General features: G+C 47.0%; 3 protein-coding genes across 3 annotated transcripts in view; all 3 read right to left on the bottom strand.

Moving 5' to 3' along the window:
• Window positions 1-1,392: 1,392 nt before the first annotated feature.
• Window positions 1,393-35,136, bottom strand: LOC146025709 (shootin-1-like). Its single transcript, XM_083155725.1, has 16 exons — window positions 35,046-35,136; window positions 30,107-30,177; window positions 26,996-27,050; window positions 25,736-25,830; window positions 22,786-22,936; window positions 21,894-21,991; window positions 18,141-18,222; window positions 17,291-17,385; window positions 12,366-12,512; window positions 10,580-10,733; window positions 10,338-10,491; window positions 8,498-8,559; window positions 7,320-7,411; window positions 5,055-5,117; window positions 3,770-3,920; window positions 1,393-2,034 (listed from the first exon to the last, which is right to left on the bottom strand). Exons 1-16 carry the CDS (start codon window positions 35,116-35,118, stop codon window positions 1,901-1,903), a joined length of 1,677 nt encoding a protein of 558 aa, XP_083011851.1. The 5' UTR covers window positions 35,119-35,136; the 3' UTR covers window positions 1,393-1,900.
• Window positions 35,137-36,143: 1,007 nt separating this feature from the next.
• Window positions 36,144-100,397, bottom strand: ATP6V1B1 (ATPase H+ transporting V1 subunit B1). Its single transcript, XM_083185998.1, has 14 exons — window positions 100,289-100,397; window positions 82,566-82,621; window positions 72,946-73,044; window positions 68,176-68,269; window positions 52,956-53,033; window positions 52,602-52,741; window positions 50,024-50,125; window positions 49,788-49,885; window positions 49,339-49,462; window positions 48,606-48,756; window positions 48,406-48,488; window positions 44,525-44,629; window positions 41,836-41,965; window positions 36,144-38,386 (listed from the first exon to the last, which is right to left on the bottom strand). The coding sequence occupies exons 1-14, from the start codon at window positions 100,395-100,397 to the stop codon at window positions 38,220-38,222; spliced, it is 1,536 nt and encodes a 511-aa protein (XP_083042124.1). The 3' UTR covers window positions 36,144-38,219.
• A 6,107-nt stretch (window positions 100,398-106,504) lies between these two features.
• Window positions 106,505-121,896, bottom strand: part of VAX2 (ventral anterior homeobox 2) — a 56,626-nt gene continuing 41,234 nt past the window's right edge. Inside the window, exon 3 of the mRNA XM_083186533.1 lies at window positions 106,505-107,885. Within this exon, the coding sequence (XP_083042659.1) occupies window positions 107,421-107,885 (465 nt within the window). The 3' untranslated portion in view covers window positions 106,505-107,420. The remainder of the gene's footprint in view (window positions 107,886-121,896) is intronic.

Raw genomic sequence — 121,896 nt, 5'->3', positions numbered from 1 at the left:
GGTAAAGGACCATACACCACACCCTTATCTCATGTTGTTGATATGTTGGTAATATCACTGAAATGGGTAAATTGGGTGGAATGCACCAACTTCCGTGCCCCCACTTCGCCGCACATCGCCGGCTATCGCAGAGATAATTGTCACATATGCACTAACATATGCGATAATTATTGCAAAGGACAGCTTGCGTTAAGAGCTGTCCTTTGCTTTGGCGATGTGCAGCGGGTCCCCGGCGGCTTTCCAGCACCTCCCCCTGCCTCCCTTACCCAGCGCCGATGATGCTGGCTGCTGCTGCAGGTGGGCTCCACCTCCTCTTCCCTGAACCCAGAAGAGGATGTATAGTGCAGGGACGAGTAGGAGGTCACCAGTCCGGGCAGCTGCCTGGACAAAGGTGAGGGGGGTTGGCGTGGGTCCGTGCGGGGCGGCGGTGGTGGTCGCGTTAAGAATATAGGCTTCTATGGGTTATCGCTAGCTTTTGCTGGCAATACCCCCAACAGTGAAAACCCAGCATGCGGGTTTTCCTGCGTAAGAAAATGCGGTAAAAACCCGATAGCGGGGCTTTTACCGCATTTTTCGATTAGTGCATCCCGCCCACAATGAGAGTGTATAGCGGGGGCTGATAAGTTGCTATTCTGTCAGAATAGCATATTAATATTCCAAAAATAGTGTACGTTCTGGGATAGCAATGCTCACAGCGTAGAACTTGTGGCCAATTAAGCTTTGATCGCTTACCTGTAAAGTTGCTAATCGTGATCCACTCGCAAATCCAGAAGCAAATCCTGAACCATTGAAAAGTTTGTGCAGTCTATTCAAATATGAATAGGTCTGAGGCTTCCACTAATCCAGGCATGTCCAAACTGTGCCCCTCCAGCTGTTGTGAAACTACACATCCCAGCATACCTTGCCTTAGTTTTAGCATCCCTAATAGCAAAACTGTGGCAAGGCATGATGGGACTTGTAGTTTCACAACAGCTGGGGGGGTCATCGTTTGGACATGCCTGCACTAATCTGTGACAGAGAAAGGCTGATCTAGCCCAGTACTGACATCACAGATCATCCCTTGAAAGGGGTGGCGGACCGGTTCCCGACAGTCGGGATCCCGACAGTCGTTTACCCGACGTCGGGATCCCGACTGTCAAAACGCCGATAGCCGGGTGCCTGACGGCCACCCGCTATTTTCCCGCGTGGGGGTCCACGACCCCCATAGAGGGAGAATAGAATAGGTGGCTCGTGTAGCGAGCCACCGTGCCCGCAGCATGGCGAGCGCAGTGAGCCCGCAAGGGGCTTTTTTGTGCTCGCCATGCTGTCTGACTCCGGGCAGTCGGGATCCCGACATCGGCATAATGACTGCCAGGATCCCGACTGTCGGAGTCCAGTACCACACCCCCCTTGAAACGCTTGGGCCCACCTGCATTTTTTTTCAAACTTCAAGTCTCCACCACCAAACGCCGTCTTCGTGTCAGTCAACCTACGGTCGCTTTGCGTTTATTATCCATATTCATTTTGTTTCGCTTATTATCTATGCACATGTGTGATGCATATAGAACACATGGGCAGTCATTCGATATTTGCTTCATTTGCATATTTTCTCCTTAGTGATGGAAGCTGAACTAGGCCTTTGGTCAGTCATTTAGCGGAGTGCCGGCCTCACGTACATCCGTTAACGCAGGAATGCCCTGTGATAAGCCAGCCTTGGTTATTACATGGGTGGCGGCTGACAGTTTATGTTTGAATTGTGTGGAGGAAACCCAAGCACGCATGGAGAGAACATACAAACTCTACATAGTTAGGGTCAAGGTGGGAATGGAACTTATGGCCTCAGTGCTGTGAGGCAGTAACATATAAAGGAATGAGAATGTGCAGGGTCCCCCGGCACAGAAGGTGCGCTGATCCGGGGCTGCTATTCCCATATCAGCTGTCCCGCCCCTAACCGGTTCCTCCGGCTCTTCTGTAAGTTTGGTGATTTCATTCTCCATTTTATGGCACTGGGGATGTCCTCTTTACACTGCACTTCATCACTGGGGTCTGCTCCATCTGCAGGAAACAGAGATAGATGGTTATAGCTTATTGTTATTATCCTAGATTTAGTGGTTTGGTTGTTCATGAAAATCCACCTTTCAGTCTTTACAGCCTTGGGGCAGAGGGCCCGATTCAGACCTGATTGCTGGGTTACGAGTATGTGGACAAATTTGGGAGAATTTGAAGCGATTGTATGAAATTATAAAAATTGTAAAAATTGTGAACGTTTAAACAAATGAACAAGTTGGGAAAAAATGGGTTAAATGAGTTATAAAGCTTTTTGCTTTAAATGTTTACAGCACTTTTTCGAGTTGGATGTGGTTGGGTTTGGTATTTAGTATTTAGTATCGGTGGCTTCGGGGATCACGCACATGTGAACAGGCCTACACTGTCCCTATAATACCTCTCCTCCATTTGCGGGGATTCGTGTGGCGCTATCACTGTTGTTGTCTTCTGCGTCTCTATCTCCCGAGTCCTCCGTCCGGTCACTAAAACCGGAAGTTCGGGCAGCGTGTTTCCGGCTCTTGGTTGCACACTCCCGGCAGGTTCAACGCGTTTTGAGTTATCCACTCTTTGTCAAGGATGTTAGACCCTTGCTGGAGCTTTCTTTTTATTAAAAAAAAACTTTACTTAAAACTTTAAAAAGCACATCATTTTTTACGGAAGTAATCTTTGGAAAAGGGGAAGTGGTCATGGTTTGGGCGGCAAGCACATGTTCTATTGTTGTATATGAAGATAATATTGTCAATTTTTGTTTGTTTTGAGGCGAAATTGCCAACATTATCTTGCTTTTTAAAGTTTTAAATAAAGTTTTTTTTTTAATAAAAAGGAAGCTAAAGCAAGGGTCTAACATCCTTGAGAAAAAGTGGATACCTCGAAACGCGTTAGTTGAACCTGCCGGGAGTGTGCAACGAAGAGCCGGAAACACGCTGCCCGAACTTCCGGCTTTAGTGACCGGACGGAGGACTCGGGAGACGGAGACGTAGAAGACAACAACAGTGACAGTGCCACACGAATCCCCGCAAACGGAGGAGAGGTATTATAGGGACAGTGTAGGCCTGTTCACATGTGCGTGATCCCCGAAGCCACCGATACTAAATACTAAATACCAAACCCAACCACATCCAACTCGAAAAAGGGCTGTAAACATTTAAAGCAAAAATCTTTTTAACTCATTTAACCCATTTTTTCCCCCAACAGGCAAGCACCTTGTTCATTTGTTTAAACGTTCACAATTTTTACCATTTTTATTATTTTATACAAGCGCTTCAAATTCTCCCAAATTTGTGCATACTTTTTATTGAGGCTGCTGAAACAAAGCGCAATGACATACACCATCTGCGAGTGTGTGGAGCCCAGCGAGCACACGGCCGTCGCCCCGCTAAACGTGCACCCCTTGCACTCCCCCACCCCTGTGCCTGACTGCGAACACGCACACAGGGGGAAAATCATTCGCCATTGAATGATATTCCCCTGCCCGCAGAGCTGAGTGAGCCATGACTCACTCGGCACTGGCAAAGCCGCAGAGAAGAGGCTTCTGATGACATCAGCGGCCCTCCCTCCCAATGCCCCCAAATGCCTACAGGGTGTCATTCACCCTTCGGGCGGGCGGCTCGTGCATACGTACTGTGCACATGTGCGATCGTTCGATAGCACATGGCGAACAGGTCTGAATGAACCCCAGAGCTACTACTGCTAATGATAAATCCTGATGCAAGTTATTTCGTGGGAAACATTGTATTTGCCACACCTTTCTCCTCAGATTGTTTCTGCGCCTCCGCCTGCAGGGGAACCTCTACGATCAGCCGTCGCCTCTGCAGCGCAAACTCCAGCTCGCTGTCCTTCACTTTGCGGCTAAACTTGCGCCGGCTGGCTTTCCGCACGGGTTTCCTCATGGTGTCCTGCAAGAGAGAGAGAGAGACATCTGCTGGATAAGTCCGCAGGTGGTTGGTGCGATAGGCATTGACATGCAATGCCTGAGGCCAGAGCCCCGTGGGATGCTGGGAAAGTTTTAGCCATTATTTTTCTTGTCAGGCTAAAGATGCTGACAATGTACGTGGGGCAAATGTGCTAAGCCTTGGAGAGAGATACATTGGAGAGAGATAAAATACCCACCAATTAGCTCTTGTCATCCTTTTGGGTGGTTCTTTTTCTTTCTCCAAGACTTAGTACAGCTCAGAAACATAATAGGCACTTTTTAATCTATATCTGGGCTACCTACCCTCCCAGAAGGGCCATGAGGCTCCCGGTATCCCCCCAGCCTCCCGCAATTCCCACTCGGCGGGGGTCAGCAGGGACCCCATGTCATTGTGGGCCCGCCCCCGCAATGCCTGAAATACCGGGATTGCAATGTGGGGGGCGTGGCCACTATGATGAGCCCCCAAATATAGAACAGAGTTTAAACCCCGCCTCCAGCCACGCCCTCTTTCACCCCATATCCATCGGCTCTGGCGGCCCCCTGCTGAAAAGTAGGCAACCCTAATCTATATTGTTAACTGCAATACAATATACCCTCTGGCTTGGGCTTAAGCCAGTGGTTCCCAAACTTTTTTGCATCACGGCACCCTAGATTATCAGAATATTTGTCAAGGCACCCCTAGGTGCAAAGCTTTGCTACTGAGATTTTCAGAAAACAGTATTAAATTAAATAAGTTGTGCTTATATTTCATCCTTAGGTCCAGTTATGTGGTGAGGGACAGTATTCACTTCTGTTTATCCACATATTTAAAAACTGAAAGCCACAAGCACTGATTTTGCCTATTACATTGACCATAAATAATTTTAATTGGTTCTGGACAACCAAACCGAGGTACCCCTGCAAGTGCTCCGAGGCACCCCAGGGAGCCTAGGCGCACAGTTTGGGAACCACTGGCTTAAGCAGTTCTATGGTTTCCACACACAAACATTCACTGTTATTGCTACTCTTAAAATACATGGAGGATTTCTGCGCCACTGGATGTGCTGATAATGATATTTGACAGTCTCTAGGGGTGACCCAGTCGATACCCCCCCACCACCACCACCATGGCACTCACCATCAGCATCCCCTGTAGTTCGTTAATGATGCTCTGGCGTTTCTCGGTTACTACAGACCGGTCCTAAGTTCACAAGAACAGGAAATATTACATAGATGGGAGGTCCACAGTCAGTGTATACAATCATAAGAAAGTATAATACATGGAAATAACATATACATTAACTATAGTTAGACCCAGTGGTGGAACTTCTGAGTGGTGTGTCCATGGGCCTTATTCAGATCTGAGCTCAGTACAAATTTGAAAATGGGCAAAAACCATATGCACTGCAGGTGGGGCAGATGTAACCTGTGCGGAGAGAGTTAGATTTGTGTGAGTTATTTTGTTTCTCTAAAGGGTAAATACTGGCTGCTTTAGATTTCAGTTTGAGCACACCCCACCCAAGTTTAACTCTCTCTGCACATGTTCCATCTGCCCCACCTGCAGTGCACATGGTTTTGCCCATTTTCCAATCAAATTTGTACTGAGCTGAGATCTGAATAAGGCCCCATGTGTAATAACAGAATTTGTATCCCCTCCTCTACCCCAACCCATGGTCACAATGCACAAGATCCTTCCTACCTCACTAAAGTAAGAGGCAGGTCTCTCGGGAGGTGGGGTCCACCCTGCTCTCTGCACTGGGCCATTCATCGGACATTGTTTCAAATGGTCTGTGGGGGGAAGGGGCAGCAGTTGGCCCCTTAGTCAGTGGCGTAACTATAGCAGCGCAGCCCCCGCGGTCGCGGAAAGGCGCTGTGCATGTGGGGGCGCCGGGGGGCTGAGGTGCTATAGTAATGCCCCCGCCCCCCCCTTCCCCCCCCCCCGCAGGCTTACCTGTCTGCGCGTCTCGGCTCCCCTCCTGGCTTCAATCAATTCTATGGAGACGGACCACGATAAAATGGCCGCCCCATAAAGCAGACAGTTCTCTGAAACTGTCTGCGGTATGGGGGCGGCCATTTTATCGTGGTCCGTCTGCATAGAATTATTAATTGAAGCCAGGAGGGGAGCCGGGACACGCAGACAGGTAAGCCTGCTGCGATGGGGGGGGGCACCAGCGGCCAGGGTGGGGAGGCCGACGGGGAGGGGGGGCGCCCCCCCATTAATGGCGGGGGGGGGGGGGCGCCCCAAACAAAGCTACGCCACTGCCCTTAGTCCTCAGTGGCCCCGGTGCAATGCACCTGCTGCACCAATGGAAGTTCTGCTTCTCTTTAGACCCCAATGCGCTGCTTCTCTCAATCTATTTTGTGACTACATAAGGCAGTACTCGCAAATACATGCTATAGCGCATATATATTACTCATTAGCTGTGTACCCCCTGTCACTTTACCCCATGTCATCTCTCCCCCATCCCCATAAAATGTGATGGGACTCAGAAACAGCAGGACCTAACTTTATAAAGTGTTAGGTTACAGAAATAGGTTAGCTTGGGACAGCCTATACCAGGCATTCCCAACCTCGGTTCTCAAGGCACACTAACAGTGCAGGTTTTCGTGATACCCAGGCTTAAGCACAGGTGGCTTAATTATTAGTACCCAAGTTATTTTGATTTAACCATCTGTGCTGAAGCCTGGATATCATTAAGGGTAGGATGTATTAATATACATCGCCGCCCCTCGCCACGCCCCCACCGCGATGTCAGCGCATATGTACTAACATTTGCGGCTGGCATCGCGGTGCGGTGACGGAGGCCCCCCCGCGATACCTGTAATGTGGTTTGTGGGGGGTCTCCGTCACCTCCTGGGCGCCTCCTCCTCCCCCCTGCAGGACATCTCCGGCTGCTGCTGGGGGAGGAGGAGCAGCACGGAGGAAGGTGAGGGGGGGGAAGGGGGGGGTGAGGACGGCGGGCAGCGGGCGGTGATAGAAGCCCATAGGCTTTTACCGCATTTTCTGCTTAGTACATCCCACCCTTAAGCCCTGTACACATGGGGCGATATTAGCCAGTATTGCTGGCGTCATGTTTGCTGAGCGACCTTATTGCCCGTGACGGGGAGGTTCGGCCGTGGCATCCAAACACAGGAAAGTCACACACAGGTAAGAATTAAATAAAAAATGTAAATGTTGAAATCTGGCCATTCCAGGAGGGTAGGGAACCCTGATTTAAGACAATGTTTCAGGCTCAGCAGTGCACATAAGGGTGCCAGTGGAGATGCCAGTGTGTGTAGTAGTGGACAGCAACCTAATAGTTTCGAGCTATACAGTGGTGTTGTAAGGTGTGTGCGAGGGGGGGGGGGGGGGGTGGTGTGCAGCGGGTGACACCTGATCCTGGATGAGGAAACACAGACTTACCTGTCCAGATTTCCTAGCCGGCCTTAATATGACGCCATTCTTTATGATTTCCATCATTTTACTCACTGCATCAGCTTTGACTTCAGCTTGGGCTGGAAATACAATTCCTAATCAGAGATTTATGCTGATCATACAGTGAGATTTACCTGGATAATGAACCATGTAATACTTTAATATCATAATGCCTGTGCCCTCTGACCACACATACTACACCAGCTCTCTGACATCACACACACTACAAAGGCTCTCTGACATCACACACACTATGCAGGCACTCTGACATCACACATACTACACCAGCTCTCTGACATCACACACACTACAAAGGCTCTCTGACATCACACACACTACGCAGGCACTCTGACATTACACATACTACACCAGCTCTCTGATATCACGCACACTACAAAGCCACTCTGACATCACACACACAGCACCAGCTTTCTTACATCACACACACACTGCACCAGCTCTCTGACATCACACACACTGCACCAGTTCTCTGACATCACACACACTGCACCAGTTCTCTGACATCACACACACTGCACAAGCTCTCTGACATCACACACACTACGCAGGCCCTCTGACATCACACACACTGCACAAGCTCTCTGACATCACACACACTGCACAGGCACTCTGACATCATGCATACTACACCAGCTCAGCTATCTGACATCATGCACACTGCACAGGCTCTCTGACATCACGCACGCTGCACCAGCTCTCTGACATCACACACTGCATAGGTTCTCTGACATCATGCATACTGCACCAGCTCTCTGATATCACACACACTACAAAGGCTCTCTGACATCACACACACTGCACAGGCACTCTGACATCACACACACACTGCATAGGTTCTCTGACATCACACACACTGCACAAGCTCTCTGACATCATGCATAATGCACCAGCTCTATGATATCATGCACACTACACCAGCTCTCTGACATCACACACACTGCACAAGCTCTCTGACATCATGCATACTGCACCAGCTCTCTGATATCATACACCCTCCATCAGTGATCTCAATGAATATTTGTGGCAGAGTCCGCAGGTTATGTGTCATTAATTTTACTATAAATGTAGTTTTCATGATGTAGGTCTGACTCTGCACCAGTGCGGACTAAGGCAGCGCTCAGTGCTGAAAAGCTGTCAGCACGTACCTGTTTCAGCAGCATCATCCGGCCCTTGTAGCCTTCGCCTCTGTTTGATTAATGCCAGGGGGCTGAAAGACAAAGACTTATATTTAATCTTGGAATTCTGAGGCTGAAATCTGATCAAATGACAGCACTGAAACCATCCCACCCCCCCCCCCCCCCGCACCCCGGTGGATAAATATATTATACCTGTTATGAGGTGGCAGACCTCCCCACCATACTCGCCAGCCTTAACCGTGGAGCAGGTGGTGAGGACTGGAGCAGTGCAGCGGCCGCTTAGCAGTGGGCGGTGATCAATGGGATGGGCATGCCGGGCAGTGGCAGGTATTCGAATTTTTAAAAAACATGTCAAATGACTGGCCGGCCTCTGATTGGCTGAGAGAGAGCACTCATAGAGGGAGAATAGAATAGGTGTCGAGCGTAGCAAGCCACCGTGCCCGCAGCGTGTTGAGCGCAGCAAACCCGCAAGGGGATTTGCTGCGCTCCCCATGCTGTCTGGGTCCGGCCAGTCGGGCTAATGACTGTCAGGATCCCGACTGTCGGAATCCCCCCCGGGTGGATAAATATATTATACCTGTTATGATGTGGCAAACCTCCCCACCATACTCTCCAGACTTTTGTGTGGTGGCAAAAGTGGCAGTAATAGCAGTAATAAACATAAGAAGAAGTCAATCAGACCTGCAGTGCTGGGAGGATGCAGGCCAGACACCAAGAGCAAACAATGGTGGTGGACTGAGAGGACACATGCGATTTATCACATGTAACCGTGGAGCGGGCGGTGAGTAGCAGTGGGGCGGGTGACGGGTGCTGAGCTGCAGCAGGTGGTGGGGAGCAGTGCGGCGGGCAACGCGTGCTTAGTAGCGGGCGGTGATCAGTGGGATGGGCATGCGGTGCAGTGGCGGGTATTAGAATTTTTTTAAAACATGTCAAATGACTGGCCGCCTCTGATTGGCTGAGAGAGAGCACTCTTAGCCAATCAAAGGCCAGCTAGTCATTTCACACATTTTTTAAAAAATCCTAATACCGTCCCGCTGATCACCTCCCGCCCCACTGCTCCTGGGTGCCGGACAGGGTCCTGACAGTAATTTACCCAACGTCGGGATCCCGACAGTCAAAACCCTGACACACGGGGTCCCGACGGCCACCGGCTATTCTCCCTCATGGGGGTCCAGAACAGAATAGGTGGCGAGTGTAGTAAGCCACCGTGCCCACAGCGTGGCTTAATTGCGCTGACCATGCTGTCTGTCGGGATCATGACTCTCGGAACCCTATACCACACCCACTGCTCCTCACCACCCGCTGCTGCTCAGCACCCGCCGCCCGGAGGTAGGGCACACAGAAAGGTGTGTTAGTGGTGCGGTACCGCTGGCACACATTTTGGAATCGGACCGGATATATTGCGGGTGCTAAAAGCACCCACAATGTGCCGCTGATGGGTCACATCTGACAAATTAAACCTGCAGCAGGTTCACTCTGTAGGGTCCGACCCGATGTGCACGGGACCTTGCATGGTGTCGAATGAGGTGTCAAGCATATTAGATTTGGGTCGATTTCTCGGACCGATCCATCGGAAATGGCCACAATTGGATAAGTGTATGGGGGCCTTCAGTCTGCTCCTCACCTCTATGATACACAGGCAGCCACTAGATGTCACCAGATGAAACTCCTTCAAGACATACACACACACCTACATCCCTACACACCTCAGCATAACAGAGCCCTGGCAGCTCTGTCTTTTTTTTGGTGACTAGAATTGTAATATATTAAATTAAAATACACTTATCAGATATTATTATAATAGATACAAGACTCTGGGTTTCAGCCCTCATGCTTATCGGAGTCTCACTCTTCAGTGGTCTTTGGTGAAAGGCACAGAGGTGGCAATGGTGGTGGTGGTGGAGGAGGAAGAGGTGGAGGAGGTAGAGATGCCGCTTCTGAAATGTCTTCCTGAGTGGTACAAGATTCTTCCTTTGCTTTTAGTTCTTCTTCCAAGGACTTTACTAGAAGAGAAACCAGAAAACCAGAAATGATGGGAGGGCCAAGATCGCTGGATGAAAATGTATTATAGAGGAAATACGCATCACATACCCCTCTCTTCTAGGACTGTACACTTCTCCTCTGCAGCCTGTAGCTGTTCTTCTAGCTGATGCCTCCTTATGTTTGCTGTGTGTGCATTATCCTGCAGGGCAAGCAGTTCCTCTTCTGATGGCCTCTCTGATAACTGTAATTCCAAGCTCTTTACCTGTTAGAAGACAGAGATAACCATTGCTAGACCAGTCACATTATATATAAAATAATTACAAGCTCAGCCAGTCACCATCCATCCATCTATCTGTCCATCCATCCACCCACCCATCCACCCAACCAACCAACCATCCTCTATTGAACTATCCAGCCAACCATCATCCATGTATCTATCCAGCCAACCAACCATCATCCATGTATATATCCAGCCAACCATCATCCATGTATCTATCCAGCCAACCATCATCCATGTATCTATCCAGCCAACCATCATCCATGTATCTATCCAGCCAACCATCATCCATGTATCTATCCAGCCAACCATCATCCATTCATATATGCAGTCAACCACAATCCATCATAGAGCCATCCATCTGTCTGTCTTTCTATCCAATGAACCAACCATCATTCATTCATCTATGCATCCAACCATCATTCATGTATATATCCAGCCAATCAACCATCATCCATGTATATATCCAGCCAGCCAACCATCATCAAGGCATCTATCTCTCTGTCTAGTCATTACCCACCTATCCATTATCCACCCATACATCATCTATCTATCCTTCATCTCTCTATCCAGCATCACCCATCTGTCCACTATCTATCCATCTATCTATCTATCTATCTATCTAGCCATCACCCATTTATCTACCCATCCATCCACCCACCATCTCACTATCTATCTATCGATATATTATTCATCTCTTTATCCACCCAACTGTCCATTATCTATCTATCTATCCATCCATCCATCATCTATCTATTGTTCTATCCCTCATCTCTATCCTTCATCTCCCTCTCTACCCAGCCTTCACCCATCTGTTCACTATCCATCCATCATCTGTCTGTCTGTGTCTGTCTGTGTCTGTCTGTGTCTGTCTGTCTATTGATCTATCCTTCATCTCTATCATTCATCTCCCTCTCTAACCAGCCTTCACCCATCTGTCCACTATCCATCCATACATCACCTAGCTATCCTTCATCTCTCTATCTAGCCATCACCCAGCCATCATCTGTCCACTATTCACTCATCCATCATCCATCCTATCCTTTATCTCCCTCTCTATCCAGCCATCACCCATCTGTCCAATATCCATCATTAGTTTCCTTTACTTTCTATCATATATCTGGGTGTACAGAGCAGGGCACACTGAGTACACGTACAGTAGCTGGTGTTTCTCTGCTGGTATCCAGTAGAGTGGGTATAACCAATATATTGGACTCCCATATTTCTGAATTATAAAATTTGCTGCGCCCTTGTCACCCATCCTTCTTTTTGAAATGCAGTGCAGGGTGACCTATGAATGACTTGACTACCATATAAATTTGGAGCAGTTGAATGGTGTCACAGCGAGGAATGCCCACAGATTCCATGACTCTATGATTAAAGGTTGGACATATGCAAATGTTTTTTTGTTAGGAACCAAGTCACCTGCCAATATATTTTTGGATTGTGTTAATTTCTGTACAGTATAAAATAAATACAGTAAATGTAAAATATTTATGAGGCGGACACTTGGACTAGGATAAACTTTCATTACATGCACACACATATAAAATTGAACACAGACAATTCAGAACACGCATGAAGTGCACACTGGTAAACACTTGTCTCAATGGTCACCTTTGTCTGAAATTCTTCCTTGGTTTCCTCCAGGGTTGTAGTCAAAGAGCGGATGTCCTCCAGAGCTTTCACCAGCATCTTACTGGGTTCCACGTTCTGCATCAGGATCATGCTCTGCCTGCAGGCTGCCTTCTGCTCACTCAGCATCTAGAAAGGGGACAAGGATAACTAGTGAGGTAGGGAAGAGGACACGGATAACTAGTGAGGTAGGGAAGAGGACACGGATAACTAGTGAGGTAGGGAGGAGGACATGGATAACTAATGAGTTAGGGAGGAGAACTTAGATAAAAATTAACACAGTGAAGGGATGTGGATAACTAGTGAGGTAGGGAAGAGGACAAGGATAACTAGTGAGGTAGGGAAGAGGACATGGATAACTAGTGAGGTAGGGAAGAGGACATGGATAACTAGTGATGCAGTGAAGAGGACATGGATAACTAGTGAGGTAGGGAAGGGCACATGGATAACTAGTGAGGTAGGGAAGAGGACAAGGATAACTAGTGAGGTAGGAAAGAGGACATGGATAACTAGTGAGGTAGGGAAGAGGACAAGGATAACTAGTGAGGTAGGGAAGAGGACAATGATAACTAGTGAGGTAGGGAAGAGGACATGGATAACTAGTGAGGTAGGGAAGGGGACACGGATAACTAGAGATGTAGTGAAGGGGACACGGATAGCTAATGAGGTAGAGAGGAGGAAATGGATAGATAATGAGGTAGGGAAGAAGACGTGGATAACTAATGAGGTAGGGAAGCGGACATGGATAACTAGTGAGGTAGGGAAGGGGACATGGATAAATAATGAGGTAGGGAAAGGGACATGGATAACTATTGAGGTAGGTAAGGGGACATAAATAACTAGTGAGGTAGGGAAGAGGACAAGGATAACTAGTGAGGTAGGGAAGAGGACATGGATAACTAGTGAGGTAGGGAAGAGGACAAGGATAACTAGTGAGGTAGGGAAGAGGACATGGATAACTAGTGAGGTAGGGAAGGGGACACGGATAACTAGTGATGTAGTGAAGGGGACACGGATAGCTAATGAGGTAGAGAGGAGGAAATGGATAGATAATGAGGTAGGGAAGAAGACGTGGATAACTAATGAGGTAGGGAAGCGGACATGGATAACTAGTGAGGTAGGGAAGGGGACATGGATAAATAATGAGGTAGGGAAAGGGACATGGATAACTATTGAGGTAGGGAAGGGGACATGGATAACTAGTGAGGTAGGGAAGAGGACAAGGATAACTAGTGAGGTAGGGAAGAGGACATGGATAACTAGTGAGGTAGGGAAGAGGACAAGGATAACTAGTGAGGTAGGGAAGAGGACATGGATAACTAGTGAGGTAGGGAAGAGGATGTGGATAACTAGTGAGGTAGGGAAGAGGACATGGATAACTAGTGATGCAGTGAAGAAGACGTGGATAACTAGTGAGGTAGGGAAGGGGACATGGATAACTAGTGAGGTAGGGAAGAGGACAAGGATAACTAGTGAGGTAGGGAAGAGGACATGGATAACTAGTGAGGTAGGGAAGAGGACAATGATAACTAGTGAGGTAGGGAAGAGGACATGGATAACTAGTGAGGTAGGGAAGGGGACATGGATAACTAGTGATGTAGTGAAGGGGACACGGATAACTAATGAGGTAGAGAGGAGGAAATGGATAGATAATGAAGTAGGGAAGAAGACGTGGATAACTAGTGAGGTAGGGAAGGGGACATGGATAACTGGTGAGGCAGGGAAGAGACATGGATACATAGGGAGGTAGGGGAGGGTTAATGGCTAACTAGTGATGTAGGAAAGGGGCCATGAATAACGAGGGATGTAGAGAAGTAGACATTGAAACTAGCTAGATAGTGAAGAGGGAGACATGGATAACTAGTGAAGTATGGAAGGGGACATGGATAAATAGTGATGTAGGTAAGGGGGATATGGATAACTAGTGAAGTATGGAAGGGGACATGGATAAATAGTGATGTAGGTAAGGGGGACATGGATAAATAGTGATAATGGGAAGCGGACATGGATATCTAGTGAGGTAGGGAAGCGGACATGGATAACTAGTGATGTAGGGAAGGGGGACATGGATAAATAGTGATATTGAGAAGCGGACATGGATAACTAGTGAGGTAGTGAAGCGGACATGGATAACTAGTGAGGTAGGGAAGCGGACATGGATAACTAGTGATGTAGGGAAGCGGACATGGATAACTAGTGATGTAGGGAAGCGGACATGGATAACTAGTGAGGTAGGGAAGCGGACATGGATAACTAGTGATGTAGGGAAGGGGACATGGATAAATAGTGATATAGAGAAGCGGACATGGATAACTACTGAGGTTGAGAAGCAGACAGGGATAACTAGTGATGTAAGGAAGGTGTCATGGATACCTAGTGATGTAAGGAAGGGGACATGGATACCTAGTAAGGAAATCTATGATGGTGGTCCTTCATCCATTATACCAGCAGGACCTCTTATGGTCTTATGTGTTATCACATGTCTACTTTTCACAAAAGGATTTATGTTTAGACCAAGATAAAACATAAAATTTGACGGCATTTGGCCCATCTAGTCTGCCCCTTTTTTTTAACCATATCGTTATCTCAAAACCTATTTGATTCTTGTTTCTTCCTTTTGTCTATCCCATACATGTTTAATTTGCTCTACTGTCTTAAGGCCTCAGTACACTTATGCGACTTCTCTAAGGGGAGAAGTCACATACAATCTCCGTTGATCTGCCCAACAGCTTCCCTGCCGGCAGGACTGCATTGTTACGAGCCGCCTCTGGTGGGTCTGTGTAAATGTAGCCTGACTCTTGTATTTATTCTGTGTGCAGTTCACCTGTCACATAATTACGCAATCAGCACTCTGCCTAGTGTGTCAAGCTGCTCACCTGCAGTGACTTTCCTTATTTAGGGGGCTTGTCCATTCCAGCTGATCTGAGTATTGCTCCCTATATTACCCATCCTGTCCTAGGCTCTGTGCTGGTTATACTGCTTGTTTCTGGCTATAGCAGCAGATCATACTCAGTCTTTCCTGACAAACCCTGATCCTAATCTAATCCTGTCTAGCCTGTGTTACCCAGAGATATGCCGAGCTTGTTGTTGCTCTGCAAGAGCCTGTTCCTGTATACTTCTCCTGCATATTCCAGCATGTACCTGCTCTAATAGAGATTCTGCTTTAGTCATGTGTTATATACCTTGCCCTGTCTGTCACTGCTCATACAAAGCTTCTGTTTATGTCTTGTGTACATATTACTTATTGTGTTCTTTATGTACAGATGGAGCTGCTCTCATTAGAGCCGCTACTGGGGATAGAATCACCATGTGCCATCCCCCGCCAGCTGCCGTCCTCTAACAGAATGGGATGTGCATGCCCGCTCTGCCCCCGCTTCCTGCCCATCTCCCTAAAGCAAAGACAGGCAGGAAAAGCCTTCGGTCCCCGCTCCCCGTTGCCTTGCTGATGGGGATGCCTGAGCGATCGAGCCGCTCACGCGCCCCTGTCATATAGTCCACCGCCCGTCAGCCTGCACTAGCACATGAGATCTGGTGATTGGGCAGGCTGGCTGACGGCGGCTCCATCTGTACTTGCTCCTATTGAGCTTCTGTGTGTATATATCTGTGCTTACATGTCAGTACACCTGTGCTGGTGCTGCTCTCCAGTCCAGTCCAGGCATCCATCTGTCTGCCTGTAACTGGTATTGCTTCGCATTCTGGTTCTGTCTGTTTGTCTGCTCACATTGTTCTCCTGCGCTACAGTGACAGCATTGCTTACACCTCGGCCATTGTGTTTCACTGCCCAGTGCTTGGTAATTCCATCTCCAGTGCTGTAATCCTTGTGTATACTACAGTAGTGTGCTAGTGTCTGTTGTTTGTCCTGTGTGTATGGTCCTTCCTTTTGTGTTCCAGTCTGACTCCAGTCCTGTATTTGCCTTGCTCGACCTCCTGTAGCAGCCCTGTCCCTCTTTAAGACCTGGCGGCACCGGAGTGGAGGCAAACTTAATTTACCCTCACAAACGTGGCTGTTATAGGTGAAGCCTTAGCCTGCAAAAGGCTTTAAGGACTGCTGGGCAAGTACAACAGCGCCACCTATACTAACCTGGTGGCATCCGTAACAGCATACAATACATCCTCTGTAGTAATTTTGCATAAGATATATCGATTTGACACTTTTCATCTGATTTCTTGGCCCAATGCGCTGGAATCAGATGGAAATGGGCAAAATCACACTAGTGTATTAGCCTCTACCACCTCTGACAGGAGGCCATTCCACTTGTCCACTATCCTTTCTGTAAAGTCATTTTTCCTCCTGAACCTCTCCCCCTCCAGTGTCAGTGCATGTCCTCGTGTTCTAATACTTCTCTTCATTTGAAGTATTAGTAGATAGAATGCCTGAGTCTGAGGTGGCACAGACAAGTCTGCAGCTTTATGCAAATCCCACTGCAAAGCCCTTCCCCTAGTATACATCTTGCATAAGAATGCGCTAGGTCTGGGACACCTACTATGTCTACCATCAGTCGCACCACCAACAACTTTTGGGTATGCCCTGTTGTAAAAAGTAATTTGGGGGTGGGAAGATGGTGCTAACTGCCTCTGTTTCCTAAAATAGAGGCGTGTCACCACCATTGAGGGGGAGGGACATGTCCAGGATCTAGATCAGAGGACGGAGATTTCCTGGTCTCTTTGCATCACCTGCCCATTGGTCACACAGCTGAGCGATGATGTCACAGATGATCCGATGCTGGGTCCTAGGACGCAGCACAATTCAGTAAGGCAATGAGTAGGTTTGACTCCCCCTGCTGCATTGTCATATTAGGCCTATCACTGCTGCTTCCAACCATCTGAATCAGGCCCCTTGTACACTTCCTTTCAGTTCCGCTTGCGCAGGATACTCTGAGTTGGGGAAGGGCAGCAAGTATATATACCTTGTGTGCGTACAGCTCTGCCTGATGCCTCAACTTCTGCTCCATCTCCAGCTGATTCAACATGTCGGTACATTCCCGGGAAACTGCGAGTGACACTGAGCATAATATATATTTTAGAATAGAAACAGATATTCTTATTATTATTGGTATTATCATTTATTAACCACTGTTGGGCTGAATCAAAGTTGGAAGCACATGTTAAAGCTGCCCCACTTGCAGGGCACTATGCTTTAGATTACGCAGATGGAGCAGAGCAAAGTATTATAACTGTGCCCTGCAGTATTTCCTGTATTCCACATCTGGCTGTGGAGTTCATCACGTTTCTCAGATGGATATTCCGCAAAATTTCCAGATACCGGGGTGAATGTACTAAGCCTTGGACAGAGATACATACCAAGCTCCTACAGTAACTGTCATTTTTCAGCCTATAGCATGACAGGATTGGCCAGTGCTTTAGGCTTAGTACATCGACCTTAAAGGTCAGAATGATGCAGCAAAAGCAAAGTTCAAAGGTGGCATCACCAGAACTGCAGGACTCTGCAAAGCAGCCCGTGACGCACCAACTTTGCTTATCTTCATCCCTCAGACTAGGTCAGGCCTGGCCAACCTGTGGCTCTCCAGATGTTGTCAAACTACAAATCCCATCATGCCTTGCCACAGTTTTGCTATAAGGGAGTGTTAAAACTGTGGCAAGGCATGCTGGGATTTGTAGTTTCAGAACATCTGGAGAGCCACAGGTTGGCCTGTCCTGGACTAGGCGGTGCTGGTTACACTGCACTATAATATGCGCCAGTTGAACGTTTTGCACTGAAGAGGTAAGCATTTGGCGCTAGTCCCGGAGATCACTCACCTCTGTTTAACTTTAAAAACTTTCTTTCATTCTTCTCAAGTTTCAGAGACAGGATTTTCCTGTTCAGCCGCTGATCTTCTATCTGAATGAAAACATAAAGTAATCGAACCACTCGCTTTATCAGAGCGGCGACAGATACCGGGGAGAGGAGCAGTGGGGGATTTGGGGCAGAAGAATTTCTTAATCATTTCAGCAAATTAAGACGCATCTCACCTCAACTTGAATCTTGCATAGTCTCTTAGGCGCTCGCAGCAGGAAGGGGGGGCATGCAGGAGGCGTGCTGGGGGTGGCTTCCTGCCTTCTGGGGACGGGTAGCTGACTGTTTTGCTAGTCAACCAGAATTAGGGCCTATATGTATTGCTGCGTCTAGGACCAGCCTCCATACAGATGCGTTGTATGGATCGCATATGCAATGCGATCTGGGGGGCATTTACCGCCTAAGATCACATTGCAATATGCAATCCTTTCAGTAGTACGTATGTCCCTGCAGGGTGACAGGAGCAGCACTAGGCCGCAGGGGCCCTGGTGCACTGACCTGCTGCACCAATGGTAGTTCCGCCTCCTGTGGGAATGTTTAGGCACTAGGGAGAGGGTTAGGCTGCAGGAGGGGAGTTATTGGTAGGCTGTGGGGTGAAGGTGAAGGTTCGGCTGTGGAGTGGAGGTAAGGATTAGGATGTGGTGAGAAGATTGTAGTTTATATAAAGATCATTTATGTGCATTAGCTAGATAAGTTAGTATCTCTTTAAGGGCCAGATTCTCTAAGCTTCAAAAGTGATAAAATGGAGAGTGATAAACAGCCAGCCAATCAGCTCAGGTAGGAGCTGATTGGCTGGCTGTTTATCACTCTCCATTTTATTACTTTTAAAGCTTAGAGAATCTGGCCCTTTGAATCTTGCAGTAGAGGGCAACATGTGACCAGGAAGTAAGGAGATAGAGGAGAAGGACCAGGAGAAGGAGAGCAAGCATGTGTGGATGATGTACTCACGCAAGTATCACTTATAAACAAAGGGATGTCAAGATACAACAAAGATTATGGATAAGCACCAGGGATAAGGTTGGGGATAGGCTGTAGGAGGTAAGGTCATGTATAGAGGAATGTTTATGGTTAGGCTGCTGGTGAAGTTTGGGTTACACTTATGCTGGGCAGGAGGTTAGGCATAGGCAGTGGCATGACAACAAACTCAATGCCCCCCCCCCCCCCACCACCAGAAATGCTCCCCCCCCCCCCCCTCCCCTCTTATGGTACCTGCTCATTGTCACAGGGGTTCTTCACTGCCACCTAGTCTGTAGGTCCCGTTGCTCTGCTCCCATTAAAAATGTCCCTCCCAAAATGGATGATGCCTCCTCTAGCATCCTTAATAACTGTCTCCTGTGAGGAGAAGGCCATTTTGGAAGGGACATTTTCAATGGGGGCAGAGTGATAGGACCCCAGACAAGTAGATCTGCAGGTCCTGGCAGCAGCACCACTGTTCGCTCCAGCTGACTGCAGACACCCTTCCCACTCTTGAGACATCCACAGCAGCACTGTCACTCAACAGAAGAGATGAGTACCACACACCTCAGTTGCAAAGTAATAGCTTTCGCTTCGTTTGCCTACATTTTATCATGTTAACTTTTCAGTCATCCATGTTTCTGTGTCATCCATGTTGGTATACTCATGTTGACTCTATGGTTGGGGTGTGGACTTGTGCCCATGAGGTAGGGAATTACATTTTTGGGTATCTCCATGTGTCACAACCCTTTTTTAAATACCCTACTCATTGACCTATTTGATCCTGCATACGTGCAGTGAGATTTGTAACTATATGAAGCTAATTGTACTATATATAAAATAACCAGCATTGCAATTAAAAAGATTTATGTAGTGTGCAGTCACACATCAATTCCCTTGTGACCAAACACTACATAGATCTGCTCAGCTGCAATGCTGAAAATTTTAGCATAAAGTATACGGTGAGCTTAGAGTAGTTAGAATGCTTTAGCTTTCTATGCAGTGTTAAATAGCTTATGAATAAAGTGTCTGACTGCAATGACTACAGGCAGTGAGTTCAAATCCCAGGTAAGTCCGTATCCAGAAATGTAATAAAGGACAGCGTGACTGAATAACGCAAAGCTCTCAAGGTAAGTTCATGAATGGGGAGGGGATAAGGAGACAGGGGCAGTCAGAACATGCTGGGCTTCAAAGAGGAGGGAAGCTACCAGTGAAAGTAATTAAAACAAAGGTACTTATGTAGTTTCATGGCGGCAGGCCACGCTACGTTTTCAGCGTAGGCTAAGCAATGTTGTCAGCGTAGCCCAATGGCGGCCTAGCGTAGTCAGCGTAGTGTCCCCGAGGCAGCCCTGCGTAGTCAGCGTAGTGTACCCGCAGCAGCCTTGCGTGGTCAGCGTAGTGTCCCCGTCAGGCAGCGTAGTCACCGTACTGTCCCTGGGAGCTGCAGCTCTGTCCCCGGCATCCCTGGCAAGCCTAGTGAGTGCCTCTCACACAGCGCCAGTAACCGCCAGATCCCCTGCGCTAGCGGAGAGGCGATCATGTGGGCACCGGCGGAGAGGCGCTCATTCTTGTGCGTCTCAGTAATTCTTGCGGCAGGGTACGGCAACCCTGCCTGTGTCCGCTTCAGGGAGACTGACAGGGTTAGGGATCCGGTAGCGCATGCGTCTCCTGCACAAAGGGGGGGGGGGGGGGGCGGTGTGCAAGTGCGTCTCATGCACAATAAAGGACGCATTTGCCAGTGCTTCATGTTACATACTGGCAAATGCCTCCATTTGAAACCCCCACTATCCACGCTAGCCCGAAGTGTGGCGAGCTCCACGAGGGGACACAATACGCATCCTCACGACCTGTTCATACCCCCACCATCCACGTCGGCGTGGAGTTGATATTATTAAAACGAGCTGGAAGCGTGGCGAGCGGACGCAGATTACATGATGTGTATTCCATGTCCCCTCACGGGGCTCGCCACGCTTCGGGCTCGGTGGCTTACTGCACTCGCCACACTGTATAAATTCAACTCCACACCGACGTGGATAGTGGGGGTATGAACAGATCGGGAGGACACATACTGCGTCCCCATGCGGGGCTCGCTGCGCTCGCCACGATTGGGCCAGATGTGGATAGTGGGGGTGCATAACGCTGACTAACTACGTAAGCTCTGGCTAGCCGGGAACACTACGCTGATACTGACAGGGACGCTGACTAGGCTGACTACGCTGGCTGCGGGAACACTACGCTGATACTGTCAGGGACGCTGACTAGGCTGACTACGCTGGCTGCGGGAACACTACGCTGATACTGTCAGGGACGCTGACTAGGCTGACTACGCTGGCTGCGGGAACACTACGCTGATACTGTCAGGGACGCTACGCTGACTACGCTGGCTGCGGGAACACTACGCTGATACTGTCAGGGACGCTGACTAGGCTGACTACGCTGGCTGCGGGAACACTACGCTGATACTGTCAGGGACGCTACGCTGACTACGCTGGCTGCGGAAACACTACGCTGATACTGACAGGGACGCTGACTAGGCTGACTACACTGGCTGCGGGAACACTACGCTGATTCTGACAGGCACGCTACACTGACTACGTAACTGCCGCTGTGAAACTACACAAGTACCAAAACAGATAATTAACAAGGCCTGCCAACAACACCCACTACCCTGCACCACTGTGTGTGGTGGCACATTCTGTACCACCCTAGTTACAGCCCTGGCAGAATCTAATAATACCATCTTATTTCTCTGTGGATTTTACCTCCTCCTGTAACATTAATATCTGATGTTCTAGCTCTTCCTGTTCCTCTGTGATCTCTCGTTTTTCTTCCATCAGTGTCCTGATCGTTTCCTGCAGATCTTGAAATAAAAATACTACTGTAAGGACTGTACCCTTGAAAACTATTGCAAAATAAATATGACAGATTGAGAGTTGAATTTCAGTTGGTTTTGTTGACCCAATAAGGCCAATGATGAGTCTCACACACATCCATACCTCCCAACTTTATGAACTCAGCTGGAGGATGTCTCCAAAATGTGGGGGTGTGGCCTGTCGGAAAGAGGGCGTGGCCTGCAAACCACTTAATTCCATGAGGCCACACCCCGTTTTGCTGATGTGGGGGCATGGCCAGAGGCTCTGTGAGCTTCTAGCCATGCCCCCAGCCTCTATGGCTGTGGGAATAGATGCTGTGCATAAAACAGGGGACTCCCATATCGGTTGAGGACAATGTAGAAGCTAGGGAGAGAACTTGCCGAGGCCTAGAATAGATACAGAGGTGTGAGAGGTGCAGGAGATATTGCCGGCGACATTGATGGTCTGAGAGATAGGAATGGATCTCCGAAACAAAGTCTGGAGAGAACAAGGTCAATGCATTGTCCATCACACAAAGTAGATGAAGTCCACTGGGAGAGATTGAATGAGGCCGAGTGAGGCGGTCAGAGAGTGTAGCTTGGCGGTAAAGAATGAGGATGATGAAACCGGTCAGAGCGAGGGTACGGATGACACATGATGGATACAGGACATGGATTGAGTGGAAGCTTATTTACAGCATTCTGAAGGTGACGGGGAGCCAGTGATACGTGCCCACACAATGCGTGCAGGCGACTATTCGTATGCTGGACAAACGGACTCCTCCCATTCTGTAGCTCGTTACCTGCAATCTGTCTGTTGTACTCCGTGGAGGTATCTGTGATCAAGTCAGAAGGTTTCAGCTCATCTGTAGCTACCAGCTGTATTTCCTGTTGGAGCTTGTGTAGCGCTGACATCATTCTGGGCCTAGACAACTTCTGGTTCTTCTCGTCAACCTACAACAGAACATTGCAGTGCTAGGTACGGCCCGTACCGTACGGGCGGAGGTGTTATCACAATAAGGGATCTTATTAAATGTGATTTTGACATTCAAAGTAAAATATAGAAAATACACATAAATATAACACCCCCTCCCCCTTACACACATACACAGACACGCACAGACACACACGCACACAAACCAGTTGGCGTATTTATAATGGGTGTAATTTGTGTGGTGCACAGGGGCCCCTGAGTCCTAGGGGGGCCCCACACTAAACACACACTGCACCCATTCTTTAATACTTAACCTCTGCACATGGGCGTCCTCCTCTCTTCAAGTGCTCATGGCCATGACACACACACACAATCCCCCCTCGGCCCGAAACTTACCAGCACATCTGGGCAGACCAAGGGGACCCGATAATGCGATTTGCACTGAATTGGGTCTTTATAGTGCCGCCCGGCCAGCTACGCAATGATCTCCGCTAAGTGCCTCATCTTGCTTGGCCACGCACTGTGCGATGATCGGGCTGCCCCCTCTCAGAGGAGAAGAGAGCAGTGGAGGCCTCTATGGTACGCGGTGCTCCTAGTGACTTACAGTAGGAGGCAGAGCAGTGGAGGCCTCTATGGTACGCAGTGCTCCTAGTGACATACAGTAGGAGGCAGAGCAGTGGAGGCCTCTATGGTACGCAGTGCTCTTAGTGACTTACAGTAGGAGGCAGAGCAGTGTTCATGTCTCTGTGTATATGACATTCTCCTTATTAATATATGAAGCTCTGCTCCTCATATTGACTTAAGAAAAGTAGATCAGTAATCATTTGTTTTACATCTGTGCATGCGTTCCTGCTAGCAATTGGAGAACCACATAGCATGAAGATCCATGCTGTTCCAATTGCATTCCTGGGGGTGGCTTTCATCAATGGGCATGTCAGCAGGCATGTCGGGGGGTGTCGGTGTTAGAGATTGCATCAGAAGATGCCGTTTCACTCATACTGGCGGCCATGCGCACATGGTTTTGCCGTGTAAATGATTGCTGGTAAAAAAAAAAAAGTCAGAGTTTGGCCAACATCCCGAACCTTTGGCAAACTCATACTGCATTACATCCAATCACAAATGTCTATATCTATGATATTACCCCATTATCCCATACACGCTAACAGTGCTCCTCACATTGACCTTAACAGTAACTTGCCTTTCAATTATTTTCTATTTTTGTACTTAATATTTCATGATCTTGAATTTTATTTTCTCTCATGTTCCCCATTGATTTGCTCTCCTATTGTCCATCTGATCCACTCTCTTTGTATTTTGTTGAATTTGTATATTTCTCTCTACTTAAATGGTTTTGTCTTTGTCCCTTCCATTTCTCACGGTGTGAGCGGTCTATAGCGCGTTTCGCCAAGCACAAAGCAATAAGTTCCCACACGGAACCCGAGGCAATGTGGGAGAGGTCACATGTTCCTCAAAATTCCACCTCAATTTTCATCTCTGAAAACCAGGACTGTCCTACAAAACTGGGAACAGTTAGCAGGTATGCAGTGGCAAACGCAGGATTTCTAGTGGGGGGTTTTCAAATGCAGTCCACATTCTCCCACTATGCAGAACATTGGAGCAAGTGAGTCAATGAAGGAGTGGTAGAAGAACCTAGTGCAGGGGTTCCCAATCTTTTTTTAATCAAGGCACCCCTAGAGTATCAGAATTTGTTCACGGCACCCCTAGGCCAATTTTTTTTTAAATTAAATTATGTTTATATGTGATTCTTCGTGTCAGTTATGTGGTAAATGGCAGGGTTTGCTTCTGTTTGTACACATGTTATGACTGGCAGCCACCAGCACTGTTTTTTCTCATAAATAATTAACCATTAATAATTTTAGTTGGTCCTGGACCACCAACCCAGGGCACCCCTGCAAGTGTCCTGAGGCACCCCAGGGAGCCACGGCACACAGTTTGGGAACCACTGACCTAGTGTGTTAACATTGGCCTTTTTATATACACTGAATACTGTATGGAATATAGTAATAATATTTATCACTAAATTTCCTATAGCATAGGCTGTATAAATAATTTAAATAATATAAATATGTGGTCAGGAAAAGGTTGGACGTACCATAATAAATACACAAATATAATAGAACCAGTACTGCATTTTCTAAGCTCACATTCTCCCACCTCATGGGAAGGTTTCTGTCTCTTATTCCTGGTAACTACTTTCTGGTCCAGTGCACTGATTGAGGACTCAATCCCCACACACAGCTAACTTGGTAGAGGTTGCTACCACTGGGCATGTGGAGTATCTCAGCCCTGTAACTTACACTGCATGATGTTGCTGCAGCTCAAGTAATCCTATTATAAACCAGTGCTATTGGTGTTACATTTTGAGCAAATTGCCAAATGGAGAGGGGTTTCCGCACAACTGTAACCCCCCCCCCCCCGCGTTTGCCTATGGTATACCTAGAAAACACTCCATATATTCTGTCTAATCCCATTGCGCTGCTGAACAGTCAGCAGTGATTGGCAGCATGGCAGGCACTTGTCTAGGAAATAAGGAAGCAGGAAGAGTTCTCTTCCAGCGACCACAAAGTGAGCTTTGTGACTGGTCGCGTCAGATGTGACCATGTCAGGGAAAGCCCAGCCTGGTACAGTCACATGTGATGCGATCAAGCCAGGCAAGTGGTTAAAATGTCAGAAGTGCGGAACCCTGTAGAAATATTGGTATTCAATGCAGTTTCACTTAGACATGCAGCTTTGTCTAAGGTAAAAGTGAACGCAAATTGCTGAAACATCCAGAAACAAAGTCATTTTATGTCACATACCTGAGCAGCATAAAGCTCTGCCTGCTCCCTGCGTGGTCTCTCAGCGTAACACTTGGCTTCCAGTACGGTGAGTTGTTCCAGCAGCTGCTGTGATACTGTGGGAAGAACAGCCAGGAGTTAGGCTGCGGTGACGGTCACTGCGCTCCCTCCCTTCTGGTCAGTGGTGCAGGAAAAGAAAGCCATGAGATGGGAGTTCTAATGAAGATGTGATGTTGCTATGGGCAACCAATCAGAATCTATTTCTTATTTATTTAGCACCCTCTAGAAGATAGTAGACAGGCTACCAATCAGAATCTACTTCCTAAACATCCATTCGTAGCCTTGGGTCCGGGGACCGTTGAATGATTTGGAATGAGCGCTCACACTAAGACCATATCAGGTCTCTTCGTTCTGCGTGTTGCCTGTATGGGAACAGGGTGGGCAGTTGATATCCGGTGATGTCAACTGCCCAACCCCGGCAGCCGCCTCACTGCTGGATTACCATGGGAAGGTCCAGTGTTTTCATGGGAACACCCATGAAACGCTGGGCGTTCCCATGGGCGCGTCCCCTCGCCACCGCCCCACGCCCCCCACCTCGCACCGAATGGGATGGCGAACTTACAGTTTAGCCACTGGAACATGGCAACTCTGCTGCAGAGAGGAGGGGCCACACAGAGTATGACTACAGGCCCCCTTCTCCCTTAAACCACCCATGCATGTGAGATGCCCATTCACTGGTGAAAGTCTGGAACTTGCCACCCATGAACTGCATGACACTGTAAGTACATAGCTTGTGCGGTCTGCCATGTACCGGAAAGTGTCTTTCCATTTTATTGATGACTTGAGGTCAGTCCCTGGAGAGAGAAGACCAGCCACATAGGACAGCATAAGACAGCCGTTCTCAGAGGTCATCCTTGTGTCTATCACACACTGCTGACACCTACATCAACGCCTTTAGGTTCTGCCGATGCTATCTTCATGTAACACGGCTTCTCCCTAATTTATGAGGGCAATTTTGGCTGTGTTGCATCCCTGGGTCCAAAGGCTGGGTGCATGGCCAGCAACTTAGGGATGGAAATCGTTTGGGAGAGAACAAGATGGTTCTGCTCCATCGATGGCACAGCATATCCAAATAGTTTTTTCTTCTTTTGAATGTGCAGGGGCACGGAGCATAGCTCCACCCCCGGCACCCATGAAGCCCAGCCCCCAGGTTCTGATTTTTGGCCCATGGGCCAGCCAGTCAAAGAAAATAGATGACCACCCTCAGTGCCACAGACCTACTTTCTGCTATCCCGGGAAGTTGTCTCTCAGAGTCTTCTCCGTGATCATCCTCATCCTGGGAAAGGAGAAAAGGCTACGGTTAAACACCACCAAAAAGGAACAATCAGGTTACTGTAAGCTGGGTACACATGATCGACGCGCACGACATATGGGGCACAACATCTAGTGTGTACCTGCTATGTCGCTCTCCCGAGCATCATCAACATCCTCCGTCAGAACGAAGCATGCCCACCACCAGCTCTCTGTCGTTGGGTCCCATCGTAGGCGATGTTGCGCTGGATACACATCTTATAGTTTGTTCAAGGCTAGTGCACAGTAGCACTGCATGCACCACCAGCCTCATGGTCGTGGCATTGCCACAAAGTCACGCTACCTTCCTCCAAGGCCACGCCCCCCCTTTCCAGTGGTGCTTGGCGGAGCTGCGCACTGGTGTCCCGCCGGGTGAAGTAGAAATGTTGGGAGGTATGGCATAACGGAGTTATGCTATTAGCGGGGGTGAAGGGCAGTTTTAGAAACAGTCGGTGACTGGGTGCATGGGGAGCTGTGGGCCCCCAGATCAGCCCGGGCCCCTTAGTAGCTGCTCCCTCAGTAATGACATCACTGCTGGTTGGAATTTTTCTACCTCCACTCTGTCATTCTTCGAGACAGTACGTCTGCCCCTAAATCTGGTTTATGTGTCGCTTTATGCAAACTATGGGGGGGATGCACTAACATCCACCGCCCCACTTCGCTGGGTCAACTGATAACCAGACTCTTAGGTGGAAATTATAAAAATATGACTTCGATTTCACATTGTTGTTGTTATGGGAAACCAATCAGAATCTACTTCTTATTTATTTAGCAGCCTCTAGAAAATAATAGATAGTGGGGGGGAAATTTACTAAGATGAATTCGTGAAAAAAAATCATATTTTCGTACGAAAATACTATTTTTTTTGGCGTATTCTTATTTTTGGCATTTACTATGGCAAAAATACAAATTTTCGTATTCGTATTGATGGGACATTCGTATTTGTATTTACATATACGAATGACTACACCATCGAATGAATACGACAGAAATCACCAATCAAAAGAAAGTCACCATTCGAGAAAGTCGGCTCCTGATTGGCCGCTAGGCAGCCAATAGAATCATTCGGAGGAGAGGCGCGGAAGATGAAACATCTGCGTCTCTCCTCAGTCCATCTTTGGTACAGGCCGGAACAGTCCGGTGTTTGTTATTTTCTGAAGACCAGGACTACGTCGGACAGAAGAGGACAGATCTTCGCAGGAGGACCTTGGTAAGTTGGCTTTCCTTCCACAGGTACCCCTATGGATTTCTTCAGATCCTGGACCCCAGACTTTGCAGCCCTGGAGTCCGGGAACCAAGGCCCCGGACCCCGAACTCTGAAGCCCCGGACCCAGGAACCAAGGCACCGGACCCTGGACCATGGAGGCCCGGACCCAGGAGCACCGGACCCAGGGACCTACCGACAGGATCAAGATAGGTAAGTATCAGTATGTGTGGGCTTTGGATGTATTAAAATTTTATTTTTCATGTGTCAGTGTGTGTGTTTATTTTACTATTTTTCATACTGTGGAACTACAAGTGCCAGCGGGCCCTTTAATTCCCCGCATGCTAGGACTTGTGGTTCTCCAAGTCCCAGCTTGCGAGGGAGGCTTGCTGGGACTCATAGTTCCACAGTATTAAACAATAGTTAATTCTTTTTTAATTACACTGAATCAGCCCGGTGACCACCGCTCCAGGGTCACCGGGGACAGCACCAGGCTTCAGCTTTTGGCCTGGGGCTAGTTCTTAAAATACGGGGGACCCCTAGTCATTTTGTTCCCCGTATTTTGGGAACCGGCCCCGGACCTGGAGCCTGGGGCTGGTTTTAAAAAAATCGGGGAACCCCTATTTGCCGGGTTTCCTGATTTTTTAAATACCAGCCCCGGCTCTTTCAGCCTGGTGCTGGTTACGGCTGTGGGGGGGACCGCACACTGTTTTTTATTGATTTATTTATTTATTTTTCTAGGTTTTTTTTTACACATTGCAGCCTGCACGGATCTGAGTGATCCATGCAGACTGCCTGTACGAATTCGTATCAGCGGCCATATATACGGCCGCTAATACGAATTAATGCGACATCGGAGGGTTACAAAGCAGTCGTATTTGACTGCTTTGTAAATTCCCCTCCGGAACACGACTTTGCATACGACTGAAACAGCCGTATGCAGTCGTATTAATTCATATTAAGAATACGAAATTTCGTATTCTTAGTAAATTTCCCCCAGTATCTGATTGGTTTCCCATAGCAACATCCCATAGGAAATAAAACTCCCATCTTAGTAAATTTGCCCATTAGTATCCTGGGAATATAATAAGGAAGCACTGCAGCATGTCCGCATAGGTTTTATAGGACCTGGGAAATTAGCAAATGCCCCAAGCTCCAAATAACCAAAGCTTTATGGAGTTTGGTTCCTGATACCTAGCACTAGCTTTAGATGCCATTACTCACTGTAGCCATAAAAGTGGAGGATTTCTCACTTCCCGCCGACTCGCTTAATTTTAGCCCCTCCGCCACTTGCTAGTGTGGGTCAGGAAACCTGAAAAAAGCCTTCTGGGAGACTAGGCAAGAACAGGGTTGCCGACTTTCTTATTCTCTTCTCCGTGAGAAGCCCGGAGTGGAGAGATTCAGTAGCCGCTCAGGGGGCGAGGCTTAAGCGTGACATCACTAAGCCCCGCCCCCATGCTGGTAAACCAGCGAATTCAGGGATCTCCGTGGAGGGGGCGGTGCTAAAATGATGTGATTGTGTCGTTTTAGCTCCGCCCCCTCCTCTGAGACCCGAGGATTGCGGCATTTTAATGCCGCGATCCGGGGGACAGCGGGGGTCCCCCCTGAATCCGGGAGGGTTGCCCACCCTTCCGGGGGGCCGGGAGGGGGCCCCGATTTTCAGGAGACTCCCGGAAATTCCGGGAGGGTCGGCAACCCTGGGCAAGAACAGTATGCATCAGATAGTAGGCAGCCATATTGTAGCCTGAGTGACGTATTGGAAAGCAGCTAGGAACCAGTGACATCATATTTTATTTATCTGTGCTCTGCTATGATAGCGTATTGTAGCGCAGTAGTACCTCGCTCATGCTGTCTGAGGTGTCTGTATCACTGGATAGCTGATGGTCTGTGTCGCTGCAGAGTTGGAGAGCTGTCGGACAGACACAAAAGTAATTACATTGTTAAGCATTAGGCTCCGCCCCGTCCGCCTCCCACAGGACACTGACACATAGCGTTGCCTCCTCCCCTGCCCTGGTGCTGCTGTCCTCCATGGGCCCGAGAAGCATATGATGAGCTCCACCAATCAGAGCTCAGCACAAGCCTCTCAGCCTCTGACCTCTTGTGCAAAGTCTCATGGGACTTAGTCAACCCCTAGTAATGCACAGCACACTTGTGCAGTCAGTGTGCCTTGGCTCCCGATGCTCAGCACCATTAATCATTTTCATATTGGCAGATAGGTGACGCTCAGAGGCGTAGCTACCATAAGGCAGCCACCGCGGCTGCTTGGGGGAGCAAGCACCAGCGGGGCGCCCCCAGTGCCCGGGCATTCTGGTCAGACCCCCCCTTACCCCTCCGCATGCCGCCGCCACCGCATTCAGTCCGGCACCGGCACCGCAGATAGCCTCCGGGCTCCGTCTCCTGCAGTAATGAAAAATGTCACGACAAAATGGCTGCCCCCTAATAGCAGACAGTTTTTACGGATGCTAGAGGAGGCCGCCGCCTCCTCTAACATCCCTAAAAAAACTGTCTGCTGGAGACGGAGCCAGGAGGCTATCTGCGGAACCGGACTGAATGCGGGGCCGGCGGCGGCGGCATGCGGAGGGGTAAGGTAATTTTTTGGCGGGGGGGCGCCACAATATTAGTTACGCCTCTGGTGACGCTGCAGCACTACCCCACTCCCATGCACAAAACCTTTAGTTAAAAAACAACAACATGCCAACCTCAGGGATCCCTAGATAGAGGGGGGCCCAGGGGTACTGTGCCCCCCCCCACTCCTTAATCCGCCCTGAATATCCTATCGGTATAATGTATCTTCCTGCAGATGCATGGCCAGAGGCTCTGAATGAGGCTATCCCTGCAATCTGCTGTTCTGGTACCAAGGGGTCTGGACATGCATGTCTAGCGCTGACTCCTCTGACCGCACTGCCCTGCCAGCGATGTGGTAAGTAGCCCATAGGCTCCAATGGGCTACCACCATCTCAGAATGGCAGTAGCCCTGGGACCCGACGTGATGCTGCCTGTTGGGGATGAGTGGGGTTGGAGAGATCGCAGCAGGGATCGGAGGTACCTAATATTTACGGTTAACCCAAGTAACCAGTATTTTCGGGGAAGTAGCCACAAATATTGAATGATAAATGGGCCCCATAGACTGACTCACAGCAGAGACACAGACAGAGATACACATATACAATGACATACAACAGTGGCACACACGGGTGCCCACACACTACAAAGATCTGGACAAAAGATTTCCGGCAAGCGCACATCTTTACCAAAGATTTTTCTTAAGATCCCGTGTGCGTTCCTATGGATCTTTTGTTAAATCTTCTGATCTTTCATGCAGCGCGTAATGCTGGGTACACACCAGGACGACAAGGGCCCGATCCCCTCAATCTAGATCCAATTCAGACCTATTGGATGTAGATTGTGTGGTGATTGGGCCCTTTTCTGTCCTGGTGTGGACCTATACCGATCCGATGCGTGGTTCCACGGGTCGGTCGGTTGTTCTTCAGATCCTATCTGCTGCAGGAAGGATCTGAAGAACGACCATACTCCCGGGTGCGGGTCGCCATCAGATCAGACCCGCTCAAGGTGCACATCGTGAGCGGGTCGTGCACCCCTTGTCATCGTGAGCGGGTCGGAAGAAACACTGATGACCCGCTCATGATGTGCATCGTGAGCGGGTGGTCCTGGTGTGTACCCCACATAAGATCAAAAGATTTAGCAAAAGATCCACGGGAGCGCGCATCGGACCAAAATCGGCCGATTTCTGACCTCTAGGTCACTAGGAGACCCTAGCGCTGCACCAGGGTATACTACACCAGGGTATACTACACCAGGGTATAATGCACTGGGGTATACTGCACAAGGGTATACTGCACCAGGGTATATACTGCACCAAGGTGTAATGCACCGGGGTATACTGCACCAGGGTATACTGCACCAGGGTATAATGCACTGGGGTATACTGCACAAGGGTATACTGCACCAGGGTATATACTGCACCAAAGTATAATGCACCGGGGTATACTGCACAAGGGTATACTGCACCAGGGTATACTGCACCAGGGTATATACTGCACCAGGGTATACTGCACCAGGGTATACTGCACCAAGGTATAATGCACCGGGGTATATTGCACCAGGGTATACTGCACCAGGGTATACTGCACCAGGGTATATACTGCACCAGGGTATGCTTCACCGGGGTATACTGCACCAGGGTATATGCACCAGGGTATATACTTTACCAGGGTATACTGCACCAGGGTATACTGCAACGGGGTATACTGCACCAGGGTATATACTGCACCAGGGTAAAATGCAGCAGGGTATATATTGCACCAGGGTATATACTTTACCAGGGTATACTGCACCAGGGTATAATGCACAGGGGTATACTGCACCGGGGTATACTGCACCAGGGTATATACTGCACCAGGGTATATACTTTACCAGGGTATACTGCACCAGGGTATACTGCACAAAAGTATACTGCACTGGGGTATACTGCACCAGGGTATATTCTGCACCAGGGTATACTGCACCGGGGTATACTGCACCAGGGTATATACTACACCAAGGTATAATGCACCGGGGTATACTGCACCAGGGTATATACTGCACCAAGGTATAATGCACCGGAATATACTGCACCAGGGTATATTGCAATGGGGTATAATGCAGCAGGGTATATACTGCACCAGGGTATATACTTTACCAGGGTATACTGCACCAGGGTATATACTGCACCAGGGTATACTGCACCAGGGTATATATTGCACCAGGATCCAGATTGATTCAATTGAGCCCTAATCGTTCTGGTGTGTACCCCTCCTTACACATATACTAGGGGCGTATAAGGACAGTGGGGTCGAAAAGCCCATAGTCTCTGACCTCTAGGTCACTAGGAGACCCTAGCACTGCACCAGGGTATACTACACCAGGGTATACTACACCAGGGTATAATGCACTGGGGTATACTGCACAAGGGTATACTACACCAGGGTATAATGCACCGGGGTATACTGCACCAGGGTATACTACACCAGGGTATAATGCACTGGGGTATACTGCACAAGGGTATACTGCACCAGGGTATATACTGCACCAAGGTATAATGCACCGGGGTATACTGCACAAGGGTATACTGCACCAGGGTATACTGCACCAGGGTATATACTGCACCAGGGTACACTGCACCAGGGTATACTGCACCAAGGTATAATGCACCGGGGTATACTGCACCAGGGTATACTGCACCAGGGTATACTGCACCAGGGTATATACTGCACCAGGGTATGCTTCACCGGGGTATACTGCACCAGGGTATATGCACCAGGGTATATACTTTACCAGGGTATACTGCACCAGGGTATACTGCAACGGGGTATACTGCACCAGGGTATATACTGCACCAGGGTAAAATGCAGCAGGGTATATATTGCACCAGGGTATATACTTTACCAGGGTATACTGCACCAGGGTATAATGCACAGGGGTATACTGCACCGGGGTATACTGCACCAGGGTATATACTGCACCAGGGTATATACTTTACCAGGGTATACTGCACAAAAGTATACTGCACTGGGGTATACTGCACCAGGGTATATTCTGCACCAGGGTATACTGCACCAGGGTATATACTGCACCGGGGTATACTGCACCAGGGTATATACTACACCAAGGTATAATGCACCGGGGTATACTGCACCAGGGTATATACTGCACCAAGGTATAATGCACCGGAATATACTGCACCAGGGTATATTGCAATGGGGTATAATGCAGCAGGGTAATACTGCACCAGGGTATATACTTTACCAGGGTATATACTGCACCAGGATCCAGATTGATGGAATTGAGCCCTAATCGTTCTGGTGTGTACCCCTCCTTACACATATACTAGGGGCGTATAAGGACAGTGGGGTCGAAAAGCCCATAGTCTCTGACCTCTAGGTCACTAGGAGACCCTAGCACTGCACCAGGGTATACTACACCAGGGTATACTACACCAGGGTATAATGCACTGGGGTATACTGCACAAGGGTATACTGCACCAGGGTATATACTGCACCAAGGTATAATGCACCGGGGTATACTGCACAAGGGTATAATGCATCGGGGTATACTGCACAAGGGTATACTGCACCAGGGTATATTCTGCACCAAGGTATAATGCACCGGGGTATACTGCACCAGAGTATACTGCACCAGGGTATATACTGCACCAGGGTATACTGCACCAGGGAATATACTACACCAGGGTATACTGCACCAGGGGTATACTGCACCAGGGTATATACTGCACCAGGGTATAAACTTTACCAGGGTATACTGCACCAGGGTATATACTGCACCAGGGTATACTGCACCAGGGTATATACTGCACCAGGGTATACTGCACCAGGGTATATACTATACTGTGCATGCATGTGCTTTCCCACTGTGCATGCACAACCCCTCCCCCCCCACACACATGCAGTAGCTACACCATTAGCGGGGGTGCATTGCGGAATATTGGAATATGTGACCTGGGGCTACTACAGTATGTGAATACATTTGTAGTGCTGATTACACAATATACCCCCCTCCCCCCCACCACCACCACCATATCACACTGACAATCCTGTTGAACACGTCTGAAAGCTCAGATTATCAGACACCACCACACACACAACAGGTGCACAGCCCAGGACCCTAGGTAGTGCTGCAGAGGGCGCTGAGGCTGCTGGTGCAGGAGAACATGATGCGTAACCACCAACACCCCAGTGGTGTAAGGTAGGAGAGTGTCACCTGGCATCTGGCAGAGGTCCTCTATGTCGGTCAGGGTCCTCTTCTCTCTGTGTGGTGGCACAGAGTCCTCCATGTCCTGCTAGATGAGATGCTCTAATGATGCAACCAGGAAGTTGGGAGGATCTCATGTTTATACCATTAGAGAAGTGAAACTCCAGCTGCCATCCCTCATACCGCTAGCGGAGCCTCATCACTTCTCCTGTCATGCCAGCTGCATCCAGGGCAGGGAGATGCTCTCCAACTTATACAGTGACATAAGGCCCTCATATACTTATGTGACTTCTCCAAGGGGAATTGCATACGATACACTAATTGACTTGTTTACCTGCGAAGTTCATATGACTTTACGGGGGATACTTTACTAAGGCACATCCCCCCCACATGTGTCCTACCTCCCAACTGTCACGATTACAGCGGGACAGTCCCGATTTTCGGGTCCTGTCTCGCTGTCCCACCCGCGGCAGGCATTGTCCCGCTGCGGGGGGTGGCAGTTGGGAGACCCCCCAATCTAATAGAATAGCATGCGCACAGCGTCTATTCTTGTATGAAAATGAGGTAGCGGCTAATTAGCATAAGCTGCGCCCTAATTTGCATATGCCACACCCCCTTTTCGTGTCCCTATTTCCCCAACACAGAAGTTGGGAGGTATGTGTCCGCAGCAGGAGAAATCATTGACATATAAGTCTATGCAACTTTATCCACTCTTTGCAAGTAAAGACAATATTATTGCACTATGGGCCTAATTCACATTGGCTCGTAATCAGCTAAATTCGCTGCTTACCGAGTACTGAAACGCACCCCCTGCCCCCCCTCGCTACCATGCAAGGGGATATACACAATCACACCCCCTCGCATGCAGCCAAAAGGCCCTCCCCGCAACAAATGGCTCGGGCCAAATTCGGATTGTGTGGCCACACCCCTTATGCAAATGTGTGCAGTATGTTGTGGCGGAAGGACATAGCTGCTGCTGACAGGTAAGTGGGGTTGGGGTGTGGGTGGTATTGGTGGACAGGTAACTAGTATCCGATTCCCCCTCGACGGCAGTGCCTGCAATAACATTATATTGCATGTGGTAATAATAACGACACTTTACGCAAGGAAATTTTTATTTGGAACATACAGAAACAATATTGTGCTTGATTTGTGACAATGACCACAGAGTAAATCCTATATTCCTCTATACCTCCCTCCTGTCACTGAGCGGTAAGCCGCCACCAGCCTGACCATACTGAGCACGGGCCTCAGGTTCCGCCACATCGCTGTCACCCCGCTGCTCCTTATAGACAGGTGTAATCAGGTAAGTACAACTAATACAGAAGTTTCCTGGCTGCAGAAGGTTAAATGTTTGAGTCGATTTCCCGACAGCTGGGTTTGGGAATTATTGAGGCGTCTGTAATCCGGTCCAGCCAGACACAACTCTTGTCTGGCACTGTGAGATGTGAGAAGAGGGACATTACATCTAGGCTTGTCCCATGGCCCCAAGGAGTACTCAAATCATTAACCCTTCCGTCTCCGGGATGGTGTCCGTCCACCAGCCAAATACAGATCTCACTTTTGGGTTTTCTTAAAATGTTAATAGTCAGACATCAGTATTGAAAAATAAATATTCACCAAGGCTGACGGATTGATTGCCTTATACAAAGCAGCTGCTGATACCGTTCACACAGGTATACGTAGAAGTTCCCATGTTTATTAACATTTGCTTCTATAGCACCAGCATATTCCATGGCACTTTAATAACTGGACCTTGCTAGAACACGAGATGTTGGACAGAGCAAAGCCAATTTAGAGTTGGTGTAAAATTGTGACTTTTGCATTCTGGTGAAGTAGGTCCAAACCCTGAGATTGCTGTGGCTTTAAAGTGAGTTGTAGTCGTCTAACTAGCCTACAGTGTGGAGCACAGAGCTGTCCACCACCAGCCTCTTGCACTGGACCCTGGGGCACTGTAATGCTGGGTACACATCCGAACGATCATGATCACGAGCAGATCGTGAGACGATCGTACGATGGTTGCGCGATCTGTTGGTGCACAAGATCTGCATACGATCCGATAACAGTCTGTATCCAGTTGAATGGATCTTTTAAAGATCTTGACTGCAGCAGGTAGGATCTCCAAAACAACCAGCGGGGACGTGCATCGGATTGGAATCGGATCTAAAACATGCCAAAATAAGCCCAATTTACATACAATCGGTTGAGATTGCATTGAAATTGGGAGAACCGAGGCCAAATCATTCTGGTGTGTACCCTACATAAGTCATAAACGGATCGGGAAGTGACTGACCTCTCTCTCCACACCCGTACCGCATTGACCTAGAACGTGCATGATCCTGACCGCAACGCAACCTATTGCCACAAGTTGTACACACAGGGCCTGATACTGACCAGGAACCTGGCAGACATTTAGGCGGGACATGTGGACTTCAGCATACTTCACTTGCGTGTGCACCGCTTCAGGTGTGTGAAAAGGGACTGAGGGGTAGATGGATGTAGCAGTGATAAGGGAGGAGAAGTGAACCAGAGGAGAAGTGGCGGATGACAACCAACCAGCACTGAAGTAACATCTATAACTTGCATACTATAAAATCATACAGAGCAGCTGATTGGTTGCCATGAGCCACTTCTCCTCTAGATCACTTCTCCTTCCTTCATACATCTCCCCCCTGAATTTGTTGGCGCATATGGATTGATTCGTCCATCGATGGAGCTCATGTCCTTAAAATGGGCATTTCTGGGTTTCACCTAGAATGGTGACCATGTCACTGCAAATAAATGTTCCGTCCTGTGGATGAGTAAGCCGTGAAGTAACATGTCATGCAGGGATTAGGAGGGACGCTTGTATCAGAAGATGGCTGGACTTTCACATTAGCATAAGGAAGTGAATAGACCTAGGCAGCTAGTCGGAAAAGCGGATGCACCACCATCAGGCTATTAATTATATTTATGACGTGGAATAAAGGAACTTACGTCTGTCACTAAGGCAGACCCTCTACATGTGACCAGGTGGCTTTGTGTATTAGCAAGGCTGAGTTGAAGTCTCCTCTAAAATTGTATCTCAAATGTCTGCTCCTGATACCTCTACCTATATACCCGTGAATGTTGTTTTACATAAACTATTTCAGCTTTATTTGTAGGTGTAATGGGTCCAACGAGAGATGTCAGATATTGGGAGAATTAGTGTTTGGAGGAGGAGGCAGCGCCTGCCTGTGCCCTGGACTCTCGGGGGTAAAACTCGGCCAACATGCTCTCCGGGATACGTTTCAGTAGCTCCTTGGGGAAAATACGCAGCAGCTGCCACCCAATGTCCAATGACTCAAATATTGTTCGGTTCTCATATGCTCCTGGGGAGAAATGAGGATGCACAGTGGTTAGTATTGACCAATGGAGGAACCATTTATTGCGCAGACTTCTAAGTGGCCAGCAGTTGTCTCACGATTGCAAAGTGCTTGCTATCAGCTTGGGCTGAAGGCTACTTAGGATGAACAACACAGGCCCTGATGGACATTGTGGGTGTGACTCTAGCGGTAGATGAAGAATGTGGCTCCAGGAGACTCATAGTCTCATAGACCACAATGCAACATATATCTAAGTCCACCACTGGCGACATTAAAATATATGTAACCATCCACTGTACTAAAACCACCTACTGTACTTTACCCATACACTCTACTGTAATGATCCTATCTACTGTAACCATTAACTATATTGTAACCATCTACTGTACTCCAACCATCTACTGTACTCTACCCATCGACTGTACTCTACCCATCTACTGTACTCTACCCATCCACTGTACTCTACCCATCCACTGTACTCCACCCATCTACTGTACTGTAACCATCCACTGTACTGTAACCATCCACTGAACTCCAACCATCCACTGTACTCTACCAATCCACTGTACTCTACCCATCCACTGTACTCTACCCATCCACTGTACTCTACCCATACACTGTAGAAAGACAGGGAAAATAGAAGGGGCGGGGGTGTGTGCCTATATGTAAATAATAACTTAACATCATGTGAGAAAAATATGAGCACAGACCTGGAAGACGACAACTCGGAGACAGTGTGGGCAGAGATAACCGACAATAATAAGAAACCAAAAAACAAATTTATAATAGGGGTATGCTATAGACCACCAAATATAAATGAAAGGGAAGAGTCTCTTCTTTTAAACCAAATCAAACAAGCATCAAATCAGGGTCAGGTATTAATTATGGGGGATTTTAATTTACCCGACATTGATTGGGAAAACGAAACAGGTAAATCAGCAAGAAGCAATGGGTTCTTAAGCTTACTTAAAGACCAGTTTATTACACAAACGGTAGAAACTCCAACACGGGATGAGGCGCTCTTGGACTTAGTATTAACAAATAACACAGACTTAGTTTCAAACACAAAAGTAATTGAACAATTAGGGAATAGTGATCACAATATGGTTTCACTGGAAATCAACTTCAGTAAATTACATCAAAAAGGATCTGCAAAAATACTAAACTTCAGAAAAGCGAACTTTGAATTATTCAGGGAAGCCCTAACAGGAATTGGGTGGGAAACGGTTATGGAGGGAAAAAATGCAGAGGAAATGTGGGATACTCTAAAAAAGGTGCTTGATTCACTAACTATTGAATACATTCCTAAAGTAACTAAAGGTAAATTCAACAAAAAAAAGCCACCATGGTTGGACAAAGAAGTAAGGTCAGCTATCAACAATAAAACCAGAGCCTTTAAATTCTATAAAAATAACTTGAATGAGGAGGCGTTCGCAAAATACAAAGAATCAAACAAAACTTGTAAAGGGGTAATCAAAGCAGCTAAAATATTATATGAAGAGTGCATAGCCACTGAAAGCAAAACCAACCCAAAGAAGTTTTTTAAATACATAAATAGTAAACGTTTAATTAAGGAAAACATAGGCCCACTAACTGATACCAGTGGAAAAAGTGTTAATGAGGACAAGGGAAAAGCAAAACTGTTAAATGAGTTCTTCTCATCAGTATTTACTAAGGGAGAGCAGACTGTGGAACGAACATTTACCACAAGCGGGACAAATAAGCCAGATCTCATTGTGGATTTCACGCCGAAGGAAATAATACTGAGGCTAAGCAAACTCAAAACAAATAAGTCACCAGGGCCAGATGGGATTCATCCGAGGGTATTAATGGAATTAAGGGATGAACTAGCTACCCCCCTACATTATATCTTTAGCAAGTCACTATCGTCAGGTATAGTACCAAAAGATTGGAGAATAGCAGAGGTAGTGCCAATATTCAAAAAAGGAAAAAAGGAAGATCCCGCTAATTACAGACCCGTTAGTTTAACATCAATTGTGGGTAAACTATTTGAAGGATTTTTAAGGGATGGTATCCAGGAATATTTAGATCATCACCGTCTACTCAGTACTAACCAACATGGGTTCGTGAAAAATCGTTCATGCCAAACTAATCTACTAGGGTTCTATGAAGAGGTTAGCAAAAACCTCGATAATGGAAATGCTGTAGATGTGATTTTCCTAGATTTCGCTAAAGCATTTGATACTGTCCCACACAAGAGATTGATTAATAAAATGGAGAACCTAGGATTGGGTGAAAATATCTGCAGATGGGTAGGGAATTGGCTATGTAATAGAGAACAAAGAGTGGTTGTGAATGGTGCTGTATCAGATATGATACCGGTACTAAGTGGAGTGCCCCAGGGTTCGGTTTTGGGGCCCATTTTGTTTAACATTTTTATTAACGATATTGGGATAGGGTTACTCAGCAATGTATCCATCTTTGCGGACGATACAAAACTTAGCAAAGTCATCAAATCACCAGAAGATGTCACCATGCTTCAAAATGATCTTGCAATTCTAGATGAGTGGGCAAAAAAATGGAAGATGAGGTTCAACGTAGATAAATGTAAGGTTATGCACCTTGGGAGACACAACCAGTGTGCAAGTTACAACCTTAGCAGAGAGGAACTGGGTAATTCCATACTTGAAAAGGATCTAGGAGTCCAAATAGACAGCAATCTAGGATGTAGTGCCCATTGTAATGTAGCTACAAAAAAGGCCAACAAAATTCTGGCATGTATTAAGAGGGGAATGGAAACTAGGGACTCAAGGGTAATTATGCCACTGTATAAAGCATTGGTGAGACCTCACCTAGAGTACGGAGTACAGTTCTGGGCCCCACACTATAAAAAGGACATCATAGAATTAGAAAAAGTCCAAAGGCGAGCAACAAAGCTTATTAGGGGAATGGAGAATTTAAGCTACGGGGAGAGATTAAGCAATTTGGGACTATTTACATTAGAAAAGAGACGTTTAAGGGGGGACATGCTCAACATGTACAAGTATATCAAGGGCCAATATAAGGAACTGTCACACACCCTATTTTCTACTAGAAAGGAATCTAGGACGCGAGGGCATGAGTATAGATTAGAAGAAAAAAGATTTCATTCAGCTAGTAGAAAGAATTTCTTTACGGTCAGAACAGTCAAACTCTGGAACTCTCTTCCCAGAGAGGTGGTAACGGCTGGCTCATTAAATGCGTTCAAGGCAAAGTTGGACAAACATTTACTGGAGAAAAACATCCATGGGTACAAATAAGAAATATAATTTGTCTGTAAAATACCAGAACCTACCAAATCAGCAATGGATATCTATACCAGGTTGAACTAGATGGACGCAAGTCTTTTTTCAGCCTTACCTACTATGTAACTATGTAACTATGTAACTGTACTGTAATCATCCTCTCTACTGTAACCATTACCTGTACTGTAGAGTACCGTCCCCAGTACTTACCCTGTGCAATAAACTGCTTCTCAAACTTCTGCAGGAACTCCAGGTACAGGAGGTCATCTGAGGACAAAGCTTCTTCTCCCACCACAGCCTTCATAGACTGGACATCCTTCCCGATAGCGTAACACGCATACTGACCAATCAGAGAAAGGCTTGGGTTAGCGGGACTGTGCTCATTGTTACTGTCTACCTTCAGAAATACTAAAATTATGAAAATCACACAGAACATTCCAGCAGATACAGTATCTGCCATAGGAGTTGGCTATATACCAATGTGTAAGGACATTCTGCGCAGTGCAGTATTATATATCCTTGTCAGTACAGGCGGTCAGGTACATTTACTAACACTGACTTAAAACCACCTATCAAAATTGAGCTTTTGTCTCTCCAAGTTCAAGTTAGACATTAAAAGCAAACTTCTGATTAGTTGCCCTCATAAAGAGCCCAAGTACTAATCTGACTCATTACCTGTCCATCAACAATGACGGCACAACATAACAGTAATATCAATGGAGTCTGTTTATCAATTGTAGTCTATAAACTTATACATAGCAGCTGATTGGCTGCCATGGGCTGGGTGACTTCTCCACTCTTTTCACTGCTTTATAAATAGACACGAGTGTCTGCTAAAACTGTGAAGGAGGATTGGGAACTCAGGTCTATGAGGAGGAACGGACTACTGTACAGGTCCTAGCAAAGATTCGCAGTCGGTCATAGATTATTCAGGAGACCAGGACTCAACATTCCTGGTCAGGGAACAAACTATTCCTTGACAATGACAGAAAGACGGGACAGTGGTGGGGACTCCTAATCCTCTCAGAGCAAACACCGAGCTGTCTGCTCCTCAGAAATGTTATAGTAACTATCAGTGCAACCAGCTGAGCTTCCTCCCAGGGCCAGGACAAAACAGGATCCATGTACGGCCTTCTCAGAGGAGACTTCCTCAGAACCGAGAGTAGGTCACTACTACCTTCACGCTGAGGAACTGAGAGAGGAACCACCACAGTCTTCTGAGGAACACAAGTTCCAGAATACCTGTATCATTTTATAAACGTCATCATGTTTGCGGGAACATAACAAGAGGTTAAAGCTACATTTTCATTCTCGTTGCTGCCATCTGTAGAATGTGTGATGATTGCCTGAAAATTTGCTGGAAATGATCCTGTCGTCCCCCCAGCTCAATGAGATAATCCCACCCCGCACTATGATATCTGATTTTACTATTCACTGCACGTTTAATGTATTATACTGGTTATATAACACTAGTTTCCCCAAATGGGACACGGTCATTTGGTCTACAGTATGTTGGTCGACAAGAATTGGGTTGACACCGTTAGGTCGACATAGGGATAGGTTGACATGGTTCTAGGTCGACAGGTCATTATGTGGACACATGCATTGAGTTGACAGTGTCTAGGTCGACAGTCAAAAGGTCGACATGGGATATTTCACTGTTCTTTGAGTCGACATGTGCCGACAGGTGGTATTTCATGCTCTTACCATCCACTAGGGCGTGGTGGGAGGATAAAATAGTGTGCCGAGTGTAGCGAGGCACCATGCCAGAAGCGAGGGGATGCGGTGCACTGGAAACTGTGTCCATGTCGACTGTGTCAACATTAAGGTAAAAAAACAGTGAAAAACCCCATGTTGACCTTTTGACTGTCGACCTAGACACTGTCGACCTATTGACCTGTCGATCTAAACCCATGTCGACCTAGAACCATGTTGACCTTTCCCCATGTCGACCTAACGGTGTCGACCTAATGCTTGTCGACCAACATGCTGTAGACCAAACGATCCCAACCCCCCAAATGCAGTACTGCACTGCCTCTCCAGGTGCTTCCATACAGTGGGGTAGATCTATGAAGCAGTGATAAGGGAGGAGAAGCGAGCCAGAGGAGAAGTGGCCCATGGCAACCAATCAGCACTGGAGGAACATCTATAATTTGCATAATATAAAATCACACAGAACAGCTGATTGGTTCTCCTCTGGCTCACTTCTCCTCCCTTATCACTGCTTCATACATCTACCCCACAGAATGGCTGTAAGCACCCTGATTGGTGGATAACTCCACCCCTCCACCAATCAGCATGCTGACAGCCATTCACTCTCTGGCTGCAGGCTGAGAAGCACGTATGAATGATAATGCTGCCTGGCTGCTCTGTGTAATTCACAACCAGAGCAGCTGGGCAGCAATGTCTACATCCCTCCCAAGCAGCTCCACAGGCTCCAGCCTGAGGGGCAACTGCCCTAGACCCAGAATCATGGGGCCCTGGGCAGTAGCCCAGCAAGCTACACGTTAAGATCGCTCAGCTCCGAATTCGCCCCCGGTCCCGATGGTGGGGGTTTGCACATGGGCAAAGCCTGGGAGTCTGGAAGCGAACGCTTTCAGCGAGTTTCACAGTCACCAGGGTGTTCGCTCAATGGTTGGCGAATGCAGGGGGACCACCCAGAGTTTTATAGGCGTGCCCACAAAAAAAACAACGCATATGTGCCCATGCATTCTCGGGGCGGGCGGCTGCCGGTAAATGACTTACTTACATTTCAGAGTGGGGCACATTCAAGGGGCAGTGTGTAACTGCTCGCTAGGCTGCCACTATACAGTATGATGCCCAGCATTCAGGTCTGAATCAGGCCCATTTTTCGGTGGACCGGTGATCTATAGCAGAATGTAACCCCAGAGACACCTACCAGCTGGTTGGAGACATCTCCGTGATCTTTTCTGGTCATTCCTTCCCCGATAGCGGATTTCATGAGTCGGGACAGAGAAGGGAGCACATTGATTGGAGGATAGATCTGAAACGATTAGTCAGACATAACATAGAGGTTCTAGAGCAGACCGTGACTGTTACCGTGTGATGTGACCAATTACACGCATAGCACAGCATAGTATGACATAATGAGTATGACGTAGTGGAGTATGACATAATGAGTATGACGTAGTGGAGGATGACATAATGAGTATGACGTAGTGGAGGATGACATAATGAGTATGACGTAGTGGAGTATGACATAATGAGTATGACGTAGTGGAGGATGACATAATGAGTATGACGTAGTGGAGTATGACATAATGAGTATGACGTAGTGGAGGATGACATAATGAGTATGACGTAGTGGAGGATGACATAATGAGTATGACGTAGTGGAGGATGACATAATGAGTATGACGTAGTGGAGGATGACATAATGAGTATGACGTAGTGGAGGATGACATAATGAGTATGACGTAGTGGAGGATGACATAATGAGTATGACGTAGTGGAGGATGACATAATGAGTATGACGTAGTGGAGGATGACATAATGAGTATGACGTAGTGGAGGATGACATAATGAGTATGATGTAGTGGAGGATGACATAATGAGTATGACGTAGTGGAGGATGACATAATGAGTATGACGTAGTGGAGGATGACATAATGAGTATGACATAGTGGAGGATGACATAATGAGTATGACGTAGTGGAGGATGACATAATGAGTATGACGTAGTGGAGGATGACATAATGAGTATGACGTAGTGGAGGATGACATAATGAGTATGACGTAGTGGAGTATGACATAATGAGTATGACGTAGTGGAGGATGACATAATGAGTATGACGTAGTGGAGGATGACATAATGAGTATGACATAGTGGAGGATGACATAATGAGTATGACGTAGTGGAGGATGACATAATGAGTATGACGTAGTGGAGGATGACATAATGAGTATGACGTAGTGGAGGATGACATAATGAGTATGACGTAGTGGAGGATGACATAATGAGTATGACGTAGTGGAGGATGACATAATGAGTATGATGTAGTGGAGGATGACATAATGAGTATGACGTAGTGGAGTATGACATAATGAGTATGACGTAGTGGAGGATGACATAATGAGTATGACGTAGTGGAGGATGACATAATGAGTATGACGTAGTGGAGTATGACATAATGAGTATGACGTAGTGGAGGATGACATAATGAGTATGACGTAGTGGAGGATGACATAATGAGTATGACGTAGTGGAGTATGACATAATGAGTATGACGTAGTGGAGGATGACATAATGAGTATGATGTAGTGGAGTATGACAAAATGAGTATGACGTAGTGGAGGATGACATAATGAGTATGATGTAGTGGAGGATGACATAATGAGTATGACGTAGTGGAGTATGACATGAGTATGACGTAGTGGAGGATGACATAATGAGTATGACGTAGTGGAGTATGACATAATGAGTATGACGTAGTGGAGGATGACATAATGAGTATGACGTAGTGGAGTATGACATAATGAGTATGACGTAGTGGTGTATGACATAATGAGTATGACGTAGTGGATGATGACATAATGAGTATGACGTAGTGGTGTATGACATAATGAGTATGACGTAGTGGTGTATGACATAATGAGTATGACGTAGTGGATGATGACATAATGAGTATGACGTAGTGGAGTATGACATAATGAGTATGACGTAGTGGAGGATGACATAATGATTATGACGTAGTGGAGGATGACATAATGAGTATGACGTAGTGGAGGATGACATAATGAGTATGACGTAGTGGAGGATGACATAATGAGTATGACGTAGTGGAGTATGACATAATGAAGTTCCACACAAGGCGTTGCTGAATGGGAGTCACAGAAAATGTTAGGATAAGATGGCGGTATACCGGTTTCTTTAAAGACAACCGTCATTGCATCAGCCTTACACCCCTCCCCACCAGGGTCGGTTTAACAATGGGCCTGATGGAGCTGCAGCTCCAGGCCCACTCTCCAAATAGGCCCATTTTGTAGATGAGGACTGGGGCTTTCCAACGAGCCTAGCCCTGTGTCGCTAGCCGTGTACCCGGCAGTATCTCCGGGAACCGGTGATCCTGCCAGGCAAAGCTGGAACGTTTTCCCCATAGGATAACATGGGACCCGCTAATTCTGACCCCCACCCAGTTCCCATGACTGCCAGTTCCCCCACTGACATCACAGAAGCGCATTTGAACCCAAATCGCTGGGCCTTCAATCTGATGCCAGGCTGGTTCATATTGGTTAATTGGTTCCAGAGATATTGCGGGTAAACCAATTTTTTTAAAAATTAAATTTTTGGCTGTTCATGGTCTTTGAGGGCAGATATCTCTGGAACCAAATGGCCCAGTTTCATGGGACCGGTTATGAAACTATACCGTTGGTATAGTGTGCATTTTGGCTCAATCCACGTGGCAAAATGTGAATTTTGCCTTAATCTGTGTGGCATTACGTGAATTTTGGCTCAGTCGTGTGAATTTTGGCTTATTCCATGTGGCATAATGTGTAAGAGGCAAGTACATGATAAGGGGGTTATATATATATATATATATTAGTTGAAAGTATTTACACAAATAGAGACACACCCATGAGCAGATAACCAATAGAGACACACCCATGAGCAGATAACCTACCCAGAACAATGGTCATGCCAAAATTATTAGGTGCTGGCCGCAACCCCTATTATTGAGCTATTATAATAGGCCCTTCAGAAGTTTCAGCTCCAGGCCCATTTAGACCTTAATCTGGCACTGCTCCCCACACCCCAGTTACACACGTGAACACCAACACATGAATGCTCTCCTCCCTGATCCCCTTCTCTGCCCTAGGCAATGCAGCACTATTCTCCACATACAGGGGTGTACTCATCATCGTGCACAGGCATAAAGAGAGACTGCTGCTGGAGGAGGGATCTGGCCAGAACTCATTCCATTAGCAGGTCTTTGGGAATCTAACGCCATCTGAAGATGGCATTACATACGGCAAGCTTGCCGAGTACTGGCCAGCCACATCGGGCCCCTAATAATGAATTGTCTCTAATAATGTGATAATGAGTCTCTGAAGAAGGAGACCACAGTCATGGAACAGCTAACAGAGCCTGGTGCAAAACTGCTCCGGAACTGCCGGACACCACAGGAGGGAACCGCGTTCCACGCCAACTTCCTTCACTTTCATCCAACCGGACTTCCCATCCCAAGCACACTTCAAAGTAAATTTACTAAAGCTTTTTTAAGATGAAAAGAGGTGATGCTGCCCGGAACAACCAATCAGATTCTGTCTATCTTTTCTCTATTGCATCCTAGAAAAGAATCTGATTGGTTGTTGTGGGCAACACCACCACTTTTCATTTTAAGTCAATTTACCCCTTTACATTTCACAAGGAATGGCAATGACACTATGCGAGGGGACGCGGTATACTTATACGGTGCACGTGTCATGCTGACCTATTCATATGTCGACCATGTCATCATTTTGCCAGTGTAGACTTTTTTGTCAATGTCAACCTTTTTTCATGTGTCAACCTATTGACTGTTTGTTGTTATAATTCATCTCCCCCATAAAATACAAATGGCCGGCGTTAGCTGCTGGAGCCAGGCTTCGTCTTTCAGTGGAACATCCATGGTTATCCTTAATAATTTGGGGATCTCCCCCCGAAAACACATACTTTTAGGGTTACCAGTAATTATAATCGATAGAAAGAAACCTAAGGCTGGGTCATTGGGTGATCTTCAGTGAGACAGATGGCAGGAGCTATGTACAACGCTGACCGACCTGTCTGTTATGTAGCTGTCTGTCCACGTAGATCTGTCCTTCTGTGATGAACCCGGTTAAGTCAGGAATGGGGTGAGTGATGTCTGCAAGAGAGTCACATTAGCAGGTTGGTCACTCAGGTTGGCACCAGCATCTGCAGTGGTTGTGATCAGACCTTATACACAGCAGAAGAGCTTGCACTCTAGCAGAAAGTCACTTACCATCGTTAGGCATGGTCAGAATAGGGATCTGAGTAATAGACCCACTCCTGCCCTCTACCCGGCCAGCGCGCTCATAGATAGTGGCCAGATCTGTGTACATGTAGCCAGGGAAGCCTCGTCTGCCCGGCACCTCTTCCCTCGCTGCTGACACCTACAAGACAAATATCATTGACCAGAGCATTAAGCCAGTAGACCAGAATCGTCCGTGTGGACTAAGGTAAGCACAAGGACACAACGGTATTGTCAGCAATGCGTCCTGCATTTGTATGGTCTAAACTTCCAAAGAACTAGGGTATAATATAGGGTCGGGCACCAAATGGTCTGCTGTTAATGTTCCTTAGTTTACCATCGATGGAGAAAGCCTGATGGTGTATATCAGACAGGGAGGTCCTATGGCGGAAGTCTGCGCACAGTTGCAGCCTGGGATGGCAAATTGACGACAATACAACCATAAATGGCTTCCCAACATTGGTGACAAACTATCAACCATTGATGGTAGGACCTTCGCCTATTGACAGTGGTCCCAGCAGACCCTGCGGTGGCCACTGCCCATGGAAGCTGACAGTGGGTGTCTCAGTCCTTGCACATTTGAAAACACAGGTGTGCACAGCGGAAGGACCTTGTAGCAGCATTTGTATGAAGCAGCAGACGGGCAAGCGCCAATAGAAGATGAGTCAGCGCCTCTGGGTTTGGGGCTCGTGTATCTGACCCGCGCACACCCTGTAGTAGTTACCTCACGCAGGGCCTCAGCGTATGAGCTCATGTCCGTCAGAATGACCAGCACGTGCTTCTCACACTGATACGCCAAGTACTCTGCTTCTGTCAGGGCCAGGCGGGGGGTGATGATCCTCTCAATTCTGAGGAGACAAGATGGAGACTGTGTTACTGCAAATACATTCACGTACCCCCCTCACATTGCCAGAATATCAGATTATGGAGTCAGCCTATCGAATGCAGGGGACAATGGGCCTGATTCTAGTTCACTCGGTCCCCTACGCTTGCACATTTCTGGCTGTACGAGTGGTGGGTGGCGTTAGAACCACAGGCTGCACTGAAAAATTTGCAGCGCTGCGTGTGAATTAGATTATGGTCCGATATGTAATCGGCCTATCAGAAACTGTTTATCATCATCTCCATTTATTCAGTATTTGCGAGACACCTACATCAGCTCCCTGTACTTACGTTGGGTCATTGGCCAGATTCAGGAACAGACACACGTTATCCATGGACCCATTTTCCTCAAAGTCCGACTTGAAGAACCTAGCGGTCTCCATGTTTACCTGGTGGGAAAGCAGATGCTGACACTTAGCGCCGTCGGCAGTTCACTAAGCAGCCTGTAAAAACCCTGGTCAACCCAAAAGTCACAGTTTAGTATGTTACACAAGTCACAGTTTAGTATGCTACACGTGATCTCTTACACCCATCGCAGCGAACACAATAGCAAAGTTGTCGTCGTGGTAATCCATTACGTCCTTCGATTTCTTGACAAGGCCGGCCTGTCTGCAAATCTGGGCCGCAATCTAGGGGAGGGAACAGAGCACAACGCTATCAAGTGATACAGTACTGATATAGATCTACACATAGTATAGCTGACATGACCCTGGACACCTATGATTTACACAGATTCCGGGGCTGATTAAAACCAGGTGACCTGAGGTTAGCCAGCGGTAGTGGTCTGGTGGACACAAGAGGTGAAATGTTGGGGTGGGTGCAAATAACTGTCACAATTTCCAGACCACCTACCAGGTCACATGTTCAAGTCACCACAGGGAGTTCACCACAGAGTTCACCGTCTGTCACATTCCCCAGAGTACAATGGTGATGCATTGTAAACGTCAGTCGCGTGTTTTGCCACATAACTCCGAAATGAAGCAACCAATTACAACGCCATTATTTTTCTGCAGATCTACAAGCCATGGGGTCACGCTGGATTGTTAATTTGCAAAATTGCAGTTCACTTTGCAAATGGATCGCAGATCGATATCGTCTCGCAAATCCATACGCAATTCCCAAACCATCGAAAGGTTTGTGCAAATCTAAGTTGCTCTTAGACTTCCACAAATCTGCGACAGAAACAGGCTGATCCTGGCCCTAGCTCATACCTCCGTTTTTGCCGTGACCGTCATGTTTTTTTGGGGACAGTCCCGCCCCCTGCCCGGGGCCGGCAGTGTCCCGCGGAGGGGCAATTGGGAGGCCCCCCCCCCCCCCCCCAGCATGAAGGAATAGATGCTATGTGCATGCACACAGCATCTATTTAGCAGCGGAGAGCATGAAAAGGGGGTGTGACCACACTGGGGACATAATTTGCATATGCCCCACCCTCATTTGCATAGGACATGCCCCCTTTTCACCGCTTCGTACAGTGAAGAATTTGGGAGGTATGCTAGCTGACGTCACAGACCCCCCTTAAAATGCCTGGGCATGCTTGTGTTATACCTTTAATTTGGTATATTACATGTCCAGCTCATCGAAATATGTTACTCATAAAAGTTGTCCTTCTGCTAAGTAATATATAGATACTGCGTACGACGTTTCACTTCACAAATGTCCCCACAGTGTGGAAATAAGAAGTGAGAACGAAGGACGTGAAACCAGAAATTCCCAGCACCGAGAACCTGATGCTGACACTCCAGCCAGACGGCGGCAGGGGTGTTTGCTGGGATAAATGGAGATACACCGCGGGTCCTTAGGAGACAGGAAAGGTCTAGGCGGTGTTCTGCTGTCAGGCCTCATCCGCAGGACGATAATAAGCATAAACACATAGAGGGCTGTCCTGTACGTAATGGTAATTACTGGCTGCTGCTCTCTGATTACTGGGCTCCCATGAAAGGCTGATTTCCTTACTGAAGCTTGGCCGGCTTGGGCGTGCACAATGGCACTGAGGACCTTATTCTGGTTGGCACTCAAACCTGCAAAATTCGCAGCTCTGCGTGTCCATTAAACGCCACCCTTAAGAACAGCCATGAAACACTGGGCATTCCCATGGGCGCAACCCCTTACTGCCGACCCACGCCCACCACCCACACTGCTTGGTGCGAACGGGACGGAGAACAAGCAATTCCCCGTTCCCGCTCGCACCATGCGGCTACACATTTTCATTTACATTTTAATGATTTGAATCTCGATAAGACAATAACAGGACAGGCATTTTGATGATACAAGCATGATATTTGATGAATTTCACAATTCCATGGCTACAAAAGTGTTCTCCTCGGAGGGAACCCATATGGAAGGCTTCATGCCCATTCCCAAGATGGCTGCCAAGATATCTAATGTGCGGGCCATTTTGTCTTTGTTGTGTAGAAGGACCTGGGGGATGACTCCTGATTAGATACATTCTGTCTACCATTTTCTAGAGAAATGATAGAATCTGGTTGCTATAAGCAACTTCACATCTTTTCTTTTTAGAAGCTTTAGTAAATTTACCGTTTAAAGTCTTGAATTACTTAAGATGTTTCAGAACTAGCTAATCTCTTTCCCTCACAACCAAGTCCCCGTTGTCCCCCTGCACCCAGTGGCGTCGAGAGGGGGTGGGTGGGATACTTCTTAAGTCATATCCTAAGCATATATGCAAATAATAGAATACAGCCTATCTCTTGAGAAGGATTCACAAAATCATATGACTTTTTGATTGCTTAATAAGATTAGGCGTTTGCATCAATTGATACTGATATTGTTTTTATATATGTGTATGTTTGTTGGTTGTTTTATTAATACATTTTATTCCTGTGTGCAGCTTTGAGCACCCCACGCTTCTTTTTCCTCTTGCTGTTTCTAATTGGAGGTTGACCGCAGCACAGCCTCTCCCCAGCTCAGCACAGCGGCAGCCTGTCATCCCTCTCCCCTCTGTGTGTGCTATGAGGATCCTGGCCCACACACCACCCAAATTACAAGGGTTTCTTTTTCACAGGGCATGGCTACATTCCTCCAGGTGGCCACGCCCCAGCCAGGTGCGAACGCCCCCTCCATTTTACCAGGGCCCGTCCCTGTCTGTACCTCATTATGGGGTAGACCTGCTGCGGAGAAGATGGGAATCTTCTGCCCTCGGGCGATGCTGTTCATGACATCGATGGGCGAGATTCCCGTCTGTATCATCTCCTCTGGATATGTCCGGCCGTACGGGTTAATCGGCTGCCCTGATAGGTAATACAATCACACAACAGATATTCTTATTTTAATATATAGTCAAGGGGACTGAGAATATATCATTGTGGGAAAGGGGGGGGGGTCCTAATTTTCAGTAATGGTCTCTGGGTCTGGGACTTTGCGGAATCTCGCTTCCCCAGTACCATAAGAAAAGGGGGTGACTGAGCATTTTATGGGTATGTAGGAGAGAAATGTCTTTCTTACCGTTGATATCTAAGTAATCCTCGGCCATGACGGTTGGGCCTTTGTCAATGGGTTTCCCAGAGCCGTTAAACACACGACCTGGAACAGCGAGACACATGGTTTGTTATAGGGGCGGTCACAGCTCTGCTCCTGGACCCATACAGAAATCAGGACACCCTGCGGTGTAGATCCTACCCCTGGGGGTCACAACAGAGGAATACATGCTGTATTTAGCTATGAGCCAGGTTCCGCCACCCTCAGAGGTGCCGATTTATGTTTTTGCTGGTGGGTGCTCAAGCCTGTTGAAAGGCTCAACAAGCAAATACAGTGGCCCTGCATTGGGAGTCTGGGGTTACGGGCACGTGGGTGCTCATTAATTCCTGTGGGTGCTCAGGACCTTGAGCACCCACAGAATCGGCACCTATGGCCACCCTCTGTATTGTTATGTGCCGGCTCCTAATGTTATTATTTCCCACCCTAAGGTTAGATCATAGCATACCATAGAAACGCTGGCCGGGCCCTCCGGAACCCAGGCGTACGTACCCCTACCTCACATGACGTCAGTGCCCGCCCCCAATTCGGCAGAAAGCGGCCATCTTAAAAGTAAGTAGACTTACTTTTTCAGACTGAAGGCTGGAGGAATCATTAGCTGGTGAGGGACCATCGAAAAGCAGCATGTAACAGTGATGTTAGGAGCTGACTAGCCAGTACTTTATCTCTCTCAGCTTTACCTCTTGCTACTCTTTGATATTTCTCCCCCTAGCCTGCTATGATCTCTGGCTGTCCATTGCCACAAAGTCTAACACTATGGGTAGATGTATGAAGCAGTGATAAGGGAGAAGTGAGCCAGAGGAGAAGTGGCCCATGGCAGCCAATCAGCACTGACGTAACATCTATAATTTGCATAATATAAAATCATACAGAGCAGCTGATTGGTTGCCATGGGCCACTTCTCCCTTATCACTGCTGCATACATCTACCTATGTATTTTTTAAAATACCTTATGCACCTTAATAATCCGGATTTCATGGCAGCAGCAGCGGCGGCGGCCCATGTACAGAGTAAATATAAGCAGTTTATAGGGGCATGCTGACTCCGAGGTATGCTGCCTTAATGCGATTACTTACTATGGTAATTATTCAGACCTGATTGCACGGCTGTGAATTCACATGCGTACAGATCGCATGCGTGAGGCCCCCCATACTGCTTACTGCGAGGACTGCCGGTGACTTACATCTCAACTGGGTGGGCACATTTATATGCCAGCCATAGGTATTTCTACAATGGGTCCTAGGTGTGTGGTGCTCACATGTACCTGGGTCCAGGAGAGTATACACCACGCACCCGGCAACCATATATTATACACAAATCACTTTGAAAATGGCCGCCACAGCTGTTTCTGAGTTATTTGCCCATGCTCACCGGAGATGTCCCTGGGAACCAGCCGGGGGCGCTATGTTCCAGGAGACCTGAGCATGCACAACAGACTCTGGCATAATGATAGGGTCTACTCGCTGCCAGAGAAGAGGGGACCTGCAGCGGAGGCTCCTCTCCTAAAATGCCAGGGATGCCAACATCGTTCTGATGATTGGTAAGTGTGTACGCAAGGGGTGGGCAATAAGCCGCCCTCCAGCTGCTGATGAACTTCACATCCCAGCATGCCTTGCCTTAGTTTTGCCATTTGGCAATGCTGCCACTGATGCAAAGCATGCTGGGATGTGTAGTACATCAACAGCTGGAGGACCGCTTATTGCCCAACCCTGGTGTAGGCACTTACCAATAGTCATATACGTCGGCGGATTGGCCAGGTATGTACCCAGCATTAAGCGTACCTGAAAACTGGATTTTTCGGCATTGTTGGACTGTCCAAATTACATTATTCCGTGCCAATTCTGCGCATGTTACATCTGCCCCACCTGCAGTACAGCATGGTTTTGTCCATGTGCTAACAAAATGTGCCCTGCAATCTGAATTAGGCCCATAGTGTGCAGGGTGGGGGGCAACCAGACCTGCATGCGTTGCTCTCTGTGCATTAAGCATATATAGTTTATAGAACTGAAGGTTTGTTATTCTATATGAGGTGGAATTAATGTTTATTACCGCACCTGCAAGCCACACATCTTGGCGCAACATTCCGTGCAGGGGCCTGACACCTTCCGGGTTAGGCGGCTGTACAGAGCACATCAGCGGCTGTGCTGCGTTCCCTCTGCCCCAGTGGCTGCCGTCAGGGACAGCCGGCCAGCTCCCCTTGTCACTGCACATAATATTCACATCCCTGTTAGGGAGGAAATGCAGTGACCATGAAAGGTCAGTAAGTCTGGCAGCCAGTTGAGCGTTTCCTGTTATTTCATGCTGCCTGTGCACCTGCGTTATGTACCATTGGTGCAGATAGGAAACTTAAAGGGCTCCAGGTAACATATATATATATATATATATATATATATATATATATATATATATATATATAGAGAGAGAGAGAGAGCGCGGCTGACCAGCGGCTGCATCCTGGTAGCTCTCCTCATTCCTGCCATCCTGCATTTCCATCTGGGGGGGTAATACAGAGAGCGAGCCCCCTCCACACCCTGAGGGTGGCCACGATGCTACAAACCTCACAGGGCTGCCTCCTTGGACTGAGGTAACAAGGGTTAAAACCCACTGGATGTTTGAAGGGCAACTTCTAATAATCTCACGCACAAAAGCACTGAGAGCCATTTGTAACATTCACGGAAATACCATTACAGTATCAAGATATATTTGCTACAGATATGTCCTCATACATCATTGCTGCGGTTATGCCAGTTTCTGATATATTAAAGCTTGGCCAGAACCCTGCAGGTTATTGTTTGTGCTTACACATTTCATGTTGGTCCTGTCTTAGAACCTGTACCCAGTGCTCATCCCGTGTCAGATACCCCTTCAGTCTGCTATCTTTGTCATGTCCTGTCCGTATTGTGTGTCATTCCTATGAGAATCTGCCTGCCATAGAGATTCCTGGACCATACCATTCTCCATTATTCTGTTTTTGTGCTGCGCTCTTATACCACCTCCTGCATTACACCTTGCTAATACCCCTATGATCTCCTATTGTTTGTAAAAGATGCTACTGCTCAGAGCGTAAGACCTGGCGGCATCTTAAGTACCGTTGAACACATAAAGGTCTATACGAACAGGAGTGGCTGCTATATTCAAGAAGATCTCTCTTGTGTGGCTCTAGAGGGCTTATTCAAATCTACAGAAGTTTCCAAACATATATTTCTTACATGCCGGAAATTAGCCTGATAATTATCATTTCTGACCACTACTTTTCACAGCAATACAAAAGTGATCACCATGGGGTGCTCCAATAGCAGTCTGTCCTGCAATGTGTTAGAATTAAAGTGATCACTAGTGTGGTCATTTCATTACTGTTTTCAGGGACCGAACCTGAGGATTCCTCTCCCGGAAGCATTTGCAGAGTGTAGTCGACAGGCCAATAGCTAATACTCATTTTTTGAGGAATCCCCGAGCCGAAATGTATGAAACAATAATGAGAATGGAGAAGTGAGCAAGTGGAGAAGTGTGCCATTGTAGTGATGTGCCCCGGTGCTGGGACAGCTCCCCTGCTCCCAGCACCGGAGCAGCAGCAGGGACAGGGAGAGATTGCGCTGTGTCCTCCACTGGACACAGCTTCCCCAGGTGCAGGGATCAGCTGTCTGATCCCTGTGCTAACAGTGTGGGCAGCGGCGGACAAGTGGTGGCAGGGAGCGACGGAGCGGCTGCTGTTTGAAATTGGCGCCTTTTTGGCCACCAATGAAAACCACCGCCCCAGGCTCCTGAATCGGCAGCCAATAGGAACTGGCCGCGGCGAGCCAATCTGTGCTCGCCGTGCCATACTCAGCCCTGCCCCCGGCGTCTGATGTCAGATGCCGCCGGGGAGAGGCAGAAGAGAGTGCGATGGCGAGGAGGGATCGCATGTGCGCTCCTGAAGACACTGGAAGCCTCCAGAGGACGGTGCAGAAGACAGCTGAGGGGAAAACAGCACTGGTGACCACTCAAGAGGCCAGAATACACCGGGCTCAAGAAGGAGAATTGCCGGTGCCTCCTGGAAGAGAAGAGGAAGCAGCTCCGCCGTTGGCCAGGATGGGCCAGTGGCGGAAGAAAATAAGATGGCGGCCGGACCTGGAGGCTCTAGGGCCACCTACCCCACACCTCCCTAGACCACTGAGTGATCAGTGGTCTAGGCCACGCTTCGGGCTCGCCACACTATTTTATTCTCAACTCCACGCCGACGTGGATAGTGGTAGTATGAAAAGGTCGTAGGACGCGTACCGCCGCCCCTCGCCACGCTTCGGGTTCACGTTTATAGTGGGGGGGTGGCGTGGGGGTGCATTTAACATTGTAAGCACCCATTTGGGTGCTTAACATTGTATAAGCACCCATTAGGGTGCTTATACAATGTTTAATCGCATCGCATCGTATGGCATTGTATGCCATGTACAATGGCATACAATTTCAAAATTGTATGCCATCGTGCACTATCGTACGATATCGCGTCGCATCGCATACCATCGTATGCGTTATGGTATGCGATGCGCGCCGCCAAAATACACAAGTACCGTTTAAAGAGACAGTTGGTTGTCACTTTTGTATCGTACTGTTTGTATATTGTGTTCGTGCAGAGCAAAGTTGTTTAGGTTGTTGGTAATAGTTGTGTCGCACCACACACTCTTAGTCAGTTCTAGGGCTTTGTGTCAAAGTTAAAGTAGTCGTGACACGTTTAGGTTGTGTTAGGCTCTGCACGTGTCTGGTTTCTTGTCTCCTTACAGGGACCGGTTAAGAGAACCGAGGGGTGCAGTACAAGATTGAGGATGGTGAGTGTCATCTTGTCCCTCTGTGTGTCCGTCTCTGCCTATCTCCCTTCCTTCTTTCTTAAGGGCGTACGTGGACGTTGCACCCCCGTGCAAGGTCAAGGCCTCACCTAGGTGTGCGAGTGTCAATAGGTGACACTCCGGGCTCTGAGGCTGCGCGCCGATGATGACGTTTCCCGGAGCCCGAAGAGTATCTCTGTAGAGAAGTTGTGGGACGGAGGGCCGGAGTTTTCCAGGACCGTGGTTTGTCACGGCCTGAAGGTGAGAGGGTGCGGAGCCTGGTAAGTGGTCCGTGTAAACCTGCACCGCTACAACACACCTCTCACACCATGGCAACCAATCAGCTTTGAGACTGTGTATATGGACTTTGGTAGGGACTGCGGAAAACTTGTGGCACTATATAAATAAAGGATAATGAAAAAAATGGACACGTCTTCTTCAGGACTGCAGATGAGGACCTGCAGTTTTGGAGTGTGTACACTAGATGGTGGTGTTGCAAGGCAACATTGGTCCACAAATTCCTCTTTCAGCAACTGCCAGATGTCCCCCATCCCAATATAGCACAGGACACTCATATTTCTGTCATTTCAGGCTCAACCAATACCCTTTGGTAACAGCAGATGGCACTTAATGCACCAAAAGTACTGAAAGGACCATTTTCACTGCGTTATTGTCAATAATGACACAGATATCTATCTATACAAGTAGCTCCACACATTGGGTCCAATTCAGGCCTGTTTGCTCTGCTGCGAATTCGTAGCATGCGTGATTATGGGATGATCGCACACGGTATGCTGTGTACATGTGCGAGCCATCTGTACGAAGACAGTCAGCGATGGCCAGCCTTAGCTGGCTGCTCGCCGGGTGATTGACACAGAGTGCCTGTTCGGGGGCGGTAACTATGCATTTTGTGGGAGTGCCCTAGAGACCACAGGCCGTTGGGGCATCATCAATGGCCTCCTAATCCCCACAGCCTTCGCAGTGCTAAGTAAGTCTAGAGGGGAAAACCCATTTGATGGTGGGTGATTTCGAATGTGTATGGCTGCGGTCGCATTCGCAGCTGTGCACATGGGCGGAATTTCACTTGGGTGGGGTGGCCTTTACCTGCTCATTGGTCTCCGAAAACTTACAGCCCAGCAAACAGATCTGAATCAGGCCAATTATACAGTGCTGCTAAGTGGTTGCCACTAATTAATCCTTTGCAATGAAAATAAAGGAGCCCGACCGAAAGTATAGGGGGTGTACATACAGTGCGATTACCTTGCTACTCGATTCCAATTCAATCGGTATCGAATCACGTCAAGTCAATCGCATTAGATTTGTACTATGTAGTCTTGCCTGCACAGTCTATTCGATTTGGATGCCGTGGGATAGCGCATGGGGATCGAATTGAATGCAATCGATTTGTGTTCAATTCGATTTTGCTTAAATAAGCAAAATCAAATAGAAAAATAGACCACATCGAACCGTGTGTACGGGGCATACCTCTCTTACATTTAGAAATATAATCATTTTAAATGTTCGGGATACTGTACCATGAAAAATGAATAAAAATAACTAAAATAATAAGAAGAATAAAATCGTATTATTATCATTATTAATAATAATTTCTCATTGATAATAACCCTTTAAGTGCCAGCATCTCTGTGCAAAACGATCTGCTAAAAATGCCAGCGTCGCTCACATTTGTTATATAAATGAAATTAAAATTTTTTGTGGAAAAATAAAAAAAAAGACATTTCCGATATATGGTAACCAATACAGGTCATTATGACAAATATAAATGTGTGCTTGGCGATTTTATACACCAATTTTGACAAATTCACTTGGCACTTAAAGGGTTAATAATAATAATAACAATAATAATAATAATTATTATAATTATTATATGAAGAAGGTTGTATTGTGTGTGTGTGTGCGTGTGTGTGTGTTCTCAAAGGCCTCAGGATACTACATGCTAATATATATATATATATATATATACACACACATAAAAAAATATTTAAAGGGAGCATTTCTTTCCTTTGAATAAATACATTTTTCTAACGGACATTAAAGCAACGTTATAAGCTAACGTCATTTACCTAAGTAAAAGCATCATATATTGATTGAATTTTTTCATACATTTTAAAATATTATTTTTCAATAACTATTCATTTCAAATCCCAGGGAATCAGAAGAGAGGATTAAGAATGCTTTTAATATGAAAATTGTGATTTATGTTTTTTTAACCGGCCTTAGAAATGGGAAGCAACCTGCAGATATTGGTAAGGACATATTTTTGTTACTGTTTACAATTGTTAGTTTGTTTCTTTTTCTGTAACTTTATTGTTTTCATAAACTTTAAAAAACAAAAAAAACACTGTTAGAAATTGTCCAATATAATCATCAACTACATTATACTAACTGATAACATAAATGTAGGTATTATAGGATTATTCTAGGATATATTTTTCTTATATAACTTCTAGAATTTACAAATCTGAAATTAGTCAAATAAGCTATAAAATAAGGAATTTCATCCATTAATTTTCTTTGAATATTGTATCATGTTTCTGTATTTTATATATAAATGATATATATGTTACAGCATTCTGATGCTTTTATGGTTAAACAATAGAAGTTCTGTTTTAAGTAAATTCCTTGCACAGAATGATACCTGCTACTGACGGACCAGTCTGCAACCAAACGATAGTCACAGAGATTTTCATTTGCAGGGGCATATCGAATTGAACGCAAGATTTTTCCTGTTCCAATGACTGCACCTATTGTACCAATTTTCCAGTTACCCTTCTATGCTCACTCCTGATTCTCCAGCTGCCCAATTGTTAAAAAAAAAAAATGGGTGCAGTAATTTTGTTTTGTAAAATTCATGTGAAAAATAGAAAAAAAAAATAGTACAGTATGTACCATGAAAAAAATACTTCAAATAAATACTGGTTAACAAAGAAGATGTACACTATTGTCCCAATGATATATAATTTTTGCTTTTACAATGGTTCAGATCGCTGATTAGTGCATAAGAAAAAAAAGCAGTAGAAAAATGATATAATGCTTTTTTTTTGTTTCATTAAAATAAATGCTGTAGGTAAATTTGGGGTACATAAAAATTCCATTAAGGTAATGTTTGAGTCATCTGAAGCCATTTAAAAATATTTTATGAAAATAACATGTAACTCCAATCTGCATTGTTTAAAACACATCTTATCCGCACAGCACTCTCATACACCTGTCCCAACCACACAGCACCCCCATACACTTGTCTCATCCACACTGCACCTCTCCCATCCACAGAGCACCCCCATACACCTGCCCCAACCATACAGTTATCCCATATACCTGTTCGTTCCATACAGCACCCCCATATACATGTCCCATCCACACAGCACCCCCATATACCTGTCCCATCTACACAGCACCCTCATATACCTGTCCCATCCACAGAGCACCACTTTATACATGTCCCATCCACACAGCACCCCCTTATACATGTCCCATCCACACAGCACCCTCATATACATGTCCCATCCACACAGCACCCTCATATACATGTCCCATCCACACAGCACCCTCATATACATGTCTCATCCACACAGCACCCCCTTATACATATCCCATCCACACAGCACCCTCATATACCTGTTCCATCCACACAGCACCCCCATATACCTGTTACATCTATACAACACCCCCATATACCTGTCCCATCAACACAGCACCCCCAAATACCTGTCCTATCTGTACAACACCCCTATATACCTGTCCTACATCTTTTAACCCATTATTCTGCATGTTGCAGAATTTCACCCCAATCATGATATAGAATTATTGGCCCATTAAGCTATTTGAAAACTTCCAGTGGCCTAATTAATCATTAGTGGGCGGCGTGTCCTAATAAATTCCTGCAGCTGAAATTCTCGCGGCCAACTAGATAGGAAAAACCTTGCGGATACTGATTTTTTTTTTTTTACAAAATGCGTTAACTTTTATATGCCCCGTCTGAGGCAGTGTTGATAGGTTATATAGAGCATGAATTAATTTAGTACATTAATGAAATTATTATTATTATTATTATTATTATTATTATTATTATGCATAGATGCAAGATGCAGTTGCCTTATTACACAACACTAGAGATGAGTGCGGACCCTTGTGTTTTAGTTTGGTTTCCAATTCATTATCATATTTTGGTTTTGGCAAAATCACCAGCACGAGTTTTGGTTTAGAATCCGATTTGGGTTCGGTTTAAAAATCAATTAATAAAAATTGTATTCATTGATAAAAAAAATTGATAAAAACAACTGAAATCATGTCATTTTTGCCATCCAATACCTGAAATTCGGAATTCAAAGTCAGAATTCGAAACCGCGGAAGGAATCACTCCAGGACTCGGTTCAAATTGGATCTCTGCAGAGTTCCAGCCCAGGTTTTGGTTCAGTTCGGATTTAAAAAAGTCAGGTGGATTTGGATATTTGGAGAACTGCACGTCTCTACCTAAAGCAGTTCACTGCAGAATAATGTGAGTGCTGGTCCTAAGAGGACATTTATATATACGTTCCAGTCGGGTCTGGCACTCAAAAATAGCAACAAAAAGGGTACTTGCCCGGGTGCTCGATCTTTGTGGGGTCACCACATTTGAATAAATACTACAAAATAAGCATCAATACGGGACTCAATTTGAATTTTGACAGCAAGGTGAACTTTTATTTGTCCGTCCAAGCGATTTTTCCGGTGGTGGACAACTTTCCATAGCAAGATGCTGTGGAAAGCCGCCCACCCCGTCGGTCATCTGCTGGTAATACCATGAAACCAGCTCAAATGGAAAAACTGAGCGACTTTCACCCAGTGTGTTTGGGTCTTAAGATTCAGTCTTGGTCTGTGGTCTACATGTAAAACTTCACGGTCGCTGCTGGTTCCAAATAATATAACTTCATCTAGCAACAAAATGCCACACTACAGTATATCAGCTTTACGTAGCAACTAAATAGCGCCACCTGGTGACCAAAATATAGTGAAAAATGGCAGAATAGATAGATTTAAATAAAAAATTTAAAAAATCCATTATGGGTTTGTTTTTTCTTCTAGAGCAGGCTTGTCCAACCTGCGGCCCTCCAGCTGTTGTGAAACTACACATCCCAGCATGCCTTGCCACAATTTGGCTATTAGGGAATGCTAAAACAATGGAAAGGCATGCTGGGATGTGTAGTTTCGCAAAAGCTGGAGGGCCGCAGGTTGGACATGCCTGTTCTAGAGTGATATGACTCATAAAATAATTATATCATACATGCGAGTCGGGTATAAAGGTCAGAAAATTTCTGGTTCTCATCCCTGACCCGGCATTGAGGTTCTAGGTACGGAAAGATCATACCTCCTTAGGCATCTTCTGTCAGAAGCCTGGCATAGGAAGGGTTAATTCCCCTCCAGCATGAGGATCAGCCGGAGCTACAAAATCCGAGATTTTCCAGGCTGGCTTAAGACACCCACCAACCCCTCCCACCCCCCCATCCACGTTCCCCACATTTTATCTGGGAATACAGCTTTTCATTGACAAATGCGATGAATGGCCAGGGCGACCTTGCCAAGAACCTGCGCTGCTTTTCCTGCGGGCTCAGGAATAAAAATAAAAAAAGGAGAGAGAGAAAAAATGCCCCTCTCATTAAGCTTGTACGTTTCACAATCTCCAACCTAATTAACAGCCTCCCACCGGCCTATAATTCACTTTATTTAAAGACGCCGTTAGCGCTCAACAAAGGGGTCTTCAAATGGGAAATGAATGAGTTTAGAGTTTTTTTTCTCCAGTTTTTATTTGTTACAATGTTTTCTTCACATGTTGTGAAACTAATGAAGATTTTTGGGTGGCAGGGCGATGGTCTGGACATCCAGGTGGGCCTGATGCAGAGATGAACATAGGCGTGATTGGGAAGTGTACCTGGCATGTGTCTGCAAAGTAGGTAACTGAGCAAATGCAATTACAGGTGATGCAAACGCACAAGCAAGTCATCCGCATCTCCACTTGTGACTGAGGAAGTGGAACTGGGGGCACTGACTGCACCAGCCCCTTACACGCCCCCGGCCCTCCCTCCCGACAGCGAATGGCCTGGCAAGTGTGCAACTCACCGAAGCTCCCGGGGTCTGTACTTGTGCAAATATGCCATGTCCTATCCTTACTGGGCACCTATGCCTAGTATATAACCATTGGGCGCCAATGCCTATTATATAACCATCGGGCGCCAATGCCTAGTATATAACCATCGGGCACTTATGCCTAGTATATAACCATTGAGCACCTATGCCTAGTATATAACCATTGGGCACCTATGCCTATTATATAACCATTGGGCGCCTATGTCTAGTATATAACCATTGGGCAGCTATGCCTAGTATATAACCATTGGGCACCTATGCCTAGTATATAACCATTGGGCACCTATGCCTAGTATATAACCATTGGGCACCTATGCCTAGTATATAGCCATTGGGCACCTATGCCTAGTATATAACCATTGGGCACCTATGCCTAGTATATAAACATTGGGCACCTATGCCTAGTATATAAACATTGGGCACCTATGCCTAGTATATAACCATTGGGCACCTATGCCTAGTATATAGCCATTGGGCACCTACAGTATGTCTAGTATATAACATCGGGCGTCTATTCCTAGTATATAACCATTGGGCACCTATGCCTAGTATATACAAATTGGGCACCTATGCCTAGTATATAACCATTGGGCACCTATGCCTAGTATATAACCATTGGGCGCCTATGCCTAGTATATAACCATTGGGTGCTTATGCCTAGTATATAACCATTGGGCACCTATGTCTAGTATATAACCATTGGGCGCCTATGCCTAGTATTTAACCATTGGGTACCTATACCTAGTATATAACCACTGGGCACCTATGCCTAGTATGTAACCATTGGGTGCCTATGCCTAGTATATAACCATCGGGCTCCTATGCCTAGTATATAACCATTGGGCACCTATGCCTAGTATATAACCATTGGGCGCCTATGCCTAGTATATAACCATTGGGCACCTATGCCTAGTATATAGCCATTGGGCACCTACAGTATGTCTAGTATATAACATCGGGCGTCTATTCCTAGTATATAACCATTGGGGACCTATGCCTAGTATATACAAATTGGGCACCTATGCCTAGTATATAACCATTGGGCACCTATGCCTAGTATATAACCATTGGGCACCTATGTCTAGTATATAACCATTGGGCGCCTATGCCTAGTATATAACCATTGGGTACCTATACCTAGTATATAACCACTGGGCACCTATGCCTAGTATATAACCATTGGGTGCCTATGCCTAGTATATAACCATTGGGCACCTATGCCTAGTATATAACCATCGGGCTCCTATGCCTAGTATATAACCACTGGGCACCTATGCCTAGTATATAACCATTGGGCACCTATGCCTAGTATATAGCCATTGGGCACCTATGCCTAGTATATAACCATTGGGCACCTATGCCTAGTATATAGCCATTGGGCACCTATGCCTAGTATATAACCATTGGGTGCCTATGCCTAGTATATAACCATTGGGCACCTATGCCTAGTATATAACCATTGGGCACCTATGCCTAGTATATAACCATTGGGCACCTATGCCTAGTATATAACCATTGGGCACCTATGCCTAGTATATAACCATTGGGCACCTATGCCTAGTATATAACCATTGGGCGCCTATGCCTAGTATATAACCATTGGGCACCTATGCCTAGTATATAACCATCGGGCACCTATATCTAGTATATATTGGGCACCTATGCCTAGTATATAACATCGGGTGTCTATTCCTAGTATATAACCATTGGGCACCTATGCCTAGTATATAACATTGGGCATCTATTCCTAGTATATAACCATTGGGCACCTATGCCTAGTATGTAACCATTGGGCGCCTATGCCTAATATATAACCATTGGGCACCTATGCCTAGTATATAACCATTGGGCGCCTATGCCTAGTATATAACCATTGGGCGCCTATGCCTAGTATATAACCATCGGGCACTTATGTCTAGTATATAATCACTGGTAACTGTGGCTAATATATTAGCCATGGACACTCATGGCTAATATGTTATCAAGGGGCACCTAAGGCAAGTATGTATTCAGTGGGCACTTGTGCCTAGCATATAATCAGTGGGCACATATGCCTAGCAATGTACTCAGTTGCCACCTATAGCTATTATATAATCAACGGGCTCCTGTGGTTAGCATATAATCAGTGAGCATCCATGCCTAGTATCAGTGGGCACCTATGGTTAGTAATATATATTAAGTGGACCCCTGTAACTAGCATATAATCAGTGGTCACCTAGTATCTAGTCAGTGGTCACCTAGTATCTAGTCAGTGGTCACCTATTATCTAGTCAGTGGTCACCTTATATCTATTCAGTGGTCACCTAGTATCTACTCAGTGGTCACTTAGTATCTACTCAGTGGTCACCTAGTATCTGTTCAGTGGTCACCTAGTATCTATTCAGTGGCCACCTAGTATCTACTCAGTGGTCACCTAGTATCTAGTCAGTGGTCACCTAGTATCTATTCAGTGGTTACCTAGTATCTTTTCAGTGGGCACCTAGTATCTATTCAGTGGTAACCTAGTATCTATTCAGTGGTCACCTAGTATCTGTTCAGTGGTCACCTAGTATCTATTCAGTTGGCACCTAGTATCTATTCAGTGGTCACTTAGTATCTACTCAGTGGTCAGTGGTCACCTAGTATCTATTCAGTGGGCAACTAGTATCTATTCAGTGGCCACTTAGTATCTAGTCAGTGGTCACCTAGTATCTAGTCAGTGGTCACCTAGTATCTAGTCAGTGGTCACCTAGTATCTATTCAGTGGTCACCTAGTATCTAGTCAGTGGTCACCTAGTATCTACTCAGTGGTCACCTAGTATCTACTCAGTGGTCACCTAGTATCTGTTCAGTGGTCACCTAGTATCTATTCAGTGGCCACCTAGTTTCTACTCAGTGGTCACCTAGTATCTAGTCAGTGGTCACCTAGTATCTATTCAGTGGTTACCTAGTATCTATTCAGTGGGCACCTAGTATCTATTCAGTGGTAACCTAGTATCTATTCAGTGGTCACCTAGTATCTGTTCAGTGGTCACCTAGTATCTATTCAGTTGGCACCTAATATCTATTCAGTGGTCACCTAGTATCTATTCAGTGGGCACCTAGTATCTATTCAGTGGTCACTTAGTATCTAGTCAGTGGTCACCTAGTTTCTATTCAGTGATCACCTAGTATCTACTCAGTGGTCACCTAGTACCTACTCAGTGGTCACCTAGTATCTGTTCAGTGGTCACCTAGTATCTATTTAGTGGCCACCTAGGTTTTTCCCTCGTGGACCCGGATCACCGGCAGTGTAAAAGGGGTTAACTCGTGTCCCTTTACACAGGACTTCTACCCAGGTCCAGGACCTAGGTAGAGGGCAGTGTAAACGGGTACACCGGGACATCCATTTACAGCAATGGGGGAAGCCCAACCTCCAGACCGTGGCATCCTGCAGTCAACATGTAGCATGGACGAGGGGTGCACACAGCCTCCGCTGCTGTCTGCTGTACTGTGCAGACAGCAGCGGAGGCAGGGAGGAGGCGAATGGATTCCTGTGTGCGGCATCTATTCACCTCGCGGACGGGGGCTGTAGGGGTTAAGTCATCTCCAATCACCTCCCCTGTTTACACTGCGGGTTGGTACCGCAGTGTAAATGGTGCAAATCCCGGATCCGACCTAGCTTGAAACCCTGCTCCAAATACCGGGTACACTGGATCCGGGTTTTGGGTGTAAACGGTGTTTTAACAGTCAGGAGCTGATTGGCCTGTGATAAAGTACCAGGCACTTTATCACTTTTCCTCCCTTATCACTGCTTCATACATCTACCTCCTAGCATCTAATCAGTGGTCACCTATGTATATAATCAGTAGTATGTCGGAACCTATAACGTGCATATAATGTTGGCGGACATCCCGATCACTGCGTATGTGGCCCCATAGCGCACTCCTGGGCCCATCAAAAAAGCAGACCCTTCTAGATCCTGATAACAGAAGTGGGTCTTTATTTCTTCTTGTAGCCAGGACATAATAAAATACGCGGGCCGCCATGTCAGCGATTAAAAATATTGGAGAGAATATATATATATATATATATATATGGTGATGTAAGTGCATAGAGATAAATCTCACACTATCAGACAATTTGTTAAGGTGACAGCGAGGTACACGGTGCCTCGTGCAGTAGAACAGGCAGGCTCTCTGCTCTCCGGACACGTTTGAGCTTTTCTTAAACCCGTGTTTGGCGCAACGTACCTGCAGCCACATCACTGCATTAACTCTCCTCCAACTTACCCAGCATGTCCTCGGAAACAGGTGTCCTCAGGATGTCCCCCGTGAATTCACAGGTTGTTTTCCTGGCATCGATCCCAGATGTGCCTTCAAACACCTGCGGAGACCCGGGGCAAGAACCCAATTACTGGCAATTAGTGAGGATTAGAGCAGACACCGCAGGAGAAAGTCAGGTCCAAATGAATGCAAGGGATAATGTTTGGGGATTTAGGAGGGGCCCTCCCTGCTCTTTCATGCACACACTGGACCTCTAGGCCGTCGGGGAGGCTTTTAACGGTGATTGGGGCCGGGGGTGGCAGTGAAGGGGTTAATGCGGGGATTAGGGACCTCGCTATGTGTGTGTGTGTTTGTTAATTTAACTCTTCTGTTGCTGCAGGTTATAAGTGATTGCCCAGCGAGCGACTGGCAGTGCCCAGCTACCAACTCTTCAGTGCCCAGCTACCAACTCTTCAGTGCCCAGCTACCAACTCTTCGCGCTGGTTCTAAGACTTCATGAGAAATAAATATAAAAGTGCCGCAATTTCTCTCCATTTATTGCAACCATTTATTTATTGGCACCATAATGTTTTCGACATTCACAAGGTCGGCAGTGATGAAACGTCGACACCAAAAAAAAAGGTTGACAGAAAAATGTTGGAGTGCCTTTTTTTTTTCTTTTTTGGTCTAAAGCTCAATACCTGAGCATGTTCCCCCCCCCCCCCCCCCCCCAATTAGTGTAGGGCATCCCCTCGCCTCGCTCGCCAGGCTTCAGGCTCTCGCACACTTTACCGTCTCCAATCCCAAGCCGCGTGGATCGCGAAGCATGAAAATGTCCAAAAAATTGAATTAAATTCATGAAAAACCCATGTCGACATTCCATGTATCGACCACTGCAATGTCAACCTTGTGCTTGTGTCGACCTTTTTTGCCAATGTTGACCTTGTGCGTTACAAACTCTCGGGGTCTATCTAGACGGGTACGGGTTGTTGGGTAGACAGTGTCAAGGTTGACAGTCAAAAGGTTGAGACATGAAAAGGTTGACATGCATTTGGTCGACACAAGCAAAAGTCAACCTTGAAAAGGTTGACATGAAAAAAAGATCGACATGAGTTTTTTTTGGGGGGGGGGGGGGTGTTTATGTTGACATAGGGCTACATGGACACCATATGACCTGCATGTACCTGCATGTCGACCTTTTATATGTGTACCTGCATGTTGACCTTTTTCATGTGTCAACCTTTTCACCGGTGACCAATAATGGTTGACCTTTTGACTGTTGACCTATACACTGTTGACCTCATGACCTCATCCCTATCTAGACACTGAGGGTAAATTTACTAATTCTTCTAAAAATGTAAAGAGGTGATTTCACCCATAGTAACCAATCAGATTCTGTCCATCATTTTCAAGGATGCCATAGAACAGGCATCTCCAAACTGTGGCCCTCCAGCTGTTGTGAAACTACAAATCCCAGCATGCCTTGCCATTAGAAATAATAGACAGAACTGATTGGTTGCTATGGGCAACATCACCTCTTTTCCCTTTTAGAAGCTTTAGTAAATTTCCCCTTAGAGGTACAGTTAAGAGGCAGGTTTTAATGGTGCTACTGGTGCTTGCGTCATCATCCTCATCATCTGTAAGGCATATGATTAATCAGTGTTCACCATTGTGGGCGGGGCTTGGTTACGAGATGTGTGTTACCATGGTAGCCACCATACACTGCCTTGTAGGCTGGTGGAGAGAGGATGGAGCTGTGGGGTTTGTGGGTCACCAATCTGGTGTTAGGGAGCAGTGTGGACATTGCAGTATAATGTCTCAGCACCAATCTCCTTAGTGATCACCTGCTGGGTGACATCCATGCAAATCGTCTTGTGTGTGTAATGTATACCGTTTTAACCAGTACAGTAACGTTTTTTAACGGACTGTACCGGCTAAAAAATAAATGTACTACCGATGTACCGGTTTTCTCCGACGATCCTCTGACTCCGCAGGACATATTTAAAAATTACTATCCGTCCTCAGGTGGGGGCGTGGCCACGTCCCTTATATCAGTGACCACGCCCCCTCTACCGGTTTCCATGGCTAAAATGTCGGAGGGTATGGTAACGCTGGGTACACTCTAAGTGATTTCAGCAAACGATATGCACAATACCGATATCATTAACGATGCGGGCACCCATGGTTTGTTAATGACCCCCCCACACACCCTGTGTTCTGCATATGCAGTCAAATCAGCCTATATCGTCAGCATCTGTATGTTCAGCCGCGGCCATCTGGCGTCACTGATCCTTATCGGCCCAGTGATCAGGCATACACCTCCCCCGCCGCCCCGCACATGGTAATTCCAGCTCCTGTGCACGGCTACAAATCTGTTCGCAGCCCAGCACACAGGGAGAAATCAATTCACCATACAATGGATTGCCTCCTGTTCGCCAGGACTCAGCGCTGTGCTGGCCACGGGGAGAAGGAGGTCGCTGATGACATCAACGTCTCTTCCGCCCAATGGCCGGTGAATGCGTTTTCTGGGGAACGCCCATAAAACGTTGACGCCAAACGGCCTCCCGCCGTCAATCACACAGCGTGCGGCCATCGATCACAGGGCTTGTGCATGCGCAGTGCGGACTCTGCGCTTACACAATCCTCCGATGATCAGGGCTGAATCGGCCCGTAGTGTGCAGCTTATGAATAAACCTCATTTATTCGGGTTGGGATCATTTGGTCTACAGCATGATGGTCGACAGTCATTAGGTCGACACCATCAGGTCAACATGGGAAAAGGTCGACATGGGTCTAGGTTGACATGGTTCTAGGTCGAAAGGTCATTAGTTCGACAATGTTTAGGTCAACAGTCAAAGGGTCGACATGGGGTTTTTCACAGTTTTTTTACCTGAATGTCAACACAGTCGACATGGACACAGTTTAAAGTGTGCCACATCCCCTTGCATCGGGCACGGTGCCTCGTTGCGCTTGGCACACTATTTTATTCTCCCACTACGCCCTAGTGGATGGTAGGGCATGAAATACTGCCTGTCGGCACATGTTGGCTCAAAAAACAGTGAAAAACCCCATGTCGACCTTTTGACTGTCGACCTAGACAATGTCGAACTAATGACCTTTCGACCTAGAACCATGTCGACCTTTTCATATGTCGACCTAGACAAATGTCGACATTTTCACATGTCGACATAATGGTGTCGACCTAATGACAGTCGACCATCATGCCGTAGACCAACAGACCGCATCCCTATTGAAGACTGTTGTATCTGTACAGTTATATTCAATCCTTTTCTTCGCAATGACTGTACAGCCCTCATTCAGGGGTTGTTTGCTACCCGTTGCCATATTGTGGCAGAACACATGTCCCATTGACAATGGCCAGTCTTAGTAATGCATTCCTCCCGACATGGGGACATGGCTGCATTATAGTGTGTGTATAATGGGGCTGTCCTGTCTCTATTGTATGAGTGGATAGAGACCTCCACGGCCCAGATTGTTATTCCCGGCATTTTGCTAAACAGGATCTTTGAATTTTTTTGCTTGAAAAAACAAAAAAACACCTGGAATAGCGGGAAAAATGAAAGGCGAGCGGAGCCGTGTGATTGGTACAATATTTGACACCATTTTGCAGGAATTAACCCCCGGATCACGACTTTAATTAGATCCGTGTGGCCTAGAGCAAGTTAGGAATGTCCTGTGGCACATCTGCAGAGGGCCGTGCCTGTGTGTGTGACTCAGGCTAAGCCTCTCCTGCTCGCTCGGCACTGAGGCTGACTCTCTAATGGGATTAGAGGTGCTCTGGAAAGGTCTCGCTGGGATTAAACTAGTGAAGGTTGGCAGCTGGCCAAAGGAGGTTGCGCACAGGTCAGCAGTGGGCTACCCTGCGGCTACGTGCAGCTATCTGTAGGGGGCAGCAGCGTACGGGGTAAGTCCAGCAGGCCACTGCTGCTAAACTAGCGTCACCTTCAGCCAATAGGAGGTCGGATACGTCCTTGCCTCCTTATACATTGTCTGCATCGTTTATTTATCGTCCAGGCCTTTTCTTATGATGGGGAAACTACTGCCATTAAGGATTAGGATCTAATGTAATTAAAGTCAGAGGAGATATGATCACAGCATAATGGAATAGCATTCCCATTCTGTATTTTTTTTTCTGCTTTTCTAGTAGGTAGTTTAGGTGAAGTTAACGCCTAGTAGATTTCAGAACAGAACCAATGAAATGATTGCTTTTATTTTGTAAGCTATACTAGAAAAGCCAGTTACATTCTGATTGGCTGCTATGGGATAAACCTTTTTTTTTTTTTTTTTTACAAAAGATGATGTAATATTCCAAACTCCCTGGGGCTGTGGGTGACTGGCATCATAGAGTAGGTGGGGCTGTCATCAAGCCCCACCCCCTCCTTCAGTAAAATACAGAATGACTGGGGGATGATGAGCCAATTGCATTTGATAAGGCCATTCGTGTTATGACAGAGCAGGGGAGGAGGTGATAGTGGTGATAGAGCAGTAAGGAGGCGGGGCTAGTGGAGACAAAACAGGGATAGTGGTGATAGAGAAGGGAGGAGGTGGGAATAGTGGTGATGGAGAAGGGAGGAGGCGGGGCCAGTGGAGACAGAGCAGGGGAAGGTTGGGCTAGCGGTGATAGAGCAGAGAGAACTAACAGCTAGAGAAGATAAATCAGGAAGGAGGTGGGGCTAATGGATATAGAGCGTGGAGGAGGTGGAGCTTAAGGAGATAGAGCAGGAAGGAGGTGGGGCAATAGCAAGACATAAAACCAATCAGCAGTGACAACATTACCTGAACAATGGCCTTGGAGCCGACGACCTCAAGAACTTGGCCACTCCTCTGGGTCCCATCTGGGAGGGTGAAGTTCACAATTTCTGCGTACTGGGCGAACTGTGCAGAGATACAGACAAAGGTCCTCAGTATAAACATTCATTCTATTTTCATGCTTACACATAATATATATCTGATATTGCTGGCTGGCTGCTGCCATAGCTCTATGAAGGCTCACTACACATTCATGAATATTACTTTATTACTGTACCTAGAGACAAGTTCTACAGCGCTGTGCACAATAAGCAATTACTAAGCACGTGATGGGGACTGAAGTCATATTACAGAAGGATGGAGTAAGAAGCTGGAACAGTGCACTGGGAGGTACTCCAGCAATTGGAGTGACTACAGTCTGATTTATGTAAGGGCGTCACTTTTTGACAGATACGTAAAACTGTTCATAAAGCAAAAAAGGGGGATAGTTTTCAAAGCTTGGGGAGAAATAAAATGGAGAGAGATGAAGCATATTTGAATAGAGCTACAGTGATTTGATTGGCCACCTCACCCCCAGGCATCCCACCAGTGTGCCGGCCAGGCCCCCTTATGCCAACCAGTAGGTATGACAAAAAGTACCAACTGGCTGTGTTTGAAAAATGACAGGAGCTGGTGGTTTAATACTGTGGGGCAGATGTATTAAGCCTGATGAAGTGATAAAGTGGCCGGTGATAGCACAGCAGCCAAAACTGTAATTCTTCAAACCTAGCCTGTAACTTGACTTACTGTGCTTTATCACCCGCAACTTTATCACTTCACCAGCAGCACGTATGATATATCGGATTATATGGGGCACATCGCGGTTGCTTTTTAGCACCTGCAATGTATCGCATCCGATTCCCCTAAAAGTCCCCCAGCAGCTCCCCGGAAAAACAGGTCCGACTCGTCCCTCAGACAAGTTACACCTGTGTATGGAGACCTTTAAAGCCACAACTAGAGATTAACTGATCTGCGCATGGCTCAGCATCACCAGTAGATTTGTATTCTCAGTTCAGGACCATGTCTTTGCTTTTCAGTTATGTTTTACTATCATCAGGGTGAGAGGTTTGCTCTTTGTAAGCTTGGAATACAACACAAATGGGGTTATTCTGGTTCACTCGCAAAGGCAAATTCCTTCTCAAATGGATAAAACCATGTGCACTGCAGGTGGGGCAGATGTAACTTTTGCAGTGAGAATTACATTTGGGTGAGGTTTTACTTCAAAGTGATATCTACAGTCAGGCCCGGCGACAGGGGGACATCTGACCCGGGCCCCAAGGCTCGGAGGGGCCCCATGATCACGGGCACGAAAAAAAATGCACTCCATTTTTTTATTATGCTGTCTGCTCCGCCGCTGGCTCGGAGCAGACAACAAACATGCAGAGCGATCACCCTCTCTCCTCTCCTCTCCCCCCTGCCCTGGTTACCTGTAATCTGGTATTAAAGTCTAGCTGCGGAAGCCAGGGTAGGCAGAGGATGGCTCTGCTCCTGTATGCTGCTGAGCATGCAGCAGGAGCTAAAAGAAGATGGCTGCCCCCATACAGTCTACACAAAGATGGCCACCGCCCACCAATGAGAAGCCGGGGTTGCCTTCTCCAGGAAATATAGAGTACAGAAAAAAGGGGCGGGGCTTAACGGAGGAGTGTGAGGAGAAGATTTGCAGGAAAAAGGTCCAGAGAAGAACCTGCTTAATGCCTACTCCACCTTTTTAATTAACCAGGTAAGTGCCCTGGGGGAGGGGAGAGAGTATCTATCTATCTATCTATCTATCTATCTATCTATCTATCTATCTATCTATCTATCTATCTATCTGAAGTAGTTTGTAGAAGAAAAAATCTAGACACATACATACACACACACACATACACACGTGAAGACTAGAGGGAGGGGGGTGGAGATGTCCATGTACCGGGCCCCAAGATTTCTGTTGCCGGCCCTGTCTACAGTATATTGCAGGATAAAAATAAAGCAGTCAGTATATACTCTGCAAAGAAACAAAATAAACTCTCTGCACTTACATCTGCCCCACCTGCAGTGCATTTGTCCATTTGAGAAGGAATTTGCCTTTGCGAGAGAACCAGAATAACCCCCACAGCCTGTTTGTCATATCAAGAAATGATCAGAATAATTGACTCCACCTGATGATAGAAAGACACCGCTGAAAATCACAGAAAGCAGCCACTGAGGTAATGCGATGGGTTTATCATAAGACCTCTATTACTCAGAACCTTCCATCTCAGAGGTGTCGCCGTGCAACCGTGCAAGGTGAGGACTTGAAAGGTGCACAGGAAAAAAAAAAGATCACGTTTTCACAACCGCAGTAAGTGTCACCCAGTGCACAAGTGAGGAATTAGCCTCTAATGGTGTTAAAAGATTCACGATCATGAACTGATTTCAGAAATCCCACTGGCAAATCTCCCGTCAGATCAAGCTCCGCTGTATAATAACATTGAGGCTAATTCTTTTCTTTCATTGTTTTTTTTTTTTTTTGTTTTGAAGCCCCGATAATCTCCGGCCTGTGTTGTATAACTGCCGGTGAATTGTAACCTTTGTTTCCCTTCACTGAGAGTCTTTTTAATAAGATTACTAATTTGTGCCTCTCCATCATCGCCGCGCTGCTTACATCAAATGATATTGTGGCAGTTTTTATTGGCAGCGCAGCCTGTGGCTAAGGATCGGGACCTGGGAAAGGCCTGGAGGGACTCCAAACCGGACCTCTCTGGCTGCGTAACCCATATCCTCTGCAGCCAGGAGCCACTGGGAGCCACAGAGGCAGGCTAGGGGCCCGGGCATGTACACGTCCAGTGGATTTTTCTGGTACTTATGTAGTATCTGGGCTGCCGATTTCTAAATCGGGTACATCGCATCGCATCGCATGCGACCATCGGATGCGATGCGATGCGATGACCCGATTTTTCCATAGGAATCAATGTTAAAATGGACTGAGTCCATTTTAACATGGAATTCAATGGGAAAAAGGGGTCCTTTTCATACCCCTACTATCCAAGTGGGCATGGAGTTGGATATAAACCTGTGGCGAGCGTAGCGAGCCACCGAGCCCGAAGCGTGGCGAGCGTAGCGAGCCCCGCGAGGGGACACAGAATACCGTCCCCTCGCCACGCTTCGGGCTCGGTGGCTCGCTGCGCTCGCCACAGGTTTATATCCAACTCCATGCCCACTTGGATAGTAGGGGTATGAAAAGGACCCCTTTTTCCCATTGAATTCCATGTTAAAATGGACTCAGTCCATTTTAACATTGATTCCTATGGAAAAATCGGGTCATCGCATCCGATGGTCGCATGCGATGCGATGCGATGCGATATCGCATCGCATCGCATCTGATTGTATGCCTTAACTTAAGGCATACAATCAAAAAATCGGCAGCCCAGATACTACATAAGTACCATTTTTCTAATTAAACAACAGACATTCGGCCCCATCCCCGATGGTAAGGGTGTGCGCATGTGTATTTCTCGTCGGGCCGTTCGCTGTGGGGAGGGAGGGCGCGGGGGAGCGTGCAGGGAATGGCAGCAGGGGAACGCCCATCAGTTTATGGGATGTCCCCATAGGAACGCTGAGCGTTCCCCTCTTGAAGCAGGCGTGGCAAAGCCTGCTTGGGGAGGTAGGCTGATGTCACATGACGTCATTGGCCCGCCCCGTCTGACATTTATTACAGAAGAGGAGAGAAATCATTGGATGGTCAGTGACGAGGGGATGTATTCGTGTACAGCAAGAATTCTGCGGCAACCGGTGGTGTTTGTTGGGCTCTCTGGGCAGCAAATGTACAATGCCTAGCGAGCCGACCTGAATTAGGCCCAGAGTGTCCTTGTAAATGTTGCTATTAATTTTCTGCTTTCTTATACAATCCCACCAGGCTTACTTATACCGATCTGCTGTCTCCTGCTGCAATACAAACATTGGGTGTGGTATATGGCCGGACTCAGACAGCGGGGCGAGCGCAACAAAGCCCCTTGTGGGCTCGCTACGCTCACCACCTATTCTATTCTCCCTATATGGGGGTCGTGGACATTGGATAGGAGCCACTAGTGCTGAACGTAGGATCTGTTGGATCAGACAGCCTCCGGCAGCACTTGCTTGGATCGTATGCGATATGTTGTTTTCAAAAGGACCGCCTATGATAGAGGGCATCATGCAAACCTGCCGCCTGGGAAGGTCCCGCGAGGTTCAAAGGGGATTGCGAGCAATTTCCCCCCTTGGAGAAGTTGCACAAGTGTATTGAGGGCCTTAGGGCTGAATACATCTGTCCCCAACATCTGTGATGGAGAATGTTAAACAATCCTTAGGTCCATCTGACCATGGTCAACATGTTTTTTTTTTTTTTAGCCTCATCTTGCATTTTTGGGGTCATATGCAATAGGGTTAAACAAAATCCTGGAAAGCAGAACCGGTTTCCTTTAAACCGAGGCCGGGGTTGCGAAAACACACATTTTACTGAACCTGGGAGAAAATGTATTGAAATCCGAACTAGTTGGGTAGCATGTAAAAAAAATGGCAAAAAATTGTTTTTTGGACCCAATGTTTTTTTATCATGCCTAATTGGATCCCCCAAGGGGTAATTGTGGGAGTTCTATTGGAGATATTATTATTTATTACCCATAGCAAGATTAGATCAGATTATCTATTATCTTCTACAAGGTGCAAAATATTACCCCTTTTATACCAAAATGCCGGGTCGCACCCGGGTTTTTGGACCCAGCTTAAACTGGGTGTGACCCGGCGTGTGGTCCCTTTTACACCGGCACCCCCCTTCCCGGTGCAGGCAGTTCCTGAGCCAGCGCTTGGAGATGACATCATCTCCAAGTGCTGATCGCCGCCATCGGGACCCGATCCGCTGCGCTGGGGGCAAGTCCAGCACTAAAGTAATCTGCTGGGCTTCCCCCAGTCTCCATGCACCCCCCCCAGCCATCGTCCGGGAGGTGTATGGATGCCGCACACAGGCATCCATTCACCTCTTCCGCTTCTGTCTGCAGTGCAGGCAGTCTGTGCGGTCCGCAGGTTGTATGTCCCCCATTGATGTAAATAGGAGCCGGGTCGGATGACCTGGCGTACCCATTTACACCGCCCTCTACCCAGGTCCTAGCCGTGTTCTACCCAGGTCAGGACCTGGGTAGAAGTCCCGTGTAAAGGGACACGGCGTGTTCCATTTACAGTACACCGCTGCTGACCCGGGTCTGACCCTGCCGAAGACCCAGGGTTTTGCGTCGCTGTAAAGGGGTATAAATAAGAAATAGAATCTTTAATAATTTATCCTATAATCTGGGATGTGCATCAGGGGCATATGCAGTGGTAGCTCTTACCTTATGGTAGGAAGGGGGCTGCCGCTGGCCGCAATGCCGACACCCCCCCCCTCCTGCCCCCAGCAGCAGCTTTGGCATCAGTACTGGCGACCTCCGTACTGCGAATGCGGCCAGCTTCTATGGGTTGCTTTGGCAACAGCCCATAGAAGGGAAATCACGGTACCGGAGCCCGTACAATACAGATGACAGGCACCGGGACCAGTGCATTTTATGGGCTGCATGAGAACACCTCCCAATGGGACTGACTTGGGTGACTGGCAGGTCGGACTTCCAATAGGAAGTCACTGCCAGTCACAGTGAAGCCAGTGCAGTCTCACAGACTGCATCTGGCTTTACTACAGTGGTGGATTTTATCTAGGGTAAAAACAGCCATTGGGCATATGACATATGTAATCCCTACATAAATATCCCTTAAATATGCGGGTACACAGAAGCAGTGTTATTTATTAGGTACACCGAATAAGGAAAGAGGTTTTGTTAAGGACATTGGACAAATTAATAATAATAATAAAATATTGCAGGCTGTTTTAAAACTAAAAATCAACTTGTTGAAGGTCACAAAGACAAGGCGACATTGGGATTTGGCTGAGGAACCCCATTGACTGCTATTACGCTGTGACCTGCGTCTCGTGTTCCCGGGTTCTGTGCCGTGATTACAGTAAACAGATTCATCCTCCACTGCAGGCAGCCTGTTCCCTATCACTCTGCTTATTATGGTGACCTTGACAATAATGTGTTGTGTAATAACACACCCTGATTGTCACTGCGCACAAGTCACATTCATCACACCTGGTGTTTACTGTAAAGATTCTCTTTCCTTATCCCAACAAGGGGCAGATTGGGGCCGTCCGGACTCACCTTACGGTGCAAATTCTTCCTCCTGTATTCATCTGCCTGCAGCCAGCCGTCAAAGAACAGACATGGGCGCTCTACTTAGGGCATAAACAATACTATGGGGCCTATTTACTTGCAGCATAGCCCCCAAAAATGGGTAAATATTTAAAATCTACCCGGTGGCTCAGATTGGTTCACCGACATCCATCAGCGCATGTACAGTGGTGCAGCTGCTGCGGCAAAGGAGGAAGTAATGTCATCATTAGGCTGGGCACACGGTAACCTGCAGCTGTGGAAGGGTCAGGGTTATGCACAGACTGCGCACACTGGGAGAATCATTCAGTGGTGAGTGAGTTGTGTGTGGATTTGCACCTGGCCGGTGATCGGCAATATTTTCACGTCCTTTGCACACTTGCAGGGGGCGGGATTTCTCTTTGTCTGAGCGGCGACTATCTGATTGGAGGGCTCTGCTAAATCACAGAGCAGCAATCAGGTCTGAATTAGGCCCATAGTGTACTGAACGATAACACATCCAATGCACAAACACAACAGGGTCATTAGTTGGACATGGGTAAGGTCGACATTGAAAAAGTCAACATGGTTTTTAGTTTTTTTTACCGGAATGTCAACACAGTCAACATAAACACTAAATCGTAGCACGGCGTCCCCTTGCATGGGCACGGTGCCTTGCTACGATCAGTACACTATTTTGTTCTCCCACCACGCCCTAGTGAATGGTAGGACATGAAATACCGCCTGTCGGCACATGTCGGCTCAAAGAACAGTAAAAAACCCAATGTCGACCTAATGACCCTGTAGACCTAATGACCCTGTTGACTTAACCCATGTCAACCTTAAGTCATGTCGACCTTAAGTCATGTCGACGTAAATGCAAGTGGACCTCATGCTTGTCGGCCATCATGCTGGTGACCCAATGACCTTATCCCGTTACATCTGCCCCCCCCCCCCCCCCCCCCCCCGCAGTGCACATGGTTTTGTCCATTTGAGAAGGAAGTTGCCTTTGCGAATGAACCAGAATAAGGGCCCTTGTCACTGTTTCCTGGTTCTCTTTATAAATCTACTCTGTAATAGGCCCTGCGACTTCCTTGCGGTGCCAAATAATTAATAAAGGATAATAATAATAACACGTTGCCTAATGTGAGTGTCTCCCAACTCACTGTATCCGGAGCACAGATCTGACCTTATCGGCCTTGATTAAAAAACAAGAAGCTACTGAAGCTAATTTCATATTGTTCGTTGTTGATGCCTTGCACACAGGATTTCTTCTGGTGATCAGGTGAAGTGACTGCTTATTATACGCCCATCACCCAGACACAACAGACAAATACAAGCTTCATCATCTTCCCTGATTACAGAGGAAGCTCATTGCTGGAACATGAGCACACAACGCATTCACGGCTCTCTCCCGAGTGTCGTTACGCCGTACACCTGCGCTGGGAAAATAGATTACACGGCAGAAAATTGCAGCTTGTCTGTCACTTATGGGGTATTTTCTGTGCGTTTGCCCACACATTCTGATTGCTGTGTTATTATTATTACTAGTAGCGCGTATAGCTCCCGGATGACCCCGAGCGTTGACAACTGGGAACAAGCACAGCAATAACACAAGACTTCATAATAACAGAGAGCCGTGATCAGGATATAGGGAGGTCACACGGCCCGTACGACCTCGATAGGCCGCCGTATCCAGGCTCGCTCCTTCACTGTCCATCGCCGCATTTATATTGGCTTTAGCTATAGAAAGTATATACATTTATTATAATTCTGTAATACATTTATGTACCCTGTACTTGTCCTCTATTATAGCTAACTGTAGGTCACTGTTTCCTGCTTTGCTTATTTGTTTATGTACTCTGTAATTGGGTGCTGCGACCAGCGAAACGCCCAGCTTATAAGAGGCTGGGTTCTCCCCTGGCGACCATCAAGTGATTTCTCCTGCTAGCGGCCAAGAGATTCGCCAAGGGGGGGGGGGGATTCATCCGGGCAGCGTCAAGTGACTACCGCTTAGTGAGCGGTTTTGAATTAGACCCAAGGGCGAAACTACCATAGTTGCAGGGGGTGTAGCTGCTATGGGGCCCAGAGCTGAGAGGGGCCCACTATGCCTGTCAAAGTACCTTGTGCTGTATACATTTTTCAGCATTAGTGGATAAATAGGGGCCTTTGCAAACTTTTGCTATGGGGGCCAAATGTATCTAGTTCAGGGTTGCCAACCCTCCCGGAATGGCCGGGAGGGTCCCGAAAATCGGGTCACCCTCCCGGCCCCCCGGAAAGGTGGGCAACCCTCCCGGATTCTGTGGGACCCCCGCTTCCCCCCCCCCCCCCATGATTGCGCCCCCCCCCGACCGCGGAGTTTAAATTACCTAATCTGCAGACCTCCGGGGAGGGGGCGGGGCTAAAGTGTCATACTCACATCATTTAGCCCCGCCCCCTCCACGGAGATAGTCAAATTGAGTCACTTTCCTTCATGGGGGCGGGGCTTAATGATGTCACATTTAAGCCCGCCCCCCGAACTCCTGCTGACAGTCTCCTCTCCGGTCTTCTCCCGGAGAGGAGCTTTCAAAAGTCGGCCACCCTGATCTAGTTCATAGTTGCCTACTCCCTGAAATAGCAGCAATCTCCCGCTCTCCCTCATTAGTCTAGCAATCTCCCTCATGTCACCTAGCCCACATTACACTGTTACACCATAGTTACCTCCCCTCCTGCATTCTGCAGGAGACTCCCTGAAATAGCAGCAATCTCCCGCTCTCCCTCATTAGTCTAGCACTCTCCCTCATGTCACCTAGCCCACATTACACTGTTACATTTTTTTGGGAAAAAAAGGAATGAGAGACAGATACATTTACATTGAATCATCAGCACCATTTCCCAGCACTTTACCAAGTATAGTAGCTCTTACTAACTGCTTTGGGGCTCATCTACTGTACACTTGCATAGAAGTCATTTTAAAAGATTCCCCTCAGATGTAGCAGTACACACCCACGCTTCTAGGTGCCACGTACACAATCTCTTTTCACAATCTCTCCATATATGGAACTAGACACGCCCTTTGGGTGGAGCATGACATGCCCCCTCAATGGGGCGCATTGCAAAATTCTATTACCAACTATAATCTCCCTGAAACTAGTTTTCAAAAGTAGGCAACTATGATCTAGTTACGCCACTGATTAGGCCCTTTATCTCTGTCCAAGTTTTGATACATCTCCCCCTGCATGAGGAATGGGATTTATGTTCTAGTCATCTTCACCATTATTATATTTATTTATTTACAGTTTCTTATACAGCGCAGCAGATTCCGTTGCGCTTTACAATAGGAGACCGTGATACAACAAACTGGGTATTTACAGACAGTCAAAGGTAGGAGGGCCCTGCTCGCAAGCTTACAATCTATAGGGAAAAGTAATCGGCATAGTGATAGCTCTGTTGCATGCTACGCACCTTTACATTATCCAGCACCACCAGTGGCCCATTTACCCCACACACTGTCCGGTAACCTGAGGAAAGAAGAGAAAATCATTATCAACGTAGAAAGGTTCCGTTCTGCCACAAGCTGCCATGTTCTACTGTGTACAGCAGCAGTTATTGGTTACAGCTAGTGCCACTTACTATATGGTATCGGGCGGTAAGATAACTAAGATGGGAATTCTAATAAATATATATATATATATATATATCCTGTATGTATGAACAAGTGCCCAGCATCTCTTCTTCATTCTTTTTATATACCCCATCCTAACCTTCTCATTATGCTGAGTTCTACCCCTTCTGTGTCACTCCTGTCTGTCTGCCCCTCCCCTTTAGAATGTAAGCTCTCACGAGCAGGGCCCTCTCTCCTCATGTGCTTTCCTAAGAATATATACATCTCTGCCACCCTGATAAGTGCTCCAGTGTCCTGTCCCCAGATGCAACTATCCTTATATACCATGTACTTGTCCTAACTTGTTTTGTACTGCAATTCGTTATTTGGTTTTTGCTCATTTGTGTATTGTCAGACGCCGCAGAACCCTTGTGGCGCCATATAAATGAACAATAATAATAATATGTAATCCCATTGGAACTTAATAATGAGCAATATGATTGCATTCTGCTCGCGTCTCGCTGCCGCGCCCCGGAGGCTAATATCTATAACATATAACACTATATACCGATACAGTAAGGACATAAAACTGTCCTGCTACAAACAGGGATCTGCTGGCTGGAATGGCAGCAATTAAGGGCCTGGGCTGAGGCACAAACAATTGGGAGAACCTCCCTGGAAAGCAGGCTGTGTGGGTGGGCTGCCGCTTTACAGCAGGAAAAGTAAAAGCTGTTGCCAGTGATTGCCAATTCTGTAAAGGGAAAAGAAAAGTCTTTCAACCTGACCCCCATGCACACACCCACCCAAATTTCACAGTTCCTGTCATGTATAATCACCATTAGCCGGGAGAATAATGCATTATTAACTCACGTCTGGGCGACCAGAGAGGAATCTAAGCGTGCTGACAAAAGAGGAACTATTCCGACTTCCCAGAGCCACTAATTGTTCCTTCCTTGGCCATCTGGGGGGTGAGGGGTGCTACCTGCCCCAGGGCTGGACGAAGACAGGGTTAGGGGCATGTGGAGCATTTATTGGCCACACAGGGGCAAAAGTATATCAGATATATAAAAATAAGGCCCTGGGTTCCATAGGTTGTGACTAGCAAAAGTCTAATGTCGTCGCTATTGGTTACCGCACACTATCACAGGAGCCCCACACAGGTATCACTCTACCTGAGCTGCTTTATGCAAAGTGTAAGCTCATCAGCTGCCGCTTGTGGGACTACAAGTCTCAGCCAGCCAGCCCGACATCCAATTTAAAGCCAGTGTCATGCTGAGATTTGCTGACAAGCTGCCACAGCTGCCTTTTCTGTGCCAGAAGATGAGTTTTGAAGGGCATGCTGGGGCTTGTAGTTCACCCCCTCTATCTGTATTTTTGGATGAGCTTTGTTGAGATTTTTTTGCATAAATTAAAAAAACCATACTGTATATAATTGTGTATTGTACCAGAGCAGACAAGGCAGAACCAGGGGACCTGACACCTGTCCGGGGAAGACGTTGGGGCCCATTTACTAAGCATCCCATGTACAATGCGATCTGAGCGCCGGGCTCTTACTGCATTGCAATGTGCGATCCTAACATCCGGATGTATCTTCCTGCAGACGCAGGGTCTTTGGGATCTTCTCTGCAGGATCTATCTGCTGCGGCCCCCCCTAAATACATGTTAGACTCAATATTGCGGCTTACCCCCGAATTAGGGAATTAGCCACAAATATTAAATGATAACCCAGCGCTGCTCTTATTAGGGGTGTGCTGATAAGATAGCAATAGCTTTGTATATATATATAACGGAATTTATGTTGTAGTGTTAATTTGATATATTACAATATATCAGGCAGCGATATATTGCAGCGTTTCAGCGCTCGGTAAGCAAACTGAACAAGCCCCAGAGTTAGAGTATAATAGTGTGCCGAGCGTAGTGAGGCATCGTGTCCTTCGCTCACCATGCAATGAACATGTCAACGTATGTTGACATAGACACCAATAAATGCAAAAAAAAATCATGTTCTTTTTCATGTCGGCCTATTGCTTATGCTGACACTGTCGACCTAAGGCTTGTTGACCTTTTTTCACGTGTCGACCGTCAAACAAAAGTGGTCGACCTGTTGACTGTCAACATTCTTAATGCCGACCATATGACCCATACCCGACTGGTGATATGTTTGTCTAACACTAAGCAAGTGGGTGGACGTACGGTAAGTTGTACAAGCGCCATGGAATACATATATTACTCTGGCAACATGGCTGCCAGAGGCCTTTGCTAGGAAAACCAACTATGGCGGAGCTGGAGGCATTCCCTGAACGTTTTCAGCTTTTAACTCCTCTCTCCTGCCCTTTGCTCCCCAGCCATTGTACGATGTGTCAGTCTGGACGGTGTTGTCACGCCGACCGCCCTATCCTGAGCCAGCGGACCCTGTGAAAAGCGCGGCAGGGAATCTCATACTATGCCACTAATTAAGGCTGCAGCGCAGGGTTCCCATACAACACACCTGCACAGTCATGTGAGAGAGAGAGGAAGAAAGGCCCATAGAAAGGCCGGGCCTAACCAAGCGTGAAGAGAAACAAGACTGAAACAAACAGGGAACACAACCAGGCCTTGGGAAGACAGGCACAGCCGCAGATACTTCATCGCTCTTTCACTCGCAGGAAAAGATTAATTTGCTGGTGTCGATGCTTTTTTTGTTGCTGCCCCATTTGTGTGGGCTTTGTCTCCGGCTACCTCAGATGTGGCACAGGCTCTTTTTGTCTAAAGGCCTTACCTTCATGTGCCAACGAGTGTCTGAGGGACTTTGTCTGCAGCCCTGAGCTGTTCCTCGTTCTCCTGTGGCGATGGTTCCACGTTGGGTTTGGTCAAGAAGATTAATTTGTACCATCCAGATAATGGGCCTCATTCGGCCACCTCAGAGTCGTTGGCCGTGGTTGTTCTTCAACGTTATGTTAATTCTGGTATCAGCTGTTGCTATCAAGTGTCTGTAGATGCGATAATACCGCCATGTACATCTTTCAGGTTCACCATGGGTACCAACATAAAATGTTGCACCATCCCTATGGTAGATGCTGATTGTTCGCCTGAGTACGGCCGGGAAGGTGAGCGATAAAGCATCTGTGTACCCAACCGGACACGCTCATGACGCCATGACACGCCCATAAGACAGACCAGTTTTGTACGTCTGTATAGACACTGCTGGTACCATGCATCTCAATCGTGAGCGCGCCTCTGTGTTTTACGGCATGCGCTGCAGCAGACTCAAATAACTCAGTAAACATGTAGCTCATGTAGTGCCGTGTAGCTCTGCCCCCTTTTTGGACCTCTGGCTGCACCGCTGGGCTGATAAAACACTAGAAATCCTGACAGGGGGTGGGCTGAGGTAACTTGCCTCAGTGCTCCCGATTCCTCTTCATTTTGCTCCACTTGGCCAGGGTTACTTACCGCATGGTAGTGAGGAAACTGAAAGTAAACTACAGCTCACTGCAGCAAGGGCTGCTGGGAATTCTAGATTATTTTCTGTTCTTCACTACAGTGCGGCTCCTCAACAGGGGGAAGCCCTACAACTACAAACACTACCAACCCACTTTTGCAGGGGGGCTGTCCCGCCCTTTCCGCTCCTCTGCTCCTTCAGGATGAGCCTCTCTAATGTTTGGGGAGGAGCGAGCAGGAAGTGGAGAAAATGGAGTGCTTTTTGTGCGCGTTATATAGCAGGAAGTTTGACCGGCATTTCCAGCCGATTAGATATATCTATGGTACAACTGTATATCATAAGATATATCGATTTATCGTTGCTAGATATATCTTATGCAACATATCTTATGCAAAAATAAAAAATACAAAATCGGATGGAATCACTCCCAGGAAGGTCCAGGGGGAGTTCAAGGGAAATCACATCTGACTTCAGGGTCAGAAGTATCGTTGTAGTGTATGGGGCCATTAACACCACCGTCTCAACATCAGTATGTCAACATGGTCCAAACTGTCGACAGGCACCAGGTTCACATCCTCAAACTGACAACAAATGTCATCATCTGAAATGTCAACATTCTGAAGATACATATGATTAGGCAGTAGGCACTGTATGGATGGTTAGGTTTGGGGGTAACCAGAACAGAGGATACCTGCACCAAAACTGGCGCTCATGTGACCACCAGAAACTGCAACATGCTGGGACTGCTGCAGCCGCTGGGACCATTGGCGGATTCAAGGGGGGGGGCACCCGGGCATGTGCCCCCCCCTGTTATTTTATTTTGTAGCTGAGGACCAGGGCTTTCCAAAGAGCCCAGCACCGTGTCTCTAGCCGCCCGGGAACCTGAGATATCGCCTGGCAAACCTGTAACGTTTTTCCCCATAGGATAATATGGGACCCGTTAGTTCCGACTCCCACCTGGTTCCAACGGCTGCCGGTTCCACTACTGGCATCCCCTTCAATATGATACCAGGCTGGTCCATATTGGTCAATCGTTTCCAGAGATATTGCGTGTAAACTGATTTTTTTATTTTTGAAATGTAATTTCATGGTGATTCATGTTTTTGAGGGCAGATTACTCTGGAACCAAACATTCCAGTTTCACTGGACCAAAATCATTCAAAGTCCACTCAAAAGTTCTTCAATATGATACTTGTCTCATGTAAATGGGTCAGTTGGTTCCGAAGATATAGCCGGTTAAATGAGATAACTGGTTAAAGGGGGAGAGGGGTGATTTTCTCTCCCCCTCACACCAGAAAATGCAGGGACTAGGCTGGTGTAAAAGGGGCCAACCTGGGAATGCATTTTCCGGTGTGAAAGGGGTATTATTTCAAATATCCGGGACCTGCAGTGCTCTGAATACAGCCAGGCTCTGCCACTGTCAGTGGCAATCACTTCTGCCTGGCGGCGGCTGTCCCCCATTTACCACGAGCATGTATTCCCCCTTGGCAATGAGCATGTAATCTCACATGGCAACGAGCATGGAACCTCTGGCAATGAGCATGGAACCCTTGGCAATGAGCATGTAGATAAGCAGCACTTATGTAGCATCATTTTTAATAGGCATTATGGTGTTTGGCATAATACATAATGGCGTGTAACTTAACGTGTAATGGACATTATGGTGTAAATGTTTAATGGTGGACAATGTCCCTGTTTATGAAGCGTATTGTGAATTTTGGCTCAATCCATGTGGCATTATGTGAATTTTGGCTCATTCCATGTGGCATCATGTGTAAGGGGCAAGTATAATGGGGTCTAGTATTTTGTTGCATAATGTGTAGAAGTTGTATATGGTGTTGTACATTACACTCAAGGACACGCCCCTTGTTGAGTGGCCACACCCCCTTTTCTGGAGCGCGCCTTTGGTGCGCGCACAACTACATCCTTCACTTTTGTCGCCATGGTGGGCCTGCGTATTTTAAATGCCAGGACCAATCATACCCAACCCATGGACACTTGCATTAGCATAAGGTAGTAATCTGTCTCCCAAGACTTGCTGCAAATACAGCCATCTTACAGCAGACATCATGCCCAGGAAGGGAACATGCATTTCCCATCCCCAGGCTTTAGACCAGTGGTTCCCAACCTTTTTTCTCTCCTGTACCCCTTGATCAGGCTTTTCATGAGTACCCCCTTCTCACAATTTGAAATATCCACAGGACTTTCAAGTGGAGTGGAAGTGAGCGGTATGCATGTCCTTTTATTAAGGAGTAGTAGTGGAGGAATAGTGTGTAGTCAGGAATCGGGCCCTCTGTGTCTGGCCCCTGGCTGTGTACTGTCTCTGGGGTTCCTGCTAACGCCTGTAGGATTAATGTTGCTGCTTCCTCCACCGGTGGCAGTGGGGGCAGATGAACGCTGATGTCTGAGGGCAGCGCAGGAAGCTCCAGTGGATAGCTGGTCAGGCAAAAGTATGAGGAGATGCTGCAGGTGGAACAATAAGTGATGCAACAGTTCATCTCCACGGCAACAGGAGACTTCTTCCACCATTAGGAGAGGCCTAAGAAACGTATGTGAAATTTGCCATTAGCGTTCTCCTGTTGAGCAGGGCGGCGTTACAGAATATAGCCCCTGCTTCAGAAACGGGATTGTTGTTTTGCTGCTGATGAGAACCTAGGTTGGTATCTCCGCTCACGTACCGCCGCTTGTACTACTGGTTCACAGGTCAGCACTTTCTGTAAATTGCTCAGCACTGTTCTGCCAAAATAGCTGAACAAGCAAGCGCAGGCCGTGCCGTGTAATCAGCCGCTCCGCTCCCGCTCCAGCTGGAGATTCTTTCTGGGGAAGAGACAAAAGCCTGGCTGGGAACTTGCTGCCAACTTACGGAGCTGCCAAGCCAAGACAATGAGCCAAGTGGGAGTGGGAGGCACGTCAAAGGCAACAATTCCAGAAGGTGCCAGAGAGCAGTGACTTTGATATACATGGAAACCAGGCGAGAGGCCACCCTCTATGGGCAGCTGCTAAGCAGCCAATTTTAACGTCTAGCGCTGGGCATTGTGGGTCCTGTCAGCTCTGTGGCATTAGGCTTCCCAAGCACAAAACCCAGCCTTGGCCTGGGAGGAAATTCCTTAAGGTAGCATTAAGAAGAGCATGACACTCACATCATGTCACTGCCCCTGACAGAATCAACTATCTCCTGATATACTCTGTGCTGCTGGGGAACCCTGCTCCCTAAGGTGCATACACACTGGCTCAGTGCATACATGCAGAGCGATTTTCACCCGGCCCAGCGATTTTCACGGGGGGAGCTCACCGCTAATCACCTGGCCATATACTAGCAGATTTTGAGCTGAAAGTAGCTCATACACCAAAAGTGAGCTACTTTCAGCTCAAAATGGCCTAGTGTATGTATATGGGCCTTTACACTATATGGGGCCTATTTATTATATAATTTTCATGGTAAAATCCCCCAAACACCCATTTAAGGATCCCCCGAATGTATCAGGAGAGACCGCAGCAGGAATCTCCACCGGCAGCTGCATCATCCATAGGTTTTTATGGGGGGATGCGATTCTGCCCGAAGTATCACTATAGGGCAGCATTGCACCTGGTTCCCTGGGCTACTGCCATTCTATTGTAGCCTGTGGGCTGCAGGCTGCACTGCCGGAAGCCTCCTACTGCAGATGGCTGCTGAGACTCCGGGGCTCCTCCTCATTCTCTTTGCACCGGGAAGGTGAAGTCACTGTTGCTAGGGAGGAGAAGGTCACTGCATCCCGGGAGCACAACAGGAGGCTCCCCAGGCAGCCTACCCTACAACTGTAACTTTTTGGCAGGTACAGTACTGTTTTTTTTATTGCCTGTACTGGCCAAAAAGTTTTTGTAATAGTTTTCTGGGTCTCCAACTCTCCATTGAAAGTATAGGAAATGGGGCCTGGACCCGTGGCCATGCCCCCTATCCAGATTTGTACCAGTTTCTGCCCTTCATATGTTGGAGGGTTTGGGACAGGAGATAAGGGGGGTGGGGCGGTATGTGGGAGGATGCGGAAAGAAGCCCATAGGTTTCTATAGGGCAAAGCCAGAAAAAGGCATTACCCTATGATACACCCCCCCCCCCCCCCAAGCTGATACAACGTAGCCACCGTAACTCTCCGAGATTTGATAAATCTCCCCTTTAGGCTGATTATTTTCCCATAATACACTGCATGGGGGGGGGGATAGAGCACTGTAGGGTGTGAGGTTCCGTGTGCACATTCACGCCTCGCGGAATGAGGGTCACTCGGGTCAGGAGAGCAGAGATCTGGGGCTGCCGGCTGAACACGGAACAAAGGGGGGAATGCGATGGGTCCTAGCTGCCAGTGTTTCTAGCTTATGTCAGGGTTACAGGGTTATTCCAATGCATAATCGAAAGATCAGTAAGAAGCTGTTATATACATTATATATACCGAAGATGCATTGGTAAGGAATTAAGGGATAAGGTTAGACACAAAGGTCACCAATCAGTCCCGGAACCGTTACCTTATGTGGAAACACCAAAACCTGGAAGAAGATCCTATACCTAGATGCCGAATTAAATGCGTACTCAAGAGCGCCCCGCCTTGCTGCTGGCCGGGTCATCAAAAGGCGAAAGGAGTTGAAATGTTCCAGTGAGGAACTTTGATGAGCCTAAGAGTTAAGGCGCAGTAATGACCTGCTAATCATTTTCACACCGTCAGGCATGGTATGTGATAGAGGAGCAGCCATCAGCCGCAGCACCCCTTGTTCCTATAAGAATTATGTCACATAGAATCAGGTCTGCTTGAGATCATTTAGGGAAGCGAGTCACACAGCTGCATCGGCCCAGCACGTTCCCCCCCCCTCTCTTCTTCCTGAGAGAATGAGACTTCTGAAGATGGGCATCTAAGTATAGAAAGTGTTCTAAGCTGACCTGACAGCCACCGACACTGGAGAAATCGTCCGGAAATCAGAGCCAGCGCTCAGCAATTAAATAGGGCCTGTGTTTTAACACCTGAGACGTGGCCTTCGAAAGTCCAGTTAATATTTAGCTGCGCCAAATGTCAACCTGGCCCCGGTCGCTGACTGATCGTAAGGGGTTAGAGTTTCATGGTGACTACACAAATCAGCCGATTTTATACCTTAGGGCCTGCCATGATGGTTTCTCTCCTAGTTCCGACTTTGAATGGACTCTGCTTTGGTCTATTGTATGGTGACCGTATCTGAGCAGAACTACTGTATTCTCCGATCAATTCCACTGACGGAGTAGAGAATATTCCTGGAGACTGAGACTGGCATGTGCAATAGCGCATTCGTTCTGGGTCGGAGGTCACAACTCCGGCTGTCCGGGGGTCCTCGAAGTATAGGAGGCGACGCAGGAGAAAAATTATAGGTACCCATGATACTTCATAATCTAAGGATCTTATTCTGGTCCGTTATTTCTGTGCATGTGCAGACGCAGGGTGCGTGCGGCCATGGTGCATGCGTCCACTGTTAGCTGGGTGCACGCACCCAAGATTGGAAGCGTGGGGTGGTGGGCTGGGGGACTTGCCCATGGAAATCGCTCGGTAACGTGCGAGCCGGGGGCGGGCAGCTGACATCACCGGATTTTATATGCGCGCACTCACCACATCTTTGATGTTTGATGCATCTGGTGGACTCGCAAGGCTGCAAATACGCAGCCTTGCGAGTCAACCAGAATAAGGTCCTAAGAGTACTACCAGCTGGCTGCAAATACATGGCCTACTTTGAGATGTAGGCCCTTATACTGGTTCACTCTCAAAGGCAAATTCCTTCTCATGTGCGCTGCAGGTGGGGCAGATGTAACATGCGCAGAGAGAATTACATTTGGGAGAGTTATTTTGTTTCTGTGCAGGGTTATTTTTACACTGCAATATAGATCTCACCCCATAGATCTCAATATAAAACCCCACCCAAATCTAACTCTCTCTGCACATGTTACATCTGCCCCCACCTGCAGTGCACATGGTTTTGTCCATGTGAGAAGGATTTTGCCTTTGCGAGTGAACCAGAATAAGGGGCGTACTGCTTGCGTACATTCCCAATGGCCTGAGATCTGTACAGATGTGTCTAAAGGCCCCCATACACTAGGGCTACTATCGCATGCAAGCCTACTCACCTTAATGGGATACTATGTATCCTCAGTGCAGCGGTGACAATTTCTGGAGCCGATACGATGCACATGGGACCACGCATCGGATCGGAATCATAAGTAAATGACACAATTTGATAATCGATAGTCTTTAACCGATCCACTCACGTCAGTCTTAGAAATATGGCCGGAATTTGCTATTCCCTTTCACACGGTGCTGCTACAGCTCTCATCCACAGTCTCATCTCTCATTTTCTATTTTAACGACAATGCATCATCCTGCTTTCTGCCCATCAATCTCTGCTTCACTCCATAGTAGGTGCAAAACTTCCCCTCTTATCCCCCTAGATCTACCTCTGACCTGCACCTCTTCTCCATCTCTCATTACCTCTTATAAGACGTTTTCACTGCCACCACCCACTTATTTAATGTTTCGATTGGCCAAGAAATATTTTAGTGCTTGAGTACTAAGGACGAGCCTGAATGGTCTTCAGCACATGCACTAAAAGGTGAGCAGCTTGGGCTGTAATGATGTCATTGTAGTGACACGTTATTATATCAAAAGAGGGCGGAGCTTACCTTTGTATACATATACAGGAGATGGTGGGGATCATGTTATGCAAGGGTGGAGTGGAGAGATGAAAGTCCATGATCTCCTGATGCCTTAAGACCTGGCATCCCCCCATGAACCAAGGCCATGCAACTCAGGGATGCTTCACAGTTGCAGTCATTCCCAGGTTTTTGGGTGCTCATTTTCAGAGGTTCTGCCGGTTATCTGTGATCCTCCAACCTGGGCATTCTTCCTGTCTGCCCCTTCATACCAATGAAAATGTCCCTCCCAAAATGGCTGCTGCCTGCTTCTCCGAGGTGGCTGCTGCAATGACAATGGCGTGGCAGCCCGGAACAGTTGTCCCCAAAGTATCTCCAGTACCCACAAGCCATCCATCCATCACGCCTAAGTCACCTGTTTCTACGCCACTGCAGTGGTGTGTCAGGTTGGGGATGGACTGGCAACACCTATCACCATATTCTGCATGTAAAACATAGAATAACGAGATGAATATATTTCTCCTTGAGCCAAGTCAGTCGCTGCGTAACGTAATGCAGGGAAGGGTTAATGTTCCCTGCGTCACGAAGACAAGAGGTTAAAGGATTATAGAGAAGAAAGGGGCAGTCTTTTCTCTCAGAAACACTGGCTGTTTACTTCAGCAACCGCTACCCACAGTATAGACAAGATGCTAATTGTGTGGCTGCTCTAATTAAGCAGAGATGACCAACGCACAAGGCTTCCAGGCAGCTAATGACCAGATGGTGTGATGCTTAAATAGCTTCAAACCTTAACCCCGAGACCTGTTAATGAATGACAAGCCTTTCTGCCAACTTCCTACCCAGCCGATTGGGGGAATCGCCCCGGCACAGTCTTTTTCTCAGTACTCGTAGTGAGGGTTACAGCACAGATGGGTCTCATCTCCGCGCCATCAGAACGTGCCACACAAAAGCGGCAGGATCAGGGCTATAGCGCTAGGAATTATAGTTCCCCGCAGACAATCATTGGTAGGTCACTGTAGCGACCAGAGTTGTTCATGTTATAAGAAAGCAAAATAGAACTTGGGACAGATTTATGAAAGGGGCGAAACGCGCTAGTATTTCTTTTAGATCTCTTGTCGGTGGTACCTATGCATGGGGAAACTCCTGTAATCGATATAGCGGTGGTACTTTAGCAGTACCTGTCATTAATGATGGAGGGGTCCTAAAGTCCACCATTTGCAATTCCAACGGAGGCAGCAGAGGAGGAGCAGCATGATTTCAAGGATGCCCTTGTTATAGCGGAATTCTGGAATCCACCTATAGTTGCGTTCCTGAGCACCAAGTTACCATGAGTCTCCTTGCGGCATGAATAAGTTTTGATGGATGTCCAATATTCATCAATAGATAAGTTGCTACCATGTTTTAGAGGTGTCAGATGAGTCACTGGCTCAATGGGCCGATCAAAATAGGTCAACAGTCAACATACAGTGGACATTCAGCAGGTCGGCTGGGTCACTGGCGTAACTATAGCACCGCAGCCCCCGCCACTGCGGGGGGGCGTTGTGCATATGGGGGCGCTGGGGGCTACTATGCTAGTTACACCTCCCCCCAATCCCCCGCAGGCTTACCTATTTCACTGGTCCCGGCAGGTCCGTTCTTCTGCTGAGGACCACCACAAAATGGCTGCCCCCATATAGCATACAGTTCTCTGAAACTGTCTGCTGGATGGGGGCGGCCATTTTGTGGTGGTCCTCAGCAGAAGAACGGAGCCGCCGGGACCAGCGCGAAAGGTAAGGCTGCGGGGGATTGGGGGGGCTTTGAATGGGCAGCGCCCAAAACGTAGCTACGCCGCTGGACTGGGTCAACAGGTTTTCAGGGTCAATTGGTCGACAGTAAAAGGCAGACACCACAAAAGTTCATCACAGTCAAAAGGCTGCCATGTGAATGGATGACACAAAAAATGTCAACATGGGTTTTGTTGGTTTATTTTGTTGTCATTTTATAAGCCAATTTAGCAGAAAGTGTACCCTGGCTCAATCCGCTCTATGGGGGGAATCTAATAGGGCGAAAGACTCAGAGAGTGAGAGATTTGGTAAGAAATCTCCATTTTTTTAAATTATTTACACGGCAAAACCAGTTTTCTTACCAAATCTCTCACTTTCTGAATCTCTCAGCCTATTAAGTTTAACCCTATAAATATTGTCGTCGCCTCCCTCACTGGAAAAAGTTGATCCCCTTCCCTCTATGGTACCGGCTCATTGTCAGGGTATTCCCTTTGGCCGTTACTATGTACAGTAACTATGGGCCTTATTCTGGTTGGAGCGGCCGGGCCGTTCGCGTACGTCCCGGGATTTTTTATGATCTGCGCATGCGTACATTCGCTAATGCGCAGGCGCGACCACTCACCAACGCTTACGGACGGGTCTCTACGTGCGAAAAAACCTGTACGCGAGTGTACGGGTATTGGGGGCGGCACAGGGGCGTGAAGAGGGGTGCGGCCGAAATAATGAGGGAAAATGGGCGTAAATATGGGCGTACACGGGGGTGTGCACCAAAAATGAGCGGTGCTACTACCGCACGATCGACTAAAGCACCGTTCATTTCGGACACAAAACAGGCGGCCGCCAACCGCCATCTCAAACCACCCCTACAGATACCGCATGCCAGCGTGCGCCTGGGTTAGCTAATTTACGCGGATTACTACCAAACACATACACCTGAATGTAATAAGCAATACTGCAGTCTATTAAGTCCAAACCATGAATTCACTACCTGCAAGCCACACACAGCACTCTAACACATTGGAAGGTTATCTTTCTATACTTCTCTACATTTAAAGGTTTGTTTAATTTAAGGCAAGAATCTTTGTAAGACCTGCTTATATATGCTAAGGTAGGTATTTGTTAAACAGGTCGACACATTCACTACGTGCTTTCATAGACTTTACACAGTAGCACACTCAATCTACACAAGTCGACATGTGTCAACGTGTTCACTCTAATACAAACATAGGTTTTGTATTTATGATACAATAACATAATCCACATCTAACACCTACAAAGGATGTTTCAGCAATGTTTTAAGCCCATGGCCACTATTTAGCACATTAATTAATTCAATCAATTAATTAATTTTCATAATTATAGTTGAAAGGCAACATTTGCAGGTCCATATATATGAAGGGTATGTCAGCGTACACGGACGTACGCTCACTCTCACGAGCGGTGACATAAGCTGAGTTTTCTATGGAAAACAATAGGGACCCGTCCGTGCAAGCTGGCGTACGCTCAGATCTCCGCAAGAAGGCGGTGGGAAGACGGACGAGAGACGTCCGTAAACGGCGGCGTACGCTCAGTTGTACGCCAGTTGTCGGAGTGTAAGGGCTGGCCCGTCCGTGTACGTTGGCGTACGCTCATTTGTACGCCACTCCCCTTCTACGTTGTTTCTGGCCGTACGTATGCGGCAGTGTTGTGGGTGGACTTAACCCCAACGACCGCGTGCGGCTAGCGTACGTTAATAGCGAACGTACGCACGTTTGGCCGCTCCGATCAGAATAACCTCCAGTGTAACTATCTGTCTCCTATGAGGCAGCAGCCATTTTTGTAGGGACATTTTCAATGGGGGTAGGCATGATGTTACACCTGACAAGCAATGTTCCCTCTAACTTTTCGAAGGCTGTGTGCGGCAAAAGATTTTGGCTGTGCAACTTTGGAAGGAAATTAAAATTTTTGTGCGTCACTTATATATAACTGGAAAATTACGTTCAGCATTTGTGTTAACTTTACATCAAAATGATATTAAACATTTAAACATTCAAAACACAGCACACAATGTAGTTAATGGGTGAAACACACATTAATTGAGTCCACAACTCCAAAAAGGGACCACTGCTGCTTTGTGCGCTCTGTTGTAATGTCTGTGCGCACACTTGTCGAGTTGTGCACGTGCGCACAGCTTAGAGGGAACACTGCTGACAAGTATCTGCATGTCCAGACAGTGCATACCAACATTGGTGGCAGTGAAGGAGGGACAGGACAACGTGCCTAAAATAAGGGGGCTTGGCCTCTCGATCAGGGGGCATGGTCTGTGTTTGCGGCACTACTGCGAGCCCAGGACTAGTTTTTGCTGCTGCAGAGAATAGACACTGCCGGCTCTAGGCAGGATGCAGGACCACCCTAAAAAATGGGAAGGCTCCGTGAAAATCGAGACAGTTGGGGTATGCAGTGGTAGCAGTTGCCCCTACAGACCTGCAGCGCCCACAGGCTACCCAGCCCCTGCATACCACCGCGGGATCGGCAGGCACTATTACTACACCACTGCTGAATTAGTCACATACTGCAATGCACTTGTGGGTGGTAATAATATTGGGTGAATTTTGGGGGCGTGACCTTGAGGTGAAGGGACGTGGCCTTCAAATTGCGTCACTCGTGCGAGGCCACACAGCGTTTTGCCACTGCTGCTCCTCTGACTGCGGGCAGGGGCGCTATGCATGTGCGGGCGCCGGGGGCTGCAGTGCTATAGTTATGTTACAGCCCGCCGCACCAACCCCCCCATCCCCAGTCTTTACCTGTGTTCAGTATGCGCTGGTCCGGTCCCGGCTCCCTTCTTCTGCTGAGGACCACCACAAAATGGCCGCCCCCATATAGCACACAGTTCTCTGAAACTGTCTGCTGTATGGGGGCGGACATTTTGTGGTGGTCCTCATAGCAGAAGAAGGGAGCCGGGACCAGCGCGTACTGACTGAACCTAGGTAAGACTGCGGGGGTTGGTGCGGCGGGTGGGTGAGTGGCTGGGCGCCCTCCCTTCAACGGCGGGGGGGCGCCCAAAATGTAGTTACGCCACTGACTGCGGGGACTCCCAACTGCCCCCTCCCCCCCTGCCGCAGAAATGTCCCCAAAAGGTCCCGCGGTAAAAAGGACAGTTGGGAGTTATGTGCAAAAGGACAAGGGCTCAGATGCACTAAGCTTCAAAAGTGATAAAATGGAGAGTGATAAACAGCCAGCCAATCAGCTCCTACCTGTCATGTCACAGACTGTGTTTGAAAACTTTCAGGCAGGAGCTGATTGGTTGGTTGTTTATCACTCTCCATTTTATCATTGTTGAAGTTTACTACATCTGGTCCTATCTCTTTAATGGTTGCGGATAGTGTCTAGATAGCTAGTAGGTCTACCCCGAAAGGTCGACAGGGTCAAAATGTCCATTTGGTCAAAATGTCGACATGAAAATGGTAGACATGAAAAGGTAGACATGAGTTTTTCTGTGTTTTTTCTTTTTGGTGTCAATGTCGACAAATGCTTTGGGCACAGTGCCTCGCTGCGCTCAGCCCACTATTAGATTCTTGCTCTACGCCGACATGGATAGTGAAGTAAGAACAAGCCGGTTCAAATAAAAAAAAAATTATGAAAAACGCACGTCTACCTTTTTTTCATGTAGACCTCTTGACCCTGTCCACAATTTGACCCTGTCGACCTTTTGACCCTTTCGAGTTTTTGACCCTGTAGACCTATAGCATGTCAACCTTTTGGGTTAGACCTACTGACTGTCTATCTAGACACTGTGAGCCAGATGTATCAAGCTTCAAAAAGTGATCAAATGGAGAGTGATAAACAACCAACCAATCAGCTGCTACTTGTCATTTTTCAAACCCACCCTGCAACATGACAGGTAGGAGCTGATTGGCTGGTGGTTTATGACTCTCCATTTTATAACTTTTTAAAGCTTGATACATCTTTACCTGTAGATCTAAAAACCAGAACCACTCTCCGGTTACCTCTCTCTACTGGGTGCCAACATCTCCCTGTAATAGCGGGTACACACGGTGAGCTATGCGCTAGTTTTCTATTCGATTTTGCTTACAGAAGCACAATCGAATAGAAAATCGAATGGGCATCGAATGTTTTTTCTACATTGGATGCAGATTCGAAACCCAATGCGCACTCCCGTGTAGTGTAAATCGAATAGATAAATCGCCTTGACAGGCAAGACTATATAGTACAGATCTGTACTACACTGTCATATCGAATGTGAACACTCTAACTTAACACGCTTCAATTTGCTTTAGATTCGATTTTCCATTAGATTTGGCATCAGATCTTTGCATTCAATTTGGCATTAAATCTGTACTTTTGCATTCGATGTGAATTTGGATATTGAATTCTGTTTAAATTCAAGGCACAGTGTACACATTCCATTTACTGGATCGAATTCGAAATTTCCTCGCCTGCACGGTCTATTTAATTTTCGCTACAGAGAAAACGGGAGCGTGCATCGAATCGAACGCAGATCGAATGCATCTTAAAAACGATTGATTTCAATTCGATTTTGCTTCTATAAGCAAAATCGAATCAAAAACCTGCCAAAATCGTGTACACCACTTAACTCAGATCCAGACACAGATCTCACCATGTGTACGCACCTTAAGACAATGGACAACAGTACGGATGGTGTAATGGTTAGCATTACTGCCTCACAGCGCTGAGGTCATGGGTTCTATTCTCACCATGGTCCTAACTGTGTGGAGTTTGTATATTCTCCCTGTGCTTGCTTGGGTTAACTCCAGGTACTCCGGATTCCTCCCACAATCCAAAAATATACTGTAAAGCTGTGTACACACACTTCGATTTGCTTTAGATTCCATTTTCTATTAGATCTGTACTTTTACATTCGATTCGATACCAATTTCACAGTGTACACATTCAATTTACTGGATTGTATTCAATATTTCCTTCGGCTGCACAGTCTATTTTTCTTTTCGATATAGAGAAAACGGGAGCGCGCATCGAATCGAATGCCAGTCAAAAGTGTCCTAAAAACCATTCGATTTCGATTAGGTTTCGATTCGATTTTGCTTCTATAAAACAGGGAAAAATCGAAGCGTGTGTACACAGCTTTAGGCTAATTGGCTCCCAACAAATTAAACCTAGAATGTCTGTGTGTGCGTGTACATGTGGTAGGAATATAGATTGTAAGCTCCACTGGGGCAGGGACTGATGTAAATGTTCATATATTTTCTGTACGTCGCTGCGGAATATGTGTGCGCTATATAAGAAACTGGTAATAAATAATAAATCTGTCTGGCCAGAGAATGAGAGCAATGCAGTCTGGCCAATCCAACAGTAAGCCACCTGCAGCTTTCCAGCTGCTGTGAAACTACAAGTCCTAGCATAACCTGTCAGCTATTAAAGGATAACATTTCCAGCACAGCTCCACAATATGCTATGGAACTACAAATACCAGCATGACCTGCCAGATATGAAGGTTAACATTTCTAGCCGACCTCTGCGACATGCTGTTGAACTACAACTCCCAGCGTACCCAGGCAGCTGTTGAGGTTAAATATTTCTAGCAGACCTCTTCAAAATGCTGTGGAACTACTACCCCCGGCAGAACCGGGCAGCTGTTAAGGTTAAACATTTCTAGTAGAGGTTGCACTGCGACAGGTTGAGCATGTCTTGGATTACAGGGCATTCAGGGACTTGTAGTTCACTTCCTAACAGGTTCCAGTTAAGCCCATCATTATTTTTTTTGAGTGAAGCGCATAACCCTGGGGTACTTACTCAGCCTGGGTTGGGATATGTAATTTCGGGTAACAGCCAACGCGTGCTCTTTTGATGCCGCCATGTCTGCCTGGTGCCCATTTACCCTCATCGCCACCTTGGTCGCCATGCTAGGAGCCTGTTGTGGTGAGTCCTGTGTCTATTGTGCTGTGTGTGTGTTTTATATGTGGGTGTGGAGCTCTGTGTTTTGTGTACATCTCTGCCCACTGCACATCCAGGTGGAACCGGCCGGTCCTTACCTATACCAGCTCACCTGCTCTCAGCTCTACCCCTCTGTGTACTGTAAACGCTCCATCCTTTCACTGCCTGGCAATGTACACACACAAGACACTGGCCAGAGGACATTAACTCCGCCAGCGCCTGGTTATTTCATCCTGAGAACAAGAACTCTCATCTATACCCACTTAGGGCCTTATTCTAGCTCACTCTTTCTGACAAAATCCTTCTTCAATGGACAAAACCATGTGCACTGCAGGTGGGGCAGATGTTACTTGCGCAGAGAGAATTCGATTTGGGTGGGGTATTACTTCAAAGTGAGATCTATATTGCAGTGTTAAATAAAGCAGCCTGTATTTTCGCTGCAAAGAAACAAAATAACTCACCCAAATCTAATTCTCTCTGCACATTTTACATCTGCCCCCCTGCAGTGCACATGGTTTTGTCCATCTAAGAAGAATTTTGTCAGAAAGAGTGAACTAGAATAAGGCCCATAGGGACAACCCAGTCCTGGGGTCTCCTGTACATGTGCCCCAGGAGTGTCAGGGTAACACTGAACAGCGTATTTGATTGTCATGGTTTGTATTTGAAACTCTCAGCGTTTAGGAGAGCGTTTAAGCAATGTGGTTCCTCGGCACAGTAAAGGTTTATTGCCATTCCATCCAGTTCTCCTCTAGTAAATTATTAGGAGGGCTGACACCAGAAACAAGAACCAGATAGACGGTAAGTGTTTGTACTAATAACAGCTGGAATAGGTGCGTCCTCAAAGACACAGTCGCCGTCTACGATATTGACACATTCCTGACTGTCACTGTACACAGGATGGAAACCTTTGTAAGATGATATAACCTGTTCCATAGAGAGACACAAACTGATCTCATCTCCCTGTCTGCGCCATTATTTCTGCTAAGCATATCTCACATTACAGGCGCACGTGTAAAGTATTCTATGTTCTCCAATCACATTCCTCGGTACCTTGCACATATATCAGACAGGTCGTGAATGGGATGCCAGTGCTTGTGATGTCGGCGGTTATAAGACCGACAACGCCATCCTGACACATACTTGCCTACTTTTGAAAACTAGTTTCATGGAGATTACAGTTGTTAGTAGAATTTTGCAGAACACCCCATTGAGGGGGCGGGTCATGCTCCACCCAAAGGGCGTGTCTAGTTCCATATATGGAGAGTTTGTGAACGTGGCACCTAGAAGCGTGGTTGTGTACTCCTACATCTGAGAGGAATCTTTTAAAATAACTTATATCCAGGGCTATTTTTGTGCAGGCTCTAGCAGGAACTGAGGCCCTTATTCTAGTTCACTCTTTCAGACAAAATATTTCTTATGGAGCCCACACACGCACCGATCCCAGCGTGCGTTGTGAGCTTAACTAGCACACATAGCATCGCATCGTATGCCTTGTGCATACGATGTGCATGCGATGCGATGCTATGCTATGCTAGAAAAGGCTAGTACAAAAAGCATGTGCAGCACATACTTTTTGTACTGTACAATGAGGTGCCGCGGGAGCGCGCACCCCATCGCTGGCAACGGTGCGTGTGTGGGCTCCTTTAGATGGACAAAACCATGTGCACTGCAGGTGAGGCAGGTGTAAAACCCCACCCAAATCTAATTATCTCTGCACAAGTAACACCTGTCTCACCTGCAGTGCACATGGTTTTGTCCATCTAAGAAATATTTTGTCAGAAAGAGTGAACTAGAATAAGGGCCACAGTTCCAGCTGGAGCCTGCACAAAAATAGCCCTGCTTATATCCAAATGTAGATAAGCCCCAAAGCAGTTAGTAAGAGCTACTATACTTGGTAAAGTGCTGGAAAATGGTGCTGATGATTCAATGTAAATGTATCTATCTATCGCTCATTCCTTTTTCCTGCAAAAATGTAACAGTGTAATGTGGGCAAGGTGACATGAGGGAGATTGCTGGACTAATGAGGGAGAGAGGGAGATTGCTGCTATTTCAGGGAGTCTCCTGCAGAATGCAGGAGGGGAGGTAACTATGATGTAACAGTGTAATGTGGGCTAGGTGACATGAGGGAGATTGCTAGACTAATGAGGGAGAGAGGGAGATTTCTGCTATGTCAGGGAGTCTCCTGCAGAATGCAGGAGGGGAGGTAACTATGATGTAACAGTGTAATGTGGGCTAGGTGACATGAGGGAGATTGCTAGACTAATGAGGGAGAGAGGGAGATTGCTGTAATTTTGGGAGTCTCCTGCAGAATGCAGGAGGGGAGGTAACTATGATGTAACAGTGTAATGTGGGCTAGGTGACATGAGGGAGATTGCTAGACTAATGAGGGAGAGAGGGAGATTGCTGTTATTTCTGGGAGTCTCCTGCAGAATGCAGGAGATTAGGCAGGTATGCGCTGACACCTGCTAGGTAAGTATTCTAACCCCCTTCCACTACCCTCCCTAACCCTAACTCTCCACCTGCAGCCTAACCTAACCACCACCATTAATACCTAATACTAACCGTAAGACCTTAGTGCCTAACTCTCCCCTCCCCTGCAGCCTAACCACCCCCATTAATGCCTAACACTAACCACACTGCCCCCACCATCTGCCCCTAACTGTAATCCCTTAGTGCCTAACCCTCCCCACCTGCAGCCTAACTCTCCCTTCCCCTGCACCCTAACCACCCTAATCAGTGCCTAATACTATCCGCGTCTAACCCTAACTGTGTCTAACCCTCACCCTGATCTCTGTAGCAGATATGTTGGCAAGCTGGCGATATCCAATGGGTCATGCAGCCGTGACCTTTCCTTGCGGTACTTAACTACCTTTCTGGATTGGCTCGGAGGATCCCGAAATTGTATGCCCCTCCCAGACCCCGGGAAAGGTGGGCAGGTATCCCCCGGGACCCGTTGACGCAATTTGCGCCGGATGACGTCATCATCGCCCAAGACCCCTATATGTAATGCTTGTTTCACGTATAGTAGGGGTGGAGCCACGGTGATCCGATCATGTGACCATTCCCCCTCACGTTGAGCACATATTCCTGCTGGCCACACCCTTCTGATCCACCACGCTGCCCCCCGGATACAGAAGAGACGATCACTGTTGTACCCAGGGGATCAGCTGGAATGTTATTGTGGAAAGGACAGAGAGACAGTGATGTTATTGGCCAAGGTTTCTGGAGAGCATGTGGCCCCCAATTAATGAACGCAGCCCACAGGGTTGCACTCATTGGGGCACGGTGCCCCAAGGTAAAGCAATGCCACATACCATTTACCACAGACAGAGACACCAACCAGGCTTACCAAAAGCAGTTTTTATTTTGTGAGGTCAAGAAGAAAAAAAAAAAAAGAAAAACACTTTTCAGTACTGAGCACAACGTTACTTTGTCCTTAAAATGACATAAAACATGGATTTATATTTTTAGGAGGACAAAAATGATAGCTCAGGACCAGTCACAGAACATCTACAGCGACCTTTCATGGCACGGTCGCTAGCAAGTGCTAGAGAGAGTGTTGCGCAGTACCTGAGGCCAGGTGCTTTAGGCCGGCCCCTAATACACAGGTCATGACCCCACCGGTCGCTGACTGAACAAGTCATGATATTATGTGCTCCGAAAATGGCGGCAATGTCTAGCTCCGATGTCAATGCCTTCAATTAACAATAAATAAATATGTTGCTGTAACCTGGAGTTGTCTTATTGGCACCAGATGTGGTGAATGTATTGCCCCTCCACAATGCCACTAGTTTCTGCTGGCAAAATGGCTGCCACAGTACACGTTGGTGACAGGGTTACTTTTATAAAGATTTTTATTACTTTCTGATAGGCTGCCATGTTACAATTAGTACAGTAGCGACCATTTTGAGAACAGAAACAGATGGAGGGACATCGTGAAGGGTAACCATGAGGCGCCGAGTCCTTGTGGAGGGCCAGGGTGCATTCTCAACCAACAAGATGGCTGCCTAGATGCTCATTAAGACATCGTATACAGAGCGCTACACAAGTCCGGCGTAATTCCCACCAGTATTGCGGGCACATAAGTAAATGGAAATATTACAGCTATATGTGGGGTATAAGCAGAGATGTGCTCGTAATGTATTGCCCGTAAGTGCGTGCGCTCTGTTGCGGAGCATTTGCAATGTGAAGGTACGCTCTGCAAAAAGGCTAAAATTCACATTTCCATCAGCATCATACGGTGTATAAACCACTGGGTGTCCAGGTTCAGCGGAGTCTTATAATGTCCGAGTAGGTAACCTGCCCGAATCAGCGCCTCTCTGTTGATCGTTAGCATCTACAAACCGAGAATCACTTTGATACTAGATTACAAAATAGCAATGACACAATCACTTTCTTTCCTTGTCGGCGACACTAAAAACTTAGTGACGCAAATTTAGGGAACTGACCCCAGGGGATTTAAATGACAAACAAAAGTTTTAATTTCTTCTTTATAATTATAAAGGTCAACAGGGCGTAAATTGACACATGAAATAGGACGATATGCTTAAGGTTGACACAAGCATTAGGTTGACAATGGGAAGGTCGACATGAATTTTTCCCGTTTTTTTTTTTTGAGCCGACTTGTGCCGACAGGCGGTATTTCATTACCCTATCATCCACTAGAGCGTTTCGGGAGAATATAATAGTGCCATGTCCATTTACTTTGATATTTGTGTAAAAAAAAAACATGAAAAACCATGTCAGCCTTTTGCCTGTCGACCTTTTCATTGTCGACCGAATGCTTGCGTTGACCGATTGACCCCGATGACCTTAGCCAGGTCTATTTCATGTGTCAACCTTACTAGTCGATCTTCATTACAGTTGACCCTATGACCCATACCCCTGCTAAGGGGCATATTTATTTAATCACGACGTTTTTCCCCCGGTAATAGAGGTTCCTTATCACGGCAATGTATGGCAAGAAGGAACCATTATACATCTACATGTATTATTACAAAGATGCCGGGACACGGGCTTCTGTGATCAGCACGAGTAAATTGATCGGAATCGAGATTACTGTCTATTTCGGCCATGTGCCAACCAACATCACGTGTGTTAGAGAGCAGCAGAGAGGATCACTACAGATCCCTCTCCCGACTAAAGATCCAAAATGAGCTGTAGCTTATGTAAAAATGGCAGCTTTGCCCCTCCCCTCAGAAACCTATGGGGATTGCAGGCGCTGCTGGGAGTGGAGGGAACGTGGCACATACCTGATTGATGCTTAATATTGGATAAATAGGTTATTAAAAATGAGATGGGTAAAAGGCTATAAATGTCAATTATAATCATACTGCGTGAATGAGCACGTTGTACAGGATTCGGTCTTGGACCTGATCTCCGACACACAATGTTCGTTCTATGAGCAGACGGCTTTGAATTTAAAGGAGAACTAAATAAAAAAAAAGTGAAAAATACATTTGACCTACATCAGTAACCGTGTTATGCCAATACAAAGGTGGCCCCTCAGTTAGGGCCAGATGCACTAAGCTTCAAAAGTGATCAAATGGAAAGTGATAAACAGCCAGCCAATCAGCTCCTACCTGCCATGTCACAGACCAGCTGATTGGCTGGCTATTTATGACTCTCCGGGTTACATTTAGTTGGTTGTAAACTTCTGAATACGATGTACACTTTATAGAATAGACTATGGCCCTTATTCTAGTTCACGTGCAGAGGCAAATTCCTTCTCAATTGAACAAAACCATGTGCACTGCAGGTGGGGCAGATGTAACATGTGCAGAGAGAATTAGATTTGGGTGAGTTATTTTGTTGCTGTGCAGGGAAAATACTGGCTGCTTTATTTTTACACTGCCATATACAGTAGATCTCACTTTGAAGTAAAACCCCACCCAAATCTAACTCTCTCTGCACAAGTTACATCTGCCCCACCTGCAGTGCACATGGTTTTGTCCATTTGAGAAGGAATTTGCCTCTGCGAGTGAACTAGAATAAGGCCCTATGTCCAATGCGTGCACTGGCTTTATGCCATAGAAGAAGACAATATAAAATTGTGCGGGGGGGGGGATGGGGGGGTTCGTAATAAATTGGGCGTAAGAGCTAAGGGGTCTATTTACAGAGCCTTACAGACATAATTCTCCAATTAATTTTTGTGGAGCACGTGCAGTGCTATCACCGGATCCGTCTGGTTCATATTAATGTACGTAACACTACAATTCCCGCACATCACTGAGAAAGGAGTTCCTATCATTCATTACTATCTGCTGTTAGAAGCCTGCTCTTTCCACTATATAACTCTCAGTCTGTGGCTGCCTCTATTCTACTCCTCATATCATGTCACTGCCCCTGTCACACGCAGCTCTGTCCTCACTGACACATCAATCATCTCCTGATACTATATATTCTGTGCTGCTGGGGGAACATGCTCCTCCTACTATATAACGTTTAGTCTGTGGCTTCCTGCTGCCTCCATTCCTCTCCTTACATCATGTTGTTGTCATTGCAACACAGGAAAGCTGAGTTTGCACAATTCACCGTGTATTAAAAAAAAATGGGAAAAATATAAAGTTATATTAGTTCTCCTTTAAACTTGCGTCCTGCATCTTCCGTTTCTGTGATAAATAACGTATCTGCATTAAAACTCGGTCATTGCCGGTGTGAAGTCCGAGCTCTGGGTCATTAATATGAAGTAGGGGGTGGTACATACTGTATTAGTAGAGTGGCAAGAGTACTTGTAGACCAATTAATGCTTACTGGAAACAGTCCTGCCCCTCCCACCCAAACACCTTCCCCGACTGGACATGTCCTACTGCGGCCTCCATGTTCTGTACATACCGTACAGAGTTTGTTATCACCGTGAAACACACACACACACCACTAGACACATTTGGTTAAACAGTCTCTTGGTATTTGACTTGCAAGACCAGTCACTAGGTGTGTGGACAGGAAGCAAACACAGTGGACTTTGACACCATCACATCAGTAACAATTCTTAGGAACTTGGCTTTTTGCTGGAGATAATGTCTTTTCTTTCCAGGCGGGTATAAGGCTCAAAGGCTGAGCTCCCTAGTCCATACCCAGTGGGTATTTCATGGAGGCCCCCCAACAAGGGACCAGGGAAACAAAGCGAAGCTGGTAATCTTGGAGATGTTGAGGAAGCTAAGGACGGAACTTGAAGGGTGAAGGCCCCAGCTCCGGGAGGGCTACTACTGATACCAGGCGACGTGCTTCCGGAAGTTCCCAGGCTCGACCCGTTGGCCGACGAAGTGACTATTGGGTTCTGACTAGGAGAAAGCAAATTGGGTGGCGCTGGGACTGACAATAGTCTACCTTGTTCCAACAACCTTAAAATATTGCAGGTAGCAAATGATTCAGAGGTGGAGGAGGAGCGTTTCTCAGAGTCCCTGCTCTGGTCCTTCTTCTGCTTGGTCCTCCGATTCTGGAACCAGACTTTCACCTAAGTGATAAAAAAAAGTACAAGGAGTAAATACCATGGTTACACTCAACGCAAATTCACAGACAGCTTATAGGGTTCTCATTAAGAGCTCATCAACTTATACATGCAGGGGCCCTCCAGGGAAAGCAGTATTCTTGTCCACAGAGTTCGGAGCGCCACACCAATTTCAGGAGCCTCCCATCATTTGCTGGAGGGTAGGCAAGTATGTTCTACTTCCTGTCTAAAGGCTGCCAGTGATTACAGGCACGGTGTTAGTTCCTAGCTCTGGCCAGTTTGTGGTTACAGGCATGGGGTTAGTTCCTGGATCTGGCCAGTTACTGATTACAGGCATGGTGTTATGTAGGGTACACACCAGGACGACCTGCTCACGATGCACATCGTGAGCGGGTCGTCAGTGTCTCGTCCGACCCGCTCACGATGACGCGGGAGGGCACGACCCGCTCACGATGTGCACCGTGAGCGGGTCCGATCCGATGGCGACCCGCACCCGGTTGTATGGTCGTCATTGAGATCCTACCTGCAGCAGGTAGGATCTCAATAACGACCGACCGACCCGCGGGACCGCGCATCGGATCGGAATCGCTCCACACCAGCTCAGAAAAGGGCCCAATCAGCACACAATCTGCATCCAATTGATCGGAATCGGATCTAGATTGTGCTGATCGGGCCCTAGTCGTCCTGGTGTGTACCCAGCATTAGTTCCTGTCTCTGGCCAGTTAGTGATTACAGGCATGGTCCTAGTTCCTGGCTCTGGCCAGTTAGTGGTTAGAGGCATGGTGTTAGTTCCTGGCTCTGGCCAGTTAGTGATTTCCGGCATGGTGCTAGTTCCTGGCTCTGGCCAGTTAGTGATTACAGGCATGGTGCTAGTTCCTGGCTCTGGCCAGTTAGTGATTACAGGCATGGTGCTAGTTCCTGGCTCTGGCCAGTTAGTGGTTAGAGGCATGGTGCTAGTTCCTGGCTCTGGCCAGTTAGTGATTACAGGCATGGTGCTAGTTCCTGGATCTGGCAAGTTAGTGGTTACAGGCATGGTGTTAACTCCTGGCTCTGGCCAGTTAGTGTTTACAGGCATGGTGTTAGTTCCTAGCTCTGGTCAGTTAGTGGTTACAGGCATGGTGTTAGTTCCTGGCTCTGGCCAGTTAGTGATTACAGACATGGTGTTAGTTCCTGGCTCCGGACAGTTAGTGATTTCCGGCATGGTGTTAATTCCTGGCTCTGGCCAGTTAGTGATTACAGGCATGGTGTTAATTCCTGGCTCTGGCCAGTTAGTGGTTACAGGCATGGTGTTAGTTCCTGGCTCTGGCCAGTTAGTGATTACAGGCATGGTGCTAGTTCCTGGCTCTGGCCAGTTAGTGGTTACAGGCATGGTGTTAATTTCTGGCTCTGGCCAGTTAGTGATTACAGGCATGGTGCTAACTCCTGGCTCTGGCCAGTTAGTAGTTACAGGCATGGTGTTAGTTCCTAGCTCTGGTCAGTTAGTGGTTACAGGCATGGTATTAGTTCCTGGCTCTGGCCAGTTAGTGATTACAGGCATGGTGCTAGTTCCTGGATCTGTCCAGTTAGTGGTTACAGGCATAGTTTTAGTCCTGGCTCTGGCAGGTTAGTGATTACAGGCATGGTGTTAATTCCTGGCTCTGGCCAGTTAGTGATTACAGGTATGGTGTTAATTCCTGGCTCTGGCCAGTTAGTGGTTACAGGCATGGTGTTAGTTCCTGGCTCTGGCCAGTTAGTGGTTACAGGCATGGTGCTAGTTCCTGGCTCTGGCCAGTTAGTGGTTACAGGCATGGTGTTAATTCCTGGCTCTGGCCAGTTAGTGGTTACAGGCATGGTGTTAGTTCCTAGCTCTGGTCAGTTAGTGGTTACAGGCATGGTGCTAGTTCCTGGCTCTGGCCAGTTAGTGATTACAGGCATGGTGCTAGTTCCTGGATCTGGCCAGTTAGTGGTTACAGGCATGGTGCTAGTTCCTGGTTCCGGCCAGTTAGTGATTACAGGCATGGCGCTAGCTCCTGGCTCTGGCCAGTTAGTGGTTACAGGCATGGTGCTAGTTCCTGCCAGGAGTTTATTAGAAGCACAATTCTACTTCCTGTCTATAGGTAGTCAGTGAATACATGCATGGTTCTAGTCCCTGACTAAGGGCCTAATTCAGACCTAATCACAGGACAAATTTGTTCTCAAAATGGACAAAACCATGCTGCACTGCAGGTGGGGCAGAAGTAAAATGTGCAGAGAGATTTAGGTATACCACATATGGCCATCAATTAAACATCAACTCAATATTCCGTTTTGTATAGTGATATTGGCTGATAATATTACGTCATAACCTACATAATAAATGTGTCTGCTGATAAATATTCACCCAAGAAATACAAATGTAATAAATGATGATTTCAGTGGAAGTGTTTCCAATTAAGGCCACGGAACTCCTGGCATAAGACGCATGACTCTAATGTCTTTTATGAGACAGCTAATTATCCCGTCTACCCTGGGCGGCAATTCATGGAGCAGTTTGTGGTCTCCCAGCAGGATCACCATTTGTTGCCAGTCTGGACGGCATTCCTACAAATGGGGATCAGGAGAAAGTTTCACCCCTTCGCTTCCCAGACATCATTTACCGTTCTGGGCTGAAAAGCAGATGGAGACGGGCGACAGGGAACAATGACACCCCCGCCCTCACAGCCATGGTAATGGCAGCCTCCATTATACATTGTAATATGCAGGAAGGCCCCACATTACGCCAAGCGGTTTGTAGTTTCTTCTGTAAGGTGTCCGGTTCTTTCTCCACATGTGCACGTGACAATGTACGCAGCCTGGTATTTAAGTTCTGCAGCCTTATGGTTTATCTTTAATTCTAAAGGGTTATCTAGACAGAGGCAGAGAGCGAGGCAGACCGGGCCAGTAACTGTGCACCTGGAGCAGGCTGCAATACAAGGGGTGCGGATACATTTATTATTTGTGTACGCAAGGTAGATACTGGCTGCTGTCCACAAAACCTGCCCATATCCTCTCCCATCTACATCTACAACATGCGCATGTTACATCTGCCCCATCTGCAGTGCAGCATCGTTTAACACATGGTCACAGTTACTGGATTTCTTCTTTTTCTTTGCTCCCTATTTGAATTTTCCTGCAACTCTCTCTGAATATCAGGGAGACTCTGTGAAATAGCAATAATCTCCCTGACTCCCTGCAGAGTCTAGCAAACTCCCTGATTGCACCTGCCCCCTATTATGTAAATGTTATATACTTGGGGGTGGGGGGGGGATTCAGGAATATATACATGCACATTGGACCATCAGTGGCATTTCTGGTGCCCTTGTTCGGGAAATGGGTGGGCAGTTGACATCCGCTGACGCCGTGCATTACCATAGGCCCTACCCTTCGCCGCCGCCCCACGCCCCCACCTGCTAGGTGCGAATGGGCCAGCAAATAAGCAATTCGCCACCCCGGCTCGCACAAAGCAGCTGCACATGCGCAAAAGGTTATGTGCATGCAGAGTTACTAAACATCGCTCCGCTGTGTGCGAAAGCAGAATCAGGGCCAAAGTACCAGCCAACCAGCTCCAAACTGTCACGATAAAGGCTGTATTTGAAAAATGACAGTTATTGTAGATGCTGGTTGGTTGCTTTATCACTGTACATCTGCCCCCCCCTGTCTTTTAGCTTTCCCCCCAAACTATCATTTAGGGGCTCATTTATCATGTAATATTTGTGAATAAATCGGGTGTTTTCAGCGGTTAGCCGCAAATATTAAGTATCCCCCTGTATGTATCAGGAGGGATCACAATGGGAATCTCTGATCCTTGCTACGATCCCTCCTGCCCGGGCGGCAGTCACTTCCCCTTTAAGTTACTATGGGGGATGAGATGCTGTCCTATGTATCAATATCAGGCAGCATCACATCAGGTCTGGGAGCTTTGAGATGGAGGTAGACCATTGTAGCCTATGGGCTACAGACTACACTGCCGGTGCGGCTGCGGATGTGCAAACCCCCGTCACCCGGCGAAGCAGATCCTTTTGGAGCCCCTATCCCTGTATTTGCAAAGGCGATCCTGGGTGGTAATACTCCGTCCAGATCGCATTGGAAATGCGGACCTTCTTAAATGGGCCCTTTAATGAAGCAATGGAAAAGCTAGTTGTAGTCGCATTCAACGTTTGCATAAGTTTGGCGTGGACTCGCGCCCTTCATTCCCTGTAACCCGGCAGGTAACGGCCACCCTAACCTGCCGCTTTCACTATGACACATTCAGCGCTCTTATTGAAATTGCCCATAATGTTAATCGCTCACTTTCAGCAACATTGTAACGTCTATTTTGGAGAAGTGGTAATTGCCTTATAGTGTTTGGGACAATGGTTCGGCTTTGTGTCTTCGGTTGCTGTACAACTGTCACTCTAGTGGATGCCAGCTGACAAGCCAACACTGGTAGTAATAGCCAATCAATAGGAATACACAACATACCATTGTCTGCGCCGTGTGATTTCTACACTAAAATGGACCATTATCTCCTTCTCGGCCGGAGATCTAGAAACACTGCGTGGTTCCTCCGCCGGCCGTGGGATTAAAGAGCTGGATTTTATCCACCACCTTCAGTCTCTTACAATCCATTTAGAAAACATCCTGGGCATTATTTTATATGAGCACAGTCCTGCTTATAGCCGTATTTTACTTAACTGCAATACGCATCTCCGCCATCACGCTCTTGGCTCAGAGAATAACGAGGAATTGTATTTCCAGGGGAAAGATAGAAATGTGTCGCTCTCCCAAGACCGAGATTGTAACCAACCGAGGGCGAGATGTACTAAGCCTTGAAAAGTGATAAAGTGGAGAGTAATAAACCTCCAACCAATCAGCTCCTACCTGTCATTTTTCAAACACAGCCTGTGACATGTTGTTTATCACTCTCCATTTTATCACTTTTCAAGCTTAGTACATCTGGCACTATGGGGCAGATGTATTAATCCTTAACAAGAGATAAATGCAAGGGTGATAACGTCCAGCCAATCACCTGCTAACTGCCATGTTACAGGCTGTGTTTGAAAAAAGTCAGTAAGGAGCTGATTGGCTGGACGTTTATCTCTCTTTATCACCCTTGCATTTATCTCTTGTTATGGCTTAATACATCTGCCCCATATCTGAAATCTTTATTTCCGCCCCCACTAACCACACTTTCAGACCAGTAGTGACATCAGGCATGCGCTTAATACATCTCACCCAAAAACAAGTTATGAAAAGTGAATATAAATGTTAAAATATGCAGATAGCACAGCAAATCGATACTAAGCTAAAAATGTTTAATTTACTGGATTATTCTATCTGCCATAACATTAACTTGTGTTCCAGAGTATTACAGTATGGTATATGGGGTGTGGACTGTTTTGTTGACAGTCATTATGATATCGGTTGGTGTTTGAACACCACAATGGCCCCAGCTCGGTGGAGTTTGTATGTTCTCCCCGTGTTTACTGTACGTAGGTTTCCTCTGGGTGCTCCGGTTTTCTTGTACAATCCCGAAACATATTTGTAGGTTTACTGGCTCCCATCAAAATATTAATCCCATTGTGTAAGTGTGTGTGTGTGTGTGTGTACATGAACACATCTTACCAACACCACCTCAACTTGTCATCCGGCCCATTCTCCACTATAGCACAGCACAGTATGAGTGCAGCAGTGTGCTCCTTAGGGCTGGGGATGTATATGACGTTGTGTATATTTCAATTTAAACCGATAATTGACTTTAAATTTAAACTATATATATATATATATATATATGTATATATATATATATATATATATATATATATATATATATATATATATGTATGTATACATATATATATGTATATATATATATATATATATATATATATACAGATGAAGCCTTCTTCAGCTAGCCTTCTCTGGATAGCCATGGTGAGCCATAGTGAGCCAAGGCCTATTGTTCTCAGCTGCAATACAATACATAGAACAATACAGTAGGGGATTAGCAAAGGATTAATTCCGACAGTTCTGGCTCACTTAATCCTATTAACGGACTAGATGAGGATGGCTCTGTGTATATATATATATATATTTATATATATATATATTGTTTGTGCTGGAATAGATACAGTTTTACACTATGGAGCGCTTCTCTATTCCTTCTTGAAACAGATTCCTTGCTGACCCACGAGTCCTGGGTATTTGGAGATAGCTGCAGTCCCTATTCCACGGACTTAGTGCCTTGTTTTGGGTTTTTATCACCCTAATATCATGTCTGGTTGGTGACTTTCAACAAGCGCGGATTCATCTACCTTTTCTACATATATATATATATATATATATATATATATATATATATATATAAATATATATATATATATATATATAAAACAGTCCAAATTGAGCCGCACTCCAGCCTTGAAATAAACAATTCCTTTTAATAAACACAGCAACAGCAACGTTTCAATACTTTTCAGGCTGAGGAAAATACTGAAAAGTATTGAAACGTTTCTGTTGCTGTGTTTATTAAAAGGAATTGTTTATTTCAAGGCTGGAGTGCGGCTCAATTTGGACTGTTATATCGCTGGTTTCATCAGTGGATTGCGGGCACCCGCCAAGCATTAATTTAAGTGGAGTTGCCGGACCCTCCCTCTGCTCCTGTATATATATATATATATATATATATATATATATATATATATAAATATATATATTTGCACCCCATTCCTAGGGATGGCGAGTGTGTTGGTACTTCTGTATCTATATATATATATATATATATATATATATATATATATATATATATTTATATATATATATATATATATATATATATATATATATATATATATATAGAACAAGTGTGGAATGGCGCACTTCTCAACTTCAGTCCATAATATATTAAACAATGTCCATAACTTGGTGTTATTCTCTTTATTAAAAGTCTTTTTAGACAAAACGTGCTGTTTTCACCCGACGCGTTTCGCCCAACAAGGGGCTTCCTCAGGGGTATCAGCTTTATAGAATAACGTTGTGGTACAACTACAAACAGGGTGGAAAGTGTGCGATTCTTTCCTCTAAGCCGAAAGAGAAGGGCACCAGCCTATGCTACTGTCTCAATCGGTTGAGATCTGGCCCGAAATGGCCCCACCTTTGGTAGTAAGAGTTGTTTTAGGGTAATAAATGTGGGTATTCAAGTGGATCGCCCATACAATTGGTCACCTGGATAAGTGTTCACTTGTCTGGCTCATATATATATATATATATATATATATATATATATATATTCATTAAAACATTTCTTTATTAAAAAGATTTCTTCTCAAGTTCTTTTTGCAGCCTGATAACATCCAGTGGTTCAGATATTCACAAATAAAGATCAACAACAAGCCCGACGCGTTTCGTCATCCAGACTTCATCAGAGGTGGTAATCAATGATGTAGGAATGTTAAAGTATCACATTCAACTGAGCGTAAAATGTTTGTCCTCTCGGACTCCTTATGGCATAGAAATAGTCACTGGTATCCAAGCAGAATGCGCGAAAAAATCACATAATCATTGAGGTGTTAATGACAAATGATCTTGTTCAATTCCAAACAGAATCGGGGGTAAACTCCAAGTCTGAAAACACCTTCCAAAAGGCTTGCAGCTTGCAGAAGCCGTCATTTTGACGGGCTTTTAGCTAGTGGTTTAACAATGCCTGAGTACTGTTTATAGCTCCACATAATTGAAAAACAGATATTGCATATAGTTTTCTTGCAGATGCATAGAAAATAAAAAAAACTATCATATATCTTGTCACATGCAAGAACAGCAGCATAGTCTGCGCTACTTACACACTGCGACAGGTGAGGAGTCTCTGTGGGTCTCTCCTGCCCAGAATGCTCAGTCTTGCAGATTACAAGTTACTCATGGTTACAACCCAGACACATCAATCTAGCCTGTGTATGGGGGACTGACCCTCTCCTTCAGTGAGAAAATGCTCTATTCCTGGACTTCCCTGGTGATGTAGGATTGCCATCACCTGTGGGAACCTAGGTAATTGATAAGAAAGGCGTTTCACCACAGGTGATGGCAATCCTACATTACTAGGGAAGTCCAGGCACAGAGCATTTTCTCCCTCATGGAGAGGGTCAGGTAGGCAAGTGTGATGGAGGAAAGGTGGGGGATGGGCTGGGTCACTTACAGCTCTCTCCCCCCTCCTATCTCTCATCCGGGGGCACATTTACCATTGAATATTTGCGGCTAATTGTCCAATAACACAAGGCAGCAGCAGGAATCTCCAGTACCCGCTGCAATCCCTCCTTTCCCACTCTTGGTCGTGAAGGGCAGCGCCCATGAGAATGCCATGCTGCCCAATGTACGGAGCTACAGCCATTTTGGCACCTGGCAAAGCAGAGCCATTCGAGCCCCTGTCCCTGCACCTGCCCATATATACATCATGCCAATAGGATTGCATATTACAATTCGATCCTGAGCGGTACATCCCACCCAGATCCCATTGTATATGTGATCCAAAGGTAAATGGGCCCCCTGGTCTGAAAAGGTCTGTCGGTAGCTCATGAAATCTGATACTCCTGTATCTCCTCCTACATGGTAGGGTTGGCCATTGGGCATCAATGATTCATTAATTAGCGATGGTTTACTTTTGCCATCGATGGGGGAGAGCCAGATGGTTTCACTCTATCTAAGGCACAGCATAACCAAACATATTAAATTACCTTCAATGGCTGGTTACACGATCGCCATCGATGGCGACAGCACCAATGGCCATCCTTACTACATTACACACTTTCCTGCTCGCACTGTAGCTGCTGCTGCAAAAAAGGGCGCGTTGGTGATGTCATTGTGCGCTGGCCAGGGGGCAGGGATTGATGTCGATGGCCAAATAATCACTGTAAAGTGTTGCAAAATATGTGTGTGCTATACAGATTAAATAAAATCGACATTTATCATGTAGACACCAATGAAATTCTGCTGGCTGAGGACTGTTTTTTTTAAAAATGGTCGATACTGCTGGCCAGGTACTGTCTTAGTAAAGGGCGATATTTTTGTCCTGGGGACTGTATAAGTAAAGGGCGATACTGCTGGCTGAGGACTGTCTTAGTGAAGGGTGATACTGCTGGCTGAAGACTGTCTTAGTGAAGAGTGATACTGCTGGCTGAGGACTGTCTTATTGAAGGGTGATACTGCTGCCCGGGGACTGTCTTAGTGAAGGGTGATACTGCTGGATGGGGACTGTCTTAGTGAAGGGTGATACTGCTGGCTGGGGACTGTATTAGTGAAGGGTGATACTGCTGGCTGGGGACTGTCTTAGTGAAGGGTGATACTGCTGACTGGGGACTGTCTTAGTGAAGGGTGATACGGCTGCCTGGTGGAACTGTCTTACTAAAGGACGATACTGCTGGCTGAGGACTGTCTTAGTGAAGGGTGATACTGCTGGCTGAGGACTGTCTTAGTGAAGTGCGATACTGCTGGCTGGGGACTGTCTTATAGAAGGGTGATACTGCTGACTGGGGACTGTCTTAGTGAAGGGTGATACAGCTGCCCAGTGGAACTGTCTTACTAAAGGACGATACTGCTGGCTGAGGACTGTCTTAGTGAAGGGTGATACTGCTGGCTGAGGATTGTCTTAGTGAAGAGTGATACTGCTGGCTGAGGACTGTCTTATTGAAGGGTGATACTGCTGCTCGGGGACTGTCTTAGTGAAGGGTGATACTGCTGCCCGGGGACTGTCTTAGTGAAGGATGATTTTGCTGGCTGGGGAATGTCTTAGTGAAGGGCGATACTGCTGGCTGGGCAATGTCTTAGTGAAGGGCGATACTGCTGGCTGGGGACTGGCTTAGTGAAGGGCGTTACTGCTGGCTGGGGACTTTCTTAGTAAAGGGCGATTTTGCTGGCTGGGGAATGTCTTAGTGAAGGGCGATACTGCTGGCTGGGGACTGTCTTAGTGAAGGGTGATACTGTTGGCTGGGGACTGTCTTAGTAAAGGACGATACTTATGGCTAGGGGACTCTTAGTAAAAGGTGATATTACTGGCTGGGGAATGTCTTAGTGAAGGGCGATACTGCTGGCTGAGGACTGTCTTATTAAGGGGTGATACTGCTGGCTGGGGACTGTCTTAGTGAAGGGTGATACTGCTGGCTGGGGACTGTCTTAGTGAAGGGTGATACTGCTGGCTGAGGACTGTCTTAGTGAAGGGTGATACTGCTGCCCGTGGACTGTCTTAGTGAAGAGTGATACTGCTGGCTGAGGACTGTCTCAGTAAAGGGGCGATATTGCTGGCTGGGGAATGTCTTAGTGAAAGGTAATATGGCTGCCCGGTGGAACTGTCTTACTAAAGGGCGATACTGCTGGCTGGGGACTGTTTTATTGAAGGGCAATACTGCTGGCTGGGGACTGTCTTAGTGAAGGATGATACGGCTGCCGGGGATGGTCTTACTAAAGGCCGATACTGCAGGCTGAGGACTGTCTTAGTTAAGGGCGATACTGCTAGGTGGGGAATGTCTAAGTAAAGGGCGATACTGCTTGCTGGTGACTGTCTTAGTGAAGGGGGATGCTGCTGGCTGGGGACTGCCTTAGTGAAGGGTGATAATGCTGGCTGGGGACTGTCTTGGTAAAGGGCGATAATGTTGGCTGGGGAATATCTTAGTGAAGGGTGATACTGCTGGCTGAGGACTGTCTTAGTAAAGGGTGATACTGCTGGCTGGGGACTGTCTTAGTGAAGGGCAATACTGCTGGGGACTGTCTTAGTGAAGGGCGATACTGCTGGCTGGGGACTGTCTTAGTGAAGGGCGATACTGCTGGCTGGGGACTGTCTTAGTGAAGGGCGATACTGCTGGCTGGGGACTGTCTTAGTGAAGGGCGATACTGCTGGCTGGGGACTGTCTTAGTAGAGGGCGATACTGCTGGCTGGGGACTGTCTTAGTGAAGGGCGATACTGCTCGCTGGGGAATATCTTAGTGAAGGGTTATACTGCTGGCTGAGGACTGTCTTAGTAGAGGGCGATACTGCTGGCTGGGGACTGTCTTAGTGAAGGGGCCATACTGCTGGTGAGGACTGTCTTAGTAAGGGGCGATACTGCTGGCTGGGGACTGTCTTAGTGAGAGGCGATACTGCTGGGTACTGTCTTAGTGAAGGGTGATACAGCTGCCCGAGGACTGTCTAAGTAAAGGGCGATACTGCTGGCTGGGGACTGTCTTACTAAAGGGCAATACTGCTGGCTGAGGACTGTCTTAGTGAAGGGGGATACTGCTGGCTGAGGACTGTCTTAGTGAAGGGTGATACTGCTGGCTGGGGACTGTCTTAGTGAAGGGCGATACTGCTGGCTGGGGACTGTCTTAGTGAAGGGTGATACTGCTGGCTGGGGACTGTCTTAGTAAAGGGTGATACTGCTTGCTGAGGACTGTCTTAGTGAAGGGTGATACTGCTGGCTGGGGACTGTCGTAGTGAAGGGTGATACTGCTGGCTGGGGACTGTCGTAGTAAGGACGATAATATTGGCTCGGGGACTGTCTTAGTAAAGGGTGATACTGCTGGGTGAGGACTCTGTGGGAGATGCACTGAGGCTCATGGAAATAACAGTAATGAAAAAGACCCGCTGCATTTCGATGTCTTTTTCATTACCGTTAATTCCATCGCTTGTACAATATTAGTTTCCGCACTTTCTGTATTCTCAAAGACGCATAGTGGAATATCACATTGGTAAATCATTCACCACCTCAAGCTTGCGATCACAGTGCTGAGGTATAGATATGGAGGGGACACAAAAGGGGGAGGTTTGAGGCACAGATAAGGGGTAAGTGATGCAGGCTTGGAGTTGTGAGGCACCTCTTTTTGTTTTGGAATGGAGGTGTGAAGTTTTTGTAAGGGAGCCTGTTGTGGTGGTGTGAGGCAGCTTTTATGATTTTGCGAAGAAGTTGTTAAATGAGGTGTGAGGCACCAGGTTATAAGTGGGTAATAGTGATGTACAGGGTGATGTGAGGCATACTGTAGGTGTGTAAAGTGAGCTGCACATGGAGGTAGGAGGCACTAGAGTTATAGGTGGGTGAAGGCAGGTGGGTAGGGAGGTGTGAGGCACTAGGTTGTAATTGGGTGAAGAGAGGTGGGCAGGGAGGTATGAGGCACTGGCAAATAGGTGGGTCAAGGGAAGTGGGCAGGAACGTGTGAGGCACTAGGTGATACAGTATGTGGGTTAAAGGAGATGGGCAGGAAGGTGTGAGGAACTAGGTGGGTGAAAGGAGCTGTGCATAGAGGTATAAGGCACTGGCATACTGTACAGTACGCATCCGGAAGAAGCTCCTGCACATGTCTGTAAATAACATAGTGGGCGCATGCGCAGTTGACAAAAAGTATGACTCCGACGGACATGGCGCCAGTGTGCCGATACCGCAAAGTCTTGCGGAAGAAGAAATTTTAGAGCATAAAGTCGAAAGTATTAACGGTGCGAAATGGAAGCGATAAAATGGCGGTAAAATGTACATATCAGCGTGAATGCAAGCGCATCTCCCCAGCGTTAGTATTCTGCGATACTGCTGGCATAGACTGGCATATTTCTCACAGACCTGCCAATTTTATGGTAATTATATAGTTTTGCACAAATTAAATCTGATTATAATGTGACCTTTTTCCCCCTATGCTAAAGAAACGCAATTCATCCGTCTAAATCTACTTTTTTTCCAGTTTGTCTTTTAAGATAATGAGCTTCATGTCTAAATGTAGTTTCCCTAGTAAATATGACTAGGAAATATAAATTAGAAGACATATATTGAAGCCACAGGAACCAGTGTGTAAAAGAATAAGTGGCTCAACTCAATCATTCATTATAATAAAAAAATGCTGTTATTGTTAAGGTGAATGTGACAGACACAAAAGGCAGCAGAAGTGCCTGCTGGGAAATCCCATGCCTTAAGCCCACTCTCTTGTTTAAGTAAATCATGTTCTGCGCAGCTTAAGAAAAGGACAATTATAGTTTTCATTTGTGCCCTTAACACTCAGAGATTGTGGAGTGCGGTCCGTGCTTGGGACTAAACTGCGCAGCTCAGACCGACCTCCAATGATTAAACACAGGTTAGCCGCAAGTCGGACACGGGCGCTAATGTCCAAACAAACAAGTCAAACGGTGGCATTTATTCCCTGGGATAGAAGGGGGAGAGAAGAGGGCTGTGAGAACCGGAGGAAAGAGGGCCCTGCTCCAAGGAGCTTACAATCTAGAGTGAGGGGGAGACAGGCAGGTGACATGAGGGGCAGGCAAGGAGGCCTGAAGGCAGGAAGTGAGCATGGCAGGGATGGGCAGGACATGAGGCGGCAGGTAGGGAGAGCGGCCTCAGTATTAGGTTATAATCCAGAATCCCATTGGGTACTTGTGTATTTTGGCGGCACCCATCGCATCGCATACCATTACGCATGCGATGGTATGCGATGCGACGCGATTTCGTTGGTTTTCAAATTGTATGCCATTGTACATGGCATACAATGCCATACGATGCGATGCGATTAAACATTGTATAAGCACCCTAATGGGTGCTTACAATGTTAAATGCACCCCCACGCCACCCCCCAAATATAAACGTGAACCCGAAGCGTGGCGAGCGGCGGCGGTACGCGTCCTACGACCTTTTCATACCCCCACTATCCACGTCGGCGTGGAGTTGAAAATAGATTAGTGTGGCGGGCACAGCGAGCCACCGAGCCCGAAGCGTGGCGAGCGGACGCGGATACCTGTGAAGCCCGCGAAGGGACGCGTTTACCTGTGAAGGTATCCGCATCCCCTCGCGGGGCTCGGTGGCTCGCTGCGCTCGCCACACTAATCTATTCTCAACTCCACGCCGACGTGGATAGTGGGGGTATGAAAAGGTCGTAGGACGCGTACCGCCGCCCCTCGCGGGCTCACTGCGCTCGCCACGCTTCGGGTTCACGTTTATAGTGGGGGGGTGGCGTGGGGGTGCATTTAACATTGTAAGCACCCATTAGGATGCTCAAAAGCACCCTTTAGGGTGCTTATACGATTTTTCATTGTATAGGGGGTCAAAATCGCGTCG

Source organism: Crinia signifera, chromosome 1, assembly GCF_055691185.1.
Source record: "Crinia signifera chromosome 1, ASM5569118v1, whole genome shotgun sequence".
NCBI lineage: Eukaryota > Metazoa > Chordata > Amphibia > Anura > Myobatrachidae > Crinia > Crinia signifera.
Note: the sequence above shows the minus strand (reverse complement) of the source record. Positions and strands in the feature narration are given on the sequence as shown.

What these genes read in the sequence shown, in the direction of transcription:
- LOC146025709 (XM_083155725.1), bottom strand. Translation starts at nt 35,118, where the DNA reads ATGGAGGACTCTGTGCCACCACACAGAGAGAAGAGGACCCTGACCGAC. An exon ending in ACTTCCCGGGATAGCAGAAA is followed by an intron (nt 25,831 to 26,995) that starts GTAGGTCTGTGG and finishes TTCTTCCCACAG; the next exon opens with TATCACAGCAGCTGCTGGAA. An exon ending in AGGAAGAATTTCAGACAAAG is followed by an intron (nt 10,734 to 12,365) that starts GTGACCATTGAG and finishes GTCTTCTAACAG; the next exon opens with GTAAAGAGCTTGGAATTACA.
- ATP6V1B1 (XM_083185998.1), bottom strand. Translation starts at nt 100,397, where the DNA reads ATGGCGACCAAGGTGGCGATGAGGGTAAATGGGCACCAGGCAGACATG. An exon ending in TTGTGTTCGCTGCGATGGGT is followed by an intron (nt 49,886 to 50,023) that starts GTAAGAGATCAC and finishes CTTTCCCACCAG; the next exon opens with GTAAACATGGAGACCGCTAG. An exon ending in AATCTGGCCAATGACCCAAC is followed by an intron (nt 49,463 to 49,787) that starts GTAAGTACAGGG and finishes TTGTCTCCTCAG; the next exon opens with AATTGAGAGGATCATCACCC.